The sequence below is a fragment of the Callospermophilus lateralis genome, chromosome 17, assembly GCF_048772815.1.
Source record: "Callospermophilus lateralis isolate mCalLat2 chromosome 17, mCalLat2.hap1, whole genome shotgun sequence".
NCBI classification, from domain to species: domain Eukaryota; kingdom Metazoa; phylum Chordata; class Mammalia; order Rodentia; family Sciuridae; genus Callospermophilus; species Callospermophilus lateralis.
Genome location: NC_135321.1, coordinates 69,345,443 through 69,488,139, shown reverse-complemented (window position 1 = coordinate 69,488,139; position 142,697 = coordinate 69,345,443). Strand labels below are relative to the sequence as shown.

The following is a 142,697-nucleotide window of genomic DNA, read 5'->3' as shown; positions in this document are numbered from 1 at the left end:
GAGCAGCCACACCAGGATCCCTGGGGCTTTGTCCTGGTGTGAGGTTCTGGGCTCTGAGATCAACACTGACCATCAGACCCGCATTGGAAAGGCCCTTCCGTCCCTCCTCAAGAGTGGTCAGCCGGCCAAGATCAAGCTTAGGCTTTGGTAGCAGCACCTCCATCTGTTGCCCCTCCCTGAGGGCATGGAACACACAGGCTACCCTCGCCTCGGCCCCGGAATCTGGGTCCTCACAAGCAGTTCCAGCACCAGGTCACAAAAGCAAATGCCCAGAGAGGCCACAAAACCGAGGAAGCCAGCCCGGAGTTGTGAACAGAGCCGCGGATGCTCGGACCCTGATGGAGGCAGGTGGCGCTGCTGTTCGGGTGGCTCCTGGGCCTGAGGAAGAGGTAACAGCAATCAGCCACATCTCCCAGTTCTCCCAGGGTGACACAATGAGGACTCTTCCCGCTTAGACAACAAATTCAAGTTCTAATAGTCACAAGCCCACCGTGCAATGGCCGCCTCCAGACCCTTCTCCTCCCTGGAGCCTGCCGGGGTGTGGACGGCACGCAGAGCTAGGCCAGGCCTGGAGTAGCCGTATGCTCAGCACGGACACCACGGCCTCAGGGACCTCCCGGGCTTGGTGGCCCTGTCCCACCCTGTCCCATCCAGACTCTGCCATGAGCCAGGACGGGGACCTGCTCTGGTTTCCTGAAGCAGACCTCCAGCTGAGCATCCCAGGCAAGTGCTTGACTCCGGAGGGAAGACCAGTGTGGACTGGGAAGACACAGGAAAGACAGGGGTCTCCAGGCCATGGGGCGCTCCAGGGGGCCACACAGAGCACCGTCAGACCCACCCCAGCCGGCGGGCTAGAGGCCTAGGCAGTTCCCCAACTTTACGTCCAGCCCCAGTGGATGCTGCTCTAGGACGTGGATGGCACCTGTGGCTGGCACTGAGTTCAGGCTGAGCTTCCTCCAAGACTAAAAAAGGCTCTGAGAGGCAGGTGCAGTGGTGCCCGCCTGTTAATCCCCAGGGCTCCGGAGGCTGAGGCAGGAGGATAGCGAGTTCAAAGCCAGCCTCAGCAACTGCGAGGCGCTAAGCAACTCAGTGAGACCCTGTCTCTCAATAAAATGCAAAATAGGGCTGGGGAGGTGGCTCAGTGGTCGAGTGACCCTCAGTTCAATCCCTGGTATCAAAGAAAGAAAGAAAGAAAAGAAAAGAAAAGAAAAGGCTGTGACAGGTGTCTGCGGGCAGCCTTTGACGCCCAGAGCTGACTCTCAGGGAGGTGTGGGCGGGAACCAAAGCACCAGTGTGGAAGCCAGAAAGCCGCAAGTAGCTCTCCACCGGAAAGAGGAACTAGGTGGTCCTGACATGAGGTCCCAGGAAGCCCAGGACGGAGAGCAGGGAGTGGGCAGGACAGAAGAGATAAGATCAGTGGGGCCCTGGGTCAGGACAGGCCTCCCCTGTCTGACAGGGTGGAGCTCAGCCTGGGATTCCGGGCCACGCCCTCTCTGGCGTCCTGGGTGGGCTCCAAGTGGGCCTGGGTTCCACACCTGAGGGAAGAGGCCAATAGAAAGCAAGGCCAGAGGGGAACCTCCCAGCAGCCCAGCGGGTCTCTGGGGCCTCTCCCTTTGCTTTCTCTTCTTCTTCTGGAAACTCCAGTCCCTGCACCCAGAATGCTCCAGCGGGGGCAGGAGCCAGGACCGCCAGAAGTCGCCATCAGCTGTGTGGGGAGCACAGGGACCACAAGGGACGTTCGCGCAGGTCCGAGAGGCAGCTGCCGCCACGGGATGAAACTTGCGAGGGTTTTATTAGGAGAACTGTCTGGAAGGGACCCAGCGGCAGAGCTGGGGAAGGTGGGGGAGGGCAGGGGGTCCTGCAGGGTGACCTAGAGGGACGGGGGCTGGATGGAAGCTTCTAGGCTACCATGCAAGGTCTTGGGGAGGTCTCAAGCCAGAGTCAGCTCCAGAGCCGCCTGCTTGTCGCAGGACAGGTCCGCGGCCCTGGGCTCCGGCAGGATGGCCCTCGGCAGGATGCTGTCATTGATCGATTGGCCAGTTAAGCTCGGGGCCCTTTGGTGGATGGTGCTTGTCCCTCACCCAAAGGGAGAATGACCAGAGCTGCTGAGAAGGGCATTGACTCAAGTTAGTTTACTTCAGAGTTAAAGAAGAAAGAAGGATCCAGGGCGTAAATAGAGGTGATCATTGTCTCTAAGTTGTGGGGTGGCCTTTCTTCTGTTTCTCAGGTCCCCCACAGTGAGCCTGAGCTGCTTGGACAGGAGGGCCGGGAACCTCCCCGCGAGCATGCCCGCGACCACCCGCAGGACACCGCTCTCAGCTTCTCCCCACCCTGAATGGAGCCCTGCACCGGGTGTGTCCCCTGCCTCCTCCAGGGACCAGGTGACCTCGGAGTGGACCTGGGGTCCAGCACTATGCTGTGGCTCCAGAGCCCGGGTCAGGCTGAGGCCACACCCTGCCTGAGAACAGCGACTTCTCGAGTCCTGGTGGGGCCCTGATTCCAGGAAGCCCGGGCTGGATCAGGGGGTCTTCAGACTCCTGCAGAGACCCCACCAGGCCTTGTTCTCAGGTATGCGGCCTGTGGCCTGCTGCCGCTCTATCTCAAGAGTGGCCCTGAACTTAGCAGCTAATGTCCCTGTGTGAGGCCAACCTGGCGGGAAACCAGGTCAACTGGACCCTTTGTCCAGTCTGAGAGGGCACCAGCGGCATTGACCAGTCCTCCTGGATCTTCAGGACATTCCAAAAATGCAGACAGATCTGCGAAAACCTCCCGAATTTTAAATGTTGGTGTGAATTTTTCTAAAACCTTTGTGTGGGCCAAGCAAAACATGTCCGCAGACTAGGACCACGGTCGTCATCTCAAGTCCTTGGTTTTCTCCAACAAGTAAAAAAAAATCGTCCCCTTCCCCACTGACCCCTCCTGCGTGCTGATAAGGGGACATTGCTCTGCCACTGTCTCCTGACAAGGAACCTGGTGGGAATGTAAGGGCCTGCTCCTCACGGGGGATTCGAACACAAGCTCATCTGAGTCTCCAAGGTGGACCTGGGCATCCGATGGCCTCAGGAAGGAGTGCCCTGTTCAAAGTCACTGCCAGGTTTGGGTACATGTGTGTCCCCCGAGGTTTGCACACTAGAAGCGCAGTCCCAGTGCGGCAGCCTTGAGGGGGACTCTTGAGGTGGGCTCAGTGGGAAGCTGGTGAGGCCATGGGACACCACTCACAGGAGGCTGGTGTGCGGGCCTTTTGGAACAGGTTGGCTCCCACCAAAAAGATTGTTGTAAGAAGCCTGATGTCCCCTCCGAATCTGTTTTCCACATGCACCGCTCACCACTCTCTCTCACTCCCACCACTGCGAAGCCATCCACCTTGAGTGCCATGTTCTCCAACTACCAGAACTATCAGCTAAGGAAACCTGTTTTTTCTATAAAGTACCCAGCCTCAGGTATTTGATCATAGCCATAGAGACCGGACTAATGCTCAGACTACGCATCCACGGTAAAATGCTTCTAGGTTGTTCTGGTGGCCTTGGAATAACCCAGAACTCTAACGGACCCCCTAACCGGCCTTGAAGTAGTGGCATCTGGCTCTTGAGGCAGGTGGAGATTTACATGGGACAAGGCAGAGGAAGAGCTGATCGCTGGACCTGTACTGTGGTGAACACAGAGCAGACACCAACCTTCCTGCTGCTGGTGGAGATGGCGTAGGAGGCTGGATCCCTGCCCTGAGGCCTGGGGCACCCCCAGCAGAAACCGAAAGGCTAATTAATGGGCAGCAGACCACGGGCAGAATGAGCCAGAACACCCTTCCTCTGAGACGCTCGTCCATTCATCAGACGAGTATTCACAGGGCACCTTCCTCACCAAGAAGATGGTTTCTCGGCTTTGTTTTTAACTAACACACGGCAGCAGTCCCTACTCATGGGCTCCCATGCAGTTTCCATCCACGCCCACATTGCACCATGATCCCCGGGGCAATGAGCTGCCTCCACTCTAAACAGTCCTCATTTCTTTGATAAGAACATGCAAAATCCTCTCTCATACCTGTTTTGAAACATACGACACAATATTAGAGCTACGTCACCCTACTGTGCGCAGAACACCTGCCCTCGGGCCTCCTAACAGTTCCCTGGCTCCTGTGGGCCCGTCTTTCCTTGTCCCCTGTCCCTTCCCTCCCTGGCCTCCGGGGACCACGGTTCTACCCTGCATTTCTGTGAGTTCAACTTTTTCAGCTTCCACACAAGAGTTAAGATCCGATGGCATTTGTCTTCCTGATCCCGGCTCATTTCACTCCACAGCAACTTCCAGACTCAGCCACGTCGTCCCAAATGACAGCATTTCATTCTTTGCATGGATGAATGGTGGGGATATGGTTTTTGAGGGGACACATCGAGGAAGGAGGAAGCAACCCTCCTGCCTGGCACATGCCAAGGCCCAGCTCGACCCAGGAAGGAAGGGGGGGAGGGAGGGAGAAAGGGAGGGAGGGGGAGAGCAAGACAAGGAAGACAACAGAGACAGAGAGACAGACTGGAGTTCAGGGAAGACTGGACGGATGCACTCCCACTTCATGAGGATGGAGATGAGACCTGCAGACTGATCAAACCACTGGAGAGTAAACGGAGAGAAAGGGCACTCAACAGGGTGGAGCTGCTACTCAGCCCAGCTGTCCCACTCCTCGGCAAACACCCAGAGGACTTAAAATCAGTGACAGGGCCACATCAATGTCTATAGCAGCTCAACTCACAGCAGCTAAACGATGGAACCGACCTAGGTGTCCTTCAACAGATGAATGGATAAAGAAAACGTGGTGTGCGTAGACAATGGAGTGTTACCCAGCCTTAAAGAAGAATGAGATCATGGCATGTGCCAGTTAATGGATAGAACCAGAGAATATCATGCTCCGTGAAATAAGCCAATCCCAGAAAACCCAACGCTGAATGTTCTCTCTGACCTGCGGCTGCCAATTCCCAATGAAGAGGGGGAGGGAAGAACAGAAGTTCATTGATTAGACAAAGAGGAATGAAGGGAAGGCAGGGGGGAAGGGAATGGATGGGACATGACTTTCTGTGATCATCAATGAAGGCACCAGTGAGCTCCACGTCATGTACAGCCACAGAATGGCAAGTCGCACTCCGTGTCTGCGTGATATGTCACAATACATCCTACTGTCATGTATAGCGAAAAGAACTTTAAAAATTAAAAAAAAAGAAAGAACACGCAAGGCCCAAGAACTGAGGCCAGATCCATGGTCACAGGGCAGCTTCAGGAGGTCACTCAAATATCAGTTCATAAAAGATGTGATCTTTCTAGCAAATTTACAGCCTGAAGGCCAAAGAATAGATGAAGAAAACTGTCCCCTCCCACACACCCACACCGTCAAGCCATTCACTCGCCACCACCCAAAAGTCCCATCTTGGACGCTCAGCTCTCCAGAACTCACGGGGCTTTCCTTGGAGCTCTCTATAATGATTCCACGGTCCCATCTGAGCCGTGAGCCTCTCCTCCTGCCTGCCCCTGCCGCGTGGGCCCCTCACGCCCTGCCACGCGACGCTCCCAGACAGCCACCGCTCAACCTTGAGTGAGCACAGGTTCTAAGTGATCAGGCTTTGTCATTTGAGGTTCTGCAAGAGAAACTCCACGGCAGATGTGCCTCGGTCAACCGGCAACTCCCCAGAGGTGCCCAGGAGAGCGGAGGTCCGGGCACCGTTGCTTTACTGAGTTGCCCTAACCGAAAAAAGGCTGTGAGTTCAGTCCCCGTGCACCGTGTTGGTCAGCTTCTACGGCTGCATTGTCGCAAAACCCAGCATCCCCCGTCAGTGTGTAGAGCAGTAAGTGTCCATGTCTAGCCCACGGTGCAGCGTAGGGCGAGACCCCCTGGGCAGTCCCAGGCTGCCGGCTTGGTGAAGCTCTGCAGAACCCGGAACATGTCCCATGGCGGAGACGGAAGCAGACAGGGCCGGCCCAGCCCCACAGCACATTTTAAATGTGTGCTTGCCTTGTGTCCTCCAACTGTCCACTGACCCTGCAAGTCACCTGGCCAAAGTCAACATCACCGAGGCAGGAAAACGCTCTCCCGCTTGGCTGGATGGACAAGATCATGAACACAGGGAGAGGGTCCAGTGGTGAGTCCCCCACCACTGGACCGTGCTTTGTGGAGCAGGCCGGGGTAAGTGCAGTGGGAAAACCACGTGGGGTATCCTTTTCTTGTTGGAATGTAATTTTTCTCACCCACGTTCTACAAACAGAGGCCAGAAGGGAGTTGGCTCTGGACACTTCTTGCCCAGCCTTCTGCTGAGTGACCCTCTAACCGCAGGATTAGCAGGACCCATTTACTCTGGCTAGTTCTGCAAATTCTTCCGGTTTCATAATTCAATCAAAGATAACAGTGCGTGGCGGGAGAGCTGCTCACAGAAGGGGGAGAGTAAGGGGAACAGAGACCTCAGTTTTACGTGTGTCTCGAATTGGTGTGGCAAGAAACCAACCTGAAAAACCCTTCGGCGCCAGCCAGCATGCTTCCCATCACAGGAGATGGCATGGCTGGTCCTACCCTTAGTCAAAAGACCCAGACTAAGGAAAGGCCACGTGCAAAATGCGAGCTCCAGACACAGACATGCAGGAAAGCTAGGTAGTGGCTTCCTGAATCCCGAGACGGGATCCAAGGTGAATCCTGCACAAACATGAAAAATCTCCCAAGAAACTTCCAGTTCATAATTCAGAGAGAAAAAGCACTGTTCATATCTAGGTCTCTTGTCAAGCATGATAATTAAGAGCATGGGCTCTGGAGAAACCTGGTTTCAAAACCTGAAATTGCCACATACTTGCTGTGTGGCCTTGGGCCCCCTTACTTAACCTCTCTGAGCTTCAGTGTTCTCTTCTACAAAAATAGAAAATAATGACATTTGCCTCTTTGGGTGGTGGCGTGGATTGAAGGAATGGTTCACAGACAGTATTTACATAATGCTGGAACGTCCTACAGGCTCAGGAAGTGGCATTCGTTGTTACTAGAAGGTTCTGAAGGAAGCTTCGCAACTCCAGGTCCTATGGTCCAAGAATCCCTCTAGTTCCCAATCTCCCTGCTTCTCAGAACTGAAAGCAACAGAACACTCCCTTCATAAATACCAAAGACACCAGCCATCCCTGCAACCCTACCTGTGGGGACCCATCAAATCTGCCCCACGAAAGCCCCCAAGGCCGGGAACCGACTGGGAACCCAGATACCGGTGGCTCCGGCCAGGAGGGGCCTCTCTGCTCGGCTTTGAACTTGCAATCCTCCTGCCTCAGCCTCCGGAGCCACTGGGAGGACAGGCTTGCTCCACTGTGCTGCCCTCTGATGCATCTTGAGTTAGTTGTTGCGTGCAGTATAAAATGAAGGTCAAACATCCTTCTTTTGCACGTGACTATCCCAGCACCAAAGCTTTTGGTCGCGTCATTGAATGGCTGGGTCACCCTTGTTGAAAATCAGCTGAACCTAAATACCACCGTTTATTTCTACATTCCCAGTTTTATTTCCTTGATCCATGCATCTGTCCTGGTGTCCGCAGCCACTCTCTCCGCTATTGCAGTTTTGCAAGTGGTCAATGGGAGCTCTCCAGCTCTGTTCTTTTCAAGATTATTTGATGCTCTGGATCCTTGGATTTCCAAGTTAACCTTAGAACAGCCTGTCAGTTTCTGCACAGGCAGCTGGTTCTGGAGCAGGGATTGTGTGGGCGTGAAGGGCAACTTGGAGACTGCTGCTGTCCCAACGGTTCATGAACACGGGTTCTCTTCCGTTTCATTTCTTTCAATGATATTTTCTAGACTTGAAGGGACAGCTCTTGTGCTTCTTTGGTTAAAATTTACTCTTAAGTCCTTTATTCTTCTTGGTAATAGAGAGTTTTTTCCTAATTTCATTTCTGGATTACCCAATACGCTCATTTTTGCATATTGATCTTGTGTCTTGCCACCTGGCTGAACTTTCAGATCAGCTTTAATAGTCCTTTAGTGGATTTCGTAGGATTTTCTGTATATTAGGTCACCTGCCAGGACAGAGTCTCCTTCCAGTCTGGGTGGCTTTTATGTCCTCCTCTTGCCTAATGGTCCTGGCAAACATAATTTTTAAAAAGTAAACTCTACAGGGTGTTAGAGGGTTATAAATGCAACAAAGAAAAATCGCATCTGGTTACGGGGTGGGGGGGGGCCTCCTGGGGGTCAGAGTGAGAATTCCAGCTGCTCCTCGGGAAGAGGGGACACTGGAGGGAAGACCTGGAGGAGATGGAGGATCTGATCACCCGGGTTCTGGGAAGAGCCATGGCGCAAGCTCGACAGGCAGCTTCCTGAGAACTCCCTGGGGCCACAGGGCTGCAGCCAAGTAGGACTTCCCTGTGGAGTCTTGGGACAGAAGGGCCCAAGGCACAGACGTGGCTGGACCTGACCCAGGGTTGGGAAGGAGCACTGAGGTTGCCCTGCAGAGACCAGATGGGGGGAGAGGGGAGGAGACGCTGGGCTGCCGCAGTCACCCTGGGGAGAGATGTGGCCAGGGTGGCACCCTGGAGGTGACTTCGGGCTGTGTGCTGATGATGCAGTGGACAGGATTGTTGGCAGACACGCTGGACGCTGCAGAAGTAGCTGGTTAGAGGGGCAGACAGGAGTCCACTTCTGGGAGTGTGGAATTTGAAAAGTCCATTCGATGCCCAAGGACAGACCTCAAGCAGACAGTCGGGTGTACAAGCTCAGATTCAAGGGAGCGGCGTGACCTGAAAGCAGGAAGCCAGCCTTGCCCACCTGCTGTCTCCCAGGGGACGAGCGTCCACAGAGCGCCTGAGACGTGGCACCTGCCAGGGTTGACAGGCAGAAACAGAATGAACTGGGAAGGAGGCTGAGACAGCCTGAAGCAACACTGAGCATCTGGAAGTTTCTAAAGTTCACTGATCCGGGTGTCTCTCCAGGCGGGAGGGGATCGGCCTCCCACTCACCTGCAGGCTGATTACCAGGGATCCCCTCCCAGTCGCCAACTGGAAACACAGCCTTATCAGAAAACCATCTCCCTCCTGCCCATGATTTTATTCAGCTTAGGGCCCTGATGTCAGCCAAACACAGCCACTGAATTCAAAACTGCTGAGCGCAAAGCAACGGCCGCAGCACATGGCCTGGTTTACAGTTAGCAGACGTGAATAACACGCTCTCACTGTGATGAGTCTAAAAAAATAAAGGAGCAGACTGTGCATTCATCCCATGGTTCAGGTTGTAGAAGGTCAAATGTGGACTCCAGATAAGTCCCTGGAGCGCTCTGGGCGCCCCCTGCTAGGGAGGCAACTGTGGCCGCCCAACGGCTCTGCTGGTTAGATGGGACACTGTAGGTAAAGGGGTGAGCAGTGGCCACTGGACATTTCCATAACTTTATGAAAATAAACTATAACGAAAGAAATCTGTGTGGGAGGTAATGATTAAATGAACCAATGCAGGAAATCAAGCGCACAGTTCCCTGGCTCCTAGTGGGTACCCAACAAATAGGGGACCTCATTATTCCTACTCATCGGTGGGACAAACTGTCATCCTAGAAGACTTTGTGTGGCTGTGTTCTCGTTTCCTCCCAAAACCTCTGTTCTTGGGTCCTCAGGACACCTTCTCCTCTGGACCCTTCCTGGACTGACCACCCCTGGCCTTCCCTGTAGCTGTAGGGAGGGCGGACTTTGCCCAGCTTGGTGTCCCTGGGCCCCAGGTGCTAAGTCCTTGTCTCAGGCCTGTCTCCCCATGTGACTGGGGCACCAGGGAGTCGGAGTGTGTGGTTTCCTTCTTTGGTCCCCCGGGGCCTGCAGCGACGTGCCCTGTGCTCATCCTGTTCCGCTCCACGTGTTGCAATATTGCCCCAGACACAAGGCCTTGGGGAGCTCAACCCTGCCACCTACGGCTGGGAAAGAACTCCCACCTCCTGGCCAGACGCTGCCAGTGACGGGGTGGCAGGACGCAGGGAGGACGGGGACAGGGGGAAGAACCAGAGCAGAGGAGAGCCGTTTGGTCGGTTCCGTCTTCCTGAGATGGCAGAGGCCATAAAGGAGCAATTGCTCCCACATAAGACCACCCACGTGGCCAGGCAGCTGCAGGAGGGAGGCTCTGTCCTGGTCAGCACACTCCGGGAGGTGTGGGCACTCCATGGTGAGACAAGCATTTGCAAATGAAATTGGTCCAAAATTGGGAAGGGGTCTTGGGTCAGCCAGCATAGTTCCGTCAGGAGCTGTGTAGCTCTGGGCAGTTAGCTTAACCTCTCTGAGCTTCTTGGTGGTCATAACCAACAAGTAAGGAAACCGTCCTGTGTACCAAGCACCCTTCTTATAACTTCCATATATTACTTAATGTCACAGTAACTGCCCCCAAACGGGGACTATCGTTGGATCTATTTGATCACTGAGGAAACAGAAGCAGAGGGACATGTAAAACTTATTCTGGTCCCAAAATGGTCAGGCAGGATTTAAATCCTTAACACGCTCTGCCCACTACCTCGTGAGGGTCATTTGACAGTTAAATCATGAAGTTTCAAGTCATCAATTCTGTGAATATTTCAAGCAAGTGGACCCAAGTGCATTAAGATAGGTGCATTAAAAAAATTAAAAGCTCATAATCTAGAGTTTATTACATAATTTATTATCAGCATTACCAGTGACATCAGTAATAACATTAGTGAGCATTACCACTATCACTCACCTATTCCTTTTCTCAAAAGAACCCTAAAATGTAAATATTTATTTCAAAGTCGCCCCACGCGGCATCTCTGTTGCTCAGGGCTAAGTGTTCCAGCTGCTCCCTGAGACACACACTGGGACGTGACAGGTTTAAATGAGATGCTATGTGTAACACAGAGAAATAAAAACAACCAAGGAGCCCAGCTCATAGTGATCAATAAGTGGCAAATAAGATGCTCAAAGGTCGATCACCTTTGTTTCACTGCTAATACAGAGGTGAGGGGCTCAAGATTTGGGGCTCAGGGTTCAGCATTGCTTGCAGTAGAAACTCCGTCCTGACACGTTTGTGTTAAACACGCAGTTTGGGGAGCCCTCCCCCCCAGATGGTCTGGGCAGGAGCATGGAGTCTCCAGACCCAGTGGAGACGCAGCAGGAGAAGCACCATCCCTCAGCTCAGACCCCAGCTCTGCTGGGGTGGTACTCAGAGCCCCTTCACCCCTGCCCTCCTCCCAGCACCCCATGCCCCCCCTTCCACGTGGCAGACACAGACCTGGGCACCCAGGGCTTCTCTGGCTTATTCAGGCCCCTGCACTGGTAAGCCCTTGAGCTGACACTTGAACTCAGCACCAGTTACCTCCATCGAGCACCTTCACTTCAACACCCCGATGTCCGCCTGGTTCCCAAGGATCTGGGAACTAAGGACCAGGGCCTAAGCTGTCCTCAGGGATCCCTCCCAAACCCATTCTGATCAAGACAAAATAAAACTGCTCAAGGTCAGGTTTGGGAGTGGCTGCTTGGAGCCTGCTGGCTGGGACGCAGAGGGACGGTGGAAGAGGGACTTGAACATTGGTTCAATAACAATGGTTCTTCTAACTCATCCATCCCTGAATCCTCTGAAGCTCTGGAGGATGGAAAGTTCCGGAAAGAATTCCATTCCCGTCACTCTACTCCAGAGATCTCACTGGATGACAAGTGGGTGGAAGAGGCCACTCCGTGGCAGAGGTCGGGCACAGAGGTCTGGCAGCCACAAGGCCTTGGGAAGAGGTGAACTCTTCCGGGCAAGGCAGTGTGGACCACAGGTCTGACCCTCTCCAGTGTGGGATGGGGCTCTGAGGGTGACGGTCTCCGTCCCTGCAGGGGTCCCTGCAGCCCTTGGGAGCACATCCGAAGAGACTGGGGTGGCCTTAAGTCATGAGGAACTCTGAAGACAACAGCTCGGTGCCGTCCTCCTCCTCTGGGGTCATTTTTATTTTCAGACTCAGAGCCAGTTCCAGAAAGAACAAGCCCAGAAAGGCAAAGGCCCGGCAGCAGCCTGGACACACCAAAGGCCCAGCTGTCTCCAGTCACTTCCACACAGTGCGGGCTTAGTGCTCCTATCTGCTCCAGGGAGGGTGCGTCAGGATACAAGGACAGAGTGACACAGAGCCCCTCCAACGGCACTGGGGGGGACAGCAGCAACCTGGCTTCTCTGGGAAGGCAGGAGTTCCAGAAGTTTCCTTTGCTCAAGTTGCAGACATCGTCCCCCGTCAGTCTGTTGGGTCCATCTTCAGCCACAAACTGGCAGAAACCACGATGCTGGTTCTCGGGAGCTGTAGGAATCCAGCTTCCTAAATGTTTCCAATTCCAAATATTCAGCAAACAAAAGAAGTATTAAAATAATTTGAACTTCAAAGATCCTTCCTAATTCCTAAGGACACAATGAAATTAAATAAGAATCGGGCTCATTCTCTCCTCTCTCTTTCTCTCTCTTTCTCTCTCTCTCTCTGTTTTCTCCCTTCCTTAAGGAAAAGAAAATAAGGCAAAGAGGACACAGGACCCTTGCAGCTCAGGAAATGCTTGCACAAAGCTTATTTACCTTCTAACTAACGTTTGTAACCAGGGATTAGTGGAGCAACCTCTTGTAATTACCCTTGTTGCCCCATTGGCGGGCGGCTATCTCCGCGAGGCCAGTAAATCTTGAAATTACAGGCTGACCACCCGGGAGAACTGAGACACAGGCAGCCACATCTCTCAAAGGGCCTGCCCTGGGGCGATTCCCACCCCCATGAGAGGCCTGGAGAAGGCCCACCTGGGAGTGGCTCCCAGACCTCACTGTGGCTTTGAGGTAAATAAAACCAGGGTGGCCCAGGACGCCCTGCACCCCCCCCCCCCCCCGAAGCAGAATGGAGGCAGCTGGCCTGGACAGTCCCTGTTCCACCTTCTGCCATTCCACCGTCCCACCCAGCTGGGACAGGAAGAGGGGGACAGGGCGCTGAGAGGAGGGGGTGCTCTGGAAAGCAGGTCTGAGCTCTAAAAACCCTTCTGCTCTGTCAAGGGACAGACAGTACCTGCAGAGGGCTGCTGGGTGCCGTGACTCGGCTGCGTAAACGGAGATCAGGAGTTGACCTGAGACCATCTATCCATTGACTGATTGATTGATTGATTGTGATGCCAGGGATTGAACCCAGGGGTGCTTAATCACTGAGCCACATACCCAGCCCATTGTATTTTACTTTATTCTATTTAGGGGACAGGGTCTCGCTAAGTTGCGGAGGCTGGCTTTGAACTCCGGGTCCCCTGGCCTTTACCATCGCTGTGGAGTGAGTTTTCACAAAGGATCTTTACCACGTGCCCATTCTAGACCCCTGGGAAGGAGCACCGCACTTAAAGTCAAATAACAGATGTTGCTCAGGATGCCATCTGGGGCTGTTTTGAAATGACACCTTTGTCTCTCTACTTATTGACACCTTCATAAAGACAAAGACAGAACTAAGGACATTAAGCCCCCTTAAACGGGGGGGGGGGGGGGGAAGGGGGGGTGTTCTGTTATTTCACCCAACGGTCCAAGGCCTCAAACACTGCATTTAACTACATCAAGACGCAACAGGATGAGGAGTGGGAGGCTCTGCAGGTCCCCAGGGCCCAGGATGGATAACGGCCTCAGCCACCTGGGACCCGGGCCTCGTACACAGATTCCCTGATTTGGCCTTGAGGCTGTGCATTTCACTCAGCTCTTAAAATTTGGCTATGGATGCCTATAAAATCTGGTATATTGGTAGGACACCCTTTTATCAATTCTATTTACAAAAGCTCAGCAGCACCTGATTTTGCGGTAAATTGGTATAAATAACACACCTGGGTCTTACATTAAAAGAATATTCCCTGAGCCATTTAAGCTCCTACCACTGGTGGGCTCTCCAGATGTTCTGCCCCCACCAGCCCCTCCACTGGCCAGGTCCACCGTCATCGGGCCGTCCTAATTCCCCCCAGGTGTTCCTTCCAGTGTCTCCACAAATGGTATCCTGGGCTCTGGGTGGTCCCCCTCCCCCCCCACCTCTCTCAAACCCTTTCCAATTCTTCTCCTAAAAAGAATGGCACAGATGGCATTAGATGACGGCCCAGAGCTACAGAAACCCAACAGGAAGTTTTCCTTCTGTTCTTCCCTTGGCCTGGGGATCCCTTCACATCTGTTCTGAAGCTCACAGCCCGGAGCACCTGAGTCTGAGGACGCCCCCTGAGATGGGCCACTGTCGCCTCCATTCCAACCAATTGGTTGCCCCTTGACAGAAGAGTTTTCTGTAGACAGACCCTGGGAGTCCTGAAGGGCCATTCCCCTGGGAAGTTGAATAAACCCCGCCTCCCAAGAAATGAGTGACAGGGAGGAAAGAAGGGAAGGAGGGAAGAAGGGACCCAGAGAGGCCCAGCGGGGCGGGGCACAAGGGCACTGCAAATTATTCCACGGGGTGTAGGATGTTCGAGTTTCACACGGCATCGCAAAAACATGCACGATTATTATGTACCCACTAAAATAACAAATAAATGAGAGCGAGAGGGCAAGCCGTGGAAAGCCGGTTTTGCAAAGAGGGTTCCGTTTCCGCTGCTCCGGGAGCTGGGGAGGGAAGGGTGGCAGCTGAAGAATTCACTCAGCACCCGGGTAGGTCGGTTTGGAATTGTTTATAGCACAGTGCCCCCAGGGAGCATGGCTGCAGCGCCTCCGACTTCAGAGTGTGGTCAGACACTCACAGACCGACCCCTTCCCCGGCCATCCCCCAAACTCAGAGAGGCCAGAGGGCAAGGCCACAACCCCCACTGGGGAAACTGAGGGAGGGCAGGGAGCCGGGCAAGAGGAGCCAGGAAAGACGCTGGGAAGGCCCCTGGGGTCTCCGCCACTCCGGCCGGCTGCCTGGGATGTTTGTCATTAGGCAGCTGGCCTGCGTGCCAGTCTTCAAGGACAGGATTCTTTGGGGACAGAGATATAGAAAATCCCTGGTGTATAATAAAACCCAACACTTCCCACCTTCCCTTTTTGGTGAGCAGTGTTGGGAGCCTATCTTGATACTGGCTTTTTCTGGATTCCCAGGCCACACCCTCGCCTCGGGATGCCCGGGCACCCACAGCCATCCAGGGCTTGGACTCCGTTTTCCAAGAGAGAAGAAGCTGCTGGAAACCCAGACGCCCCAGGACAGGACTGGTGCCAAGTCGTCTGGGGCCCCTTCCCGGGGAGGCAGGAAGCGAAGCCAGCCTTGTCACCGTGCCCTAAAGTGGGATGGATGGCTCCGGTAAACTGATCCTTGCTAATGTAACCGTAGGTGCTATTTCATATAAATACATCCACCCAGACATTTCCCATCAGCACAGCGTCTTTTTGCCCTCGGGGCCTGGCTCTCCGCCACCTCTGCCCCCACGGACAGCCTCAAACCACCCGGGGTTAATGACCTACTCCGGGTGGGGACCAGAGTGTGTGAAGTGTCACTGCCATGGCAAATGGGGGCCCCCAAAGCCTTCCTTTCCTTCATTTATCATTTTCTATAATGTCCCTATCACGTCCCCTGCTTTTCTCCTCTTTGCCAAAATAAACAGCCTTAGCCCTGCTAATCTCTCCTAGCATGGAGGCTGGGCCATAAATCTAATCTCCAGGAAGGCAGTTTCCCTGACCAAGCCCTGGGCAGTCCTGCAGCCCTGAGTATAAAGCCCAGAGCAGATAGCAGCGGGATTGCTGTCCCTGCCGTTATAAAATGCAGATGTTGTTACAACAATGTGCCTGTTGTGGAGTTTAGACTGTAAATTAGCCCCTTGCTGAAGGAATAAAGGCGACTGAATTCACTCATGAGCCCTGCGCTCTCTCTCCTCTGCCTCCTCTGCCTCCGTGGGAAACGTTAGGTGGGAATGAAATTTGGGGTGGAAATTGGAAACAGAGAAGCGCCCTGCTTTTGCCAGGGTAATGTGAAATTAAACCCTGTTGGCTTCTTGAACCAACTTTGAAAGCAAAAGAGGGCCATGGCTCCACTGGGATGTGCTATCCATAAGTCTCTTCCAAGCAGTAAGGCCTCCATCCGGGTGTAACACCTGGCCCCAGGGCAACTTCCCATTCACCTCTTCCTCTCCGTCTCCCAATTCTGAGGATCAATGTCTTGTTCGGCAAATTCTAACAATTCATGGTGTTCTGCTTCCAGAAGTTGAAAGGAGGAGGGCCCTTTAAAAATAGCATCAAATGGGAGAAGCCCCCTTTGCACCTTGCAGGGATGCTAAGAAGATCTTTAAGGAAGGCAGAGGTGCGGAGGATATCCCTCCAACCTCCAAGGAAAACCAGTTCTTCTTCCATCCCTCTCTTCTCCCAAGGGAACAGTTCTAAGGACGGAAGATCTTTTAAAGAGGAAATATGAAGACCATGGTGACTTCTTAGACCTGAAGCATTCGTGGTGGGACTAAGAGCTGAGTTTCAGATTTGGGGAGCAATCAGTTATGTTCCCAAACTAGTGACTCAGGAGCAAATCTCCTGTGTGGTTGTTCCCCAGGCAGAGCCAGGTTAGAATTGAGAGCCTTCCAATTCTGGAACTTGAGAAATCCCCAAATCGGGTGTAGCTCCCCCTTGGAAAGCAAAGAAGCCAGGGAAGACTCAGGTATGGAGTGACCTGGTGTGTTCGTCAGGGCTCTTCCGAGGGGGACAACCAGTAAAATATTTATATAGAAAGGAAACCTTTTAAATAGAAGTTGACTCACTCGATTATGGCCAAGAAGTTCCAGGACCTGCCGTCTGCAAGCTGGTGACCCAGAAAGGCCAGGGATGTGTTTAAGTCCAAAAGGTCTGGGGCCCACTGGTGTACATCCAGGAGTCTGAAGGTCTAACCACCAGGAGCTTCAATGCTCACGGACAGGAGAAGATGGATGTCCCAGCTCAAAAAGAGAGTGAGAGAATCTGCCCTTCCCATGCCTTTCTATGCCTGCCCATGTTGCAAATCTATCTCCTTTACTCAGGCTACTGATGAAGATACAAATCTCTTCCAAAAACATGCTCACACACACACAGACACACACAGACACTCACACACACACACACACACACACGTCATATTTTAGTCATAATCCACGGTGTTGACCTCTGTCTATGCAGGTAGTATGGGAACCTGCCCTTCTAGATATCACTGCCCCACCTGTGGCCCTTGTGTTACTCAGTTTGCTGTCACTGTGATAAATTACCTGAGACCATCAACTTCAAAGACAAAAGGTTTATTTTGGCTCATAGTCTCAGAGTCCTCAGTCCCTGGTTGCTTGGTCCTTTCACTTTGGGCCTGTGGTGTACAGTACCTCATGGGGGGAGCACATGGCAGAGGAGGCAGAAGCAAAGAGAAACAAGAAGCACTGGAGTCCCGACATCCTTTTCACGAATACACCCCCAGTGGGCTAATTTCCTTCCACTAGGCCCCACCTCCCACGGTCCTGCCACCTCTCAGTAGCACTGTGGATGGTGACCAAGCCTTTAGCACAGAGACATTTAAGACCCAAACCACAAGAACCCCGCGGGGAGGTTTAAGGAAGTTTCTGTGACATGTAGTCAAGCCTCCTCACCTGGCCACAGCGTTTTGAATCCAGGGTAGGAAGTCAACCATTTGCGGATCCTCTCACCTGCCTGGCCTGACCTGAAAAGATGAGTGGATCAATCACATTCCCGTCCTGGGTTTGGCCTGAGTAACTGAGACCTTGGCAGTCTGCAAAGGGAAGTGAATGAGGTGGGTGGGGATGGGTGAGTGTCTTGCTCTTGCCTTCCCCGCGGCCATTCCCCTTCCTTCTGGTCTCCTCACTTCTCCATCTTTGGTCAGAGCTCCCCACCCCCTTGTGTGCCATCTTGGGGTCACCGTCAGTCAAGGTGCCTGTTCTCTCCACCCAGGGTTCCACTGACCCACGCTAGGAGAGCTGACTCCTGTCTCTGGGGAACTGGCTTTTGGGTGGAGAGACCAAGGAGAGGCAGCCATTGAGACCAGGGTTCTGAAGTGACTGTCCACTCTTTTCTGCAGCCCAGACCTTGGTGTCCCCTCGGAGGCCTGGACCTCAGCTTCTCTCTCATTCCACGCATAGCAATGCTCTGGTGCTCTGCCCCGCCCAGCGTCCCTGCTGGGGGGGGGGGGGCTCTTGCTGCTGGTTATCTGGTGCTGCGTAACCACCCACCCAAGGAGCTCTGGGGACTCACACAGCCTGTGGGACAGCCCCTGCACCAAAATGTCTCCTTGGGCAAGTCTTCAGGAGAACCAATGGCAAGAGAGGTCTGGTTCCTGTCCTGAGGTTCCCGTGAGGGAGAGGAGAATGAGCAGATCCGAATCTTTTTTTTTTTTAATTTTTTTTATTTTTTCCATCTTTCATACATTTGATTCAAGTGAGTTATGCATTTCCATTTTTACCCCAAATACAAATTGCAGAATCACATCAGTTACACATTCACAATGTTTACATAATGCCATATTAGTGACTGTTGTATTCTGCTACCTTTCCTATCCCCTACTATCCCCCCTCCTCTCCCCTCCCATCTTCCCTCTCTACCTCATCTGTTGTTGTTCCGTTCTCTCCCTCCCCCACCCTTTCCCCTCACAACCTCATATATGTGATTTCGTATAACGATGAGGGTTTCCTTCCGTTTCCTTGCAATTTCCCTTCTCTCTCCCTTTCCCTCCCATCACTCGTCTCAGTTTAATGTTAATCTTTTCCTCATGCTCTTTCCCTCTGTTCAGTTCTTAGTTGCTCTCCTTAAATCAAAGAAGACATTTGGCATTTGTTTTTTAAGGATTGGCTAGCTTCACTTAGCATAATCTGCTCTAATGCCATCCATTTCCCTGCAAATTCCATGATGTCATTTTTTAGTGCTGCATAATACTCCATTGTGTATAGATGCCACATTTTTTTTATCCATTCATCTATTGAAGGGCATCTAGGTTGGTTCCACAGTCTAGCTATTGTGAATTGTGCTGCTATGATCATTGATGTGGCAGTATCCCTATAGTATGCTCTTTTAAGGTCCTCAGGGAATAGTCCGAGGAGGGCGATAGCTGGGTCAAATGGTGGTTCCATTCCCAGCTTTCCCAGGAATCTCCATAGGGCTGGCCAGTGTGAAGCTCTGGGGACCCAGCGACGATCTGGGGGCATTGTCATCACAGGGACAGAAAGCAGTGCATAAAGAAAGGAGAGGGACAGAGGAAGAGAAATGAGAAGGGGCCCCGGACAGCCTCCTGCCTGGAAATAGACTACAGCAGGTCTTAGCCTCTGACCCGCTTCCTGCCTTGGAGACAGATAAGCAACCGCACCTCACTGCAGAGGAAGCCTCGGGCTGTGGGGTCTCTGGTCAGAAGTAGGTAGTAGAGAACCACATGGGTCCCCAGTCAGCGGGTCTACACAGGAATTCAGATCAGGAGATCAGAAAACCCTACACACAGCCATGCCTCCTCCACGCATGAACATTCTTGATCAAAAACCTGGGGTGATCTTGGAATAGAAAGGTTCAATGACTTATCCAAATAAAACCATCAAAATCTGACCCTTTCACACAGGGATCAGGGTATGCAGGAGATATGTCAACTGGGACACTTGAGAGAGCAAATAGGACTGAATAGGAGGCTATTATCAACTAAGGACAAGAGGCATACAATGTGGTGCCCCAGGCCAAGAGTGACCCAGGAGAGCAGGAGACCTGGGACATGCTCTGCCTCCCCTGCTGGAAGGCGTGTGTGGCCAGAGAGTGGAAGTCTGTGATCCGAACCCGGATGGGACTCCTAACGGCCCCAGTCCTCCTTGGTGGGTGAGAAATGGTGGCTACTTTCCTAGTCACAGAATGCCAAGATGGGGACCTGCGTCCAGCCCTACTCCTTCCTGAGCGTCCTTGAGCAGATCCCCAAACCTCCAGGTCAACGCCTCTTCTGTACAATGGGGTCAAGGGCTGAGTCCATTCCGTTCTCAAGGTGGCTGTGAAGAAGAAAGACTGATAATACGCAGAACCACCTCGCAGACCTGCGTTTGGCCGACGTGCACCGAGATTCACCCATTCGGCAACAAACCGACACAAGTTGGGTGCAATTTAAAAAAAACCTTTGACCTGACACACAAGTCCTTGAAAACTATGAGAAGACTTGCCCTATTTCCCTTCTGGCCTCAAATGAATAAATTCTGTTTCTTTCTTCTGGAGGCCGGTCCGGTTTCAGTGCACCAGGCCCCTTCTTGCATGCGACGGCGGCAAGGCAGCTTTGGACCCTTGAACTTTTAACACCTCTCTCTTTGGAGAGAAGGAACGGCTGGCCCGTTAAGTAGGAAGGCGTGTCCCTCCCTGACACCCCTCCGCTTCACCAAGAAGAGGCCACGGGAGCAGCCCGCGCTCCACACTTGAACACCTCCAAGGCCAGCTCGAGGGGTAACATGGAAAGACTTATAGGGCATGAGAAGAAGAATATGGGGGTTTTCAACTGTAAAAGAAGACCACACACATGGTCCCATGTGGATTGCACCCTGGACCATCTTCAAAAACATGGAAGTTGCATTCTCTCCCTGCGTAGGCCTGGTTTAATTAAAAGTCGGCCACAAACGGGCTGGCAGACGCCGTGCCAAGTGGCTGATGATTTCTGGGGGAGGAATTTCCCGCAGCTCCGTGCTCGTTGATAAGGCGATGGCCCACGTGGAGGGTACAACCTGAGCGCTTGGCCCCGCGGTTCCATCGGTTTCCATCATCTCAAATTCAGCCGGAGACCCCCAAGACGTGATTGGACACAAGCATTCTTTTTCTTTTTTTTTTTCCTTTGCTCCATTTTGAAATGGCTGTTTGGAGCTAATTAAATCCATATGCTTCTGATTCATTTACACTTAACTCATCAAAATGTTGTTTTGTAAGAGCCATTTGAAGTGCAAGGCGCCTCTCTCGAGCCTTTCTTTTTCTCAAAACCAGGAAGCGATGGTTTGCCAGCCACCAGCAGGGTTCACGGACCGAAAGGTTCAAACATGGTTCACGGCAAGATCCCAGACCCGAGAGATGGTTGGTCGTGGTTAGGAGCTGTCCTCATGTATCACTGTCAAGGGTGGGTGTGGTTTTTGACTCTTCTGGGGCTCTCTGAAGAATGGCAGAAAACAATCTTCAAGAGAAAAAAGAAATTAAGCTAAGAGCTCTGGGCCCAGTAGGGACATTTGGTTTAAATGGCATTTGGGTAGTTCATGCGTTTTGTAAAGAGGTCTCAGTAATCCTAACTAATGTTTATAATTGAAGACTTCATGCCAACTCATACCCAGAACAATAGTCTCAATGCACACATTTAACTTTAGGTCTTATTTATGGGTTTTTTAAAATTTTTTGTTTTGAAAAATTATTGCTGCAGTTTGGATCTGGAGTGTTCTCCAAAGGCCCCTGGGTGAAAGGCTTGGTCCTCAGCTTGGCATTTTGGGGAGGTGGTAGAACCTTTAAGGAGGTGGGGCCTAGGGAGAGGAAGTTAGGTCATTGGGGGGCATGAGCTTGAAGGGGATATTGAAACCCAGCCCTTTCCTCTCTCTCTTTGCTTCTTGGATACTATGAGAAGAACAGGCCTCCACCTCACTCTCCTGCCATGATATACTGTGTTTTCACAGGCCCAAAGCAACAAGGCCAAGCAACCATGAAACTTCCGAAACTGTGAGTCAAAATAAACCTTTCCACCTTTTAAGTTGATTATTTTAGGTATTTCGGCACAGTGACAGAAGGCTGATCCCACAATTATCTATAACTTGGATTTAAAAGATAAAACTCCTATTCTTTCAATGTTCTACCAGAACATTGTTAGAGTCTACCAATCCGGTCAACCTTTGTTTGACTTGCTGTGTATTATCATTTAGGGCCTACGCTCTTTAAAGTAAGATTTTTAAATTGTAGAAGTTGAAAATTATTTTTGTCTCCTAGGGAAAAAAAAATCATTTCTATCCAATGGAGTAGATAACTGCAAAGATTTTGGTGCTCAATAGGACACCAACCAGGTTTGAATCTAGCTTCGCCATATTTCAGCATTTCATTTCATTTCCCTCAAATTGGTTCTGTCCACATTTGTGTTCTCCATCAAAACAGTAAATAAATTTTTATGACCCACGATCTATGTGTCAAGAGAGTCATTGTTTCTGAAAATTATACTTTGAACTTTCACAAGCCCTCAGGCCTGGCTTAACAGATACACGACTCCCATTGGAGTTCTTAACTATATAAAGCAAGTGGACACTCCAAGAATTAAAAACGAAGTAGACGAGGCACTGAAAAAGGCCCACAGGCTCAGCCGAGATGGGGAGGCCAGGGTTTGGAGCCCCTGTGGAGCCGGCAGACTCCATCTCCTGGGGACCACGTATCTCTGGGGGGGGAGACTTCGGCCCACTTTCTACACGAGGGACCTGAGCTGGGGAGTGGGCAGGACACTTCCCCAAGTCACCCAGCGGGGAAGTGGCCGCTCTTGGATTTGAGTGGGGGAGTCACCACATCCTAAGGCCACAGGTTCGGCTCCCACGGCCTCCCCCTTGCCACAGAGCTGACGACCTGGAGAGGGAGGCAGGAGAAAGCCCCCTCGGTGGGAAGGAAGGGCCCCCCAGCAGGACCTGGCAAGCGGCGGGGGGCAGAGACGTGTCCGAGGCGTGCACACGCCGCGTGAGTAGGCAAAGATCGCCCGCAGCAGGTCAGTGGCTCGGTCCACCCACCTAATGGCGGCCTCAGTACTTTTACTCCATTCCGTGCACAAGCACCGGCGTAGAATCGAGGGCTGGTGAGGAGCAGCCTTTCCTCCCTTCTTCAGGTGATCCCGCGGGGAGAAAGTCCACCACTTCCACCCTGGAGTCCTCTTGCCGCCTGGTCCTCCTCCAGGGAGCCACGGCCGCCTCCGACGGGTGAGCTGGCCAGTGGAGCTGGGCATGCGCAGTGCGGCCCTCTCCTCGCGCGGGACCGCCGCGCTCGGGGCTCCCCTCCAGGGGCCCCCGCTGCTGCTCGCCTGGGGGCCAGGTTCCGTCAGGAGCCACACCAAGCGCCCGCGGTCCGCGGAGGCCGTGTCCACCAGCCTCCCTGGCGTCGGCCGTCTTCCCATCTTGGTCGGCCTGATCCCTGCCCCTCTGCCCGAGGTTCTGAGCTCAGCCCAGGGGTGGGGGGGGGTGTGATCCATGGACCCACCGGGAACCGACGAGTGCAAATCAACTGTGCCGTGGAACCAACACGGATTGGCAGATTCCCGGGAAACAAACCCTCAGAAGTCCTGAAATTCAAGGCAGCAACACCCATCCCTGCAGGGGTCCTGCTTCCTGGCGGAGGCGGGGGTGGAATCACTGGAAGCGGGCGCACGTGGCCCTGCGCCCGGGTGACCGCGCCTTCCCACCCGCTCCCGCCCTGCTTCTCACTGGGGTGAAGCCTTGCCTTACGAGGTGCACTTGGGGGTCACTGGCCTTCCTTTGGTGCAAATTCATCGTTACACAGTCTCCCCCCTTATCTCAAGGCAGTCCAAATATCTGGTGCTAAAAGGATCCCCACCGCAGATGCAGACGCAGCCGTGCACCTGGGTGGTAGGCGCTGGTTAGACGGTGTCCATCCAGGTCGGCGTTTCTCGAGCCTGTCATTGTTACAGGCTTATAGAGCTCTTTCAGACATTTCTTTTTCCTAGTTCCTGCCTCTGAAATTTTAATAGCATGTATGTTCTGTAGATCTGTGTGCATGTTGTATGTATATCTGTGCTTTACGTATAAAAAGATTACGATTTTTCACTGCCACCTCCAAGAACCAATTTTTGCCCCCCTCCGGAGCAATCTAGTCCGCTTTGAAACTGTGTGATCTAGAGTGATGCTGTCCAGTCGAAATACAATGTGAGGGGCTGGAGCTCACTGTAGAACACTCACCTGGGTTCCAGTCCCAGCACTGGGGGAAAAAAACAAGGAGAATTATATCTCAATAAAGCTGTCAGTTTTGTTCTACTGGATGCATAAAAATGCAAAAACAAACAGGTAAAATTAATTTTAGTACTTCCTTTAATTTAACCCAATATCATGCAAAATATTATATCAACAATTAACAAAAATAAAAAATTACTGACGAGGTATTTTATGTTTTTTTCCCTCACTAAGTCTTCAAACTCCAGCGTGTGTCTTACCCATAAAGCACAACTCAGTGTCTAATAGGCACATTTCAGGGGCTCAATAGCCAGAGCTCTGGACAGTATTCTTGTACATGATCCCGAATTTGACTGTATTAATCATTTTAGCTTAACTAAAAGCCAAGGTTACCCTCAGGAAGCTTGCAAACAGCAGGAAATATGTCCGTGGACTTCCAGAAATCTACAGATGGTGGTTGGGAAAGCACCAGGAGGCCATTCACACAGTGCAGCTGCTTCCTCCTTCATGGGCATGGACAGGGAGGGTGGACGGGAGGGTTAGGAGGCCTGAGAGCCTGGCTCACCAAACCTCATTGGGCAAGGGAATCCTGTCTCTTGCTAGCCTTCATTCACAGCAGCTCTAAAGGTCAGGGGGCTTCTCAAAGCCACAGTGGTGGTCCCTCCTTATCCACAGGGAACACGTTGTATGATCTCCAGTGGACACCGGGAACCACAGAGGGTAACAAACCCCTGCATGCAAGCACTGTGATACCATGACCGTCTACCCGATAACTGAGTTGGCTACTGGGTGACCAGTGGGCTGTTGCATGGACATACTGCCCAGAGATGACTCACGCCCCCCAGGGGCTGCAGTGGAACAGACTTCTTCATGCTCCTCAGAATGGCGAACAACTTCAGCTTGTGCGCTGCTTTCTCCTGGAATTTTCTGTGTCCTATTCTCTGTTCTCCGTATCCCCTGCCCGCTGTGGCTTCTCATCCTTGCCTTATTTCTGGATGTGCATGGGGTCTGCAGCACCGCGTTGGCTGCCCTCCTATGGCCTCCCCTCCCAGCCCCCAGGGGATGGGATCTGATTGGCCGTCTCTCCAATTTATGGCACTTCCCTGAGGCTGAGTGTTGCCCTTAGCACCTTGGTCTTGGTGTCCTAGTTAGAACCCGCTGTAGGCGCTGTGTGGCCAGGGTGAGGACCGGATCTTCCATCCCAAGGCCCGGCACTGGTTTGCATCCACCGCCCACCACACCAAGCCGCCTCTGCTCTGAGCCCCTCCCAGACGCCTCCTTGACTCTCAGAGACAAAGCTCTCCCCAGAGTCTCTCCTCAACAGCCACACTGCCAGGAGAGAGAGAAAAGAAAGAAACCAGGGATTGAACCCAAGGGTGCTGGACCACAGAGCCATATCCCCAGCTCTTTTTAGATTTTATTTAGAGACAGGGTCTCTTTAAGTTTCTTAGGGCCTGGTTAAGTGGCTGAGGCTGGCCTTGAATTTGTGATCCTCCTGCCTCAGCCTCCGGAGCCACCTAGATTTCAGGTGTGTGCTACTGTGCCCAGCCCAAAATCTTTAATCTTTCTAAAGTTTCAGCTCTGAACTCCACCCTCCAGAGTGGTCCCACTTTTCAGGATCTCCAGGACTCCACATTGTCCTTGATCCCATTTTCAAAATGCCTCTTCTTCCTTAAGCATGGAGTTATTTGGAAGGAGAGAAGAGGGGACCTTGAGTTCTTCCTAGAAATAAGAGAACACCCAGGAATCTGGCTTTCGAATGCCTCCTACAGCTGTTCCAGGGCCCACCTCTCTCCACACACCTACAGATGTGCCCCCCCATTCTGTTTTGGGTTAACATTAAAAGAAGTTTGCTTCACTGTAGGACAGCGGTTCTCAACCAGGAGAGATCTGCCCTTGCCCATGTCTGGAGACCTTTCTGGCTGTCACCACTGGGTCTAAGTGTGCTACTAGCATCTGGTGGGTAGAAGCCAGGCAGGCTGCCAAGTGGCCTCCAATGCACAGTCAGCCACACATACACACACACACACACACACACACACACACACACACGCCGAAGGATCATCCAGGCCCAAATGTCAATCATGTTGAGAAATCCTGAGCTTTAAAGGGAACAGTTTATTCCTCAACAACTGGTGGCAGGAGGAGGCCTGCAGCAGGAGGGGGTGGGTGGGTGGGCCATCTAGGGGCACGTTGGACCATGCAGGAAAGACAAGGCCGCAGGTCCCACGCTGGAGTGTCCGGGAGGTTTTTGTGTTGCTGACTGCTAGATGGTGACGTTGTGGTTTCTCAGGATAAGAGGGGGTAAACTTGAAGACTCTTGGTCAAGATGCCAAGCCCAGACCAGAATCCAAGTCAAGATGGGGACCAATCCTTTAACCCAGGGGCCTTTGGAGAACATTCCAGATCCAAACTGCAGCAATAATTTTTCAAAACAAACAAACAAACAAACAAAAATAATTCCTAAAGTAAAATGTGTGCATTGAGACTATCGTTCTGGGTATGAGTTGGCATGAAGTCTTCAGTTACAAACATTAGTTAGGATTTCTGAGACCTCTTTACAAAATGAAAGAACTGCCCAATTGTTTAAACCAAATGTCCCTACTGGGCCCAGAGGTCTTAGCTTAATTTCCAAGTCAAACTGAAAGACAACACTTGTCCACCAGCTCCCAAGTGCCTCAGCAGAATCCTGAGGACCCACGCTGGCCCTCCGTGGTCACAGGGCTCTGCAGCCACGAGGCCAGCAGCCACAGACAGAAAATATTCAGAAGGGAAACACTGTGCTGAACACAGACAGACTTTTATCTGGTCACTTTTCCTCACGTAAACGCAGCAGAACAGCTATTTACCCAGCATTTACATTGGACTCGGTATTTTACATAATCTGGAAAGTTTGGAAGGATATGGGACGATGTGCATAGGTTATAGGCAAAAAGCGGGACGTTTTACATAAGGAGATTGAGCATCCACGGATTTGGGTATCCACTGGGGCCCTGGAACCAATCCCCACAGATTCCAAGGGACCACTGTTTGGGGGCTAAGGGGCAGCCAGGGCGTAAAAGAATAAAATAGCCTGTGTCAAACTTCTGAGGCGGCCACCTGTGAAAACAATGGGCGCTCCTCCCCCTCCCAGGGTGGGTTTGCACACAATGTACAGGCCAGGGCGTGAGGTCTCTGGTTATTCCCCATTGGTTCTTCTGTGAGCCAGGCTCCCTTCTAACCCCTTTTCAGTACCCAAGGAGAAGGCCTGACCATCAGCCTGAGTTTACAAGCGGGAAAACCTAAGGCACAGAGAAGTTAAGTAAGCAGCCCAAGGCCTCACAGCTGGCCGGGTGTAGAAACATGATTCTCACCGGGTCAGTTAGTCTGACCAGACAAGCTTTGCTCTTGCCACTCAGAGTGGAGGTCTAGGGTAGTGGAGGCCGACACCTTCAGACTGCCAGTCAAGATTTACAGATGAGTAATCTACCGAACACCGGAGTCATAGCATTGAACCTCTGGACCAGGGAAAGCAGGAGAAGCAACCAAGACCTCACAGGCTGCTTTTCCTGGTTCCTTCCCGGACCACTGTTTGGCGTGTGCATGTGCTAGCAACCCCACGCGTGAACCAGACTTCATCTGCTTGATTGGAAGCACATGGAAAGGCACAAGGAAGCAGGTTCGCTCCCCAGGACTCCCTCAGTAGTTCCAAGGAGCAACCGAAACCCGGAGTTGATCCCCAGCCTGTGGAGCTGGCACTGGCAGGAACACAAGCGTTTTATAAATGCTCTTCCATGAGGGGAGCTGAGCTCACTTCCTGAGGAAATGACTGCAGGCCCGGCCAGGCCTGGCTCTCAACCCTCTGAAGTGGCCCACGGCGTAGTCAGGCCTGGATGCTGATTCAACTGCGCGGTGCACATTTGCACGCTCGTTTATTATTTTCTTCACACGCTCCTTCTGCGCCGTTAGTCTGGGCAACCCAAGGGGCTCGTCAGCTCTTGGATGCCGTAAGAGCCGGTTGCTTTGAAATATTTGGTGGCCAACGAGAACCCCAAGTCGTTCGTGGAAATTATAATAAGCAAAATAACAGCAAAATTCTTTCATCGAAAGGGGCTGTGAGCTCAGGTCCTCCCTCAGAGCCATCCTTGTTCATCCCTGAGCCTTTCGTGAGGCTGTCAGAAGAGCTAAAACGGATGGGTGCAGAACATTCTAGCAATTATCATTTTAACAAATAGGGCTCTTTTCTAACACTCACATTCCTTTCACATGCCCTCATGAAAACACAAACATTCACTCCATCCTGAGAAATGCAGTCGCTCTGGAAGGAAAGAGCTGGCCTCCCGGTGCCCTGGACAGGCCCGAGAATCCAAGGGAGTCCAGGAGGCTGGCTGTGCCCCTCTCTGCACTGACGGCCGATGGCTTCTGACTCACTGATGAGAAATGCGTGACCTCCAGGTGCTGCAGCATCCCAGGCCCTGACGTCTCTATGTCTTGGGGTGAGATACGAGGAACAATTGGAGATCCTCCCTGTGGGAGGCGGCGACATGGGCAGGGCCAGCCCTGCACACCTGCACCCAGGGCTTGTCCCATGAGATGCACGTTTGGAAGAGAAAAGGGGTCTCCTGGTGCTCCATGAGTCGAGGACTAAAGCTAATGCTCCCTCTACATCTTCATCTGATTTCTTATTGGTAGCAGGGGGAGCGGGGGACACCAGGGATTGAACTTAGGGGCACTCAACCACTGAGCCACATCCCCAGCCCCGTTTTATACTTTTTTTTTTTTTTAGAGACAGGGTCTCTCTGAGTTGCTTAGCACCTCATTTTTGCTGAGGCTGACTTTGAACTCTTGATCCTCCTGCCTCAGCCTCCCAAGCCACTGGGATTACAGGCGTGCGCCACTGTGCCTGGCTTCATCTGATTTCTTGAGTTTATTCTCACTGTTATTAACCTCAGAGGGAAATGGAATAAAGAGTTTGGATTCCCTCAATGTATGCTAGACGGGACCTCGGGCATGTTTATACTTAGGTACAGTAAAGTCTTAGAAAATAACCTGAGCACGTGGTTTTTCCCTTGGTAATCACTTTAGCAGGTGCCCAGACCCTGAGAATAAACAAATGAATATATGAATTACCTCCAAGTTCTTCTTTTTAATGGGGAGATGTCGGGTAAAAATCAATTGGTGATCTGTATGGGTGAGCTGTTTTCAAGTATCGTTGTCTGAGATAAATGAAAGTGAAATAGACAAGGATCCAAGGACAGCCAAGTGACCTCCTAGGGAGCCAGAGTGGGTTCCTACTTCCCATGTTATGCATTTCTACATTTTTTTTTAAACAATGAGATTAATTATCTATCTAACATGAAAAAAAAATGTTTTTAAAGAGCAGGAAAGATAGCAATACTCTTGAATTCTCAGGGAAAAGAAACAGTGGGCCATAGAATGGAGAGGGGGAGGGAAGGAGAGGGGGAGGGAAGGAGGGAGGGAGGGAAGGAGGGAAGGAGGGAGGGAGGGAAGGAGGGAGGGAGGGAAGGAGGGAGGGAGGGAGGGACGGAAGGAGAGAGAAGGAGGGTGGTTGGTTGTAAAGCCACCTGTCCATAATTCCTTAACATTTCTCAGTGGCTTTTTACTGAAAAGTCCCAACACTCTGGTACCTGATGGGCCCAGGCTGGGAGTTGGGCCCTGGGGACCATCATGGGCGCCATCTTTAAGCAACCACTCTGTAGCCTCCGTGGACTCAAGTGCAGTCCTCATACTAGGCACTGGTGACAAACGCATTCATCTGGACACTAGTGGAAAGGAATTTTTCTAATGGAAAACTCAGGACCTAATGGAAGAGAAAGTTGTAGTCTAAACCAATTAAGAAAAAATTCAAAGCTGGGCTGGCCACATCGGTGGAGTAAGGACCTCTGAAAACAGAAAACAGTGCAGCCAAGAGTCTCCGAAAGTGGTGAGCAGGCACGTCCAACCGTGGATTCCAGCAGGACTCACCGTGACACTCATGGACTGTGTGCTGAGCAGGGTTACCCTGAGGTTCCCCCAGAAAACCCTTTCCCACACTGTTCTTGAAGCTTCATGGGGTGAAGCTTGCAGAACTGTCTACACACCAAGGAAGACATATGCACTGGTTCTGTGCACGTTCCTCACGTGGAAAGATGAGCCGTGAGATGGACGAGTAGGGAACCACGTTCCCTTACCACGTTGCTCCCCGGGTGGCCTCCTTCCACCAGCTCCCAGATTCACAGGACTGGCCAGGGCAGGAGAGCCGACGGGTCTCCACACACTCACTACCCCACATCACAAGGACACACCATGCACACAAAACAGTGCACACCTCACAGACTCACTGCACACAACACATACATACGCACACTGCATCTCAGACCACACACATCACCTGTGCAGCACACACTACACAGGCACCTCACACACAGTGCACACACACCATACTAGTGTGCACAGACCACAAACACACACATCACAACACACATCCCGCTACACACCACACAAACACCACACTCCTCACCAAAGTACCTTCCACACATCTCACACGGGCCACATACACCACACATCCACACACATCCCACACCACACACACCACCCGTCACAAACATGCACCACATCATGCCACACAGACACCACACACATGGACCACACAGACACCACAAGTGCATGCACATCACACGTCACGTCACACACTAAACACACACCACATAAATGCACTACACACACACACACTTGCCTGCCCTGATTACACAGGTTGCAACCCCCTTGTGCTCACCCAAGTTATCTGAAGAGCACATAAGGACCTACCTAGCCCTGAGGCCATAGTGCACCTGGGCAGCCAAGTGTGACCACATCCCCCACTGCCTGCAGGAGCACAATAGACCGGTCCCTGATTTCACCAAAACCAAGTGGGCTGTGCTCCCCGTTCCAGGCCAGGCAAGTGGCTGAGCGCAGCAGCATGAAGCGCCGCAGAGACCCCTCGCTGCCTGAGCACCTGGTCATTTGGGACACTTTTTAAAGCAAGTAATGATAACCAGGGTTTGTTTATGTATGTGTATATATAACTTTGTTTTATTTATTTATTTTTATTGGTGCTGAGGATGGAACCCAGCGCCTCCAGCCCCATGATAGCCAGTTTAAAAAACAAAAGGAAGCTTTGATTTGCAGATTTTCTGAGAACGACCCAGATCTCCCTCACGGAGGGAAGAGGGGCCACAGGAGAAAGCTGTCCTGGGGGATCTCCAAGACGTGGGGTGGGTCCCCTGGGGGAAGATGGAACCCCAGAGCAAGGCAAAGGGGTGTCTTGTGAGAAGAGAGGTCCGTGCCACAGCCACGGACACGTGTGAACCAAGGGCTGGAGGGTGCTGGAGGGTGCTGGAGGGTGCTGGAGGGTGGTGCCTGGCTCAACAACCGCGTGTGTCCGGGAGGGAGGAAACGGGGTCCCGCAGCGAGGGGCAGGCTCCAAAGACACCGTTCCCATTTGACTTCCTCTACTTCTTATTTATTTGAAACCTCTGAGAATGAAGAAAGCATTTTGGTATTAATTGCATAACTTTAAAAAACAGCAGCAGAAACAGAGAGGAAGACATTGAATCTGTACCCATAAGAATGATCATTTTTTTTAATATTTATTTTTTTAGGTGTAGATGGATACATTGTGTTGTATTTTATTTATTTATTTTTTTATGAGGTGCTGAGGCTCGAACCCAGTCCAGCCCGTGCTAGGTGAGCGCTCTACCACTGGGCCGCAATCCCAGCCCGAATGATGGTTTCTTAAATGCTCATCTCCGTTGGCAGATGCCCTCCCTGGTCTGGTGGGTTTGTGGGGGCTTTCTTTTGTTTTATTTCATGTCATTTTTAAGCTGAAGTCACTTTCAAGGTTCCTAGTAGGAAGCAAAGAGATTTAGGAAACACTGGAGAGCCGTGTTCTCATCTCACACGCGGCCCAACAGGCTGCAGAGCCCAGGAACCCCAGGCACGCGATGGCACCAGGTGTCACTGCAGGCAGAGGTTACCAGCGTGGGCCTAGAACAGATCGCCAGGTTCCCACCGCCTCCACAGTTCACGGGCTGTGGTCCAGGTCACCTACTTCACCTGCAGAGTAGACTTAAAAAGAGCACATTCATCCCTCAGTGCCCTCGGGGGACCCCGATGGATGCCAGACTCCAAGATGCCCAAATCCCTTACATAAGACGGCATAGAATTTCCATATCACCTGCACACACCACTCGCGTACTTTAAATCATCTCTAGGTTATTTATAATACCTATTCCAATGTAAACGCCATGTGAATAGTTGTTAGGCGGCCTTGTATAGGGAACAGTGACCAGGAAAAAATGTCTGTACACGTTCAGTGTGGACACGACATTTTTATAAATATTTTCAATCAGTGGTTGGCTAAATCCACAGATGTGGAACCTGAGGACTGGTCAAAGAGAGTGACAGAAATGGAAACATATAAGGCACTAAAGCACCTCATGGGATATGTATGTATGTGTATATATACAAATATTCACATTTGTTACACATGATGCATATTATATATAATATAAATAATTGTCCTAGACACACTGGCTATTCTTATTGGCTACAATTGTTCTGGATTCCCACCAGAACGTATAACAACATCACCCCAATCCAGAATGAATAAGAGGGGGGCAGCGTGGAGAGAGAGGAGCCAGAGTCACGTTCAAGCCCACACAGTCAACTCTGGACCCTCTCTAGGAGCCAGGTGCAGAGGGCATTAGGGAGGAGTGGACCTGGAGCTGCCCAAAAGGAGTGCTCCCTCGGGGACATAAGCAGCAAAAAGGTGCTATCACATTAGCAAGAGTGAGCTCCGACTGTCCTGGGAGAGGTGGGGGACGGTAGCCGGGAACCCAGTCCCGTCCTGGAGAAAGGGGAACCAGGTCAGGTTTCCCAGAGGAAGCAACTTCTAAGATCATAAAGGGCGAGTACACAGGATGAGGACGCACCCGGATGCAACCCAGGAGCACGTTCAGGGGTGGGAAGGAGCACAGGATGCTCCTGGCTGTGCAGGTTGGTCAGGGGGAGGTGGGGGAGGAGGCAGGCCAGAGTCCAGGAGGGCAGCAGAAATGAAAGATGCTGGTGCCTAGTGGTCTCTCCGACCTGCAGGTCACACATCCCCATGACATGGTCTCTCCCAGCTGGGAAGGGCTGAGCAGGGACCCTGGATCCCTACACCCTCAATGGAAAAAAATGTGCATCCTGTCCAGGGGCCTTTCCGGCAGCTGTAGAAGGAAAGGCGGGGGGGCTGGGAGGTCCTGGGGAAGGTTAATGCCTAGGGATCAGGAAAAATGCCCCCAGGGGGCCATTAACCTGTTGCAAACCCCAAACACGGGAGGGATGACCGGCCTGGTCCCTGGCAGATCCCTGCAGTCACAATTTACCCAAGCCCGGATCTCAGGGTTTTTCTAAGGTGGCGTCCTCAGCTGGGCTGCGGCAGTGGGAAAGCAAGGTGACATAGAGCAGGGGAGGTGTCCCCGCTCCCTCCAACAGTGGGCCTGCAGAGCCTGACTCAGAGAGGTGAGCAACCCACGAGGAGAAAATAGACGGGTCTCGATTTGGGGCTTGGCCAGGTGAGCACGGGGGAGGGTGGACTCTGGTCTGGGGTGAAGCCCAGGGAGGTCGGGAGGCTGGTTAGAGAACGTCTTATCCCCAACTCTCTTGGGACTGAGAGTAGGACAGCCAAGATGTACGCCTGCTTATGTCTCCTTGTCGGTGACATTGACAAGCTAGTGCGCCCTGTCTGATTTCCCTTTTCTGTCTAAAAGAACAAGCTGTGGATTTTTATGGATTCCATCCAAAGGAATAGTAGACAGAGGGATCCCAGCACCCAACCTTCCTGCAGACCCTGCTGTCTTCAGAGACCTGGCAGCTGGGTGTTCTGTTACGTACCCCACGCTGTCCCTGTTCCATGGACCGGACCAGGGTGGCGCCTCTCCATGGGCTAGCTAACGGGGAAGGCAGTGGGTCAATGAATGGGTTCTTACTCTTGGGAAATTTATTTGAGAAAAGAGAGAATCAGGCAATGGGAACCCAACGTCAGGATGGAGAAGGACTCAATCGGAAGAACGAGGGAGTCACATGGTGCGGAAGAAGACAACAGGGAGCGCACTCACTCAGCAGAGAGAGAAGCAAGACCCAGGCCAAACCCTCTGAAGGTCAAACACCCAAGAGAGGATGCCTGGGCTCTGGAGCTCGGGCCTCTAGTCAGAGAGGCCAGCTCATTCACCACAGTGACCTCACAAGTCCTCTTGGCTTCCTGAGCCAGCCTGACTGTACCTCTGATCCTTGGGGCCCAAACATCCTGGGAAACAAACAGCAGAGATACGAGTCTTCAAGGAACTAGAAGGACATGGCTCCTGTTAGAGAACGTCTTATCCCCAACTCTCTTGGGACTGAGAGTAGGACAGCCAAGATATAGGCCTGCTTATGTGTCCTTCTCAGTGACATTGACAAGCTAGTGTACCCTGTCTGGTTTCTGCTAGTGATTTTTGAGAAACGACAAATCACAAGAGTGGTGCAAAAATGTCTGGGGAAACGTCACCTGAGTTTTATAAAGGTGGGCCGGGTGTGGACACCAGCTCCTTGTGAACTTGCACTGTATGTGGTACAGGATTCTAAGAAAGTCCAGATCAAAGGAGGTGATGGTGAGAGCCGGAAATGGCTTATGAAGACCCACTTACGGCCCATGAAGGGCATTAGCATCTTTTAAAGTGGCGTGGAAATCCCAAGAGTTTCTGGCAAATATTTTTCAAGAATTGACTTTCTTCACTTTTGTCCCAACGTGAAAGTCATTCTTTATAAAACACGGACTTCCAAATCAAATCCATTCTAAAAGGTAGTGGACGAGGCACTGTGAAATAAACTTCCTTGGTCCTACTTTGGTCTTTATTTTCCTCCAACAGTAATATATGGTGTGGTGTGTCTGGGTTTTCTGGATTCTTCTTGCCAAATTACTACTTTGGGTAAGAAGTAGAGGAGAGCAAACCAATGACTCTCTTAGAGAGACACAACTCTATTATCAGTGTGCTAAGATTCTTTTCTTCCTTCTCCTCTTCCTCCACCTCCTCTCCCTTGCTTTTAATGGGAGCAGATCCGATAAAGTTTATTTCCAGGTGTCAAAAGTGCTATGCCCATGGTCCCCGACTGGGATGGTTCGACTTAACCATTGGAGGACTTGACAATGGGAGGAGAGCCTTACTTCAGATTTTGCGTGTTGCTCTTCTCCCAGGCTGGAGACCCACAGTCCAACCCTCTCTTGAGATGCTGGGCAGGGGCAGTGGCAGGGAGCCACAGCTCCCAGTCAGCCCCAGGATCACGAGGGGCAACACTGGGTGCCCTAGAGCGTGCTGCATGGCTAATGGAGGATGTCCGGCAGGTTACGGGTAGCCAGTGCATTTTCAAGTTGTGATATTATCCACTTAGGATGAATTGACCAGGATGTAACCCCATCAGATAGCATCTGTATGGAGGATTTCAACTCCTCTCCTTGGAATCCCCCTTTCTCCCAGCAGCGGGAGGCTGCCAGTGACCTTATTGTTTCAGTGGGGCCCTGTCCCCTGCTCCCGCCCTGCGGGCATCCCAGCTGTGAAACCCGGGAGTGATTCTGGTTCTGCCTGTTTTAGTCAGCTTTTTCAACGTGGTGACCAAAGGTTTTATTGGGGGCCATGGTCAGAGGTCTCAGTCCTTGGATGGCCCCCTCCACGGCTCTGGGCCTCAGGTGAGCAGAACATCATGACGGAAGGCTGTGGCGTGGGAAAGCAGCTGGGGACGTGGCTCCAGGAAGCAGAGAGAGGACTCCCCTCACCACAGACAAGGCACACCCCCAATGACCACCCCTCCAGCCACACCCACCTGCCTACACTTGCCACCTAGTTAATCCCTGTCAGAGGATGGATGCACTTCTTAGGTTAAGGCTCTCATAACCCAACCATTTCACCTCTAAACCTTCCTGCGTCGTCTCCCACATGAGCTTTTGGGGGACACACACATCTGAACCATAACAGTGCCCGTTGCAGTTCCTTGCAGGGACTCGTCTAGGGTGGGAGGGGGTTTGCAGAGCTCAGGTGCCATTGGAAGCTGACCTTGGGCCTGAACTCCCGCGGTGCCGTCTCCCTCTGCCGTCTCCAGGGCTGGGACCTCCTCTGGTTTCCCTGTGCTTTATGCGGCACCACCCCTTCTAAACCAGAGCCAGGGTTCCCCTGCCAGCCCTGGGCCCTGTCCCAGCACCATGAAGTGAGCCAATACAAACCGGAGCATATTCCTGGTCCACAAAGACATGAAGTGATTAATGAGACACTGATGATACTGTTGCTGTCTTCTCGTCTACCTCAGGGAATCCAGGTTCTGGTGCAATCTTGAGACATGTAGTAAGATTGTCAAACTCCTACCTGAGGAAGCCACAGAATTATTGGCATTCTTACCTCCAAGATCTTCCTGGTTGGACTCCAGGTGAAACCAGTAGCTTTCCACACCATGTTCCCTCTGTATCAGGTGAGGGGATGGTAGTACTCTGGTAGCCCCAGGATCTCTGAAAGGGCAAACTCTGACTCCTCTGCCATCCTAGATCCAAGCCTTTCTTTAAACAACCCCTTTTATCTTCACTCCTATCCCATGAAACCAGAAAGTAAACGGCATCTCACATTCTATATTACCTTTACATATAGAACTGAGTGTCCACTCGTAGTTTCCCGGGTCCTCCTGGAATCTCTATACTAACTCTGCTCAAACTAGTGGATTCTGTTGTCTGCAACTAAGAATACCTGACTTCTTCCCTTCTTTCAGGAAATGAGATGGCAAGTGGTCGGCCACATGAACCAGGCAGTGCATACCTTTCTCTCTTCTCTGTTGCTCTCAAATGATCAGATGAGCTTCCAAGGCACTGGGAAATGACTCCGATGGACTCACTGAGAGACCTAACACCTAATTTTTAAAATGCACTACATTGAGCAATCTGAAAAGTTACATTTCCTCATAAACTCAATCCTGAAAACACTTCAGATATTTTTTTTTCCTGCAAGAAATTGATCACATCCTGTAATTTTAAGTAGGAAAAACAATTAAAATTCTTTTAAGCAAAAGAAATCTGAAAAGAGAATGTCGTGTGGTCCATGAATGAAGTGTTTGGGTAAATTCTTGTTTCCCTGTCCTTTTTTTTACGTTTCTAAATTAGCGTTCTTGTTAGGTTTTAACATGATGTTTCAATGTTTCACAAATGTTCTCCTCAGAAGGTCTTTTTTGTTAGCTTTTTCCTTTATTTTCGTGTGTGTGCGTGCATGTGTGAGTGTGTGTTGGGAAACCTAGGGTCTTGTGCATGCCGAGCACTCGCTCTACCACTGAGCTACAGCTACAGAAGATCGTTTTTAAACAATTGCATTTGTTCTGAGCAGCATATCTAGACGTGCTACTTCCGTATCAGAGGAATCTCTCCTTATTTAAAATCTTGAGGTTGACCTCAGTCTGTATAGGTTTCTATGAGAAGAGCTCCTTCACCAATTTACACACTAAAACCACGACACAGTCACAACTAGCAGTCAAATAGTCGCTCGATGAGGAAATAATAATGCTGGAAGAGGGTTCAAGAAAGTTCTTTCCCAAAACCAGGAAGTTACTTTAATCTTAAGATTGGATGCAGAGGGGTGTTAGGATCATAGGAGAATGGGGGTGAGGTGGGCTTTAAGTGCTTAAAAGGATTTGAGGCCCATAGGAAAGAGGTCCCATATTAGTAAGTGACAGCTACCTTCCCCCATTATCCCAGCTGGGGACCTGGGAGTCGTCCTCCATGCCGACCCCTCCCTCGCTCCTTGTATCTCAGTCATGGTGGCTGCTGGGCTCCAGCTCCAACCGATTTCCCAAATTCACCCGCCTTTCCAAGTCCACTGGCAGCTTCTGGTCCACCTGAACACCACCATTTGCAGGCATGACTGCAGCAGCCTTTTCACCGGCCTCTCTGCCTCCTCACACATCAGATAGTATCCATGACCCCCTGCCCGCGCCACAGCCAGCCAGACCCTGCCTGGATGCTGCTGTCCTCACCAGCTTCACCTCAGGCCATCCGCCTCCTCCGTCCACCAGGTCCTCTCTGCCTCAGAGCACGCACGAGACGATGCCCGTTCTGCCTGCAGCACCCTTTGCTGGCCCTTCACAGGATTTGCTTGGGTCTGAATAAACTGTCTCATTTCTGACAAACCTCTCTCCTAGTGCCTCCCTGCAAGCCTCCTATCTAGAAAGTTCCATCTCTCCCCACAGCCCTTCACTCTCCCCTAACATTCTACACTTTTCCTACAAGACATTGCAGACACACAGTTCCACCAGCCAGCCCTGCCCGTCCACAGACTCCACATCTGTGGCTTCAGCCATTCTCAGATGGAAAAAAAAAAAAAAAATACCCCATCGGCCTTGAACATGAACAGACTCTCTTTTCCTGGTCATTATTCCCTGAAATAATTCAGTTTAACAACTATTTACAGAGCACTTACATTGTATTAGGTAGCGTAAGTGATCTGGAGTTGGTTTAAAGTATTTGGGTGGATGTGCATAAGTTCTAGGCAAATACTGCACCATGTTACAGAAGGGACCTGAGTGGGCTGCAGACCTCGGGATCCACAGGGGGTCCTGGAAACAAAACTCACGAGGAAAACCAAGGTACAACTGTGTGTGTGTGTGTGTGTGTGTGTGTGTGTGTGTGTGTTTTCTCTGGCTTATGTGCCTCTTCCACGAAGCTCTAAGCTTCACAAAGGCCAAGATTTTTCCTGTTTATTCTGTGTGTCATGAAAGAATTTAATGTGCATAGAAAAGATTTCCCTCTGTCAGTAAATGACAGGCACCTCACCCGATGCTCCTCATGCCTGACACTGTGCCTGGCACGGAGCACATTCCTGAGCGTATCAGCTTTAGTTTCTGGACAGATCAAGAAGTCACGTAAGGCATTAAATTAGGAGGATTGAGCCATAACCAACAAAAAGGGAATAAGTTTAGCAACCGAAACTCTAATCTGGCCCAATTCCTCCATCAACTTGGGGTTGGGTTGGGATATTTTAAAAAGTCACTCTTTGATTGTTTCCATTATCGATCTGTAAAAAATATAGATAGAGGTTCTTCCAACTGCACCTGCAGTGAAAGCTTATAGGACAGTTTGCATTGACCCCTAGTGTTGAAGAGAAAGTTGTCCGGCCGCTGCACTCTTCCTGGGAGACCAGCAGAGACATGGGCAAGAGTGTCCGGAGCACCCTGACGCGGCACAGCCCCAAGCTGGAGGAGACCCAGCTTCCACCAGCGGTGAAAGCGACAAACACATCATGGCGGAGTCACACAGTCACAGTCACGGTCACAGGGGGTGAATCCCACAAACACAGTGTCTAGGCCACGGTACTCAAGAAAACACAAAGCTGTACAGTCCTCGCTCTGTCCGCGGCTTCACTTCCCCCTGTGTCTGTCACCCATGGTGGGCCCTGGCCTGAGATATAATGTTCATATATAAAATATTTTGAGAAATCATGTTCATAATTATTATTGGAATGCGTTGCTATAATCACTCTATTTTATTGCTAGGCACTGTGGTTAATCTCTTGCTGTGCCTACTTAAACTCTATCATAGAAATGTCTGTACAGGGAAAAACATAAATCTACATATAAGGTTCAGTCCTGTGGGTGGCGTCTGGCATTCACGGGGGTCTTGGGACATGTCCCCTGCAGGTAAGGGGACCTCTGCTGTGGTTTTAGGGATGTGTGTTTAAATGGGACCCTTAACCAAATACATCTGCCGTAAGGAAGAGATGACATAAAATCAGGATAATAGTTGCCTTTGGGCAGCAGAGCCTCTGGGGGTCCCTGTTGTTGATGAAGTTCCGTTTCTTGTCAAGGGCGATAGTTACATGAGTGCTCATTTTGTAGCTAATATCTGGGTCTTTTGAAAAACTAAGTGCACATAATAATCATGCATTGAAAATATCAGTTCTTGGGCTCACATCCCAGATAGTGGGATCGGGTGGGCATGAATACAGGCCCAGGTCGGATGCAGGCAGCTTGGGGAAACTAACACAGCTGAGCGAATTTTTAAGGGATCGCCAGAAAGTTCACCCTGATTCCCCCTTTCTTTCCCTGGCCCGATCAGCACAAATCCTTGGTCTCAGTCCTTGGATCCAGCGAGGTACCCATCGGTAGGAGACAGAGATACCAAGGGCACCCAGATGTTTGTAACATCTCTAACCCAGCGAGATTTCAAGTCAACTCTGCATCATCCTGAGGGTGAAGTACAGGATTGCGTCCCAGCGTCACCGAGGTCAGAGCCGCGTGTGTCGTAAGAAAACAGGCAGCTGCAGATTTTCTTAGTTCTATTTGGCTGCTAAGGAAAGCTTTCACAAGAGCAGCCGTCTGCCCATCACTGGGATCCTTGCTGGTGATCTGTCTGTCCTGAGCCAAGGGCCATCTTTTGCAATATAGAAAACCAGACCCAGCCCTGACATGGGTGTGAAATCCCCAAGGGCTGTGTGTCCAGCACACACAACTAAGCCCCCGCTGAAAGGGCTCTGGTTGCCTGGGAAAACACACCCCCCAAAACACAAGAGGACGGGACACCCAGAACCGATATTTCCTTGCATTTCTGACAGTAAACTGCCAAGTTTTTCTCTGGGCCATGGCTCAGAGAGCCCCAGACTTCTGTGAGCAGCCCTTCCCCCACACGGCGATGTGCTAAGGCTGACTGGTTAAAAAACAAAACAAAACAGTGCGGCTACCGGGGGTGCCGCTGAGCTGTGCAGGACCTGGGCTGAAGTCCCCATTGAAAACCACTCAGCCAGAACTGGCCAAATATACCCATTGAGCAGAACAACTTGCATCCTCAAGCTACGTCCTAATCCCTCACCCTGATCTCCGAAGAAGCCTGTGGACTGTTGTGTTGTCTTGAGTTGTGTTGCGTCTAACACCCCCACCCGGTTTTTGTTATTTATGTGCAACAGGGTCTTTATCTTCTCTTTTCAGTCTTCTCTCCCCGCTCCCTCAAATTTTACGAACCTTTAAGAACCTGAGCTCAGGACTCCTCCCCAGTTGACGGAAAGCAGGCGCCATTGGGAAACATCTGGAATCCCTATCTGCCCTCTCCTGGGCTCAGCAGGCAGCTTTCCCCGGACACCCCTGCTCTGAGGATCCCACCTGCCACCTGGCCCTCTCCGCCCGCCAGTCCCCAGCCCCCAGCCTCCCCAGTCCTGTTGTTTCTGACAAACGCCTTCTGTGCCTGGCGTCCCCCTCCCTCTGAGGCACAGGAGGCTGCCACACCAGCAGGATCCTAAGCCAGAGCATTAAAACCAGGGTGGGCTTTGAGGAAATGATCAGGGGGCACTTTGCTCCCCCAGGCTTATTGAATTTGGAACGTCTGCAGGGCAGGCATCTCCTCCCAACACACTTTCCAAGGATCTCCAATGAAAAAGTTTTAATACACAAAGCAAGAAGCAACTTTGTGGGTGGTATCATGGAAAAAGCTCTGGGCTGGGAGGAGAGAGAAAGAGATTCTCAGCCCATCGTCCCTGCCAATAAATTGTTCTGGGCCTTAGGCAAATTGCTTGGTGTTCGGTTTTTCTCGGTTCTGTGAGGAAGCATTTGGATTCACCAACAATAGATTCTGGCTCAAAAATTCTCTAAACCTGTGGAGCCATATTATTATCCATGTTATCTTGTGTGTGAAGACTGTGTGAGCTGACACTTGGCCTCCGGACTCTGCCCACCGTTTTCCTCTCTGTCCCAGGTTGGGTTGACTTTTCCACTTGCCTGCTGGTGGGGAAGGCCACCCGGACGGACGTCCAGCAGGGCCCTCAGTGGGCCAGACTCACTTACACCCTCAGTAATTGGTGACTCCCGTCCCACTTCATCCCCGGGTGACTAACGCGGCACGCTCCACATCGTAAGAGCATGACAGGCACAGACAGTTTGGGCTGGGGACATGAAGATGGGCCTGGAAAAATGACAACCAGCAAGAAAGACAGGCCATAAAGTGGTTATTGTTCAGCCTCAAATTTAGCTCCAAACTTCCTAGATGCCAGAGAGAACCAAGCCCCATAGACACACAATTAGGACCTTGGAAAGGAAACTTCACAGACACAAACCAGAGCTTAGGGGACATGCAGATTCCCTGTGCCCAATCTCCAAAAGATGTGTTTAAAGGATCTCTTCCCCTGGGGACAAGAAATGACAGCAGACCATGCATCCAACAACATTTCCAGGACAGCCAGAGCGGAAGAGCATCTGGCTTATTTTAGTGCCATTTGTCACAAAGACCTGTGATACAGACTGTCTGTCTGTGGCTAGAAAGTCAGGCAACAGTGCTAGAGAGGAAGGGAAACCGAGCAGGAGGGACGGCAGGCGGTGGGCACGTGTGCTGTTTCTGTAGGGTGGCTGGGAAGTCCTCTGGACTTTTGAACAGAGCATGCCTTGATCTGGGTTTCTGATGTGGATAGCTAAAAACGACCACTGCAGCTTTCCTTTCTGAAATACCCAGGGACCGCAAGGCAAGAAAGTCATGCTCCTTCCCCAGCCGTTGTTAGGGTCTTCACCATCCAACATGAAGATTCTTAAGGTGAGCACAAACCCAGGAACAAGCACCTCCTGAAATTTTGCCAAGATTTCCTCAACTTAGCCTCCACTGTCTTGGTCCACTGGGGCTGCTATAACAAAATGCCCCCCTTGGGGTAATTTATGAAGAAGAGAAATTCATTTCTTACAGTTCTGGAGACCGGGAAGTCCATGATTACAACGCCAGCGGATTCAGTGCCTGGAGAGGACCGATTCCTGCTTTCAAGGTGGCGCCTCATGGCTGGGTCTTCACAATGCAGGAAGCAGAAGGCCAAAAAGACCAAGTTAGTTCCCTCCGGCACTTTCATAAGACCTCAGTCCAAAGCATCAGGGCAGAACCCTCAGCCTGATCACCTCCTAAAGGCCCACCCCTTACTACTGCCGGGTCGGTGATTGTTCCAACGAGAATTTTAGAGGGTTCAAAAACATTCAAACTAAGTAGACTGACCTGGGCCCCAAGGCCAGAACCTCAAGAGGGCTAAGACACCTGCTTTCAATTCGTCTCTGTTCCTTGCTGACTGTGGATTCCTCAGGCAGATCTTGGTGGGTTCTAGCTTCCCCGTCCCCGGCCATTTCAACAAGAGTAGTTCCGTTTCCACTCCAGCTGCTCTTTCCTTCCCATTTGAGACGGTTATCCCTTGAGAAGTGTCTACCTGGAGAAGAAGACTGGAAGAACATCCACCAGGGTGCACTGAGACCGCCTCCGGCACGGGAAGTGGGATGGGAGCAGAAGGCAAAGGCAGAATTTGTTCCCCAGAAGTGTTTTGAGGTGCACAATAACAAGGCATACGTTTTGCTGATTTTCAAAGAAATATGACTGAATAAGAGTTAAATCCGTAAAATGATTTTTAGGCCTGGTATGTGACCATTCTGAGGTACTTTTTGGCGGGGTGAGTGGGTGTTGTTCAGCATAAATAGAAGCAACTAGAAAGAAAAGAAAAAGGTGCTTTCCTCTAGTGGACACATTCAAGCTTTCCAAATGGACAAATCAGAAAAGACCAGCCATGGTGAGTCCGTTACAGAAGTCCAAGTGTGCTGAGCTAGAGAACTGGCTGTCAAATCCCGAAGAAAGCACAATATCGAGAGGGCATCTCCACCAGCTTCCCAGGCTGTCAGAACAAATCACCACAAACCTGGTGGATTAAAACAGTAGGAATCTTTCCTCTTACAGTTCTGGAGGCCGGAAGTCCAATCAAGGTGTTGGCCTCCAAAGGCTCCTTCCCTGCCTCCCCCAGCTTCAGGGAGCCACAGACACTCCTTGGTGTGTGACTCCAGTCTCTGCCTCCATGATCCCATGGCCTGTCATACTTCTCCCTGTGCCTTTTATCAATGACACTTGCCATTGGCGTTAGAGCCCATCCTAACTCCAGGATGATCCATAGAGAAGCTCCACTTGGGGCAGGCACGGAGGCACATACTTGAAATCCTAGCGACTCGGGAGGCTGAGGCAGGAGGATCACAAGTTTAAAGCCAGCCTCAGCAACTTAGTGAGACTCTGTCTCAAAATTTAAAAATAGGACTGGGATTGTGGCTCAGTGGTAGAGCCCTCGCCTAGCACGGGCGGGACCCGGATTCGATCCTCAGCACCACATAAAAATAAAGGCATTGTGCTATGTCCATCTACACCTAAAAAATAAACATATATATTTTTTAAAATTTTAAAAATAAATAAATAAATAAAATTTAAAGCCTGGGGATGTAGCTTAGTGGTAGAGCACCCCTGGATTCCATCCCCCATACAAAAAAATAAAATAAAACCAAAAATACTTCACTTTATTTCATCCATAAATGCACAAAGACCCTCTTTATGAATAAGGCCACACTCACAGTTCTGTGACATGGATATGTCTTGGGGGTGCCAGCATTCAACCCACTATAGTACCTAAAGGACCCCTTTGGACACAATAGCTCCCACGATACATAGTGGGTGTTGTGACACCCACTGTGAGGAGAAGCAAGGACGCAGCCATTGGGAATCAGCACAGGCACCAGACCAGAAAGCAGTCAACCAACCACTGGGGGCTCAGGAAGCCCCAGGAGCAGGTGCGGCATGAGCACAGGTCAAGGACGTGGCTTGCAGAGGGAAGGTGACAGGTCTGTGGCAGAACAGTGCCACCCTGGCTGCAGGTTCAAGTCACCAGGGAACTTCTTTAAAAGTTCTAGACCCCTCCCTCAGAGGCTCCGATCTGACGGTGCTGGGGCGGAGCCAGTGCATTAGTACTGTTTGAAGGTCTCCCTGGGATTCTAACCTGCAGCTGAGGGGGAGGAACATGGGAGTGGAGAAGGACGGAGGACAGGTGTCAGAGCACTGGCGTCTCCTCCAGGCTCGGAGGCTCACGATGGACAAGTGAATGCCCACGTGTGTGTGTGTGTGTGTGTGTGTGTGTGTGTGTGGTGGCAGTGGTAGGGGACCACACGTGACAGCCCAGGTTGTTTCAGTGCTGGTCTGAGCACCTCCTTCACGAGATTCCCCTAGTCTTCCTGCAGCTGCCAGACCAGCCGGGAAAGCTCCTGAGAATACATTCTGTTCTGACTTGGCTTTTCCTCTGTTTCCACAGCACCTGAACGAGGTGCTGTGCCTCGGGACCCATAAATGAGTTGTCCAAATCATGACAAGGTCCTGACAACTCAAGGCCCTTGTCCTGGGTCCTCAGCAGAGCCAGGGAGCCGTTCCCTGTTCGTGTTTCAGGAGATGCGTGGTTTGTTTCCAGCATTCTCCAAATGTTTGCCAGTTATTTTAAGGACCACTGCTCGGCCAACGAGGGTTTTCTCATTTATCCCTCTTCTCAGGGCACTTTTTTCTGGTGCCTGAACTCTGCTGAGGTGAGAGAAACTCTTTGATTCTCTTCCAGATTTTTTTATGGAAGATGGCACACACTCGACAGCAGGCCCTGTGTGGCAAAGCTGTCCCTCCCGGGCCTTAGAGTCTTCTTACCTACCTGAAAGTGTTTAGGGTGGCTGTGTAATAAGTGCATCTTTAAATCAGCTCTTTTACCCTTTTCTTTTTCCCCAATCAAGCAAAGAAGCCTCTTGTGTGCTCATTGCCACAGGCATGCCCAGCAGCTACCAAAGAGTGGCCAGGCAGGAACTGTGGAGCCAGGGCCCCTGGGCCAGGAGCAGGGTTCCCCAGACCGCGACTCCAGGAGGGTGCAGTCTCTGGAGTGCCCTGTTCCCCACCAGAAGCAAGCATAATGCTCAAGGGCAAACCGGTCGAGAGTGGCCAAGGAGGTCGTCTATGCAAAATGGGCCGGCCCTCTGACTTGGACAATCTGAACACCAAACCTTAACGGGAAAACTGGGTTACTTTGGGAATAAGATTAACAATCTGGCGAGGATTGAGAACTAACTGAAAACAGAAAATAAAGAGCTCTGGTTTGCATCTTAAATGCCTCCAAAGGCCCATGTGTTAAAGGTTCATTTTCTCTGACACTATTGGGAGATGGCTGAACCTTTAAGAGATGAGACCTAACAGAAGTCTTCAGGTCATTGGGAGTGTGTCCTTGAAGGGAATAGTGGGACCCCAGCTCCTTCCTCTTTTTCTTTTCCTTCCTGGCTGTAAGGTGAGTGGTTTTGCTCTATCACACATTCCCTACCAGGATGTGCTGCCTCACCACAGGCCCTAGAGCAAAATGGGGCTAATTGACCATAGACTAAAACCCCCAGAACTGTAAGCCAAAATAAGCTTTTTCTTTTTTTAAGTGGATTATCTCAAATATTTGTTACAGTGTCAGAAAGCTGACTAATATACAAAGAATAAATGAATAATTCTTGGAGTAGAGAAGTGGTAGATGTAGGGATTTCCTGGGATTGATATTGGCCTAAGATTTGGATAACATCTAAGACAACATTCTGAGGCTCTATCATAAAATCTCCAGGTTTGAAAATAATGCTAATCCTTCCAAGGGAATGCAAGTTACCGAGACAGAAAATAATCTCATAAGTTGCTGTGCTTTGTAGAAAAACATTGAACCGGGAGTTGGAATGACTGGCTTTCAGTGCTAACTTCACCATTAAACCAGACATACAATGTTGGGTAAAACATGTAACATTTTCAGGGCTCAAGTCTTCTCATCTATAAATGAAGAAGATGGAGAACACGGTCCTATGATGTTGTTCTACACAACTCATCATCTACATCCATGAGAGTGAGCTGAAAATTAGGAACTAATACATATCCCTGATGTCTAGCTGGGAGTTTAAATAGTGATATATGATTACAAAAAATTTTCACACCATAAAACAACACATAGGAAGCTTCTTCCCACATTCTACAGTGGAGAAAACTGACACTTCTTGGGTTAAAGAATTTTTCCCAGAGCCACATAACTAATAGAGGGAAGGCAACAGCTCTGTCTGACTCTACCTTCGTGATGACACAATTCCTCCACATTTGCAATCTCAACTATGAGTTTTCATCATTAGTTGGAACCTAGCACTATGCACCAGAAGAAATGTGGGCTCAACACATGTTTTTTAGATAAGTGAATGCTGAATCTAAAATTCATTACCTAAGGTAACTATATGAGATGGTGTGTATGTTAATTTGCTTGATGATGGTAATCGCTTCACTGTGTAGCAAGGTAAGTATATCAAACCATAATGGTGCATAAGGTAAGTGTATGCATTCTAACGCAATTAATTATTTAGTTAATTAAAATTCATTATCAAAACAGTTCATAAATCCATAGCACCTCGTGTAGAACCTGGCATATGATAAGGGTTCAATGGGTATTTGTTATGATAAATTATTCCCTGAACATATGAATCCAATATGTTCCTACCTCTAAGAGGACCAAACTCAACGACTTTCATCTGCAAGGATATTGGGCATTGAAGTAAAAACAGCATATTCCTATCACACCGACAGACTGGGTGCTAGTCACTAAAATGGCTGCTCTCTCTGCAAGGCTGCATCTACCTCCACTCTGTACACAGAGAGGTGAAGGAGCTGGAGGAAATTCAGAACTGACAGCAGTCATGCGTGTGAGCAACCTGGACACTGAGACCTCTTCCCTCTCCAGTCCCTCTCCGTCCTCATCTTCCCAGCCGCTGAACTGAACAGAGCAGGCAACTCTCAGCCCAGCCTTGCAGCCAGAAAGCTATCAGATGATCTGCAAAGAATGTCGGCCTTCAAAGATCCTAAACTAGTAGAGGAAACTCATTCAAAGACACACTGAATTATACCAGAAATTGAGAGCATTTCCAAGGTCCCAAAAGAAGCTCTGCAGACATTAGTCGTCTTCCTAATTCCTGTGAAGGCATCCCTGACTCCAGCCCCAGAAAACCACTAAGGTACTTTTTCCTTTGATGGATTTGCCTGTTCTGGACATGCCACGTAAAGGGAGTTATTCAACATGTGGCCTTTGCTGTCTAGCTTCTTTTATTTAGCGTCATATTTTCAAGATTCATTCATGTTACAGCATGTCATAGTCCTTAACTCCTTTTTATGTGTGTGATACTGCCATATATCCAAACATGGCCATATCCATAAATATCCATATGGGTATATGGCATATCTATATCCATATATATAGATATACCACATTTCTATCTATTTCTATCTATTGATTGATGAAATTTGGGTTGTTTCCACTTTTTGCTTATGAATAATGTTGCTGTGTGTGAACAGTTAGATATAAGTGTTTTTTATTTGTTTGTGTGCATATGAGGTCATATATTTTCATTTCTCTGGGGATTATACCAAGGAGTGGAATTGCGAGGTCATATGGCAACTCTATGTTCAGCATTTTGAATAACTCTCAAACTGTTCTCCATATTGGAGGCACAAATTGAAAATCCTGCCTGCAGTGTCTGAGGGTTTCAACTCCTTCACATCCTGGCCGATACTTCTTAAGAGTCTTCTGAGTTCAGGCCTCCTGGTGGGTACGAAGTGGTATCTTGAGGTTTGATTTGCATTTCCCTAGTGACTAATGATGTTCAGTATCTTTGCATGTATTTCTGGACCATTTGTGTATTTTCTTTGGAGAATCACCTATTGAAATCCTTTGCCAATTGGGTTATTTGTCTTTTGTTGTTGAGTTTTAACAGTTTTCTGTGCATGCCTGATTTAAATTCCTTATCAGACACATGATGTGCAGATCTCTTGTTCTGTGGATTGTCTTTTCACTTTATTGATGTGTCCTTTGATATGCTTGATTAATTTTAATGAAGTCCAGTTTCTCTGTTTCCCTTTATTGCTTTGCTTTCAGTGTCATTTTCACCAACTACAGATGGTCCTCAACTTACACGGTGCAACTTCAATTTTTTTTATTTTACAATGGGTTTATCAGGCCACAACCCCACTGCAAATGAGGAGCCTCTGGATTCATGATGGTTGCACTTACAATTTTTCAGCTTTATGATGGGTGTATCAGGGTGCTAAATGCATTTTTTTTTTTGAGAGAGAGAGAGAGAGAGAGAGAGAGAATATTTTAATATTTATTTCTTAGTTTTCGGCGGACACATCTTTGTTTGTATGTGGTGCTGAGGATCGAACCCGGGCCGCACGCACGCCAAGCGAGCGCGCTACCTCTTGAGCCACATCCCCAGCCCTGCTAAATGCATTTTTGACTTGCAATGGATTTATCAGAATGTAACTGCAAAATATATTAAGGAACATTGATATAGTCTAACCAAAGTTCACAAACTACTATTTTCCTTAAGGATTTTTACACTCTTGACTCCTGTTGAGGACTATGAATCAGCTTTAGTTTATTTTCATATATGGCCTATGTCTAAATCATTCTTTGGTAGGCAGATATCCAGTTGTCTCAGCATTCTTTGCTAAAAAGACCACTTGTGATGTTTAATTTTATGTGTCAACCCTTCAGACTTGTCCCGAATTTAATCTAATATACTGGGTTCTTGTAAACCATCCCATCTCACAGGCACCCAGGAAGGAGCCTGTGTGTGCCGAGCTGCTTTCTCAGCTGAGCCCAGGTCTCCAGGAGGGACTAGGCTGAACCCTCAGCAGCCCACACTCCTGGAAACTTGGCGTGCACCCTGGGGATCTGGGCCACACAGCGCAACATCCACTGCACCTTCCATGCTTCTCCAAATAAACTGGAAATTGGGGGGATTTTTTACTAAATCAATCAAGAGACCAAATCATCCTCTTTGGTCTGTGGGGAGGTCTTCCTTAGCTGTTTAAGAGCTTTAGCAAGCAGAGCTAAATAAGAAACAAAAGAAGAAAAATTGCCCTCACTAAGTGATGAAAGAATTCTGCAGCAATTGGCAAGAACACTGAGAAGCTAGTGTTTAGATACGAAAACAAAAACCTCTAAGGCACTTACACAAAACACTGGCATTCAAAATGGAGAATCTCACACACATAGACCAGCCTGCTGACAGACGGGTAGAAAGACCAATGCTTCTCAGGGCAAACATCTTGGGTTACAGCAGCTTTGGCTTATTTATTTTCCCCATTAGGTACTGCATTCAAAGGATGTTCATGTGGGATGTGCATTGAAGATCAAAGTCCATTTTTCAAAGTAGAAAAAAAAACACAGAAAGAACTCACTCTTCCAAATATACGTGTGTTCTGAGTTATGAATGTTTTCCATCCTTTGTTGGGGGAAAATGAGTGGAAGACAGGAAAGAACGAGGTGATAGAATCAAGCGTGTACCTGTCATTGTCAAAGAACGACGCCAGCCTCCGCTCTGCCTGTCCGTGACTTCCTAGGGCTTAAGACACTGGGTGACCATTTCGCTGGGGATGGCTTCTGGTGATGATACTGGAGACATGAGTCAAAGACAACTTTCTTTTTAAAGAGTTCTTCAGCATGTTGTGTTGACTTAAAAATACCAAACCATTTTCATACTGAGTCTCATATGTAGCCTCTCTCTGCAAAAACTCCTATCTATGTCCCTTTCTCTCTTATTCCATTTCAAGTATAAGTTAAAGGACTCCTACTACATTATCCTGGTGTTTCCTGGTGCTTTAACCATATACTAATTCCAGAAATGTCCCCCAACAGATAAGTATTTCTAAATAGCTTGTATTCAGAACCTCAGTTCCACCCATATCGATTGTTGGCCTTTTGTGTGCCAGATATTGTGGATTCACCTGTGAGTAAAACATTAAGCATTAAGGATTCACCTGTGAGTAAAACAGTTTTTTCTTTCAAAGTGTGAGGAAGACAGATAATTCCTATGCTAAGCAGGAAATCCCAGAGCAGCATGTGAAAGGAATGATCATGCAATGCTTTAAAAACCACCTGCCCACTCCTGTGGTCGGAGTCGGAGAAGAAGAATGGAAGTGACAGCTCATGAGCTTCATCTAATAGAATTAGGAGGAGTTAGATGGGCCCAAAGCCCTAGGAGAGACCTTAGTGGCATGGGCAACTGTAATGGAAGGCCAGTTTGTTGTTGTATATGAAAGAAAGGCAGGGTGGGAGAGAGGAAATAGAAGAAAATCCTGGAAGGTGCCTTAGTCAGCTTTCCATCACTGTAATAAATGCCTGAGATAATGAACTTAAAAAGAGAAAAGGTTTTATGTGGCTGACAGTTTTGGAGGTTTCAGTCTAGGATTGATTGTCCCCTGTTGCTTTGGACCTGTGGTGTGGTGGCCCATCATGATGGGGAGCACGTGAAGGAACAAAACTCCTCACCTCCTGGCTGAGAAGTAAAAGAAAGAGGCAGAGAAAGGGGCTATGACCCTACAATCCACCTCAAGAGCATGCCCCCAGTGACCTAAAGACCTCCCACTAGGCCTCACTTCTGAAAGTTTCTACCACGTCCTGGGAACAAGCCTTTAATACATGGGGACTTTGGGAGGCAATCTGGACTCAAGCCACAGCAGAGGATTCTGAACGGCACATCAGGAGCTTGGAGTCATCACAGGGAAACATGGACAGATTTGTGTTTGAGAACAGCTGTTCTGGCAACTCTGTAGAGGAAGGATTTAAAGGAGATGATACAGAATCAGGGAGACCAGGAAGGTATTCTTAATGTAGCCTAGGCAAGAAATAATGAGACCCATCCTCATTAGGTAGGAACATGTGAGCACCAGGGGAGGGGACAAATGTGAGAATTATTTTAGAAGCCATAGAAAGGACTTAGGAGTGAGGGGCGATGGTTCCAGGGTTTCTGCGTTGGGCAACTGAATGGCTGGGTGGAGGGATGGGTGGGTGGATGGATAGATGGATGGATGGGTGGATGGACAGATGCATGACGGATGCATGGATAGGTGGATGGGTTAATGGATGGGTAGATATATGGGTGAGTGAATGGATGGATATATGAGTGGATGGATGGATATATGTATGTATGGATGGATGATGGATGGATGGATGGATGGACGGATGGATGGATGGATGGGTGGATGGGTGGATGGGTGGATGGGTGGATGGACAGATGCATGACGGATGCATGGATAGGTGGATGGGTTAATGGATGGGTAGATATATGGGTGAGTGAATGGATGGATATATGAGTGGATGGATGGATATATGTATGTATGGATGGATGATGGATGGATGGATGGATGGACGGATGGATGGATGGATGGGTGGATGGGTGGATGGGTGGATGGGTGGATGGACAGATGCATGACGGATGCATGGATAGGTGGATGGGTTAATGGATGGGTAGATATATGGGTGAGTGAATGGATGGATATATGAGTGGATGGATGGATATATGTATGTATGGATGGATGATGGATGGATGGATGGATGGACGGATGGATGGATGGATGGGTGGATGGGTGGATGGATGGATGGACGGATGGATGGATGGATGGGTGGATGGGTGGATGGGTAGATGGATAGATGCATGACAGATGCATGGATAGGTGGATGGGTTAATGGATGGGTAGATATATGGGTGAGTGAATGGATGGATATATGAGTGGATGAATGGATATATGTATGTATGTATGTATGGATGGATGGATGGATGGATGGACGGATGGACGGATGGGTGGATGGATAGGTGGATGGGTAGATGGATAGATGGATAGATGGATTGATGGATCCATGGATGGATGGATAGTTAGATATATGGGTGGGTGGGTGGGTGGATGGATGCCCAGATAGCTGGACAAACTGACTTCAAAAGAACAGAAGGAAAGAATAAGGAATTTGACTTTAAATGTGTGGAGTTTAAAGGACCCAAGGAATAGTTAAATATAAATGTGTGAGTGTGAATCTCTGGAGAGAGGCCTAGACTAAACATAGACTTGGGAGTAATTCACACATTTGGGCACTATAAAAGTGTGGGCTCTTGTTTATTTTCTTGTGTTTTATTTACTGCTATATATCCAACATTTTGAACAGCACACATCGTAAATATCTATTAGATAAAGTAGTGAAACTCTTGGGATTGAGAGAAATTGTCCAGGTAGATGCATAGAGAGAGAAAGAGGAGCAGACAGAGGATGCACAGTTCTTCTCCCTTGCCCCCAATGCTACACCGACCCTGAGTCCTGTCCTCAGGAACGCCTTCACCTGCATTCCACTGGAATTGAGTCCCTTTCTCCCCCATCACCCCACCCTGGTCCAGCCACCTCTCCCCTGGGCTTCTGGGATAGCCTCCAACTACCAACCCAGGTGTCCCCCAGGTGCAGATGCCAGTCAGTTTTTTGTTGTTGTCATTTTTGTTTTCAAAATGCAAACCTGGTCACATTTCATTGGCTTCCTGTGGCATAAGGAGAAGGATGGGTCTCCTTAACTGGCTTCACAGGAGATGTCTCTCTCTAGCTTTATCTAGCCCACCTTCCCCGGCCATCTTCCTTAGGGTCCTGGGCATGCTATCTCCTTCCCTCCCAGGATCTTGGCACTCCCTGTCCTCTCTGCAGAGGACACACTTGTGGTCAGTCCCCCAAGTCCACGCCAACCCATTTGCCTTAGACAGCTCCCCTCACCCTTCATGTGTCAGCTTGACAGCTCTTCGCCAGCCCATGCAGATTCTGCTGGGCTGTTAGGTGATCTCACAGGCCACGCTGCTGTCCCTCAGAGTGCACGATCTCACTCACCATTCAACACTTGTGTGTGCTTCCTGCGGGTCGATACACACCATATCTGGCTTTTGATTGTTGTTGGATCTGTAAGCCCCAACCCCGTGCCCGGCCCAGGTGGGGATTCTATAAATATTTGTTGACATGATGAATGAATCTGTATGTGCATTTCCCCCTAAGGTGTTTATTTCTAAAGGCTTTACAATTATCAGCCCAAGAAGATCTCCCTGGACATAAATACTACATGCTTTTGCTCCTGCCCCTCAGTTATCACACAAGATTGAACAGCATGTGCCCATAAACACTACTTAACAAAGTTGCACATTCATCTAGCTTTTCAAGCTGTACTGAAAAAAAAAAAAAAAAAAAAAAAAACAATTCTCATGTAAAAATTTCAACAAGTCTCTTCCTTTAGATACACTTCTACTAAAAAGAAGGAATCAATGAGAAAGGGCAAGTCAGAGGCTGTTTTATTCTATCCTTCACCCAGGACATAATGTGGACACTATGCAATTAGAGCAAAAGGTTTTAAAAATTACTTTGAGCATTCATATGTTTTTGCAAAGTTATTTAAAATATTTCTGATTAAATATTATAGGATGTGGATGCATACACATACATACACGTATTGCCTTTTGGAACTTTACTATATGTATTTTTTTTTTTTAAGAGAGAGAGAGAGAATTTTTTTTAAATCTATTTTTTAGTTTTCGGCGGACACAACATCTTTGTTTGTATGTGGTGCTGAGGATCGAACCTGGGCCGCACGCATGCCAGGCGAGCACGCTACCGCTTGAGCCACATCCCCAGCCCTACCATATGTATTCTAATAGACATAGTTTTGTGATGTCTTTTAAGTAACTTGTAACTGTTCTTGAGTACTTTACCTGGCTGTTTCCTCAGTCATACACAAGGAGAAGACCTGATTGGTGTTCTCATTGCTAATGCACAAGCCCACTTGCTCGCCCAAGAGTAATCAGTGTTCCTCAAATAAATAATTGCCAGTCTCAAATTTTTCATTAAATGTTTCCTTTTTTTTTTTCAAAAATAAATAAGAGGCATCTAGTTTAAGACAATGCTCAGAGATTGAATCTCCCACATTTGTAAAAATTATTGTTCCTTTTTACTTAAAAAAAAGATTCTGACGTTGAAAGAGAGAGTTCTGATGTTTTCACGCCACCTTCCAAGATTCCCTCTGCTAACAACAGAGTCCTCTGTCGACAGGCGAGAAGAATGGAAAGCAGAGCATCTGGGACTCCCGCTGCTGAAGAAATCCACGGGGAAAGACGCGCACTGGTCTTACTGCAGCAGCTCCCGAGCAAAGGGCTTTCGGACCCACTGTGTCAAGGATGGACAAATCCATTTGTGACTCGGTTGGTTAAAAGACCTCACACCTTGCTTACAAGAAGATTTCTTGTAGGGATTTCGGAAATCAAATCCAAACAAACAGGCATATCTGAGTCCAATGTTCATCATAAAAATTCCTCCCCCTGTTTAAGGAGATGATCTTAACGTAGGTTTCTCTGGAACTGATCTGGGGAAGGATTTTATGCAGTAGTTTCTTTTATAGTGGGGGAGACAGGGCAAGTAGGAAAGCACAGTAGGGAAGTGGAGACGGGAGAAAGGAAAGGAAAAGCACTCATAAAGGTGTGTCACCACCAAAGCCATCCTTGGTGGGGACCGGAGCTCACTCCCAGGGCAGACCCCTGGGAGTCAGTGTGAGGCGCAGGGTCCGGTACCCCAGTTGAGAGGCAGGGGAGCCTCGGCATTTGTACACCAGGTGGTCTTTCTTGGAAGGCTGCTTCCAAAGTGGAGCATTTCCAAGCTCTTCCAGCCTGGTAGGTTAAGGTCAGAGAAAGCCCTCTGGCCAAGGAATGCAGCTGCTGACCGCCGGAAGCTGGGCCTGGTGTTCTGAAGAGTTAGAGGAGAGGGTCTGGGCCCAGGCTCCCAGAGCATCTGTCACAAGGATGAGCTGTACCAAACAATTCTCATTTATTGAGTTCCTGCTGGGTGCAGGGTCCTTTGCATTTATAATTTCATTTTGCAGCTCAAAACAAGCCTCTGGGAGAGGCATTAGGATTGGGATTTTACAACCCAAACGTGAAGCTAGTCAGCTTCTTCGAGGTCATGCACTAGTTCACAGCATGATGAATCTGGCACCAAAGTCTCAGGTTTGAACCATGACCCTGTCCCAGAAGGGCTCCTCCGGCCCTCAGTCAACACACACGGACCCCCATTCCACACAGCGGAGCTCACGCAGGTCCTGGCGCCCTTCCTGACGCTGGGGCTCTGCACCCGGCCTTTGCTGGTTCTTCTGCATTGGCATGGAAAGCTGTGCCAATTATTCAACAGTCAGTTGACCAAATACAGGACAACTTTGTGCAGGGGAGCGGAGCTCTGTGAGCCTTTGACTGAAACTTCCAAATGAACATTCCATGTGGCCCGGGCTCGGTGAGAAAGAAGGTTTAATGAATCTCCATGGTGCGTGGCTAAAGACAGGCCTGAACCACCCGAGCTTGAATACAATTATGAGGGGCTCGTCCCAGTGCTTTGGGGCACAAATAACTGTTATCTGAAGTTGGAAAAGAATTTCCTGAAATAGCTGGTAATTGTACAATGAAGCACATCATAAAAGCTCTCAATTCCTTCCACCCTCGGCCCCGAGCTCTATAGCAAAATTGGAGCAGTCGGGGTATTGATCTAGACCATGAAATGATTTTCAGAGACTTTCCCTCCCACAGAGAAAAACTCACCTACCTAGAATAACCTCTCTGTACAGACCACTGCAGTAATAAAGGGCTTGCTCTTATGGAACTTGCCGCATATTCTCCCAGCAGATTTGGACCAACCAAATGCTCATTCTTCTGAGAAAGGATAGTAATGACCTCCTGTGAATTCAGACATTTAAGTCACAACCTTTTAATTTTATTTTGGGGGAAAAAAATCTGAATCCTTTAGAGTTCTTATTTTTTTTTTCTTTTATAATTGTCCAAAGAATCTCCCTAGTTCTTTGAGTCTATGGGAAGCCAACTGCAAAGGGGAATACATAATTTGCCCTTTTTTTAAACTATTAAAATACATTCAAGAAACCTTCCCAATGCAGGATCAAATATTTTGAAGAAAAACCCAGGAATATGTTGAACAAACATAAATACACGGTTTCTGCCTGATACCAGTTACCATGCAAGCTACCCAGCAGGATTTACATTCTCAGCTGGGGCAGGAGATCGGTTGTGTGAACAGACTCCACCATGTGCACCAACTAATTAAAAGAAATATTGCTGCAGATACACATCTAGAGCAACTTGGAAATTAAATCAGGAAAACTTAGGATCTTCTGTATCCCAGCAGACAGAGATCACCTCTTCCAGAGGGAATTTGGTTTCTTGTGCCTTTAAACATAGACATTGTAAAAAGGTCAATTTATAGTAGGATGAAAGGACACTTGAAGTACCACTGAGAAGAAACCATAAAAAAGTAGCCCTGGAAACGAAGGGTTTGGGGGACTTCTGAGGCTTCTGCAGTATCCTTCCCATTTAGATGACAAAAACCTCCTTTTCTACAGATAGCAGCAGAGAAATGTGTAGACATGCTTTTCTGAAAACTGACTCATGTGCAAGGATACTGTGCTCCTTTTCACAGCGTATTCTCTATCCAGTAAAACTATGCTCCACCAATAAAGCAAAGGAACAGCTATAATGGAGAGATTAACTAGATAAGAATTAATATTAAATTATCAGGCTGGGGATGTAGCTCAGTGGTAGAGCGCTTGCCTAGCATGCAAAAGGCCCTGGGTTCAATCCTCAGCACCACAAGAAAGAGAGGAAGAAAGAAAGAAAGAATGACAGAAAGAAAGAAAAGTTAAGCAATATCTGTGTGTCATGAAGACTCCGTCAGAATAAATGAATGTGCATGGGAAGCTTGTGGGGTGAGGCGAATCGTCAACATGGTCAATGCCGCAAACTTGCTTATGGATGGTACCTACTGAATTACTTCTCCTGCTCAAATCAACCCAGTAGCACTGAGCTGTGCTAAAAAGACCCTAAGAAATAAGAGACTTGGTGTTTAAAAATAAATGGGTGGGAGTTAAGCTGTGGTTTATTTCAGACATAAAAGAAAAAAAAAAGCCAGTTGTGGCAGCACGTGCCTGTAATTCCAATGCCTCAGGAGGCTGAGGCAGGAGGATCACAAGTTCAAAACCAGCCTCAGCAATTTAGTGAGGCCCTAAGCAACTTAGAGTGACCCTGTTTCAAAATAAACAATTAAAAAGGGCTGAGGATGTGGTTCAGTGGTTAAGCACCCCTGGGTTCAAACTTCAGTACCCCCCCCCAAAAAAGGGAATTTCCTATCTTTAATCCCCATTGATAAAGAATATTGAAAAAAATAGCAAAACATATACTGATATGCAAAGATATTTTTGAAAGTTGAGAAAGCTAATGATAAGAGCAATAGTTGGATATGTTGCCTTTTATGTAAAGGAAGAGCTGCAGGCACATAATGGCCTAACTCAATAGAAAATGACCTTAATAAATAAGCAAAATTCCAAAATGACTGCCATCTTTGGAGAACATGACAGAGAATTTGAAATCGAGAGTGTAAGTAGGACTTCCTCTTCAGTCTGTCTCTTTTGCACTGTTTCCCTTTTACTGTGGACATGTCCTCCTTCTTTTTCAGTACTAAAGAGTTGGAAATGTGTGGTATGTTTAGAATGCAAGGGGGAAGGAGCAGACCAGTCCTCGGTGCTACCCCAGCCCTGGCTGAGAGGGTTGCAGTACTTATGTGCCAACTTCTGAAAGTCCACTTCTGCAACCATTAGACTCCACGGAGAGCTGGTGAACAAGGGTTTTTGATTCCTGGGCACTTCGAGGCAGCGTGATTTGGGCTGTGGGGAGGGGCAGATTATGCAGGCCCCGATGTGCAGATACAACTGGAAACCTGCAGAGCACATCTGAGAGTCTGAGGGGTCAACAGGGCACTCTGCATCCCCAAGAGATGAGTACCAGGACGTAGTGACCCACCAACAGTCTCTGGGTATCTCTGATCCTTGGAATAGTTCCTAACATCCTTGGGCTACGGGACTGGTCAAGCGGAACTTTGCTTATGCTTTTATGAGACATAATAGAAAATTCTGCAGAAAGTGAAGGAGTCAATGAAAGGGTTAGAGAAGACGGTGAGCAATGAACCTTGAGCAGAAGCAGCAAATACAAGTGCCACATGTGATCGTCTTTTCACACGGACATCGCCACCCGGTCACCACGCTCTCCCCTGACCTGAGTCTGAATTGCTCAACTTCTGATGATTAGCATTTGCTTTCAACCTGTCAGAATTAGCTCTGGAAATGCGGATGATGGGTCATCTCTTCACTAGAAGTCGCAAATGGTTTAATCAGACTGAGGAATATTAATAACATTTTAAAATACGTCTTCTTTTTAAGCATTGGTGTGTGACCTTGAAGAACACAGGGGGAAGGCAGGTAAGAAAGAGAATCCCCGTCTGACTTTCCTGTTGTCGCTGACACAAATGACCACAAACTTGGTAGCTTAAAGCCACGTGGATTGATCGTCTTATAGTTCAGAAGCCTGATGTGTGTCTTGCTGAACTAAAATCAAGGAAGCAGGAGGGCCTGGTTCTTTTCTGTAGACTTCAGGGAAAATCCATTTTCTTCCTTTTTCCAGTTTCTAAGAGTTGCTGGGACCCCCAAGCTTGTGTCCTGCTCCTCATCTTCAAACCCAGACAGCAATGGGCCAAGTGCTTTTCACACCATGACTCCCACCTCCTCTTCTGACTCCTTTTTTTGTAATATTTATTTTTTAGTTATAGGTGGACACAATATCTTTATTTTGTTTTTATGTGGTGCTGAGGGATCAAACCCAGTGCCTCCCACATGTGATGCAAGCGCTCAACCACTGAGCCACAATCCCGGCCCCTGTCTCCTTTTACTTTTTTTTTCTTCTTCGGTACTGGAAATTTAACCCAGGGGTGCTCTACCACCAAGCCATACCCCATCCCTCTTTTATGTTTATCTGGGGACAGGGTCTTGCTGAGTTGCCAGGACCGGCCTTGGAGTTGTGACCCCCCTGCCTTGACCTCCTGAGTCGGTGGGATTACAGGCACATGTCACTGTACCCATCTCCCTCACTTTTAAGACCCCTTCTGGTTACACTGAGCCTTCCCAGATGATCCAGAATAATCTGCCACATCTTTGTATCTCTTCTTCCTTACCAACAGAAACAATTTATTAGGAGTAGCTATGGATCTAACTAGCTCAGTTTCCCAAGATGGGAGGTAGGTATGGATCTGGGGACCATTCTAGCCACTAGATGTAACTAGAAGTATGCTGGGAGTGGCTTCTGGGAAAGTCATTGCTTTCTTACCCAAAAGATCAAATTAATGAGCAAGCACAATGTTATGGTTTAGATCTGGACTGCACCCCCCCCCCAAGTCTCATGCTTCCATAAGCACCAACCATGAGCCAAAATAAGTACCTCCTTCTCTAAATTGTCCCTGTCAGGTATTTTGGTCACAGCCATGAAAAGCTAACAGTCTGAAACTGGTACCAGGAATGGGTTCTTGTGGTGACATACCTGACTATGTGGCTCAGGAGCCCTTTTGGAACTGGTCTGCAGGAGGAGTTTGGGAAAGTTTGGAGATTCAGGATGGAAAAGGCTGAGATTGTTGTAAGGGGAGCTTAATGGGCAATTTCGGTGTGAGTTCAGAAGGCCAGAATGTCAATAAGAAGACAGACAGTGGGGGCTGGGATTGTGACTCAGAGATAGAATACTTGCCAATTATGCATGAGGCACTGGGTTCAATCCTCAGCACAGCATAAAAATAAAATAAAGATATTGTATCTACCTATAACTAAAAAATAGTTAAAAAAAAAAAAGAATACAGACCGTAAAGACTGTGCTTATGAGGTTTCAGCTGGAAGTGAGAACTCCCTTGGCATATGTTGCATTCTGGCAAAGAATTTGTCTACATTTTGCTGGTGCCTGAGATTTTATGTGAGGCCAAATTTAAAGGCAGTGGACTAATAAATCTGGTGGAGGAAATTTAAAGGCAGCTCAGCACTCAGGTGATGGAATTGCTGGCTGCTTTTAGCCAGGTTTACAGTGAAAATTGGGAGAAAGAGTGTGGCAAAAAGATTTGCAAAACTTAGTTTGACCAAAAAAGCACCTATAAAGTTTGGGCCAAGGAAGACGTGATTGCCAAAAAAATTTAGCACCATTCAATAGAAACCCAATATTTTGCATGCAGACAATAGAAAAATGTGTCTTGGGGGTGTCTCAGGAATTGCCTAGAACCCCCTCCCCAATTGCAGGTTCGAGGGTGTTAAAGTGTAAACTCATTTGAAAGACTTTGAGGGAAGAAAAGAGTGCCAGTACTTCCTACTCATGTGGGCCCACCTAGAAAGTGGTTTGCCCACATCTAGTGGCTAGAATGGTCCCCAGATCCATACCTACCTCCCATCTTGGGAAACTGAGCTAGTTAGATCCATAACTACTCCTAATGTTTTTCATTGTGCCCAGCTGCCCAGGCACTCAGAGGTCACTGCAGTCAAAGTCCAAGTGGGCCCAGCTGCGGCTTCCACTTGGTGTCCACTTGGTGTTGACTTTGAAGGACTGTGAAATGCTGGAGTTGTGGGTCTGCAGAGGCTTCCACCAAGGTTTCAAAGGAAGGCCTGGGAGGCCAGGCATGTATGTCAGGATTGGAAGGTTTTCATAAAGCGAGTATTTGCACTGTCACAGTCACAGGTGACAACATGCTAACTACTGTCTCTTTCTGGCCTGTCCGTGGAATGACTCTACTACCAAATAAAGTTATTGTTGCTGAAGTATTACCTCTACAGGATGGAAAATTGCCAACACAGACTGGCATTATGCAGACTCCCTAACCCAGTGCTGTAATTCATCAGCAATTGAGTAGGAGGCTGTTCAATTAAATTGGCCCATGATAGCTTGGGAGATCTTTAATTGACTCCTTATCATTTTGCAATGAATGGAAAATTATTTCCAGTAATACGGAAGCATTTTCAAGACTTTGTTCTCGAGTTGATGTTGTATGGCCACTTGTCATCCCATCAGAAGCTGGATAGTCCCACAATGGCCATCTGCAGGCTGGAGAGTTGGAGGAACCCATAGCTGCTCTGTCCAAGAAGATGGAGCCTCAGAACAAGAGGGATCAGTGATGCAGACCCAGTACTAGATTGAAGGCCTGGAAACTTCCTGGAGAATAGCTGATGAAAAGAAGCTGGAATTTTATATTCAGGGCAATTTTGGCACTATAGATGCACCTACTCTAGAAGAATCAAGCTTGCGGTTTTCGCCTTCTTCTGCCTTTTGTTGCATCTGAACCCTCAGCCAATTGGACTGTGCCACCCAATTGGACAGGTCTCTCTCCTCGGTTTACCTGTCTCACAGGTCAGTCGTCTCGGGAAACAGCCACATATGCACACCTAGAAGTCACTTCTTCATAGACATCTCTCAATCCAATCAAGCTGACAATCCAGATCAACCCTTCTCCCCCGTGGAACATAAATATGATGACCAAGTGCTGTAATCATTGAAGCATGAAGACAGTACATGCTAAGGATGGCAGAAAAGGAAGGTACAGAGAGACTGTCTGTGACGCCGTCACCCAGCCAGTGCATCTGCCCCGGAACATCTATCAACAGACTTCTTGTGACAGAGAAAGACCCCATCATGTGTTAGCCACGTGAGTCAGGGCTCTGTGCAGGCTGTGTAAGCACTCCCAGCTGACGCAGGCCACATCAACAAAGGACAGGTTCAGGGAAGCGTCTGGTTACCAATGCTCCACAATTTATGATGGGTTGGGTCCTGATAAACCCGTAGCAAGTTGAAAATTGGAAGTGCTCGGGCTACACCGAAGCCACCAAGCATCGTCACCGCTTAGCAGCCCAGTACACTGGAGTGTTGGTGGTGCCCCTTGACTGGATGGGTAGTGTCTGCCCCACGTCACCAGAGAGGGTCCTGCCATGTTCCACTAGCCCAGGGAAAGATCCAAATGCAAAATCCAAAGTATGGCTTCCCCTGAATGGGTATAGTTTTCACCCCATCATAAAGTCAAAAAAGTGTAAGTGGGACCATTGTAAATTAGGATGGTCTGTATATGAATGTTTTTAATCTAATGAGGAAAGGATAGACCAAGCAATAGCTTGAATTCTCTCAAATAACCATTCAGTCTTTATCTTTAGAATTAGTAATTCAACCTTTTAAATCCTAGAAACATATAAATGTTCTCCAAGATTCTGATTTCGTATACATTGTGTTTTAAATTTTCTACCTTGTTTCCTATTTTATTCCAAGATATATGGTTCTTAACTTATTACTTTGTGTTACATATCAAATTGTGGATTTTAGACCAAAGAGCAATATTCTCTCAGCAAGATTTCAATTTAATAACTCCCAATAAAAACTGACCTGGGGGCCTGGGGTTGTGTCTCAATGATATAGTATTTGCCTGGCATGTGTGAGGCACTGGGTTCAATTCTCAGCACCACATAAAAATAAATAAATAAAATAAAGGTATTGCATTCATCTACAGCTAAAAAAGGATATTTAAAAACATTTTTGAAAAATTGACTTGGTGAATTAATACTTTTCTCTCTCCATATCCACCTATTTCCAAATTCTATATTCACAAAAATGTGAAAATACTATAAGAATTCCAATAAATATCTTGGGTATTATTGATAGGAAGTTTTTCATATGTATTTTTAATTCTCATTTGGTTAAATTATTTTAAAAGGTATGATTGTGACTTTCATATAGATATCAAAGAAACACCTTTCAAAGATTTTATTTCACTTAGTAAATCAAGAGGGACCCAGTAATGTGTTACAAATGTGCCAAGGGACAATTGAGACACTACGGAGATAGTCCAAGAAGAAGTATCTAAATGAATTTACAAGTAAATGCAAAAACTAGCAAAAGTAGTCACTCTCTACAGGGCAATAATCAATTGTATTTCACCAGAATATTTTTATTTCCATAGACAAGACTTATTTGATTACTACCCATTCTCTGCTACTTACAGAGTTGTAAAATAACTCAATGAAATCAAAGTCCAGAGCCCCCCTAGAACCGTCTATCCCACAAGCATCCCCTAAACAAACACTGGTTTGAAGAGTTAAAGGTCCCCAATAATTCTATGGTTTATTTTGAAGTCTTACATTATTTCCCATTGGTTCTTTCCTTTAGCCCACCTCCACTGAGCATCTAAGGACTCAGAAAGCTAAAGACCCAGACCCATGCCAAATTGTATGTTCACTAAATAATTGATGTGATAATAATCAGGAAAAGTATCTAAAAGAAACAATGAAAGCCAGTCCCATGTTATCCAAAATAAATAGAGTTTATTTAAATGATTCAAACCAAACAATGTTTTTGAGCATTTGAACGTAGGCAACTGATGAAAATAGGGTTTTACTTTCACCTTATTGAGCAGTTTTCTCCCTCTGCTAGAGTAGACCAGAGTACATCCTGCACCTCACTTGTCCTGGACATCACCTGTCCTGCACCTCACCTGTGCTGGACCTCACCTGTCCTGCACCTCACCTGTCCTGCACCTCACCTGTCCTGCACCTCACCTGTCCTGGACCTCACCTGTCCTATATCTCACCTGTCCTGGACCTCACCTGTCCTATATCTCACCTGTCCTGCACCTCACCTGTCCTGCATCTCACCAGTCCTGCACCTCACCAGTCCTGGACCTCACCTATCCTGCACCTCACCTGTCCTGGACCTCACCTGTCTTGCACCTCACCTGTCCTGTACCTCATCTGTGCTGGACTTCACCTGTCCTGCACCTCACCTGTCCTGCACCTCACCTGTCCTGGGCCTCACCTGTCCTATATCTCACCTGTCCTGCACCTCACCTTCCTGCACCTCACCTGACCTGCACCTCACCTGTGCTGGACTTCACCTGTAGGTGTGTTAAATGCAGGTGAAATGAGGCCAAGAAAAGCAGACAGAGAAAGACTTCACCTGTCCTGCACCTCCACTTATGTTTCTAAAATCCCAATTGCAAAGATGTTCACAAAGTGGCATGAAAATTATACCAAAGCTGTTCTGGGTGACTAAGCAGAACTTTGCTGAAAGTTTGGTTGTGAGGACTCATCCCACTGGTAAAGGGTGTGCTTCCAGCCAGCTAAGTATTCTAGTAGGCAGAGCTCCCTTGATTAGATTTCATCTGGAGGGGCCAACACCAGCAAAAGCTGCCTGACCCAAACAGCATGGGTGAGTGCATACGATATCTTTTGCTCTGACAAAGGCATATTTTTCCCTGTGTTCACAGCAGCATTTCATTATATGTGGAAGTAACTCAAGTGTCCATGGATGGATGAATGAGTGGATACACAAAATGTGATATATACACGGCATGGAATATTATTCAACCCTAAAAAGGAAGGAAATTTTGACACATGCTACAACATGGATGGACCTCAAAGTCGGGCTCAGTGAAATTGGCCAGTCATACAAATATTGCACGACCCACTTAGATGAAAGAACTAGAGGAGCTAAGTTTGTAGAGACAGAAAGCAGGATGGTGGTTTGGGCCTGAGACCTGGGGACCGGTGGGGAGTGGTTGATCAGTATAGAATTTTGATTTTGCAAGATAAAAAGAGCCCTGGGGGCATACAGCAGAGACAGCGACAGAGCAGTACAGATGGACCTAATGGCTCTGACCCGCACACTTGAGGAGGAAGCCCAGCAAGTCCCCGGAAGCCCTGGAGTTTTTAAATGTCTGAGCTTTGATGCTATACCCAACAGTGACCATTAGCTTCTGTGTCCCTCTGCAGTAGGTGTGTTAAATTCAGGTGAAATGAGGCCAAGAAAAGCAGACAGAGAAAGAGAGAGGCTCAGGAAAGAGATGTCAGCAGTAGGTTGATTCAATCAGAACTATGTATTGAGAACCCTTTTGAGCAATCTAACATAATTATTGATATAAAAATAAGCAAGATAGACCCTATCATCAAGGAACTCAGGCTAAGAGAAGAGACAGTTTCAAATATGTGTTTCAGATCACTAATGCCAGAGCGCCCACTTCAAACTGACTTAAACAGAAATGGGAACACACAGGGCCATTCAAGTGGAAAGTCAATGCTCAATTCAGGGACCAACTGCAGTCAGGTAGGATCTCTGTCTTCCGTGAAGTTGACTTTAATTTATTATCAGGCTACAGCTGATGTCCCCAGCAGCTCCACACCTAGGAATCTTTACAGTCGGGGAATCTCAGTGGAGGAGGAGGAATACTTCTTTCTCAATGATCCCAGCAAGGGTCTCCTTGTTTCATCCTCTCTGATTGGCCCAGGTACCCATTTCCTAACCCGTCCCTGTGACCAGAGGAAGGGCATAGGACAGGCTCATGACCTGTACACCAACCACAGGGTAAAGTCCACTCATCCTGAAGCCTTTAGGTAGGGCTGCGGCCTGACTCTGTCCTCCACGACTCTTTCTGTTGAGACTTAATGGTGAAGAGGTGGGGCCTTGCCAGGCCAGGAAGAAGTCACTCGGGAGCCTGAGGCAGCCGCCATCTGAGGAGGTGACTAAGTTACGGAGGCAGAGTCCTTATGGATGGGACTAGCACATTGTAAGAGGGCTTGAGGGTCAAAGGCTCGCCCTTTAGTCCCTTCTGCCATATGAGGTTCAGCATTCGTTCTCTCCAACGGAAGTCATGGTGAGGCGCCATCTTGGAAGCAGAGAGCAGCCCTCACCAGGGTATTGTGAACAGAAGAAAGGTGCCTGGATTCCGGGTACTGAAAACAACAGCTGTCTACCGCATCTGGTATAAACGAGAGTAGAGAATTAGAGAAGCATCACGGGAGTTCAGGAATAAGAGTTATTTCAACTGGGGGACCAGGGAAGTCTCTTGGAGCCGAGTGACATCTGAACTGAGTGGCAGGGTTGGAATCGAGGAGATAGGATGCTCTGGAAGAAGGAGGTAGCATGAGCAACAGTGAGAAAGCAAGACTACTGGGGGAGAGGGGACCAGAGAGCCTTCCCAGTGTGGAGAAGCAGCTGAAGTCAGCAGACCCAGTGCAAAAAAATAAATAAATAAATATCTGCTTTAGTGTCTTCCAGTGTGCTGTAGCACATTCGTTCCGTGTGTACCATGACATTAAAAATTGGAAAGCCCCAGAAACATTTAAAAAGAAGGTATCCAAACATGAGGAGTTAAAAAAAAAAAAAAATAGTGAGGAGTGAGCCAGATAGAACTGTGCCTCTACCAGGGAAGTGTTGGGAAGGGTGGGTCGTGCCTGCCTGGTGAGGAGGACTCACAGAAATGAGTGGTCCTGCAGTGAGGGTGGCCGGTTGGGGGGTACTAAATCAGGAAGCTTACCCCAGAAGCGGTCACCTGTTGGCAAACAATGCACAGCAATTTGTCATCCACCTTCTCCTTCACTTCCTTCCCCGCCACCCCAGGCCGATTCTTATTTGAAACTGAAGCAAATTTCTGTCACTTCACCCATAGCGGAGTGACTTGGTCATGAAACATCCTCTCAACCTGTAAATGCACAGGGGAAGAGAGTTACGGTCATCCTTTTATGGATTTTTACCATTCCGCATAGTTATAACTCTGGATCCACTTAGCCACCAAGGACCACAGAAGTGTCATTCTAATACGGTCCCACTGAAAGGTTGACTTATAAAATGAAGGTTTTTTAAAAACTCAGGTTTGGGCCCACCCAGTGCCACTGCACTCACACATTTCCTGGCTTTGAGCTCCATGTAACTGTGACCCCTTGGAAAAGCTTCGATGGCCTTCACGTCTGCACCAGAGATGGCGCTGAGTCAGAGACCAGCCCAGAGCTTGAGCCACTGGGGTCCCCTGGCAGCAGACTAGGTTCCAAAGGCAAAATTTGCTTTGGGGTCTCCTGGCTCTCTCCTCCTCCCCCCCCCCCAACGCCCTTTCTCTCTCCCTTGGGCCGGCTCCTCTTCCCCTCCAGGTCATCGCAGGCGATGGGGCTTGACTACTCTCTCCAGCTCTGTGTCATTCTCCCGCACATCACACAGTACTCTGCAGCTTTTGTTCCAGTGACTCCTCCGTAGATCATGAGTTGATCCAGGACTAGGGTGGTGTCTTTTTTAAAAAGCCCATTTTATTATGATTGCTCACACCACCGAAAGTGCTATCATCACAGGTAAAGAGCAATAACACAAGGAATTATTTTGGAAGTTCCCCGATCTCTTCCCTTCTTGCATCCCTCCAGGGCACGGCTTCCTTGAATGCGGTTCTCCTTCCTCTGCTTTTCTTTATAAGTACTGCTTTTCTAGGGTGGGAGCTACCCACACAGAAGACACGCCTCCCACCTGGGTTTTCCACCCGAGGTTGTGAGATTCATTCCTATCGCCATCTGGAGACTGTTGCTTCTTTCTCTTGAGCTCTTGGTAGAATTCCATCCTAGGACCTCTCCATAGTTTATTTACCTTTTAACCGTGATGGACATTTTGGTTATGTCCAGTTTGACGCTGTTAAAAACAGCGCTGCCGGAAACACTCTTGGGGACATGTCCTGGGTCACCTACCAAAGGGCTTCTCCTGCAGGGATCCCTAGGAGTGGGATTCAGTGTTTCTAGATAATGCCAAATAGCCTTCCAAAAGTACCACCTGCGGCACTCCCCAATTCCGCTGTTTCCTAGTCTTGCTCCGCTTGCCCTGGTGAACCCTCTCCATTCGCCAATCTGATGAGTATAAAATGGGCCTTCATGATGCCTTTGAGAAAAATAGCTTTTTCATCCTCCAAATCCCCAGCCCCTAGAGAGGACTGTGCGTCCAGCGGAAGCCCACAAATCTTTCATTTTATGAATGAACAGCAATAATGAAATGTGACAAATACCATAATACAGAAGAGCATAAAGAACATACTCATAAATTGTCCAAATGTCTCTCCAGTCTTCAAATCCAGTCGCAGAGCAGGATGGCCTGGGTGTCCCTTTATTTCCACACGGCCGTTTTATTATGAAAAACTTCAAATGTACAGTAAATTTGGAAGCTCTTTATGATGAACATGCACTGTGCCCACACCTAGGTCCTACCATTTGCAGTTTTCTCTATACCTGTTTTAGGCAGATTCTTTGTAAAACTATTGATTCCTCAAGGCTGAGGTTCTGATTCTATAGCTCTGGGATGGGGGCAAGAAATCTATTTTTGCTTCTTCAATTTTTCGACTCCCTTGTTGCTTCTGATGAGCAGCCTGCCTTGGAAACTACTGCCTTAAGGGACCCTCAGAGATAAATAAAGAAGACAGATTTGCAATTAGCTTAGCAGTGCTCATTCTTTGGCGGAGGGTAACATAGTGCTGGGTGCCTAAAGTCATTTTCTTAGGCCACCAGCATTCCTAGGAAATTGTGCCAGCCTGTGTCAGTTTCGTGGAGGTGTGGACAGGTTCCTGGGGGTGATTAAATACCAGGAGGGGCCTGACTCCGGACGGCCCTGACTCTGCCCTCCCTGCGCCATATTGAGAGATGAACTTGCCCTTCAGATCCAAGCCAGCTTCTTTCAACCTGTGGGTGCTGTTATGAACTGAATTGTGTCCTTACTCCAAATTGAACACAGTCACGTTCCGAGGTCCTCAGATACCTCAGAACATGACTATATTTGGAGACAGGGTCTTGAAACGGGTAATGAAGTTAAAATGGGGTCATTCCATTGGCCCCTAATCCAGTGTGACAGGAGTCCTTTTCAGATGAGGATATTTGGACAGAGACACACACAGAGGGAAGATCTTGCAAAGACACCAGAAAAGAGGGCCATGGACAAGCCAAGGAGAGAGGCCTCAGATGACATCAACTCAGCCGGCCCCTTTGTCTCCACTTCTAGTCTTTAGAACTGGGAGAAAGTAAATTCCTGTCGTTGAAGTCCCTCGGCCTGTCCTGCTTTGTTATGGCAGCCCTGGCAAACTGACCCAAGTTGGAAGGGAGGGCGCTGGGGTGCAGAGGGCAGACCAGGATGGGCAGGCAGACGTGAGCCCCACCTCCGCTGACCACTCCCTCCGACCAAAACAGACCTCTGTGCACAGAGGAAGGTGACTGCTGCCCCTGGGAAACAGAAACGGGAGTCCCTTCTAGCCCTGCTCTTCAGCAGCAGCTGCCTCACCAACACAAGGAGGGAGGACAGCGTCCTCAGAGCCACCAGCTCACAGCCAGCCCAGTGGCCACCGAGCACAGGAAAATGAATGTGTTGAATATCTTATTCAGTCCAATTGGGTATAATTGGGACCGTGTGATGACTTGCCTGGCCTGCTTGAGGGCAGTGGGCCATTATTCCTCCTGGCGCCTGCCCCCACCACCGTCAGGCCCCTGGCCACACCTATCCTCCCAGTTTACCATCCCCGGGGCATTGTCTGTGCACATTCTTCATGCACCAGGCTGCCCTGCACTCTTCCACGTGCTCGTCAATGGATCAACACGTCAACACTCATCGCGCGTGGACATACGTGGACATTCATGTACCTCAGTGCGTTTCGTCAGGTTTTCGTCACTGTGACCAAAATGCCTGACAAGAACGTAGATGAAGAAGGATTTTATTTTGGCTCAGGGTTTGCAGTTTTCAGAGGTCCTAGTCAAAGGTCAGCTGGCTCCACTGCCGTGGGCCTGAGAGGAGGCAGAACATCATGGCAGATGGGTGTGGCAGAGGAAAGTTGATCAGCTCATGGTGGCCAGGAAGCAGAGTTGAGGGGCCAGAGCTGAGGACAAGATCTGGTCCCTAAGAGCATGCCCCCAGTGTCCTACTTCCTCCAATGATCCCCACCTACTTACAGTTTCTATTTCCTCTAGGAGTCCATTCAAATTATTATCCATCAAATGGATTAATCCACTGATAAGGTCAGAGTCTTCATAATCCAATCACTTTCTAAAAGCCCCGCCTCTGGACATCACTACTTTGGGGACCAAGCCTTCAACACATGAGTTTGGGGGGTACATTCCAGATCCAAACCATAATACTCGGTTGCAGGAAGAACAACTTGAGTTTCATTTTTTTGGAGGCAGGGGTCCCGCAGGTATCTCTCTACCTATTTCCTCTTGTTCTGAAATTATCATCTGATCTTTTGAACACTACAAATACTTCTACTTGTCTCCGTCCTCCTTAGGGTTCCTCTGGTTTATATTTCAAGTTTCACCCCACTCCCTCATTTCCAAACTGTTTGTTCTATTAATGTTCTTCTATTCATACCACATCAGGTCTTTTCTGCACTGTGACCCTGTCCTCCTCCTTTTTGTTCTTGCTGTGTAAATAATTCCTTTGACTATTTCGATGCATCTTATTATAATTCATTTGTTCATGTCATCTTATTTCATGTCGTTAACAACCAAGCACCTTTAAATAATCCTTTCCCTCCATTCCTAAAAGCCCAAATATTACAAATCGGCTCAGTTTGGGAATATCTTTCTAATAGGGAAGAGGCAAAGAGGAACACAGAGGGGGTGCTGGGTCTAGGCATTTTAGGATGGAATCCCTGCATGGAACAAGATCACTTTTATGGAAGTTTGTGAGGAGCCGTCTGATCCAGAATCAAAGAATGGCCACACCCAAAGTGTGGCCAGTACGGTGTGGCCACTGACTGTATGCAAGAGTGGCATTCATCCTGAGGTGGAGAGCTTCTTAAATCTGGGCAAAGGTTTCTTCAGAGCCCTCAACTATTCATTTGAAAGCCTTCCAGTTGCTGGAGGTTGGGAAGGGCGAGGGAATGAGTGACTATGCTTAGGCACCCACTAAAGTGGGAGCTGGAGAAGAGGGAAGCTTAAGCTGAACACTGGGTGAGCACAGAGGTGTGTAAAGAGTGTGGATGTTACAAGGGAAACACTATCTCAAATAGCAACAGTGGTCAGAAAGACAAGCAGAGCCAGGGTGATCTTGCCCATCCAAAGATTTGCTCATGCCTATGAGGTGTGTTCTGGGACTGGTTTGAGTCTTTCTTTTGACCCCTCCTTCAGTGCCTCCCAAATCTCCATCCGGTATTATCCTGAAATCTCCAACATAGGAATTATTTGAGTATGGCTTTAAAGGTCCCAGTTAACTGGCAAAAGTTTTGTCTAGTAGCCTCATTAGCCATTATTAATGCACAGAAGCCAATTGGCTTATCAGCTGGGACAGGCCCCAGTGGAGAGTTGAGCTGGAGCTGTCTGGTAGCCCTGTCAGTCATTAGCACCTCCATGCCAAATGGGCTGTTAGATTAGGCAGCTGCAGAGCTCCTTCTGCAAGAAGGGATGAGGCCTAAGCAACTTGAGAGGATAGAAGCAGCCGTTTGATGAGTGAGACCACCCTGGTGGGGAGGCCTAGAGAAACAACAGGGTAACACAGAGTAACACCAGGATGCGTGTCACCAACTTGATGATTTCACACCTCAAGCGTCCCAGAGTGGAGAGAAGAGAGGCACTGACATCATTTGCAAAGACTGATTTCAAAAGAAGATGGGGGACAGGCGGCTTCTGGGAGAGAGCATCTCCAGTGTGGTCCCTCCTTCTCAAATCTTGAGGTTCTAACACCTAAGGCTTAATGCTCCCTGCCTCACCAGCAGGCCTTTCTCAATTCTGAGAGTATTTAACTCTCAGACCAACTGGTCCCCATTGTAAAGCTTTGGGCAGCTAGATGAACACGTGCAGCGCCGACCCTGGTCTGGGTAGTCCCTCTCCCTCCATGCACTCTCCAGGCAGAGGACTGTAGAAAGCTCCTGAAGCTTCCCTCGCTGTCCAGCCTCTTCCAAGTGCTTGCACCTAATTCTGTATTTGTAATTTTGAGTTCCCAAAGAAGCCCCCGTCACCCCACAAATTGCTAACGCCTCAGGTCCTCCTAAACCAATGTCCATTCTGGATGATTGCACAAGGCTCTTCATTTTCACTACAGAAAGTCAACTCCACAACCTTTACTAGAATTTTCCCACAAAACGGGTAGACCCGAGGGCTTCATATTGTGGGCCCCACGAATGCCTGTGCTCGGGTGTTATCCTTTTTCTTATCCCCTTTCTCTTTCATATTCTAGACCACTCTATTTGGAGATAGAGGTCTTTGCCTACCCACATTAAAGATTAATAGGTCCCAGTGTAGTGGTGCAGGCTTATAATTTCAGCTAATTGAGAGGCTGAGACAGGAGGACTGGAAGTTAGAGGCCAGCCAGGGCAACTTAGGGCCACCCTGTCTCAAAATAAGATTTTAAAACAGTGGGGAGAGCTGAGGATGTAGCTTAGTAGTAGAGCATGCTTGAGTATGAGGCCCTGGGTTCAATCCCCAATACCGTAAACAAAACAAAACCAAAAATAGGGCCCTTGGGTTTTGCTTGCTTGTTTGCTTGCTTGCTTGCCTGACTCTTGGGATCCAAGCTCAGTCAATACTCATTTGTGTCCATTTTTGACTGAAGTCAGTTGGTAGGAAACGCTTTCTAGACCAGCCTAATTCACAGGTCTGCACAGCATTCCAATGTTTAATTACTTAATGCATCTCTAGCACACATTCTGGAAACTCAAATGACCCTATTAAAGAATGGTACATCATCTTGGGGGAGGGGATAAATTGTAACTCCTAGAATTATTATTATTTAATAACGCATGGGCTTGGGCATGCTCCCACACACACCTAATCACAGTGTCAGCCTAGAATGAGGTGAGTAAAGTGTTGGCCTGTACAAGGCCCTGGGCTGGGGTGGGGGCTGGCTTTGTTGGAGGACCAGGTAGTTAACTCTAGACAGTCTCAGCAAATTTTCACACTTTTTCCCCCTTGCCCTTGTAACTGGAATTCATCTTTATTCATAATGTGGTCCTTTTGAAACAGCACATCTCAGCTGTGTGAGTCTCCCCGGCCAGGGTTGAGCAGATAAAATTCAGGTCTTTCCTGAATAGGGCGTTGCCATGCAGGGCGACAGGCCAGAACGTTCTCAGCAGGATCCCCCAGCCCCTCTAACCCAAGCACCCAAGCTCTCTTCGTATGGGAAGGCAGCGTGGGTGGGAGCATTTGGGTGGCATACCCCAAAAACCACAGTAATTGGAAGGGAAAGGAGGCAAATATCAATTAGGGCTTCCTCAGCCAGCTACCAATCTTGGTTTCCAAGCGACTCCACCTTAGTCTCTTCAGAAGTAGCGACTTCCCGGGGACGTCCGACAGAAAGGACACGAATCCACATACATCTTGTCCTAGGGAACATATCCCCGGGAAACCTCTGGTTCTGTGCCCGGCTCCCCCGGCTCCCTGTGGGCCTGTCAACTAGAAGGCTCCCAGCTTCTCCGCGCTTCCGTGGGAATGCGCGCAGGCAAGGGCTTTGCGAGCGCAGCCCATGAAGGCTGGTGTTCTCCTGCAGTCCTCTGGGCGCCCCCCACTTCCCGGCCGGCCGGGGTTGCTGAGCTGAGCTTCCACGCTCCCCCAGCACCTCCTCCCCGCCGGGGTCCCGGCGAGACAATCGAATGTTAGCAAATAATGTGGCGGCGAGGGGCGCAAGGTGGGGAAGGCGAGGGAGACCCCCAGCCCACGGGCCCCCGCAGGCCGGGCGGCGAGGGGCGGGAGGGGGCGGCCGGGGCTCGCCGGAGCTCGCGGGCCGGGCGCCTCCCAGGAAGGCGGGGAGGGGAGCGCCTGTTTACCCAGGAGGGCTGTGCTGATAGCACGTTCCTCGAGTTTACTTTGCTTTCCTTGAGTTTATTGTAAAGGGGTAAAGTTTTCGGATCCGTCACGTGACCCTGACAGGTCCTGCCTATGGCGCGGCAGACCACCCACGCCGAGGGCCATGGAACTGCTTAATAGAAACAGGCTTGTAATTGTGAGTCCGCGCTGCACTCCGCCGAGAGCCTCCGGCGGCCCAGCGCGCCGGGGATTTTACACTTTCCGTCCCTTTTGTAAAGACGGAGGAGGAGGAGGAGGAGAAGACGAAGACCACGAAGAAGAAACCGACGACGACCGGGGAGACAAAGAGACCCGCGGCGACGAGGCCAGGGGGAAACGGAGGAAGACGGGGAGAGACGGAGGCGCGGAGGACGAGGAAAGCGGGGCCCGGAAAAAAGGAATTGATGTGAAATCCCAGCCCAGGTCCGCGCCACCGGCACCCGCGCTCCGGGCAGGGTTGACGGCCGGCTATGGTGAGTGCAGCCGGCGCCGCGACCGCCGCCGCCACCCCGCCCGCGCCCTCGCGCGTCCTGTGCCCCGGGCGGCGCGGGGACGCGGCGACGCGACGCGGGGCGTCCCGTGCAGCGGACAGCGGAGCGAGCCCCGAGCGCCGGGCGGGAGGGGCGGGCCGCTGGCGGCGCCGCGGATGTGGGGCTGGGTGGGCTGCGCCGCCGGGGCGCGGGAGAGCCTGTCCCGCTTCCACGCTCGCTCGCGCGCCGGGCCCCCGCCCCCGAGGCCGGCCCTGCGGGGCGGGAGGGGGCTGGCTGCCCAGGGCCCGGCCGGGGAACGGCTCCGGGGGGAATTCCCACGGAGGGGGTCGCCCGGGATCCCATTTTCACGCTTGAAAAGGTCGCCACCTTGGCTTCCGCTCATCAGCCTGGTGGTGGCTACTGACTCGCAAGTGGAGGCAGAGCTGGTGATGGAAGGGCCGGTGCGGAGAGTGACAGCGCCCGGGGGGAGGGCCGGGGCGCAGAGGGAGCGCGCGCGGAAGCCACTTCTCTCCGCTCGGTGGAGCTTGGCCGAGAGCAGCTGGAGGGACGGCGCACGCTCTCGCACCCACACCCGGGGCTCTCGGCGCCCGGCACGGACCCCTGGTTGAGTGGCACACGCAGGGCTGGACAGAAGCACCCTCCCCCAATTCCGGGGTTCCAACACCCACCTCCCTGCCGCCGTTGGTGGGAAAAGGGTCCAAAAAGGCGCTTTGAGTTCACAAGGGGCCAGGGGCGGAGAAGAGGTATGTGTTGACTCCTGCGCCCATGGACTCGGGCTATCCGGTGCTTGCCACCCATTAAAGAGGTGGGCGGGTATCCCAGAACTGAGTGCGGCCTCAGGGGAGCCCAAGTCCTCACAGACCTGGTCCGAACACCAGGACCACCAGAGCCCCAGAGACTGTGCCTCTGGGTGACATGTGTCATATCTCAACGCATTTAAGTCCACGTTTAAAATGACGTGTAGTGTGTGGATGAACGTTGAGTCCAAAGTTTTCTGATTCCATTTTCTGTCACCCAAGAAGAACCATATGGAAGATGATATGGAACAGAGACCTCTGTTTTTCTGGACCTGGAAGAGACGACCATCTTCCTCTTTTTCTCCTTCCTTCCTCCCTGGGGAGGAGAAATACAAAAGAACTAGCCATAAATAATAAAGTCCCACAATAGGCAGCTCTGAACATTTAATAATTGGATCGTTGAGGTCTTGAACTACTACAATAGTCTTTTTTTCAGCATTCTGTGTGTGTTCGGATTTTTTTTTTCTTTACTAGTTCAACATGCAATTAATTGCCTCCACAAAGAAAGACAATGCTTTTTGGTGTCATCTTTTGTTACTATAACTTATTACTTCTGGGTGGTACCTCAGGATAAATTGTTGCCTCAGGTGATCCTGTCCCTGTGTTGGAAAACCAGGGGCTTTCAATTGTGTTTGTGTCTTCCAGTTGTCACCCATAGTCCTTGCACCAGGCTATAAAATATCTTTGAGTCCATGACTTTTAAAATTAAAGTGTTGAATTAAGATGGACACCCAACAGGCCCCACCATCTCAATCTGCCCATTTTCAGTTTGGGCTATTAGCTTCATTTCAAACTCACTGTGAGAGGTGTATTTAATTTCTGGTTATAATCTAGTCATAATCTGACAAGCTATTTGAACAGGGGTTAGCATTATTTGAAATTATTTTTATGAAAAAGCTATTTTACAAATTATCTTCAATTTTCTATAGATAGAAAAATTGAAGAGGTAAATATGGATTAAAACGTCTTCCCTGTTTTTATGTTCATATCTCTCTCTTACACACACACACACACACACACACACCTTTTATTTTCTCCAGCCTCTGCCACAGTGTATAATGCCCTATTGAGACATGTAGGCGTGATGTGTAAACCGGATTAGCAGTATGAAAGAAAGACACACAATAAGCTGGAATTGTTTTACTTCCCTTTCATTTCTCATGCCTATATCTCTAATAAATTTGTTGCTCCAGAAGTGGGTCAAAGGGATCATGTTGCTCAGCTTCTTTTTCATGCAAGACCCAATGGTAGAGATCACTGAAATGAATGGTGTGCCTTCTGCCAAACGCAAAGCTTGATACAGATATAGAGAAAAACAGAGATGAGGCGGGGGATGGGGAAAATGTTCATAGTCTGGTCCTTTCAAGACTACATCTTTATCCATTAGAGTAAGGCAACGTAGCTAAGAAGATATTTGGGGGGCGGGAATCAATAGGAGCATCAATGTTATGTTTTCTTTCAAGTTTATTGAAAGCTTTGAATATTCTCTGTGCAATCGGTGACATTCTTAGCAAGAGAATACCAGTCGCTTCTGGCATTGAGTAAAGTCTAATTCCCTTTTCAGGCTAGTATTTAAACCGGGAGTAATGAGCATAGATATTTCTCAGGATATCTTCCCTCTGCTGCCCTCCCTACCCCCCAGCTCACTGTAAGCTCAAAAAATGCCAGTGCTCCTGGTTTGTGTTGTAGACCTCTCATTTACTCCTTTGTGGAGTTGGGAGCAGCTTCCCATTAAAGGAGATCAGGGGTAATTAGCAGCATTATTTTGACAAGTTGGCTAGGGCTGCTCCCCTTCCTCCAGCCTGGGGAGGGGAGAGGAATAAGAGCAGGAAGCTGGAGGTGGAAGGGAGGAGGGAGGGGAGGCCAGCCAGTGGTTTTACATTTTGTGGTCGCTGGATTTCTTTCCCCCTCCTCCCTGAAATCTTTTAGACTCATTTTTAAACCAGCCCCTTTTAAATAAATACAAAAGCTGCCAGTGAAAACATAACAAGGCATTCTTAGGGAGCCAAGAAAGTGTGGTGGATGGTGGCATATTGGCTTGAATTGAGTCAAGACTCAACTCTTATCCCAGGTACCTGCTTTAAACTGCTCAGGCCCTGGCCCATCACTCACATCCCATATCCTGGGCTCCCCATCCATAGATAGAACAGTACTTCAAGTCTCTAATTCCTCTCTCCATCCTACCCCCTCAAGAATACTGTAGAGTGTAATGTCATGTTGTGATTCTTTAGATTTCTGGAATAGAGTGTTCAACTCAGTGGACAAAATTATAAATGGCCTTTGAGTATAAAGAGGTGAATATAAATTACTGGAATAATTTACCTCTTCATTCATTTATATTCTGTAGAAATTAGCTAAATTACATTGGATTTTAAAGACTCATTTGGTTTGATCTGAGAAACCAGTGGGAAGTTAAATCTCACTGTGGCTTCTCCACTCCACCAAGTCTGGCTCTCACGATGCTTATCATCCGTACATCCCCACACAAAGGGCAGATGTTTTATTTCAGGGTCATCTTCTCATTTGGATGATCTGATGTCATTTTTGAGATGTGTGTGGCATGGCCATGGCTATTGGAAGCATTGGAAGAGAGAAGGCTGGGGACGTGAGAATTCAGAGAGTTGAGGGAATCTGTTTTGAAATCCTCAGACACCCATGAGAAATCGTGGGCCCTGATGGGGAGGAAAAAAATGTCAGTTTATTCATTGGCATGAACTTTACTTGAAAAGGGAGCTGGAACACTTGGCTCTTGCTTCTCAGAGGCTGGCAACCCTGCTGCTTGATAAGGCCCTAAGCTCTCACTTATTTGGTAACTCTCACAAGCGGAGCCTCCAGGAAGAAGGGCCTTTAATAAGGGACTGTACTCCCAGCAGACACCTTAGCAGGCCTGGCTCCTCCAATCAGCCTCATCTCAGGTCTGTGGAATCCTTGTGGTTAGTTGGAAGTTAACAAACCCGGTGTGGCCCAGCAGTCCCCTGCACAGGGCATGCATATTAAAGCCGACAATGCTTACAAATGTAAATAAGGGCAGATTGATTAGGAACAACATTATCGCTGGGAATGTGGCACTCGCATGCATCAGCAATGAGGCAAATTGGGGGCAGCCTCAGCCCTGACCACCCAAGTCGAGGAGGCTTTTACACTGGCTCCTCTTCCCTTTCTTAAAACGTTACAGAAACAAGGCCAATTAGATCCTCAAAGTAATTCATCTCTGTGTATGAAAAAAGCAGACCACAGGGGAAGCGGCGGGTGGGGGGTGGGGAGATTAAGATAGCGCTTGTTAGAGCGAGGCTGGGGATTGCGTCCTGGAACCAATGGGTAGAGTTTACAGGCCGAGACCATTGTCTGAGATGCTGAAAAGTTAACCTATCAAACAGCAGGCGAGGGGCTCAGGGCGCTGAAAACCTCGGGGATCAATGTTCAAAACATTTAGGAATTAAGTCAAACTGAGGGAAATGAGCCTTTGCCATTGAAATGGTGCACAGGCGGCCAGATCCAGAGGCTCTGCAGCTGCGTGTACAGTGATATGGAGCCATTACGTGTACATAGCCTATAATTTTACTCCAGAATTCCATAATCCAAGCAGTTACCTTGAAACTCCTGTAAATAAATGATTGAGTGGAGAGGAGCTAATACTGAAACTTAAAAAAGAACCAGAACAACGTGTTTATGGTCAGCAAGCCTCAAAAAATAAAAACAGGCTGACACGTAAAACTAGGGATAACCGCCCCCCCCAGTCTAAACAACTTCCAGCAGCAAGCACGAAATGGTTTGACTTGAAATGTCTGCTCAGCAAAAGCTAACAAACCACTTTTCCTGTTTTATGCTATTTAGCAAACATAATAAAGACCAGGGTTTTACTCCAAGATTAAACTAGCTATGTCTCGAGCCCAGTTTTCCTGCGCTATTATTTATTAAAGTAGTGCCATTTTTCTTGCACCGTGCTTGACTTTTCTTATGGATTTTTAGCAGCTCTTACCAGAGCCGCTCACAAAAATCACGTGCTGCTTGGGAGTTGTGAGTTTTGAATTTCCGCGCTGGCCGGGTACTAGGGTCCTCCTCCTGATCCCGTGAACACCCTCTTTGTCCCTCTTCTCCCGGTACCACACACGTTTTGCCAGCTCAGAATTCGGGGAGCAGGGCCTCCCCATAAAACCAGGAAGAGGGAAAGTGGCGAGGCTAGGCAGGGAGGGAAGAGGTGGAGGAGGAAGAGAAAGCAGTGGAAAGCGAGCAGCAGGAGCGAGGGGAAGGAAGCAGGGATCCGGGAACCGCCGGAGAGGAAGGAGGCGGCGGGGAGGGCTGGCGGACCGGCCCCCTGCGGCAGCCGCGTGCACCGCCCCGGTGGCCGGCGCGCCCAGCCGCAGCCCCTAGCGGGCCGCAGCGGCGACGCGGGGCGGCTGAATGGGAAGGCCCCGTGCGCGCAGTCATTGGCCGGCGGCGGGAGGCCGCGCGGGCATTGGGCAACGTAAGGGGGCCGGTCCGCCTTCAGGAATGTACTACGGCGCGTCCGGCACGTCCGTCCGCGCCGGCAGGGCGCGCGCCTCGCTGGGGCTCCCGGAGGCCGCGCAGAAACCTAGGAGCCCGCCCGCCGCGGGCCCAGCGCACGGACCTTCCTACCTGCTTGGCCCGGGCCGCGCGGGCGCAGCTAGTCCCCGAACCCGGCGCGCGCATGCGGACGCACCGGAACACGCGCGCGCGCACGGGCAGCTTGGCCCGGGGTCACGTGGCCGCCTCGGCTCCGCCTTCTCCCCGCTCCTCCCCCTTTCCCTCCATCTGGGTTTCTTTCTTTCCTTTCTTTCTTCTTTTTTTTTCAATGAACACAGACCGTGTGCATCTTAAAGCCACACTGCCCCATTTCACGGCTTCAGGCGGCTTCTCGCTACCGCGGTTCCCTCTACAGTTCAACTCCGTAAAGGAAAAAAAAAGAAAAGAAAGAAAGAAAAATACTAAAATGAGACAGAATCCTGGGCTTGTGAATCTGGTGCCTACTTCAGGGAGGAATTTAATTTGGAAACGTAAGAAAACACATTCCACTATAATTTTTATTTTCCCTGAAATAAAGAGCGTAGCTGTGTAGATAGTTTAATTTGTCTTTGACCCCAGGACCCAATCCAAGCGGCCGCGCGAGTTTTTTTCCTCAACGGAAAACGAGTCCCCGGGGTATCTTGATGACAGTAGACGCGGTTTCTGGACAAATTCTTGCTATCTGCGCACAATTTGTTTCGAATGAATCTGACATCAAAGCCTTTATTCTCTCCTACGTCACGCTACTATTAAATGAAAGAGGATGCATACCGATTTTTTTTTTAAAAAAAAAAGCTTAAAACTGACTTTTTATAAGGACGCAGTTAATATAATGGGCTCAGACTTATCCAAAATAATCAGGACTTTTTTGTTTGTTTGTCAAGGAAACATTCCATTTATCAGGGTTGTTAAAAAAAAGTTTGTTATTTCTTTTACTAATATCACATTAAAGATTCAAATTAAAACTCTTCTGCTTTCCTAAGACTGTTTCAGTGTCTGGATTCCACGTTTATAGAACACTGACTCCTTCAAACCAGCACTGTGTGGTCGTGGGGTTTATCTGGGGGGCTGGGGGGGGGGCGGTGAGACGGATTTTTTTTTTTAAAGGGTGGCTTTTCTCAACGTTCTTACTTTCCTCTTTAACTTTCCATTTTGTTTATCTTAATGCGAGGCGTTGTTCCCTGCGAGAGCCTAAGTCTTGCCTTTAGTTATAAAAGAGAGGAGAGGAAAAAAAAAAAAAAATCTGGCACACACTGGCGCACTATCCACCACCCTGTCATTATTGGTGCAGGCCTGGGAATTCAAGCCGGACCTCCCAGTATTTTCTACAGCTTGAGGCCAAGGTGCCTCTGAAAGGGTTTTCTTTGAGGAATTTCAGAAATTGTTTAAGCGCTTAAAAAAATATTACATATCCCCCCGTGTCTATCGCGAGGCAAATGCTCGTGTGTGTGTGCGCGCGCGCGTGTGTGTGCGCGCAAAAGGCGACTCACAAAAAGAAGACACTGTTGAAAAGAAAAGGAATAAGAAAGAAAGGAGGGGGGAGCATTCCTTAATGGAAGTATTGCATGCGAGAAGGTTGGCGCTCTCGGAGGCTCCCCCCGAAGCCGGGGATGCACACACTGGGGTTGCCTACCTGGGTGGTCTCTCTACTTTGGTGAGCTGTTGCTAAGCAGCTAATAATAGTCATGTTTGCTGAGTAATTTCTGCCCTCCGCGAGCCAATCGCGTCGCAGAAACCCAAGCCATCTGACAGCCCCGGGGGCGGGAGCTCCAGCCTTTTTCTCTTTCGCTCGCTCTCTCCCCCTCCACCCCCTCCCCTCCTCCTCCTCTTTCTCCAAATGGAGAGAGTTCTTTTTTTTCTTCTTCCATCTCATCTATTGAATCAAGGAGCTGCTGCGGCCGCTGCCCGCTGCACACACACAGAGCGGAGTCCCCAGGTCCCGGGAGTGAGAGAGGCGCGCTGCGCGGGGGCAGAATGGTCCAGCGGGTCGGCGTGGAGCACAAGAAAGCAAAGTCCGGGACCGAGCAGCCTCCGCGAACCCAGCAGCCAGAGCCCGAGCAGCAGCTTCAGGAGCCGCCACCGCCAGCAGCAGCAGCCGCGGGAGCAGCGGCAACGGCGGCTGCCCGGGCCCGGCAGCGCTGAGACCCGCCGGGCACCCTCCGACCCCGCGGCGGCGGCGGCTCTGCGCTTGCCCTCCGCGGCCGCTCGGGCGACTCGCGAGGCGCCGAGGGAGCCAGCGCAGCCGGCGGGAGCTGCAGGGATTTGCTGGCGCTTTCTGCAGTGAAGGGGTCGCGGCGCGGGGCGGGGGGCGGGTAAGGGGAGTTGGGGACGCGAAGAGCGCGGTGGAAGCGTCCGAAGGACAGGCTCGCTCCGAGCGCCGGCTCTCGCCCTCCCGCGAACTGGATGTGGGCAGCAGCGGCCGCAGAGACCTCGGGACCCCCGCGCAATGTGGCAATGGAAGGCGCAGGGTCTGACTCCCCGGCAGCGGCCGCGGCAGCAGCGCCTGCAGCGCCCGCCGTGTGAGCAGGAGCAGCGGCAGCAGCAGCAGCAGGTCTGTCAACCGGAGCCCGAGCCCGAGCAGCCGGCGGCCAGCAGCGTCCTCGCGAGCCGAGCGCCCAGGCGCGCCGGGAGTTCGCAGCGGCGGCAGCAGCAGCGTGCCGGGCCGCCCGGGAAGCCTCGGTCCCCGTGGCGGCGGCGGCAACGGCAACATGGCCTCGGCTGGTAACACCGCCGAGCCCCAGGACGGCGGCGGCGGCTGCAGCGGGGCCCTGGGCCGGACGACCGGCGGCGGGAGGCGCAGACGGACCGGGGGGCTGCGCCGCGCGGCCGCGCCGGACCGGGACTATCTGCACCGGCCCAGCTACTGCGACGCCGCCTTCGCTCTGGAGCAGATTTCCAAGGTGCATTTCAGACTCTTTCCTCTCTTCTCCTCCCACTCTTCCTCCCTCCTCTTCCTCTTTGGGATAGCCCCACCACACACACACACACACACACGTACACACACCCCTCCAGGAAAAGAGGCAGACAAGTGGGGATTGAAAAATTCAAACCCTCCCTCCGGTCCTGGGAGGAAAGGGCTGTCTGAGGTCCGCAGGGGGTGGAGGTGTGTGTGTGTGTGTGTGTGTGTGTGTGTGTGTGTGCACGCCCTCCCTGGCGTGCCTTTTCCGGAGCATTGGAAAGCTGTCCACAGTGGACCACCTCGAGGGCGGCCGCAGCACTGCCCTGCCCCGTACCCCTTGCTAGGAGCTCCCTCCTTCTGCGCCCCTGCCCCTATTTGCAGCTAAACCCCTGTAACGCTGCCACATTTCTTAACATCTTGGAGGGGGAGGCGGAGTGGAGAGAGGCGGAGAGAGGAAGGGGGGAGGGAGCCGAAATAAAGGTGGTTTCCTTTTTTGGCAGCCGGTTTTACTTTTGTTGAGCATGAAATCTCTGCTCCCTTAAAAATTATCCTCGGAAGAGGACATCCCCCCTCTTCTTTCACATTTTTTGAGCCGCTTCTTCTCAGAACCTGATGGGGAGAGGCAAAGTTGTAAACAAATTGCCACCTTAAATCCGCGGTGCGGGTCTGCCGAGCGGTCGGGTTCATTGTGTTTACGAGGCTTGCTGAAATGTGTGGAATCCGGGGAAGGCAAGCACCCAGACGGGGGCCCACCGGGGCCGCGGCCAGCACCGGGGCCGCGCCGCCGCCGGGAGCAGCCTATGCCCAGCCAGGACCCCCGCCTGCGCCGGCCTGGGCCCTTCCCCCGTGCAGTCGGCTGTTTTGTTACGTTTAACCCGAAGGGAAGGGAGAGGAGGGAAAGATCCATGTGGCTGCCCTCTTCCGATCACAAATATTGTCGTAAGTTGCAGATGGCTGCCCCACTTCCTAATTCGGCTCACACGGCGTCTTCCAAAGCTATGGAAGCGTTGGGAGTGAGCACCCGCGGCCGCGCTCACCACGTGGATGCCCACTAAGTGCCACTCCAGACGGGGGAACTCGAAATATATTGTTCCAAAAGAGCGTTCGGCCCCTGCAGCGGTCCTCTCCGGAGCACCCAGAGAAGGGTGATGGGTGGTGCAGGATTTATGGGAAAGCGGGACGTGGTTTGCTGCTTAAGTGCTGGGCTCGGTCGCTGGGATTACGCAGCCCCTCCCTTCTCGGGTCCGGGGTGAAAATGGCCTGTGCAGAGTGGTTGTCTCTCTGCTTTGGCCTGCCCTTCTGTGTCGCCCGCCCTATCCCCAGCTCCCCAAGTCATACTCAAGGATGCTGTGCAGGCCACGCGTGGGGGCGCCCCTGCAGTCCCCAAGGTGCATCTCCCACGCTGCAGCCTGACTTTGATTTATGACCCGCCCCCCCCCAACACATACACGCCTCTCGCGTTCCCTCCATCCTGGGTTCCAGCCCGGAGGGCGAGTCCCCGCGCCCCATCTGCGCGGGGGCCCCCCACGGCTGTCGGGGGATTCTCAGGCGGGTACGCGCGAGCGGGCGTGGGCGAGCGGACCGTGACTACCCGGCCTTCACTCCTCCCTTCTGCTTCATTCCCAGGGGAAGGCTACTGGCCGGAAAGCGCCGCTGTGGCTGAGAGCGAAGTTTCAGAGACTCTTATTTAAACTGGGTTGTTACATTCAAAAAAACTGCGGCAAGTTCTTGGTTGTGGGCCTCCTCATATTTGGGGCCTTCGCTGTGGGATTAAAGGCAGCTAATCTCGAGACCAACGTGGAGGAGCTGTGGGTGGAAGGTAAGAGAGCAGCGCACGCCGCGGCGCCCGTCGCGCCCTCCCCGGGCCCCGTCCCTTCCCTTCCCTCCAACTGATGAAGATATTTGCCAGCACACACCTAGAGCCTGGCTGTGGCCAGCGAAAACCCCCTGCCCGCACCAGGGGGAATTGTTTATTGTTTGGGCGCCTGGCCAGGAGCCAGGCCCGCCGACAAAGGCCGCGCTGTAATCTACTCGGGGCGCTGCGCTCTGCTAGGTGTTGTGGGAGACAGTGGCGAGGGCGGGCCGGCGGGGGCGCGGGCCCCTCCGCGGGGCGGACCACTCGGCGCGGCCGGGGGTCCGGGGCTGGCCACCGCTGCCGCCCGCCGCCGCCTCGCCCCGAGACGCGGCCAGGGGCAGGCCTCCGCGGTCTCGGCTCCCCCGCTCGGCTTCCTTCCCTCCCCCACCCCCACCCACTGCGTCCAAAGAGAAAGGAGCGGGGGGTGGAGAGAGAGGCCACCCCTCCGGCTGCTGGGAGTGTGCGCGGCCCCGGCGGCCGCGGCCGCCGCGCTGGGGAGGGCGGGGGGCGGGCGCAGCGCGGGCCTGCGGAGGCGGCGGCGTGTGTGGTCCTGTTTTTGGACAGCTTTCAACTCTGGGGGAAAAAAACATTTGTCTCAAGGTACAAAAAAAAGGGGGGGGGGTGGGGGGAAGGAGTTGAAAAAAATAGTAAAGCACAGACTGGAACGCATGTTTGCAAAGTAGATTAATGTTTCCTCGCGGGTGGGGGCTTTTTAAATGGAATTATTCTGCGCGAAAGCTGTTTTTGCAGGCAGAAAAAAAGAAATGTGTTTTAAGAACGCTGGCTGGAAGGGAGGGGCCCCGGGAGCTCTCCAAGGGGTTCTGCCAGGCTTTTATGCATGTTCCTCAATTTGGGGGTTCTTGAAGCCGGCCTTAGAAAATGAATTGTAAATTTAAAATAGACACCACCACCACCACCACCCACCACGGAAACCGTGTATATTCTTTTGGTGGTAAGAGTTTCTTTTAAAAAATTTTTTTTCCTTATCCCCTCTCCCCTCTTTTCTTGTTGGTTGCTTCTCAATGTTCTTTTTGAAAAGAAAAGAATCACACTGTTTGGAAACATTTTAACCTCTTATATATTGCTCTGGGTATCTCTATCAAGGGGGAGTAGGTGTGGAGGATTGAAGTAGTTATTCAGATATTTCAGACCAGAAATATCTGGGGCACTCGCAGAAACTCAAGACTTGGGAAGAGAGGAGTTATTATGCATAAATTGCTTCAGTGATCCCTTTCTGGGTGGTGTTGGAGACTAACCTCGAAGAGTATTTTAATCTTGCAGCGTTTTTGCAAGGATATGGTAGAGTATTTAGTTGAGAACTGACCATTAAAATAATAATCCAATAATTAAGATCAGAAAACATTTCTTCCTTAAGTAGCTTGGTAATTAATACAAGTGTACTTTGGATTGAATCCATTGAGCCATTTCCCTCAGTTTGGTGCTTGTTGTTGGTAGATGAAAGAAGGGTTTCACTGAGCACTTATTATGTCCCTAGCAAGGAGTTTACTGAGGGCACTTGCACTGAATTTGGGTGGATAGTTGCAATGGGCCATAGAAGTTAAATGGAGATTAAAAAAAGCTTCCATGGAGGTGGTGAGGAAGACCTGGGGATACCTAGAGAGAGAGAGGAGAGTGTTCTAGAAGGCAGCACACCACCCTCAGCAGGGCCTGCAAGAAGGGCCTAGCGATGGCTCCATCTGAGTGAGGGCTCTCTGCCAACCCTGAGTGTAAAGGGGCATCCAGTGCAGTAACTCCTGAGGCAGGGCTATAGTGTGGAAGGCCTGTGATTGGCTCAACTCAGAGGGACTAACCTATGTGTTGCCAGTTGATGATGATGATGATGACAAAAATTGGTTTTGTGTTGTTTGAGCAATTATTTTCAGCAGACCTTTAATAATTAAAGAGGCTCTGTGAGTTTCTTAACATAGTGTTATTTCCAGGAGGAAGTGTTTCTGGGTTGTCCAGCTCATTTCAAGGGCAGAGGCTCCAACTGCTGTAGTAAGTGGGCACTAGAGGTGCCGTGTCCTTTGGGTTTTGTTGGTGTTGTTGTTGTTGTTTTGTTTTTGCAGTGCTGGGGATGGAGCCTGGGCTTTGGGCATGCTGGGCAGTCGCTCTACCATTGAGCTAGAGTCCCCATCCTCTGAGCTCTTATTCCCTTTCTGCACAGGCAGTTTCAGTGTGGTTTTGTGGTTCTTGGGACAAATACTCAATACCAACTGAGCAGCTGCCATTTTCAAGGTGTTTACTATATGTTTTCATCACATGCTGTACAACCGAATAAAGTAGCTCTTATTATCTTTATTTTGATAACATGACCGTTTCTGTGTTTTGTTTTTAACAGTTATTGCCCCATCTTATAGATGAGAAGCTAAGGGTCACTCCCTGTCTCTGTCCACTTTGCCTACTAGTGACTGAAGTCACTTAACCCCCTATGGCCTCGGCCTTCATCTGTCATCCATGCGTCCATTCACGCATGTGTGCATCTCATGCTCGCTTCTTCCCCTGTAGAAGAAGCAAGTTTCATAAATGCAGGTGAACTCAGCCAGAGAGATTGCCACACTAGTCAACAGCTTTACTTGCTATATAAAGTGGAGGTAACTGTGGAAGACCTTGTTTGTGATCAAGCAAGTGGGGGGTCGCGTCAGCACTCAGTGGAATAGTTTGAGCATTTTCTCTCAGGAGTGAGAATTTCCTACTGCCCTGTATATATGTCAGCAGAGATCAGTGAATTAAATTTAGTACCACTGCCAAATTTAGGTTCCTTTTAGGTATCAGTCTCTTGGATAAACTTTATCACTCTGAGCAAAGAAGTCTGTTACAGGATGCTTTCTTAATCAAAACAGGAAAGTTTCCAGGCATGAAATCTTACATGAGCTAGATATTTGCTCCACATATAAGCCAAATGAATAGAGGTTGCATATTCCCCTAGTTAAAAAGCAACCCAAGATAGGAAAGGGTAAGATTTAAAGGGAAGAGGGATGCTAAGACAGTTTGGAAAAGATGATTACTCTTCCTGCGATTAAAGAAGTGGCACATATATGACATCCAGTTGTCTTTGTGTTTCTGTGTGTGCATGTGCACATGGGCTCCCTGCTGCATTCTCAAATCTGCCCAAGGATATGTTTTAAAACAGCCAGCAAGTTGAGCAACCCACTTGATAGCCATGTCTTTGAGTTGACTTTTTGTACTTGAGTGTGCTGGGGAAGATAAAGACAGTCTGAATGCATTAGGCACAATGTGCAGACCAGTATAGACCACACCTGCACACCCATGGTTCTGTTAAGGTACTCCTGTAATGATCGCCTTTTAAGAAACTGTCAGTTATGTCAAGTGCCAGCTTAAGTCTTGGGGTTATATTATTTGCAAGTCATTAATGTCAAACCCAGCTCACCTAGGAGTGGAGTAATGATAAATAGAATTGGTGGAACGTGTTGTGGACACCTACCGTGAAAGAGTCACATGACGATGGCAGCAAGGTAGGACGAGGTGGACTGTCACTTAAAACTAGAAAGAAACACTCTTTCTGCACATGTTCCCTGTGCCTGCTCTGCACTAGCCCCTGCCAGTCCAGAGGAGGCTTGGTGAAAAGCCTCAGGGGGACCTCTGCCCAGCAGGCCCACAGACACATTGTGGGCAGTTGACATGCAGGGCGGTGGTGCCAAGATGGCAGAGAAACCAGGGATGCCTTCTAGAATGGCCCTGGGGAGGAGGCCTGGGGCTGGAGGATGGGGTGGGGTGGGCTGTGTGGGGATGTCCCTTTAGAAGGAAGAGCATGAGCAAAGGCTCAGAAAAAGGGTGTGGCCTCATGCCCTTTGCAGGGTCTTTGAGGTGGAGGTGGGAGCCAGGAGGCTTGGAAGGTCTGCAGGGCCTCCTGTGTGAGGTGTGTGCTGGGAGCTCTTCCTTGGGCCACTCGTGGCTTGTCTCATGATTTGTGCCATTGTATGTGGCCTCTGGTGTCCTCCCCTGGTACCATTGGATCTCAGGACACAGATGGCAACGGATATATTTCATTCTTGCTCTTTTCTCTGTTGGCATTTCCTTTTAGTTTAGCGGTTTTGTCCTCCTGGCCCCCTTAATATCTATTTCCCTTCATGTCAGCCTCCCGCGCCAGCCCCCTCTCTGTCACAAGTTTGTAGTGAGAATCTCTGGTGACAGAGTGAAGGTTCATTCATCTCTTCAAGCTTCGTGTTTTTCCTGAAAGCTCGCCCAGCCCCTGGCCTCCTTTCTGCAGAGGGTGACAGCCTGGCCGGAATCCACCTTGCCTTGATGTTTGGCTGTTAAGGGCTCTGAGGCCAGCATCAAGGGAGAGGGTGAGAGGTGTTCATTAAAAAAAAAAAAAAAAAGAAATAGGAATCTTTTTATGAAAAAAAAAATACATGTGGATGTCTGTAGGGGCTCTCCCAGTTTGCACTTGATGGCACCGTGCCCTGGTGTTCTTGAAATGAAGTTGGGTGCTTGGTTATAGGAGACCACTGAGACCCGCCCCCACTTCTCCCCTGACCCTCTGCTGTGAGTGGCTGTCCTTGAACCTCCAGCAGCATCCTTGGCCTCTACCTACTGGAGGCCAGGAACACCTCCTGCTAGATCAACTAAAATGTTTCCATTGGTTGCCAGATATCCAGGGGGGAAGTTGGGGCGTGGTTCACAAAATGACCCCAATTGAGAACCAGTGGTTTAGATGATAAATAACTCCAAGTAGAAGATCCATGTTGTGCAGACGGAAAACATGGTAACCTTAGGGCTGTAACTGTGCTAATGTGAATGCGGAAGGGGTTTGGTCTTGAAGGTAAACCTGCCATGCTATCCCTACACTTAACCCTGGTCATTCCTTCCATATCACACTACTAACTTAAGTATAAAAATTTTAACTGCCATGAGGAGAGAGGAAAAAAGCCATGGAAAAAAGAAAACTTCATCTTTGAGTGCTTGGTGGGGGGCGCGTGTGTGACTAATTTTGCATCAAGACCTTGTTGCACTTGGTCTCAGTGGGCTGAAGGCTTTGAGCATGAAGGGGACTTCCTGGAAAGCATTCATGGAACACAGCACAGTGCAATCACAGCTCCTTCCCCAAGCTGGAGCCATGGGTTAGCTCTGGTGTCATTCTTGCACCCTGCTTTTGCCAAGGTGCCTTCTGGAGCAGGACCAAGGCAGGCGAGGGACTGATAGCAAAGAGGGACTCTATCAGAAGGGCAGAATGGGCTCTGACACTACTGCCCTCCTAAAGTTACCCCCATTTCTGCTGAGTGGGCTGTTCCTTTGAGGACATTTCACAGGGACAGAAAGACAATGAAATGCGACTTTCTTGTGTTCCCTGGACCCCTGCACTTTTTTTTTTTTTTTTAAATGAAGACCATGTAGATAGGGATTTATTAGGTTCAAGTAGCAGATGCACACCACAGGTAGAACCAATTGTGGTATTCCTTTCATACTGAAGAGTCAAAACTTGAAAACCCAATAGTAATTAACTTTAAAAAATATCAAATGGCAAAAGCATAAATAAATACATCAATAACAAGTAGCCTCAGGTGCACAGGGCAGTTGATTGGCCCTGAGAAGCCACCCTGTCTCCCTGCTACCTGTTGTTGACCCTCCCGGAAGTTGGGTGGTGGGGTGTCTCCGATGCATACAAATGCTGTTTGGAAGTTCCAAAAGATGACAACTTCCAGATGTACCAGCCGACGGGCCGCTTGTTTGGATTATGCGCCTCAGCTGATGCTGGATTAATGCTGGCTGGATGGCGGAGAGTTGTCTGGTCTGCACGGGGCGGTGTTTATGTTTCGTTTGGATTTCTCCCTCAAAGCTGACCTGCCCGTGACCCCCAGCGCCCTGTCCACTCAGGGCGAACTGGAACATGTCTGTCCTTGCTGTGCTTCTCATATTCGGGGTGGGGGGGAGGCAGGGGGTCACAGTGCTGCAAGGAAAGGGGCTTCTCATGGGGCTGCCCCCCACTTGTTCCCTGCCAGCCCTCTGCCCAGATTGAACCCTAAAGAGTATGCCCATGGGCTTAGGGCATATGTTCAGCTCAAAAAGTTCTGTTGGCTTTTAAAACAAATACAGGGAGATTTTAAAATGATTTTAAAGGGGATCCGGTTTAACAGAAGCAGTTTTGCAGGATAGTATTTTGGCACTGTTTTGATACTCTTTGTGGGGAGCAAAAGTGGAGGGAGTTAGGACATCCCTAACAATTGGCCCACCTGGGTGGGTTTGCTCCTATAGTACTGTTATTTCCTGTGCCCCTGGGGGTTCCCCAAACCTCCTGGTCCCTTCCTTCCTTCTCTTCATCCCACCCTTCCTTCCACTTTCCCAGCCACACCTAAGCTGCCCCAACCATTCCCTCCCATGAGGAATCCTGGAGTTCCCCGGGGGGAACCTGCAGTGGCCCTACGTCTGGTTAGTCAGAGATGGACAGGAGGGAGTTTGAAACTGACTGTGGGAGGCCCTAGATGGAGAGCTGCCCTTGCATCCTTGAGTTTCGAGACCAGCCCAGAGAGTTGGTTCTTGGGTGGGTTCTTTTGGGCAGATGTGTGTCTTCTGCTGAAGATGCCTGGCATCTCTGTGGACTTTGGAGGTCACTTGAGAACCCATTATGTTCTCTCAGTGTATACCAAACCACAGAGGGCATGAGAAATGTGTCTCGGCCCCCTGTCCTTCCTGTGGACCATGAAACAGGGAACAGGAGGGTCCTGTAGCGTTCTTGAACTGCTGAGTAAAATAAAACCAGGACGTTGGCACCCAGGTGCCCTCCTTCAGGCCTTCCCTGGATAGAACCCCTACCCAAGCCAGTGGGAATATGGAGTCAGGTAGAGATCAAAGAAGATGGATGTTCTTATCCAAATTTTGACTGACTCTGAAAGAGCCTTGGCTCTTTAGTCCTTGTGCAAGGTCTTGGTTGACATCAAAGAGAGCAAAGGCTTTGCTGGTGGATGTACCTTGCCTGCTCTGGAGGAAGAAGCTCTTTGGAGTCTTCTCCATGGGAACATTCTTTAAAGATACAGAATCAAAATATAAACTCTCCTCTTGTTCTTTGCAGTCAATCCCTCATTTGGGGTGCTTTATGATAATACTTCACAGTTTTTTTTATATATATTTTTCCTCTCTTTAGTTGGATTTAGGATGTTCCCACCTCTTTACACTGCATTGACTAATTTTGTCTACATATGTACTCTTTAGGTTTGACAGAGATAATTAGCCTTCCAAAACAGTAGAAGGCTATCGTTGAGGAACTGTTTGACTATTGGGGAAGTGTTCAGGAATTTTGCATGTAAAATGATGCATCCTCAGCCCTTTCAGCAGAGACAGGACTATTGTGGTTTTGGGGGGCTTAGAGCATAGTTGGGAAAACAGTTCAGGAAACTGTGTCCGTGGTGAACAGTCATGTACCTGCTAATGAATAACAAGTTTGTTGTTGGAGAGATTTACAATGTGGAGGCAGGACCTTATTTCTGATCCAGAAACCCAGGTGTGAGTTGGCCCAAATAGTGCACACTGTATGTGGGTCCCATAACACCACTGGCTATGAAAGGGGGGAGGCCAGAGAGAAGCAAGTCCCCATATCACAGCACAGAGTTTGTTTATTATTATTAGGATCCATGAAAAGAAGAAACAGATTTACTCAGTTTAGCAACCAAGATAGTTTGCAGTTACTAATGTAACCTGTAGAGAAGGGAGCAGAAGAAACTGGAAATAGGCTTTGTTAAGTCAGTGTGCATGATTTTTTTTTTTTTTTTCTCCTTAAATCATTGCTTAAGGGCTTCTGGCCCCTAGCTCAGGAATCTTGCCCAAAAATGCCAGATGTATTACACAGCCAGTATTGCAATGTAAACACTGCTGTGTGCCACGAGGCAGGGTGGTCCATCTCCTATTTAAGAAGAGTGAGGGATTGAGAGGGGGGGGAGCAGGGTGGGCCCTTGGCTTTGTGGGGAGCCAACGCAGTATTGGTCCCTGTGTTTTGGGCTGCAGGGTCAAGATCTAGAACTCCAGAACCGAGATAAATGAACACTTTGGAGTGAATGGCAAAGAATAGCATGCGGGATTGGGGTGCCAGAGAGCAAGATGTGGCTTGGATAATGTTGCCTCATTAGATCAGATCAATTTATAAAATGCTGGCTTGGGGCTGGGGATGTAGTACAGTGGTAGAGCACTTGCCTCGTGTCGTGAGGCCCTAAGTTCAAGCCCCAGCACCCCCCCCCCCCCCCACACACACACACACACGAATGAGGCTGGCAGTCCTCCTAGCAGCATCCTCAAGTTACTCTGAGCTTCATCCTTGGGGTGGGGAGGGGCAGGAAGAAAGTTGTAGTCTTCCTGGCAGCATCCTCAAGTTTCTGTGAGCCTCATCTCTGTCATCTGCTCCTGGTTAAATTGAAAGGTGAGGGAAGCCAAGCCAGGAGAGGCTCTGCTTCCTTCAGGACCCCCTACAGCGTGAGGGAAGGCCTGCTGGGCGGGTTCACCTGTGCATAAAGCTAAGATTTATCCCCCGGGCCCTCGGGTGTTATATCACACTGGGGGAGTGGCCCAAGATATGGTGCAAAATAAAGGGTCTTCCGGTTTGTTCCTGCTTTCTGGATTTAAGTAAGGATTCTACTAATGGAGATCATTGAAGGTGAGAACGGAACAGGGCACTGGGGGCCACCCTTGGGTCAGATGTGTTTCACGTGCAGCTGGCAGTGAAAGGGGGTGGGTTTGCCTGGGCATCACCCCTGCAGCCTGCACAGCCTCGCAGGGGCCCAACTCCGGGGGTTTTTAAATTAATAGGTACATATTTTGTGAGTTAGGAGGAAATCGGATTTCATTTTGAATTTAGGGCATTATTAAAATAGCTGCACTAATATCTCCCGCATTTAAGAAATCCATCCTATACAGTGATGCGAGAAAACTGCTTTACAAATCAGCAGTGGTGAAAACAGGAGTTTTGAGGCCACTCCTCCCTCTCCTTCCCCCACCACTTTTTTTCTTGTTTGAATTCTTCCGTCTCCCCCCACCCCTGCTCCCTGATTTCCTTTGCTCCTTTAGTGGGAAACCAGAAACCTTCACAAAATAAGACTTAAACATCACACACAGCCTCTTTTTAAATAGAGGCTTTCTAAGCAAGAAAATAACAAAAGAATTTTCCCTAGCTGCCTAAGAAATTATTTCTTTACTTTTAGCTGATTGTCTCCCCCCATGAGTTCACACACTGCTGTAATGAGTAAAACTGATAAATATGATGCCGTTGTTTTAGTCTGTGCATGATGGGGTGGGGAATTGTACATGTTTAACACTTTGCTTAATTGCAAACAAAGCTTGCAATTTAAGAGAATTGGGATTAGGGCTAAATATCTATTAACTGCTCTTTCTAGAGATTTGAGGAATAGGATGACCCCTTTTTTTCTTTCTCTCTTTTTTCTTTTTCTTTCTTTCTTTTTTCTTCTTCTTCTTCTTCTTCTTCTTCTTCTTCTTTTTTTTTTTAAATAGGCTACAGTTTCACATGGCTCCCAAAAGAAATCCCTCTCCCTTTTTGTTTCCCACACCAATTGATTTATCATTTTGCTTGCAAGCAGATCCAGAATGTTAGGGCAAGAACACACTCACTTTTTTCTCGTAACTTTTTTGTTGCGGACCGAAACCAGTTGACTTGAATAAATTTTTCTGAGGCCTGAATGTAGCCAGCAACGTGGAAAAATCTTGCCATTCAGGGCCGTCTGAATGTACATTTCAGCCACACAGTAAGCTGCATTGGTACGCACTGGACTGCTAAATACAACCATTTTTCGCAGCAGCGAGTTAGACAGGTGATTAGCATAATTAGCACCGAGTAGCTATACATATGGTAATGCTGAGTGTGTAAATGCCAGCTGCGGTGTAAAATTTATGTCAGGGGTCGGCAGGGCTGTGCGAAAGTATTGTGTTCCAGCTGCAGGTCAGGGCCGCGAGAGCTTACCTCCTTTTCTCTTGTGGGTGAATACTCCAAACAGAAGAGTAGGACAGAAATATAACAGATACGGCTTTGATGGGACAGCCGGTTCTGTGCACGAGGGACTGCTCTGTCACACACACACTTGCACACACTTGCAGAAATCCCATGACTTTCTCTGCAAATTGTGTTTACTTCGCACAGGGTCCAGACCGAGTGGGGCCCATGGATGGGGCATTTGGGTCAGTAAATGGGCCAAATGATCCCCTCGGAGGAAAAATGGCAGTCACTGGAGTTTTATAGGAGTTAAAAGATCTGTTTTAGTTTTCCTCCCTGTGCTCTTACCCCCCACACCGTTCTCTCTGCTCCTGTCCTACCAGTGGGTGTTGCTGTCCTTCCTATGGGTAGGGGGGCTGCTGGATGGGCAGTGATGGAAATTTTGTTTTAGAAAAAAAGGAACCATCTTATCTTGATGGCAAGAACCTTGGAACAAAATATAAGCTCTCCTTGGTGGGACTGTTCCCAAACTGCTTGACTGGTTTTGAAAAAGAGCTAGTTTTTTTTTTTTTCTTTTTTTTTTTTTTTTGTGTGTGTGGGCCTCCCCCTCCCCCACGGGCAGCTGTACTTCCTCCTTCCTCCCCTTGCCCGGTACCACCACTGTCAGACCCACGGCAACGCTCTTAATAGATTTTTTTTTTTAACCACTGAAGTTTCTTGTCTGAAAGGACAGTCCTGAATGGCTCACATGCTTTGAAATGCCCAGTGGGGGGATTTATTGCTATGATGAGTTGATACATTTTACACTCCTCCCCCCCCCCTTTTTTTTTTTGTTTTTTTTTTTTGTTTTTTGGTTCCTGGCTGTAAGAAGTGGTGGTGTTGACAGAATATAGTTCACACCATGTGACCCCGTGATGAAACTTCCTCAGGGCACCAGGGGGTCCTTATGTACTGGCCCCTAATCCAGCTAATCCTGATGGCAACAAAATCATGAGAGTGGCCCCCAGTGACTGGACTCCCCGCACAGATGCAGAGGGAAGGAACAGGGAGATACGTCAGGCCAGCTTGGGGTTCAGGCGAGGCCAGGAGGCCTGCCTGCAAAGGTGGGGTCGCACTGCCTCCTCCCCATGTAGGAGGCCAGGGAAGAGGCCCAGGGCTGCGCGGTGATGTCAGCCCACAGAAGCAGGAGAAGGAGCCGGGTTCACACACTGCAGCAGCCCGAGTGCTGCGGTGCTGAGCCTCCTATTGTGGTTGGGTTGCTTTCTGCTTTTATTATTATTATTTTTTTTTTAATGAAGTCACCAGGCCTTAGCTGAGAACTTAGAACTTGCTAAAAAGATGCTGGCCCGGGTCCTGAGTTCCTGGACCTGGTGGAGCGCGCGCCCTCAGGGGGAACCCAGACAGCTCACAGCTGGGAACCGGTGCTGTTTGGGAAGAGAGGGCACTTCCGGCTGCGTCCTGCAGTGGGTGACCTACGGAGAAGAGGGCCTCCCAACAGATGCAGGGTCTGCTCTGGAGTTGGTGGCCCTGGGTGCCGCGACAGGCAGCAGGTCTAGCGTTGGCAGAGGGTTGTACTGACCTGATTGCGTCCGACAGGGCGAGCGGGTTGGTCTTAGGGAAAGCCATTCAGAGGGAGCAGCCCGGGCGAGGCTGGTGACAGATGGCACCGCAAGCTGCTGGCCTGTGTGTTGGGGGCAGTGCTTACCATGGCGCGCACGCGCACATGCGCGCGCCCGGAACCCTACACGCGGCTGCGCGCCACCTAGGCTCAGCGCTCTGCACTGTCCGGAGAGGTCGCTGGGTGCAAGAGTGGCCGTGTCCTGGTCTGGACTCTTCTTAAGGCAAATACTCTTTGGGCCGCGTGTTTCCAACATTTTCCCATGGCAACACCCCAGGGCATACTCTGACCGCCCAGAACCTTCAGGAGCAGTTGGCTCCTCCTCCGGAATAAGAAAAGAGGAGGGGGAAGAGGGGCTGAAACTCAACAGCCATGGGTGTTCAGCCAGTCGCCCAGATTACTGCATCTTCATTTATTTCAGTTTAGAAAATAAGCCAGTGCTAATAATTTTGCAGTTACAGCCCTTTAGAAATTTGTACCATTCCATTCTCACAATAACCGCACCATTGAAAGAACGGACCTGGGGGGGGGGGGTCTCTAGAGGCAGTTAGATAACTCTCAGGATTAATCAAATGCAAATGCTGCACTTGACTACACACAGGCCTATTTTCCTAATTGGACTCTGAGTGGACACTTTTCAGGCTGAAAGGGCCATTTGTTTTGACTGATTGACTTTTTGAGGCTTTGGGGGGAATTAATATCTTGTACAGATGACTGCCTGTTCCCAGGACCGAGACCATTCATTTGTCTATTCATGCAGTACTTTGAGTGCTGTGCCCTGGTATGCTTCTGTGTCCTCTGCACATACGAGGTGAGGGGACAGGAGAAGCACCTCCCTTAAGGGGCTTGGAATTTCATAGGGTTAAAAAAAAAAAAAATGTCTGCTGGTCTGTCTCTGGTCATCTTAACCTAGATCACCACAGTAAGAGTTTGTTAAAAAGAGTTTTTGTGTGAATGTGACACACATGGCTTCAGTTCTGTGTGAAAGGCCCTGACACAGCAGGGAACACCTGCCGTGCAGTGGAATAGGACTGTCTGGAGGTGGGGACCTTTCTGCAGAATGGTTTCTTACCTGTGCTGCAAAGCCAAGAATAGTACATTTGCACTTGCTTTGCTTTGCAAAACCGAGCTTGGGTTGGTTTGGGGAGGAGAGAATAAGCAGAGCTTTATCAAAGGAGCTCTTTGCAGAAGTGATGCCCTGTACCTGCCTCTTTCAAATAATTGATCTAAGCCTTGAGTTTTTGGAGTATACCATGCAGAATTCACTGCGGAAGATGGCTTGTCTATGCCCTCATGACTCAAAAATCTGGAGGCAGCATCATTATCCTTTATATAAAAAATCGCCTTTTTTTTTTTAATGCTTTCTGAAAGTTCTAAGTGTGAGCTTCACATAGTCTGGCGTGGGAACCTTGGTTCTTCTACACCAGCTCCTCTGTTGCACTCAGGTTCTCAGATGGTGCTCAAAAGCATTGTGGCTGGCAGGGCAGTTTGCCTTGGGATTAGTGTCTTCAGTTCTGCCCCTTACTAATCAGGGGACCTTGGGCAAGTCACCTGACTCCCCCAAGTAAGGGCAATGACAAACGCTCTTCATAAAAGAGGAAAAGAATGGCTATCTGCTCGTCCCCAGGTGAGGACTTGGGCAGCTTTACAACCAGTGTTGGTGAATCCTCACCTCATCCTGTGACTTGGGTTTTAGCATTTTTGTCCTTATGTTGCAGAGAATCTTACTGGGGCTCATCTATTTAGGGACTTATCCCAAATCTCCCTGCCTCAAAAGGTAGCACTGGAAACTAGGGTGCTCTGATCCCCATTCTTACTACCTGTCCAAGGCAGCTGCCCCCACCCCTTGATTTCTAAAAAGGCTTGGCAAATGGAAAGCCCACACCAGCATAAAATGTTATTTTGTGTCTTATTCAAAGAAGCTGGTTGTTACTTTGTTTAAGTAGTTGCTTGCAGGATGAAGAGAGAAAGGTTGAGGTAGAAATGCATTTTATTTTTGCACTGAGCTTGTTTTAAACTTAGATCTTGTTTTGAATACACTTCTTTTTCCTTGTCTTTTTTCACATAGAAGTCTTTAACTATACATGTTTCTTGAAGAAAATCTTAAAGCTAGAGAGAACCCCTCCCCCAAAAAGGAAAGCAGGTAAAAATTACTCATAGAACACCACCCAGCCATCATATCATGGCTATTAACCTGGTTCTCTATACCTTTGTTTGCCTAAAAAAAACTGGATTTGGCAGTTTGTTCTGTTCTCTATGGTTATTTTCCTCTGCAGTATTTCATGAACATTAGATTATGTTCAGAATATATAGACTTTGACCTTGGAAATGGAAAAGAGAAAGGAGAAAAACATTTTCTCTTAGGCCCTGACTGTAATTTTTGTCACCTGGAATGGTTCTGGGCAATGTCCTGAGCTCAAAGCTTTGAGCTGCAGGTGATAAGGAGGACATCTCTGGGCTGTCATTCAGCCAGGGTTTGGGATCGGCTTTTGCTTGCAAACGTCGGGCAGGTCCGTCAAGTTGCTGTCTAGAGAAGTTTGGATTTTGTAGCTTGTACCACGGGGCCTTGGGTGAACACTGATGTAAGACCATCTGAATGTCATGCAGTTGATGACAGGTATACTGGAGAAGGAGCTAAGTCTACCCACACAAGCAGTGAGTGACATCATCATGGCCTCACCAAGCTCCATGCACATGTATTCCTTTCTCTCCTCACAGTGAGCCAAACCTGAGGCTCTGCTGTTCCTCTCCTAGAACATTTCCACCCAGCTCTTCAGTCACCTTGAACGTCACTTCCCTTTGGGTCTTCCCAGCTGTCCTACTTGAAGTAGCCTTCCCCCTTCTCCACCACCCAAGCTGGCATTGCCATCTTTATTTCTTCCTGGCACTTGTCATGCTATAAAAATGTCCTTACTGATTTGCTGGTGTATTGCCTGTTCCTGTCACTGGCCAGTGAGTCTCTTGGAACATAGCAGCAGAGTACACAGATCTCATCCACTAAACCATTCCTACCCATTGGCCCAGGATGCGCCTTCACAAATGCTTGCCAATCGAGGACTTGCCCTGACCACGGCAGACCATAAAACCAATGGCAACTCACAAGAATGTTCATATTTGAAATGTTAGGCAAGGAATAGCCACGTAAAATGTAAAAATTAACTTAACAGTACTCGTGGGCTGGGGATGTGGCTCAAGCTGTAGCGCGCTCGCCTGGCATGCGTGCGGCCTGGGTTCGATCCTCAGCACCACCTACGAACAAAGATGTTGTGTCCGCCGAAAACTAAAAAATAAATATTCTCTCTCTCTCTCTTTAAAAAAAAAAACAAAAAACAGTACTCGTAAGTAGGATCAAGCACAGGGGGCTGAGCAGACATTAGAATTCAGGTCTTACCTTTGCTTGCTTGGTCATCCTATGGTGTTAGTCTTGTCTTGGCTGAAGTTGCTCGACACCTTGCCAAGATATTTGTAGTGATCACTTGAGCAAAGAGGTAGGAGAGCAAAAGGATTTCTAATTCCAGAGTCATGGCAAATGTACATCTTTATTAAAATGTTTGTTTTAATAAAATTGTGAAAATATAATGGAGACCATGAAGTTGTTTCTTTTTTTTTTTTTTTTTTTTTTGGTAATGGGGGTTGAACCCAGGGATGCTCTGTCACGGAGCGACATCTCCGACCCTTTTTATTTTTCACTTTGAGACAGGGTCAGGCTAAGTAACCCCAGCTGGCCTAGAAATAGCTACCCTCCTGCCTCAGCCTCCTGAGTAGTCAGGACTACAAATGTGGCCCCCTGACCTGGCTGGTCTCCATTTGATATTATGGAAACAGCAATCTTTCTGAAAATCCCTGTGATTAAAATCATGGACCCATCCTGCAGCTGGTCTGGAAGAGTGCAGTAAGAGGCCACTCTCAGCGCAGGCCCCTCCCACTTGATTTTGTTATTTTGTGGGCACTCCCGGGTTGTGGCCCCGAGGGTTACATAGTTGCAGCAGCTGCTTTGATAAGGCCAGAGGGAGGATCCTGCCATGTCCAGGCCATCTCCACGGGCACCTTCTCCCTGGGCATCACTTAACCGCCTACCATCAGGATGTGGATTGAGTCCTCCTTGTAGAATATGTTGTGATTCCTGCTGGATGAAGGGCTGCCTTCAGGCAGCTGTATGTAGTAGGGTTTCAGGGAAGATACCATCAGCAACATTATGCAGATGAGCCTGTGTGGCAAGTAGTTTCCCAGAACCCCCTCCACCCTGGAGCCCAGGGCCTTGGGCATGCCAGGCCAGCACTACTTTACAGTGTGCTGTACCTCCAGCCCCGGGGGTGTTTTTAATTGAAAATTGATTGCAAGGTCCTCAGCCACTCCCCACGGCTGTTGGCCAGCCCACAGGAGTCGTGATACTTTGAAGGAACCCACTGCTGCATACACACTCCTGCCCAAGCCTCACCCTGGAGCTCCAGGAGGCCTTGGCGTCTGCGTGAACCTGCACAGAGGGTCCTGCCAGCCCGAAATTCTGCGCTAGTTTTCCTAATGAGGGCATTATTTGCTTTTTAGCCTGCCCCCTTGTTTATAAAATATGCCAAAAGAACTAAACGCCCCGCTGTTCCCAGTACTTATTTACTTGCCCAAACCAAATGTTTATGTCCTTGAATACTAAACTTGAAGAAAAAGGATTCCTCCTCGTGGGAAAGCTAAAATCACTGATTTTTTTTTTTTTTTTTTTTTTCCTAAACTCTAGCAGGAGGCCTGCTTTTCAGCAAAAATTCAACTTATCAGCGACTTTAGGAACTCCTCAGACCCGCCCCCTTCACCCTCAAGTGCATGGCCTGGGGAGACACTCTAGGGTCCTCTCTCTGTACCATCCTCCCAAGACGCTTTCCAGGGCAGGTGCTACTCTCCAGAGTTTCCCTGATTCAAAACTAGGAGAGAATATAAAGCCTGGGCCTCAGGGTGTGAAAGGGAGAGGATGAGAATAAAGGCATTAGCAGAATCGGTGCCAATGGTTTGGCCACCTGCGCCCAGCTCTGACCAACCTGCCCAAGGGCTGGGTTGGTGCAGGATTACCTGGGAAGCTTCCTGAATGCAGGCCACCCACCCCTAGGTGACTCAGAACCTGCACCTGTGTTTTCTGGATGATTTGGATAGAACCATGTTCCAGGGACTGCCTGTGATGGCCCAGCTGATAGAGCCTGCTCCCCCTCCATGGGGTTTCCCCGGGTGCATCTGATTTGAATCACTTTATTTATCTTCTCCTGGCAAGTTGGGGTGCCCAACTGCACACTTGCCACCTTTCCTTGTTTCTTTTTCCACGAGGAGAAACATTTCCTTGTTACCTTTGCCAGATTACTTAGGAGAAGAGTGTAAATTGAAGCCATTTATCTTGAAATGTGCTGCAGGGGCACATTGTTTATACAAGTGAAAGAAATTGTAACAGGGTTATTTGGTCTAGTCTACAAGGAAAAGGTGTCTGAGTTTTCCTGCCCCCCTCCCCCTTCAGACACATGGCAAATTAGTTAGAATGTGCACAAAGCACACATCCAGTAGGTCTGCGGAAGTGACATGCAGGTCAGAGAGTATTTTTTACATATTTATCGTGTGCAAGGTTAACCTTACCATTAATAAAATGAGTGTTGCTCCTCAAACAGACCACTGCATGGCCAGAGTGTGTTCATTGTGTAGGAACCTGCCTCCGTTGGTGATGTGGGTTTGTTTGTTTGTTTGTTTGTTTTGTTGGGTTTTTTTTTTTTTTTTGGATTTTGGGGTTTTGTTTTTGTTTTTGTTTCTTTTCCTGTTCTCACTGAAACCTGTCCATGTTTGTCAGTTGGTGGGCGAGTAAGTCGTGAATTAAATTATACTCGCCAGAAGATTGGAGAAGAGGCCATGTTTAATCCTCAGCTCATGATACAGACCCCAAAAGAAGAAGGTGCTAATGTCCTGACCACAGAAGCGCTTCTGCAACACCTGGACTCTGCGCTCCAGGCCAGCCGGGTCCACGTGTACATGTACAACAGGTGAGGCCACCCGGGTACGGCGGCGGGAAGGTGCTGCTGGCATAGGTCCCTGCTGAGCAGAGTTGCCTGGAAAACGTGCCTTGAGTGTCAGTTCAACTGGTGTGTCCCACTGTTCTAGTAAGACCTTTTTGCCATACTGGGGGTTGAACCTCTGTCCCCGAGGTCTTCTCCGCCCCCCCCCCCCCCCCATCTTGTTTGGTTTTCAGAGTTTGGTAACAAAGCAAGGACATTGTAAGGTTGAGTATTCCTTATGCAAAATACTTGGGACCAGAAGTGTTTCTTTTTTGTTTTGTTTTATTTATTTATTTATTTTTATTTTAGGTTTTGGAGTGAAATTTGCATAGACCCTAATAAGATATCTGTTCTGGGGATAGGACCCAATTCTGAACACAGAATTCATTTGTGTTTCAAATACAGTTTATAAGCATAGCCTAAAGATAATTTATATAATATTTTTAGCAATTCATGCATGAAACAGAGTTTCATGGTGTGGAATTGCCCACTTGGTGACATCACATTGACACTCAAAAAGTTTTGGATTTTGAAGCATTTCAGATTTTCATATTAGAAATGTTCAACCAGTGCTTGATAATGTATTTTTGGTAAGTATCTTGGTCCCACCCCCAGTGAGAATGATTCCGATCCATTTGGGTGATTGTATATCTGGGCTATTAAATGTTTCATTGTCTAAGGGTATTTTTTTTCCAAAATTGATTGTATTGGTAACATAGTAAATTGTCTTTATTGCTTAAGCTATTTTCAGAGCAGCTATATTTTAAATTGCCTTTCTTTACCTTATAAATAACGCTAAGAAGAAAAGAGCAAACAGAAGGACTAGGAGGTAGTTACTTCTTTTTAATCCATAGTTGGCACATCACAAAGCAAATGGGTGGGGTGGAGCCTCCTTGGGAATCCTTCCTACCTCAAGTAGATTCACACCTTTTTTAAAAAAAAAGGCATCTTTTAGTTTCATGGCTGACTTAACAATGCTGTGAGTCAAGTAAAAGTTTAGGAAGAGTTCTAGAACAGAACAATCCTTGTTCTAATGTATGCAAACTGTCAGTCACTTCAGGTCAGGAACAACACATGTGGTCCATTGTGCAGGCCAGGCGGTCCGTTTTTGATTGACTGACAGCCTGTTCAGATGGCCATCACTAAACTCCATTTCTAGAGGACCTTGAGTGGGCTTCATCCAACTTCACCCCCTCTCGTAGGCTTTCCAGCACTGTTGAACTCTAAGGGGGTGAAAAAGAACTATTTTTTTCACAGTAGAAGTGAAGAAATTGCAACATAGACATTCAGTAACCGGGGAGATCTAGAGAAGAGAACGCGATTAGGACGTGTGCTTGTCCCTGCTCTGATTTTACTCCTATGGATACACCTGGATTGGCTGCAGGACCCATTCCAGCTGTAGATAGGACCCCAGGGACCACCACATCTGGGAAAGTCATCTATCAGCTATCTGTCTCATCCTCAGGTGGTTCCCAGATCAGGTGTGTGTGTGTGTGAAAGGACCTTAGGAAACAAGAGGAGGTATTTCAGCACTGGGTTGGGCCAGCTCACCTCCAAGTCTGTATTTAAAAAAAAAAAAAAAAAACTATAGATAGCAGATGCCCAGTGCAGATTTGCAAGAGAAGCCTAGCAAACACTCTGAAAGTGGATGGTCAGGACCACTCTGTGTGTGTGCCAGGACGTTGTTAAGATAAGAGCCCCTGCCCTGAGACGGTTTGTCACTTATGTCCCTCAGGAGAAGATTCGAGGGTCTATAAACTGAAATTACACCTTTAAGCTAAGATGGAGCCCGGACAATTTTATGCATTGGAATGGACTTTACGAATGCACGTGTAGTTGAGCTCTCCTTCTTTTTGGTGAAAAAACTGGGACTTAGACTTATGAGAGCCTTCATCTAAGCTCATAGGACCATTAAATGGTGGAGCCAAGTTCTAACCCCTTGTCTTCAGGTTCTAAGGCCAGTGAATGCACAGCCACGTCTTCTAAAACAAGCACAAGTAATCAGGTGATACCGAGAACCTACTAGTGTTGGCGGTTCTGTGTTGATGCTATACAGAGTTAAAATGTGTGTGTTTTACATGCTTGTATATTTATACATGTGTGTTACGCATGCATGTGTGTGTGTGAGAGTACATACATTTATAAACACATACTTAAAAGAGTTGGATGGGTGGGTAAAGGGGTAGATAGATGGATGAACGGATGGATGGGTGGGTGACATCAGTCCTGCTCTTGGGGAGAGGAGAGACTTCCGTACAGATAGGCAGGGACAAAGCCATGCTTGGGCAGTGCCCACTACAGTTGTCCAGTACGGGCTGATGCTCTAGAGAAGGGGGCTGTTTCCATCAGCCCTGGTCAAAGCTTATCAGCAGAAAGGTGCCATGTAAGAAGGTCCAGCAGGAGGCACAGGGAAGAGGCTAAAGTCTAGAGAGCTCTCCCTTTGGAGACCGATACGAGCAGTAGGGGGAGGTTTATTTTGTTTTTTTGTTTTTGCCTCTCTTGGATTCCTCTTTCATATTTCCTGTTTTTCATCAAATTGGGCTTATCTCTCTAACACATTCAGAAAGCACGTTTTATATAATACTCTTGTAGAGATAATAAAACTTCGAGTTAATTCTTGATCTGTGTATGGGGTGTGATTTCCATGAGAGGGTGGTCAGCCCCGCAAATGTTGTTTATTACATTCTTGGTTAAGAACAAGAAAGTTTGTTTCAAACACCGCTTATGAATAAAAAAGTCAGCATACAGTATCTATGATGTGTTATAATGCATACTGTATTCCGCATGGGTACGTCATAAGCCTCACTGATTTAGCCCTCGCTTGTTTTGAATTTGTGATGATTCAGCTGGGCTGCCTCAAGTTGATTAATGTATGTGGAAAAGCAGATTAATGGTGTAAATAAGATTATTGGGAAAACACTTAAGAAAACAAGACTTTTCAAGTACTTTGGTAGCATTCATTTACATAAACACCCCACATGTTAATTACAATCGAGTATTATCTATTCATTAGAGCAAGCTTTCTGGTCTCCACTTGGCAAAAGCTCTGCTGGTTTTGACAGATGCTTAAAAGTGATAGAAATTGCAATTCTTTTTATATGTTCTATTGTTCTGATTTTGCACTAATTTTCTTCATCACTATGAGAAATTTTTGTCTCTGCTTTTCATTCCAATAGGCAGTGGAAATTGGAACATTTGTGTTACAAATCAGGAGAACTTATCACAGAAACCGGTTACATGGATCAGGTATATTTTCTTGTCTTGCAAAAAAAAAAAAAAGTCTCAAAAACACCCCAGTGGTATGTGTTCACCTAATGCATGGCCTGTTCTTTTTCACCTTGACAGATCATAGAATATCTTTACCCTTGTTTAATCATCACACCTTTGGACTGCTTCTGGGAAGGGGCGAAGTTACAGTCGGGGACGGCGTACCTCCTGTAAGTGTCCTCCTGTCTTCTGATATCTGACTTCTGAACTCTTCAGATGCAGGGTTCGGACATTGCTCATCCTTGTTGATTCTATTTCAGTTTTGAACAAGAAATAAAAACATTGAAATTCCATGTGCATTTTTTGAGTGAATAGTGGGGGAAGAGGGGATTCCAGCAGAATGGCTTTCCCCTTTTCAAAAAAAAGTTCTGTAGGCATCATTAAATTTCATTCACTTTTACCAACCTATTTATATGCAAATAAAATGCAAATTATTGCAGCGTATGTGCGATTTTGTTTTAACTCTTTATAAAATGTGGTTTTGCAGACCGGGCACTTAGACCTTTAACTTATTTTTTTTAAGAAGAAGGTTTTTTTTAGTGGGAGTGGATCAGAACAAAATACTTCAACTGAAAGTTCAAGATCTTCCTGTGGAGTAAAATACGAACCTTTCTTTGGATCATATTAATGACATTTAAGGAGGAAGTGCCCTGTCTTTGAAGGCCCGGGGTTGGGGACGCGTCACAGTCTAGCAGTTGGATATTATATATACCGAGTCTTTTAAAGAATGATTGTTAATCAGGGTAGACATTTTCGGTTAATTATGCAAGAGTTGATGCTTGGGTTATTGTTTCTGGGCTGGCTTGCACATATCTGCAAAAGCAATTTGCAGTGGCCATCCCCTGACCTTCAGTGTACAGTTTTAGATGGGAAATAAGGGGTTTTGTGTTTTCTGGTTGGGAGATTCTGAATAATGACTTCAGCCTGGTTAAGCAGCTACAGTGGTTTGAACCACATAACAGGCAGCCAAAAGCCTTTCTGGTCTGTCAACAGCACAAATTCAAAAGTGAGTGTGGGGGGAAGTGGCTGTGATGGTGGTGATGGCAGAGGCCACAGGGGGCTCCCCCGCCTGATTGCCAGGCTGTCAGAGAGAGCTCACAAGTATGGAATTGTTAAAGGGAACAGAGATCAAATATTTTGATCGATGACATTTACAAAGTATTTAGTAGGCCAGCAAGTGCTAATTTGACAATGTGATCCCCCTCCTTCCCCCGCCCCTTAAGTTTTGGATCCTACTCTTCTGCTTAGAGAAGTGTCCTTTGGCTAATTTTATTTTATTTTTTTTTTTAAGATATAAAATACAATATACTTTCAATGAAGATTTTTTTGGGGGTGCATTCTTTAACTCATAAGCCCTGTACTTGCCATTTTCAATCATGAATTATTTCCCTGACTTAAGTTTGCATACAGACCTACAGGAAAGGACCATGCATATTTTTATGCCCGAGTCCCAGCATTACCAAAAAGCCTCTTGCAATATGGATACAAGACATGCAGACTTTTTTTTCCTGAGTTTGAGAGTTGTTTCTCATGGTCTCCCCTCCTGATTTCTTTCGCAGAGGTAAACCTCCTTTGCGGTGGACCAACTTTGACCCTTTGGAATTCCTAGAAGAGTTAAAGAAAATAAATTATCAAGTAGACAGCTGGGAGGAGATGCTGAATAAGGCTGAAGTGGGGCATGGGTACATGGACCGCCCCTGCCTCAACCCCGCCGATCCCGACTGCCCTGCAACGGCCCCCAACAAGAACTCAACCCGAGTGAGTGCAGCCGTGAGCCGCCTTAGAAGGGCCAGAGAGAAAAGCTGCTCTTATTTCCATTTATTCTTCTCTTTATTATTTTCATATTTAATACTTCATTCTCCATGATCTCTTTTTTCTTTTTTTCCACCTACAGAACTAAGTTTGTTTATAGAGCTGAATTTTGCTGTAAGATTTGCCATACGCCTCTCATTAGCCCAGTTATTAATGTTCTCTCTGAAACAAACAAGCCCTTAATGTACTGGATTTTAACAAGGCATGTGACCTGCCTACTAATTCCCGTAATTATGTGGCTGTCTTTTTATTTTAGCCTCTTGATATGGCCCTTGTTTTGAATGGTGGATGCCATGGATTATCCCGAAAATACATGCACTGGCAGGAAGAACTGATTGTGGGTGGTACAGTCAAGAACAGCACCGGGAAGCTTGTCAGGTAACCCAGCGCACAGAGTAAAATGCTTGCCATCTCTTCTCTCCTCCTTTCCTTGAAAACCACCCCCCACACACATCTGCAAGTGTATTTGTATTCATACCTCACTGTTACCCTGGCTTGCCATACTGTGGCCTCGAGTATTAGGAAATATTAGCAGACCGTACCAGTGTGAAAAAGCAGCTTGCGGGAATCTCTCTAGAAGGGATTTGTAGTGTGCATCAACTGTGGTTGTTGACTGGAGGGTTTTAGAAGATCTGCCTATTATGTAGAGATCGGGCATGTGTAAAGCAGGCCAGGAACACCAGTCCTAGCGGGCAGTGTTGGCAGATGTGAGCCGGGCAGGGTCGCACACTGTTAAACAAAAGACCAAGAACTAAAAGTAAGCAAGAGCTGCCCCCTGGTCCCTCTTGGCTCTGGGCAGTTGAGTGTCAGGTGTGGCACAGAGATTTCTCCCTCGGGAAAGCCGCCATCTGGTGGGACCTCGCGGCGGAGTGCGTGCGTCGCAGGACCCAGCGGGTCTGGTCAAGCTATCTACTCCTCTCCCCTTCCTGTGGCATGGAATAGAAACTGAGAAAGGAAATTGCCTATTAATTTAATTTTGGGGTCTATCTGTAAAAGGTCTGTAAGGTCACACCTTTAGTATGGTACATCCATCTATTAAACAAAATCACCAGCCAAGTCCTGTTTGAATGGAAACATGTGCTCCTGTGGGAGGGGAGAGCTGCTGGGGGCCAGTGGAGGGCTGTGGCCGGGGGTCACCCCCGGAGACTGCTTCCTGGGGATGCTGATGTGCCTTCCTACCAATGTCCCCTGCTCAGCGCCCACGCCCTGCAGACCATGTTCCAGCTGATGACTCCCAAGCAGATGTACGAACACTTCAAGGGCTACGAGTACGTGTCCCACATCAACTGGAACGAGGACAAAGCGGCAGCCATCCTGGAGGCTTGGCAGAGGACTTATGTGGAGGTAAACCCATCTCTGAGTTGGGGGCACACTCATGGGTCACCTTCCATCTTTCTCTTTCACCAATATTTAAAACATTATTTCTGTGACATTCATTTCCCACATGGATTAAAATTCTGGGAACTTGATGGGGTGCAAGCTTTCCTTTTCCCTCATAGCAAAAGTCTTAGGGCGATATCCAAGAGATGCTGATTCTAATCGGGGTACCCCAAAACATGTTCGGTAACCAGTTGTGAGCTCCTGAGCTCAGCCATAAGTGGTTTTTTTTTTTTTTTTTTTTTCTAAGTGAACAAGGAGAGGTGTGTGGAAAACATTAGAAGGCACAGGATCTGTCCACAGCTGCAGGCCCCTGGGTCGGGTCATGTGACAGGGGCTGGCCTTTGTTTCCCAAGCAGTGACCTCTACTGAGCTGCATGTGACCTTTTAAAAGTGGCCGGCAAATGAAGGGGTGGGGGAGTGCCTGTGAGAATGAGTTGTTCTGGATTAGGGGGAAACGGATAGGGCCATGAGGGACAGAGTAGGGGGCTTCGCCCTGGCGTAAATACAGTGCCCCGAGCGAGTCCAGGGATACCGGCTCACCGTGGCCCCCGTTTTCCCTTGATCGTTAGCCGTGGCATGGGTTGTCCACCTGAATCACAGAACTTTGTGATGTTAAGGTACCGGAAAGACGTGTAGGGCTAGGGAGATGCGGCCCCCGAGACCTGTGCTGTGGACGCTTGTGGAAGCTTTAATTCCATTTGGGAATTTAGCCTTGTGTTGTGACCACAGGTGGTTCATCAAAGCGTCGCCCAGAATTCCACCCAAAAGGTGCTCTCCTTCACCACCACCACCCTGGATGACATCCTGAAATCCTTTTCTGATGTCAGCGTCATCCGCGTGGCCAGTGGCTACTTACTGATGGTAACGATCAGTCGCGGGCTGCTGGGGGGCGGGTTGGTTGGGTCAGGTTGTTTTTTGGATTTGGTTTGGTTTTGGATTCGTTTGCATCTCCCCGTGACCCGCACCTGCTTCTTAACTGCTCTTAACAAACACATGCCCCTGGACAGAGAGAGCTCCGCTTCGTCACGGTGTGGACAGTGGTTGTGTAAAGCATCCCCTACCCTGTCCCCCCGTTTGCAGTGTTCCTGTCTGGGAGTCCCCCCTCATTTCATGTGGCATCTATAAAGTCACGTTCTTGTTGGGTTTGATGAGTTCTACCTCTGGGTCTGGGTGAGGGGTGGGAAAGCATTAGAATCGCAACACATTCTAACGTTTGGTCCTTGTTCTGGGTTCCCGCCCCGTCCTTCTGCTTGCAGCTTGCCTATGCCTGCTTGACCATGCTGCGCTGGGACTGCTCCAAATCCCAAGGTGCCGTGGGGCTGGCTGGCGTCCTCCTGGTCGCCCTGTCGGTGGCAGCAGGATTGGGCCTGTGCTCCTTGATCGGGATTTCCTTTAATGCTGCAACAACTCAGGTACTAAAGGAGCCACCTGTCCACTGTCCCCTGATGAGCCCCTCCCCAGGCCTGCCCCACACATTCGTGTCACCCAGAGGGTCTTCTGGGCTTTCTGCTGGGATGCCGCTCAAACCAGGGGAGGGTCGTCTGGGAACGGACCACCGGCCACTCAGGGCAGTGGGCAGAGCTGGGCCGGTTGGGTCATTAGCAGAGACGCTGTACTGAGGGCAGTTTATGTCACGAGAATCCCAGAGACTCTCCAACCCAGGTGGGCGTTAGAGTCACCCAGGCTTGTGAAAGCCCAGGGTGCAGGGCCCACCCCCAGGGCCTCCGGCTGAGCATTTTCCCGTCTCCTGGGCTCCCAAGGTGCTGTCCAGGGGCCTGGAACCCAGTGCTCCAGAGTTAGATTCCTCCTCCTCTATTAACTTTAAGAAATTATTATACCTGGGCCTTAGTATTCGAGGGGTAACAGGAGTTGAAACTGCTCAGCTTTGGGGGTGTAAACTACCAAAGAAAGTAAACGCTCCGCAGTGAGTTCACCTAAGCTCCCTCTGGGTACCTTAGGGCACTGGGGACGATGTTGTGAGCGGGTCAGGGTTCTTTGCATGGCCCACGTCTGATGCTACTGTGCTCTGCTTTCACCACAGGTCTTGCCATTTCTTGCTCTTGGCGTTGGCGTGGACGACGTTTTCCTACTGGCACATGCATTTAGTGAAACAGGACAGAATAAAAGGATCCCCTTTGAGGTAATCGCAAAACGAAGGAAGGAACTCGGGGGGACACTCCAGGTCTCTCCTGTTCTTGAGTATTTGTCCTTTAGTTTTTCTCCATGTGGCAGAGGACAGAGGACATGTAACTAGCTCTAAATAATAAAATCTGCTGGAGGAATCGCAAGGACAGATGTGTCATTAGCTGTGAGAAGAAGTCCCAAGAGATCCATTTGGGGTGCCTTTGGAAATATGGGATTTGGCTTAAGCTTTTCGTCACTGTGACAAAATACCTGACAAAAACAACTTCAAGGAGGAAAGCCTTTTTTGGGCTCATGGTTTCAGAGGTCGCAGTCTGTGGTTGGCTGGCTCCATGGCTCTGGGCCTGAGGGGAGGCAGAACATCAAGGATGCTGTGGATCCAAGCTGCTCACCTTGTGGCAGCTGGAAAACAGACGGAGGGAGGGAAGGAGGAGCGGCCTGAAATACCCTGCCAGGACCTGCGCCTGCCCAGTGGCCCACTTCCTCCTCGGGGCTCCTCCTCTTTGGTGCCATCAGCTGCAAAAGCCCTCAGGGGAGGCAGCTGTTGATGAGGTCACGCCCTCTGGGGCCAGCCACTCCCAGAAGCCCCCTTCTGAACACTGCTGCCTTGGGGACCAAGTCTTGACCTGAGCCTTGGGGGCACCTTCCAGAGCCAGACCCTAACAGGTGTCCTCCTGTGCCATTTCCTACTAATTGCCATCCCCTCTCCAAAGCCCTTGTTTCTTCTCTGGGATTCTCTGTCCCTTTGCCTCTTCTGTTTTAAATCATATTTAGAATGTACACTTAAGTCGCCATTGTGCGGCTTCCGGCTTGGGTGGCGGTATTCATGAACCACGCCTGACCATCACGCCTGACCACTACACCTGAGCATCAGGTGGTCTTGAGCGGAGCTGGGTGGGGCATCAGGCAGCAGTACCCCTCCTGTCCCCAGGCCGGTGTGTCTGCATTGCCTACGGGGCCCGCGCGCCAGGAGGCAGGCGGTGCCCAGTGCAGCTCTGAGCTCTGCCTTGTCATCCTCAGGACAGGACCGGGGAGTGCCTCAAGCGGACGGGCGCCAGCGTGGCCCTCACCTCCATCAGCAACGTCACCGCCTTCTTCATGGCTGCGCTCATCCCCATCCCTGCCCTGCGGGCATTCTCTCTCCAGGTGGGTTGCCAGAGCTGTAGGGCCTGGGGCTGCTCAACGGTGCCCTGGCACTCAGCATGTCCACTCCTGTGAACGTAGCCCGCCAGCACCGGGGCTCTTGTCGGTGGAACTGGTGCTGCCTCTACCTAAACCTTGACACACCCTTCCTGCAAAAGTTGCAGGGCTTCTTCCTTCCCTTCTGCCTTATACCCATTGCCTGTGGCCTCAGGGAGCTGCACTGGAAGTAGACCGAGACCCCAGGACCCTAGGACCCCAGGACCCCAGGCAGATTTTAGTGATGTTCAAAGACCAGGTTGCTAGACAGTAACTTAAAATCCAATATCAGAGAGCACAGGATAAGGGTATGTTGGCCGTCCCCTGCCTTGGAGGAGTTCCTGCAGCGTGTGTCCCTCGGGGGCCCCTGCTCCCCATCTCCCTCTACATTCTCTCCTGTCCCTTATTCTCTTTTCTTCTGGTCTCTTTTCAGCAAACTCGGGTGCCTCCCATTTTTCTACAGAGCACATCTGCTCTCAGTATTCTGCCCTCCCGTCTCCTACCGAGTCCCTTCACTACCAAAGAAGCTAGTGTATGTGGGTCACAGGAGGGGAGATCCCTGGATCACGCTGGATATCAGTCACAGGTGTTGGCTTCAGGTTACTTGAAAGTCACAGGACTCCCAAAAGTGGTCCCAGCAGCAGGTGAAGCAGATGGCTGACCCAGGTGGCCTAGGACTTGGGTACCACGAGATGCCATTGGAGGTTACTCTCAATTTTGAAGCTCTAGCTGTTTTCCAGGAAAGGGTCAAGGAGCGTTGGCCCTCCTCATGGTGGGCAGTTCCCAAAAGAAGCCACGTTGGGTGTCTCCTGTTCATCTGCTCCTTCATGCAGTTCGCCCAGGCTGTGCGGCTAGACAGAAGGTCCAGCATGGTGACCAGAGAGAGAAGCTGACAGATCATGAATTCAGTTCTTGCTTAAACTTGGGTCAACACCTTGAGCGCTTTCCTGGTCTCCACGTGTGTCACGTGAATGGCTGATGGAGGCCCCAGCCGAGGGTCATCCTGCTGCGTTTGCAGTCCGAGGTTCCCCGACCGACATTCAGGGTCAGATAGAGTATGAGAGGAGATCTTGTGCCAGTCACCGTAATGCCAGCCCCAAGAGAATATTGAAAAGGAGCATTTTATTTATTTATTTAGATTGTCTTAAGTATATAGAAACAGAGTGTGTGAATAAAGGGCTGAAATCGCATCTGAAAGTGGGAGCCGCACACAGGAAGTGACCACATCTGGGTGCTCAGTAACAGGACAGAGAAGTGAAGGATGCCTGTAAAACCCGGGGTGCAGCTGGAGTTCCGGGGGCCCTCTGCACAGGCATGCATCTGCCCCACCCCACTGGCACCTCGTTCTTGTTCCATATGCTGCAGGTTCTGGCATTGAAATTGTCCTGGAGCCTCTGAGCAGTGGGCCCTCTCTCCTCGCTCTCTCCTCCACCCCTCCTGCCTGCGGCCTTTCCCTCACTGTCCTTGGGCCTCTCCATTCTCGGCTGCTCACACACCTTCTCTTCTTCTTTCTCCTCTCTCCTTCTCTCCTCTCCTCTCTTAGTACATACGATGGTTCATCAAGGCACACTCTGCTTTGGTGACATCCCGTGGTGTGGTGTTCTGAAAAGCTACCTGAGTCCCCTTGTGAGCAGTAGCCTTTCACAAACCAGTGCGCTGGGTTCTCCCAAGGTAAGCACCTCACGGAGACCAGATGAGTACTGCGGGTCCTGTGCCTCTGTTCTCAGTCACCATATTGGCTTTAGAAAATTGCATCTGGAGCTTCCGAAAGTCCTCTATTAGACAAATGGCTTCCCATGACTCTTCAGCTCATTCCCTCTCTCAAAAATAAAAAATAAGAAATGACGGGGAGGTCAATGTAAAAGAAAAAAAAAGGAAAGAAAGAAAGTAAAAATGTGGCAAGATTTTTGCATGGTCATCAGAAATTTTACCCTTGTTCCCTTTCATATGTATTGACATTCAGAATTGACCCTGATGTGGCTTCTCTTTCCTTAAGATGCCTGTAGTAAGCTGTGACTCTGGGTATTTGTGTTTTGTGTCTGCAGCATGCTATAGGTTAACAGGAGACCCAAAGTGGGTCTGTCCAATAATAAATCCACATGACCTTTGGATTTTGTAGCATGAGCAAGACAGATTTTCCCCGCCTGGAGAAATTGTCATATGCTTCCTTGATCCCTCCATCCAGATGCCACCACTGTGGCAGAAAGCTTTGGCCCCATCTGCAGTTCTTTGGGACCAATGTCCTCCCCAGGTCTGTGCTGTCACCCAGTGGTTTGGGTTCTTCAGTGAATCCTTCCAGTTGAGAAGCCCTGCATGTTGCAGTGGTACAAGGATTTAGACAGGTCCCCCTGCAGGTGACTCAGCAAGGTCACAATAGACGCTCTGGGATTAGGGACCTTTTCTTTAAGCACAGTGGTTGGACAGTGCAAGATCATTGCCATCCATGGTTCTGATTCTCTTAGAATTTCTCAAAGGCCCTTCTGCCTCTGCAGTTTGCCTTCTCTTCCCAAGGAATCCTTGCTGTTCGCATCTGCTATTTTAGTGCACTTCTGAAGACATGGAAGTTCTGCTGTTTTCTTTGCAGACTCTCCCTGTGTAATATTCCATTTAAATATTCCATTTAAAAAAAAATGAGTCCGATGAGATTTGGCTTTGGGGTTCTTCTTTCACCCCTCCATTTCCACCTCAGGAGGCAGAGCAAGTGCCTGTAGGATTTCTCTGGCTGATGAGGATCGGCAGCTCCCCGGCCACCACACCACGCACAGCCTCACTGTTCTGCTCTGGTTTGTGCCCGGGCTGTGTGTATTGTGCCCCACCAGAGGCTCTTTCCTCATCCTGGGGCTTTGGCCCAAAGTGAGGTGCACAGTTTATTCTCCACATCTCACTCATGAGCTGTAAATAGGACTGTAGTTTAAAAAATGGAAAGGATCCGGTCCCCGGCACGTCTTCCTGGAAATCATCCTCAGTGTCCCATCTGTTTGCCCAGCATTCCCTGTTTAATGGGTCAGGGGTCCAACCCAGTCCGAGTTCACCCTCTCAGCAGCCAGATCTTACAAGAACTCCCCATTCTCAGCTGGGCTGAGGGCTTTGCGCCGAGGCTGCATGTGAATCCAGTTCACTGGGAAACATCAGGCAGATGGGCTCTTCTGCAGTTTGGGTGATGGTTTCTGTCAGTAGCAATAAGAGTGTCCACCTCCTGGTTGCTGTGGGAATTGAATCATGTAGTAGCTGCCAGTCTCCTATTCCTTCTCCTTGTGGTCCTGAGTGCCTGGACCCAGGAGGACACTCCCTTTCCTATCTCCTCTACATAGAGCATATAGGCCTTCCCTGCTCCTGCCTGAGCCCTGCAGAACCATATCCTAGGAGGCCTTCCTTGACAGACAGCTCTCCCCACCCCACCCCACACTCCCCCTCTGAGCTCCTCTGGAACCTGGGTGGTATCTGCTTTTATCATTACGTGTCACATAATGTACACATTATATGCATCCGTCCAGATTGTAATTTGTAGCTGTCTGTCTCTGAGCAGTCGTAGAGATCTTTGCATCTCCAGCACCCAGCACAGTACTACAGTTTCAAAAGAAAAGTGTCTGTTTCTTAGCTGACCTCTCTGGTCATGATAGTGAGGTGTTGCTTCGTGTAGGCCTGCCTAGCAAGTCGATAACATGCCTTGCGTACGTTGGACTGGTAAGGTAACATGCTCCGTGATTTTTAATCGATGAGGAATTTTCAAGATAGAACCTCTTTAGTAATCTTCAGATGAGGCACCTGGCTGCTTATGGTTTCCTAGACTTGATGGGGATTCGTTGCTGAAAGGCAGGGCTCAGGCCTCCTGCTTCACCTGGAGCGCACGTTCACAATTCCTTTCAAAGGCCTCTTGTGAGGTCCCCCTTGATTTGTTAGGTACCAGTTATAGCCACACTTTCTTCCCTCTGTCTGAGCTGTTTACCGAGTTTGAAAAGGTCTCCTTTAGAGACCTACTAGTTTTTTAATTTTTAAGCAAATTTCGGATGATTTCCTGGCTACTTAGCATTCCAGGTCCATTTTTCTTTTCTGCCTCTTCCCCTGCTTTTCTGAAGGGGACTGTCCTCCGTCGACTTTGCCTATTAACAGCCCGGATTTTGTGATTTTTACTAGGTCAGCAGGAGATTTGCCAAAGCTCTGCGGAGTCCAGCCCTGTGTTTATTCTAGGTGACGGCGTGACTTTTGAATCCGCACTTATTTATTCTGTGTGGTATAATCACACCCAGGAATGTCCCTCTGCTTCACTCTCTGACCTCCTCTCTCCTCGATCACACACCCCTCAGGCCACTCCTGAGGCTACTTGGAATGTGCCTACTAAAAACCTCAGGGGACACGTGTGAAATTCTATGTTTTAAAGGTGACATTTTTATACACTCAACCCGCTTCATGCACAGATTCCTAAGCGTAAAATCAGGGCCGCGTGAACTCCTGGAAACGCCTGCAAGGGAAATCACGTCTCTCTGTTTTGAAATAAAGCGTCTCAAGGACGTTCTGGGTTCTACCTTTAGTGTGGCTGGGGTCGTGGAGTTATTGGAGATAGAAAGGATCTGCGGGAGGGGACCTCTTGTACCCACATGGTCTCTTGATGACGGAGAGGAGAAAAGTGGCCAGAAACTCCACCATCTCCCCCACTTTCCACGGCAGCGGATGTTATTGAAGCATCTGATTTCAGAGGGATGCTCTGGCTGGCGGGGGTGGCGTGTGGCTGACCCGGGTCCCTCTCTCCCAGGCCGCGGTGGTGGTGGTGTTCAACTTTGCCATGGTGCTGCTCATCTTCCCTGCCATCCTCAGCATGGACTTGTATCGGCGCGAGGACAGGAGATTGGATATTTTCTGCTGTTTTACCAGGTACGTTTTCAGGCTTCTGTGGCCCTTCTTGGTGGGGTCCAGAGGGGCACTGTTGAGGGAACCCCTCAGTCTCATAAGGGAACATGGTTGTTAGCAGGATTTGGACTTGGCGGGGGGCAGAGGTAGGGCCAGATGGACCCTGGATGCTTGCCTGGGAGGGCATCCCAACCCCAAGGCTTCTCCCACCCGCAACAGAATGTTCTTATAACCCCTGGGGTTCTGGTGGCCGTGACCCACATTTGCTGAAGGGCGGGAGTGTCTCATAGCTCTCTGTGTTAGAGCAGAGCAAGGTTGAAACACACCCACCTAGAAAAACCATGGGGTGTTGGGGAATGCTGGAAGGGCTGCATCCTCACGTGAACCCTATTTAGGATCAGCCAGTCATTTGGCCTCCGTGGACTCCGTCAGGCCCATGTCCAAGTCGGTCACGTGACATTGCAGGAGTCCAAAATCTCAGCTCTGTGAATGGGTGGCGGCATCCGTCATCAGGGAAAACGAGCGCAGCCTCTTTCTGTCACCATGTCACCGCGTAACCTGCAACGCATTTGCCCTTCCTTCAGCCCTTGTGTCAGCAGAGTGATTCAGGTCGAACCCCAGGCCTACACGGAGCCTCACGGGAACGCCCGCTACAGCCCCCCGCCCCCCTACAGCAGCCACAGCTTCGCCCACGAGACGCACATCACCATGCAGTCCACCGTGCAGCTGCGCACGGAGTACGACCCCCACACGCACGCCTACTACACCACCGCCCAGCCGCGCTCCGAGATCTCCGTGCAGCCTGTCACCGTCACCCAGGACACCCTCAGCTGCCAGAGCCCCGAGAGCGCTAGCTCCACCAGGGACCTTCTCTCCCAGTTCTCCGACTCCAGCCTCCACTGCCTCGAGCCCCGCTGTACCAAATGGACACTCTCCTCTTTCGCAGAGAAGCACTATGCGCCTTTCCTCCTGAAACCAAAAGCCAAGGTAATCGACTGCCCCGTCACGTTCTCCCTTCCCTCCGCGTGGAAGGGAGGCAGCTCCTTGGGGGTTCCTCAGAGTGCTGCTACTTTTCTTATTTGGCCATGTTGACGTCAGTGTGCTTCTGCGTCAGGCTTCCAGGAGTCGATTCCGCAGAGCCTGAGCCCCGAGCTCACCTGCTGTAGAGCGAAGCCCTTGTAGCCAGTATTCCCGTGAGTTTAGATTGACTCCTTAACGCTGTGATCATTTTTATGCTTCATGAGATTAGGCATGTGCTGCCTAGGATTTTATGTTTCCCCCTCTGGGAGAATTATCAGTGCTCCATGCCCAGGCGGGGCCAGGCCCTCCACGCTTGTCCTGCAGAGCCCGCAGGGTCCCTGCAGGCTGATCCCGTGCCTCTTGCCTTGCAGGTCGTGGTGATCTTCCTCTTCCTAGGCTTGCTGGGGGTCAGCCTCTACGGGACCACCCGAGTGAGAGACGGGCTGGATCTTACCGACATTGTCCCTCGGGAAACCAGGGAGTATGACTTCATCGCCGCGCAGTTCAAGTATTTTTCTTTCTACAACATGTATATCGTCACGCAGAAGGCCGACTACCCACACATCCAGCACCTGCTGTACGACCTCCACAGGAGCTTCAGCGACGTCAAGTACGTCATGCTGGAGGAGGACAAGCAGCTCCCCAAGATGTGGCTGCACCACTTCAGAGACTGGCTGCAAGGTGAGCGCACGGGGGCCGTGCTCCTCCACCGGCCACCTGCTCCCCTGGATGATTCTCCTCTGTCCCTTGGTTCCGGCCGTGGATCGCAACACAGCACTGACATGATGTTCCATCAGCTTCAAAGCGTTGCTTCGAACGTATAGGTAGCCTGCTCCTGCACCTGCCTCCCCCCACGGGCTTTGACCTGTCAAACAAGGCAGATAACCCAGGCGGGTAGTGCAGGACCTTCTGTAAGAATCTACGAGTCCAGGATTAGCAGAAGGGAGAGCACGTGGCTTTCGTGGCTGTCTCTTGGGTTGGTGGCTAGTTTGGGTACCAAGTAAAATCAAGATTCCATATTTTGATCATCTTTAAAAAACTGTTTTTAATGGACTTAATTTTTAGAGCAGTTTTGAGTGTTCAGCAAACTCAGTGGAAGGCACAGTTTCTCACGTCCCTCCTTCCCCAACACACACTGCCTCCACCAGAGCAGTGCATCTGTTATAGTTGATGGGACTGCGTGACAGCACCGTCGTCACTCACAGTCCTTAGCTGGTATTCAGGTCCATTTGGACCGTCTTCTGATTTGGCAAATGAAGTCAATTTATTAATGCACAATCACATTTCATACTATTTCATAAATAATCAAATCCTTTAAAATGCCTTTCTTGGCTTCTTACCTTGCTCTCAGAAACATTTCTAGGAAATATTAGTCAACTAGAGGGAAAAAAAAAATTGTCTAAATTTGTTCCTGCTAACTGACTGAATATAAATGTATTCAGTGATTCCAAGAACATCTGTTCATTTATTCTGTGTTGACACATTGCAATGTGAAGTAGAGAATCAGCATCATTATCCACACAATTCAAGCAAAAATGCTTTTACTGAAATACCCAAATAATTATAGCCCCAACATTTTTTGGCTTAGATTATCCAAATGATTGTCTTAATTTCCCACTTAATTAGGCTTGTTTAAACACAGATTTAAGTGTCCTTTTGGGTCTTAAGTCAATATGCTTGTATGTAAAGATGAGACAGCAGTTTCCCTGAGTGTTGCACAAGATGGGAAACAGCTTGAATTTGATTGAACTTGAACTTGATGGAAATTGGTTCGGTACAGTTTCCGGCCTTAACTTGTGTTACTAGAATTTCGTTCATGCATCGATACCAGATTTGACTTTTGTTGTGGAGGAGGGTGAAGAGACCACCGTGGCATGATGATCACTTCTTAGCGCACACATGGGATGAACTTCAATTTGTTCCAAGTCTTATTTTTTAATTATTATTATTTTTTTTAACCTTGAGTCCTGAAAGCGATGGTTTTCAGGCAGTGAGTTAGAAGAGAACCAGGCAGTTGAAATTCCCTGCTTTTCATTTTTTCCCCTTATCAACCAAAGACATGCAAATAAATTGCCACAAATGACAAAAGACATCTGCTGTGTACTGCCAGGCTCTGGACAGAGGAAGGTGTCCCAGGGTCCTCCACCATAGCTTTGGGGCTCGCTCTGGTGTGCTAGGCCCTGCTAGTCACTGGGCAGCACAGAGGCTGGCCCTCCACCTCAGAGCTGCAGGTGATCTCGTTACTTCCATCCTGTGAGAGACCTAATGCTTTCCAACTTGGAATCCTTTTTCTTGAAGGTACATGTGAATCACGTTTTGGTTGCTGGGTGGACAGCTCCCAGCTAGGCCTGGTGAGATCCATTCATGGTCACAGTTAGGGTCTCAGCCACCCTGGAACTCTGTCTGACCCTCCTGAGGCCCAGCTGCAAAATGACCAGAGCCTGAGTCCATTGGCTGCTGAGATGATTTGGGGACCTGTTGAGAGGCTGATTGGGGTCTTTGAACATTCCCTTCCCAAAAGCCTTGAGTCAGTTTTCCTTACGAACATTTTTGTGTAGTTTTTAAGTGATGGGAGGGCGCCGCCTTGGATTTTTTATGGAATTGCCAATCAAACCGTATCATTTATTAGTCTTTATCAACATTCCAATAGTTCTTTGATTTTACTCCTAAAAATACAAAATGGTCCATGTGGAAATCATCTCTCGTGTCATAATATACGTGTAAATGGTGTGGAATTGGAGATAAAAACCAAATTGCATTTGTTTTTATTCCGCAAGTGAAGTTTAGGTTAATGATTTAAGGTCCCAAATATCGAACTTTATACTAGAAAATATTTTTGAGCCAGGCATGGTACCCCATGCCTGTAATCCCAGTGGCTCAGGAGGCTGAGGCAGGAGGGTAGCGAGTTCAAAGTCAGCCTCAGCAAAAGCGAGGTAATAAGCAACTTCGTGAGACCTTGTCTCTAAATAAAATACAAAATAGGGCTGGGGTGTGGCTCAGTGGTCAAGTGCCCCTGAGTACAATCCCTGGTACCAAAAACAAAAAAGAGAAAGAAAATATCAAACTGATCATGAAAGGACTTAACAGTGCTGTACAGTTGGTGACGTCTTGGACCTTAGAACCACCAGTCTACTGATGAGCACAGTACCCCAGGGATCCGCACCGTAGAAACAAGTTGAGCTAACTGGCCAGCAGGGTTGCCCTCCCCAGATCTGTGTTTCTTCTTGGTTTTGCTCTAAGGGACCTCAAAAGACTGTGTAAATATATCTAACAAATGTGCTCCCAAGTTTTGGATCCCGCCTCTCCAAATTCCCCACCAGATGCCATTGGTACTGGAGTTGGCTCTGCCCGTCTCGGCCAGACGCGCCTTCACCAGACACTTCTGGGCACCACTGTGTGTTCAGGGTAGTTTCTGCCATGAGTGGGTCAAGCTGACTCCCTCGGGGTCAAAGAATAGCTCTGGCACTGTCTCCCTATTGGCTCTTGTGGGTTTTCCACCTTTCCAAGCCTCAGTTTCCTTATCTGTAAAGTGGGGATGATGAAACCCAGGGGCCTGTCTCCAGGGAGGTCACTGGACTTGAACAGGGAGGAGCGATGGTGTACCTGGGGTGGCCCAGGTTCCCAGGAGTCACAGGTCCACGGGGACAGGGTCAAATGCCACCCAAGTCAGGAAGTGATGAAAATCCTACTGTGGCCCAACAAACAGACCCTGCCTATTTGGAGTGGGGTGTCAAGCGGTGGGGGAGAGGGGAGCAGTTGTTTTTCCTCTCCTGTTTATTTTTTCAAAAATAAAACCTCTGGGTCATAAAATGACATCTGTTCAGTACCACTTGCGTGCACACCTCCCTGTGAGAGACGGTCTGTCTGGAGGTGGGGAGCGTGGCCATCCCGGTGGTCTCGCCTGCGTCCTCTACGCCCACCCCCTTATAACAGGGCCTCCTTTCCCTGTGGAGCCCCCCGTCCTCATCCCCAAATTGTTCAAATAAAAACGGTGCATAGAGCAGGTCAGGAAGAGGGTTTGGTTTTTAAAAACAGAGGAAAAGGAATCTATAAGCCACCCCCCCAAACTTCAAACCCCAAGAGCACAACCATTCCCGCACTCACATAACCATTTTTTTTTTTTTTTTTTTTTTTTTTTTGGTCTTTGAAGCCACCCAAGGCGTGTCCTGAAATGAAGTAAACCCGCTGCCTGCTCCCCATCTCCGCCTAACCCATACACTAGGGCTTGTTCAAAAGCCGAGGTTTCCTGAGCTGTGGGGCCTGGCTCTACTTGGGAGGTGACTGGGGAGGAGCTGCGGGTGGGAGCCGAGGCGAGCTTGTATGCCAGCCAAGGCTCAGACCCTAAGGCCGGGTCACCAGCGCCCTGTTTTCTCTTCCAACACGCTTATCTCTTCACAGCTGTAGCCAGACCGTCAGGTCTGTAATGATGGTTTTGATTATGGAGGCCAAGCCCAGCTGTGTGTGGTGGGCTGGTGGGCTCACCCATCCCCCAGGCCCAGAGACCGCTCTCCTTCCCCTCCCCTCCGGCTTGCGGTTTGTCATCTGTTCTCACAGAGCCTCCTTGTACTGGCCTGTGGCTTCCTGTTCTCAATCTGATCCAAATTTACCCTGTGAGGTATTTCCCTGTGCGCAGGAGACCCCTCCCTTCCCCGTCCCCCACACCCCCTCGGAAGGAAGGGTGGCAGAGAGGAAGAGCGCTGGGGAGGGAATAGGTGTTGGCTGTGATCTTTACACAACCTGGCAGCGGATCCCACAGCTTGTATTAGCTCCACGAGTCGAACAGATGGATCGAATTGACAGTCCTGTCCACTCACCCTGGGCTCCAGGAGCCGCTGAGTTGCTGTTTGAGGCTGGGACTTGCATGTGTTTTTGCCCCTCTGCGTAGAATTTCTGGTTGCATTGAAGAACCCTGGCTCACCTCCAGCTAATGAGCCCCGTGTCTTTTCTCTCCTCTCTTGCTTTCTCGGATAGTCACGGGGGAGAAGAAGCAGAGTTATGTTTTTCTAAAGGTACAACGTGTGTTTTCTCCCCCCCTGCTGACCAATGAATGAGCGAAGCCACCTGCAGTCCATTCATGAACACCCAGTAGTCTGAGCGGAAGTAGAAGGCAGACTGTGGAGTCCCCCGTCCTGCTGGCTGTCCTTGGCCCACCTCCTTGGGACCAGGGGGCTTCTGGCTAAGAGTTGTAATGCATTCCACACATTTGCCTTTTCTAGGACTTCAGGATGCATTCGACAGTGACTGGGAAACTGGGAAAATCATGCCAAACAATTACAAAAACGGATCAGACGATGGGGTCCTGGCCTACAAGCTCCTCGTGCAGACCGGCAGCCGCGATAAGCCCGTGGACGTCAGCCAGGTACTCCGGCCCTCAGGGCCTCCCAGGGAGTCTCTGCAGGCATGGCTCAGCTACCACAGGGAAGATGGGTTGGAACTCCATGGTCCCAGCCTGTGCCCTCTGGGGACCTGAGGCGTGAGGACTGGCAGGAAGCATCTCGATTGGGCTCTGATTCTTACCTCATCCCACCAGCTCAAGGTGTGGCCTCCGGCAGGTCAGGGAATCTCATTTTCCTCCTCCGTCAGGTGGGGACAGGTGTTGGCCCCCAGCACAGTTATAATTGGCAAAATAAAGAGCAGGAGACAGGGCAGGTTAGAAGTGCTGGGCCACGTGTCCTTCCCCCTTCTGGTACCTGTGACCACGGATACTAGAGTGGCATTCAGACTTTGGCATTCAGACCTGGACAGATGGGTTTGTTGGGTAGCAGTCATTGCAATGGGCAGAATTCGGGTTGGCTGGATGGCTTAGAGGATTGGAGAGGTGGCTGGAAGGACTGGAGGGTTTCTGATACCTCATTCATTCGGGTCACCCGGACCCCCGCCCTGGACACTGAGCACAGACCGATGGCGGCCTCCAGAGGGTATTCCTCAGGATCCGCGTGGACTTGCCACTGTGGCTGCTGCCCGCCCCAGTGCATTTGCACTCTTGGTCCCAGCACATCCCTTCTGACTCCTCAGGCGCGCACCGGAGTGTGTCCAGGAGGGTCAGGACCACTCCTGCCATCCGCAGAGCCCCTTCCCTCTGCTCTTTGGAGTTTGCTGGCTTCACCTTGAGGCAGAAAGCGTCATGCTAATGATCTTAGCAGCTCTGTTTACTGTCTCTCCTTTTCTGCTGGCATGAAAGGTGACAGATTTACAAAGTACATTGTTCAGAGTTATTATGGAGTGTGAAAGTCGGCGCTCTAGAGCAGCGTGCAGCGAGCTGTCAGGCTTGACAAGGGTGTGGGCAGAGGAGCCTGCCCGAGGGACAATAGCAGGGACAGGGACGTGCCCAGGGAGCTGGGGTGGAACTAGGGACCGAGACACCGTGGGACAAATGTGGCAGGGCCAGGCCTCCAGATATCACTTCCTCTGCCTGGGAGGGAGGAAAGCATGCCTCAGGCAGGGCGGCCAGGAGCTGTGCTGTGTAATTCCAGAGACGGTTTGAAGACATGCAGTTGTTACGTATCCTGTGGATTAATTGAATCCAGATCCCCGAAGTCTAGTTCTCTCCCTCTCCTCCACACTCTCTCCCTTCCCTCTTTCTCTAGGAACTACTGTCACTGGGTTTTTTTCATTTTGTTAAAAAAGACCAAAAGTATTGGAACAAGGCCTGAAATCTAAAACAAACAGGAAAAAAAAATTTTTTTTCACTGTGTCTAACACACACACACACACACACACATACACACACACACACACGGGTCTCGCAGCACCTTGACCTGAGCAGAGCCGGTGACATCCACTATAGAGGGAGCGACTTGGCTGGGCCCAGGGATCTGGCTCACTTAGGTCTGACCACGTCTGAGAAATAAGATTAGCGAGAAGGCCGCGGCTCTGTGTCAGGTCTTCCACTCCCTGGTGACGGGCATTTTTTTGCATACGTGGGTCATAGGAGGCTAGTGTTAGCAAAATTTATACAGATGTTGTTTTATTTTTATAGCTCTCCTCCATTTACTGGGTGGCATTTCCTTCAGTGTTAACAGCAGAGGTTAACTGCACACAGACGTGCTTGGGGATCCTTGCCAGGGTTCCCCCCCTTCCCCTCCTATAAATATGTTTCTCCAGATTGTTCATTCCCCGCCTTGGCTGCAGACAGCCTTTTAGCATTCAGATTTAATTGGTTCAGCCGGTTCCTGAGCCATCTGCAGGACCGTGTGTGTTATAAACAACCGAGGATTGCCTTCTCCAGTAAGTGGGTTTGGAGAGAAACCCACGTGCTCCCGTGGGACCCGCACACCTTCTCTCCTTGGGTGCCATGTTCTTTGTTGGAAATGCACGGTGGCGCCCCGTGGGTTTCCGGGCAGGAGCGCGTCCACCCCGCACCCGTCTCTGAAGGCCTCTATTCTTGTCTTGCAGTTGCCCACGCAGCGCCTGGTAGATGCGGACGGCATCATCAACCCCAGCGCTTTCTACATCTACCTGACCGCGTGGGTCAGCAATGACCCCGTGGCCTACGCTGCCTCCCAGGCCAACATCCGGCCTCACCGACCCGAGTGGGTCCACGACAAAGCCGACTACATGCCAGAAACACGGCTGAGAAGTAAGTAGCACGCCGTCCACGGGGCCTGGGAGCTCACAGAGGCGCCTCGCCCCGTTCCCCAAAGCTCGGCAGCAGCCCCCTCGGTTGACACTACCCAGGGTTCAAAAGTGTAAATAGAACAATATATTTCTTATAGTTTAAAACTCTGGGAGACGGATGAGGATGTGTAATGGGATACAACCCACGCTCGCGCACGCTGGGAAACGAGTCTCTAATCTCCTTTTGTAGCTTAACTCTCAGACACTCCTCAGGCTTTGGTCTAGAGTGCCAGCTGTTCCCGTGAACGTCAGGGACGCCTCCAGGTTGAGTGTTATTTTACTATTGCAGAGTTTTATCGCCGGGGATTATATGTTTATCTTAACTTTGTCAACTCTGGTGTTGAAGGGATTTTTGGCACGTTGGGTCATTCCTATAAGCCACCAAGCACCTGTGCTCTGTCAAAGCTGTTTAAACCAGAGCGGAGAAGTGTATACAACAGTGTCCTCTTCCTTTCACCTCTCAGCCCAGAGTTTGAAAGGTGGTTCTGGTGGATTCAATTTGCATTTACGTTAGAGATATTAGTAGCAGTGTGCGCTTCGGATATCGGGCCAAGAGAGGACGTGAGAAAGAAGACGAGTCCTCTGCTCGCAGGGCCGGGAAGCCAGCGGGTTGTGCTTCCCTGTATCTAAACCCCAGAGTCTTGTGGCAAGCAGCCAAGGCTTGTCTTAATGAAAATTTATAGTTGAGATTATAATAGGGCAAATCATGTTCAGCAAGTCAGCTGAATGACCCCAGAGGGTCTGCAGTGCACAGCGGCAGGAACCAAAGGCTTGTTGCAAGAGGGTTTCTTCCCGGTCGCCCAAGACTTAGCATTGCATTAGCAAAGATGCAAGGGAGGTGTAAGTTGGTGGGATTGCTAAAGGGTAAGAAAGCAGAGCATTTTTCTCAGCAAAGCATGACCCCGGAGTCATTTTGTGCTCATAGCGATCGAGGAAACCAGTCTATACTTGGTGACTTCACGAGTGTCGGTATGACAAAAAGCATTCCCAAAATTGAAGTCCTGAGGTGTTGGGCCCCTCACAAACAGTGATCGAGTGCTTCCGGAAGATTACAGTGGAGGGCTGAAGAATGCTCATATCATGGGCTCCTTGCCCATCCTATCCGCCAAAAAAAACAAAGAAGGTTAATTATTGGTTAAAAAGCATCTCCATGATGGAGCACTTGCCTAGCATGCAAGAGGCCTTGGGTATAGTCCCCAGCACTGCAAAAAGGAAAAAAATTTAAAAAAAAATTTTTTTTTAAACCAAATATGAGCATTATAAAGAGCCCAAGATAAATGTTGTTTCTCCTTTATGTTAAAAAGAGGGGCTGTGAGCATGGTTTTCTGCAAAGCTCCTCTCTCCTGTGTCACATCTATGCAGTGGCACGACAGGCGCTTCACCACGGCCCTTCCTCACTGGGTACCCTATCTCTCCAGTCCCTGCTGCAGAGCCCATCGAATACGCCCAGTTTCCTTTCTACCTCAACGGCTTGCGAGACACCTCGGACTTTGTGGAAGCCATTGAAAAAGTGAGAACCATCTGCAACAACTTCACGAGCCTGGGGCTCGCCAGCTACCCCAACGGCTACCCCTTCCTCTTCTGGGAGCAGTACATCAGCCTGCGTCACTGGCTGCTGCTGGCCATCAGCGTGGTGCTGGCCTGCACGTTCTTCGTGTGTGCGGTCTTCCTGCTGAACCCCTGGACAGCTGGGATCATTGTGAGTTCATTACAAGGGTCTTTGTGGCTGTCAAATTCCTTTCCTCATAGCTCGTTCTGCAGCCGGGAAGTTGTGTTTATGTCTGGCCCTTTGGAGGTGGGGTATCGATTGCATCATCCAGAATATATTTATTCTACTCTAGGTGGCGAGGTTCATGGTGGAGGTACGGCCTTTAATGGCCGTAATCTTGTGTCCCCTGCATTGCAGCCTGAAAACGTGGGCATACGAGATGGGGGCCTTTTTAAGCACACCTTTGGTTTCAGCTCTGAGCATTTGTGAAGTAGAAATTTTTCTTTCTTCTTAATTCTACCAGTGTCATTTTGTGACCCCCATCTTAAAGGAGCACAGAAGTTCCTCCTCTGTGTTTGACATGAAAGGGAGACATAAAGAGGTCAGGGCCACGGTTCGAGCAAGGGAAGATGCCTTTTGAAGCACTTCTGTATGTTTTAGCTCCCAGGGAAGTGATCATCACCACTGCTACCCTGTTTTTAGGACAGCCATTCTCCAAAGTACTTTCTGATTTGAAGTGAGTTTCATGTAGTGTCCAATAAAACCATGGCAGCCTTTAAATTCCATGGAGTGTAGTAGAACCTTTAAAATGCCAAAATTATGGAAACAGAGACCAGGTTTTGTTTCTGCACAAGTTTGGGCAGCAGCAGGTACATTAAAAGGTACATGTTTAGTCTGCAGATGTTTTCACAGTACTCAGGCCATGGACGTTGTCCATCTTCCATTATTCTTCCCTGACCTTCCCCTCTGCCCGCCACCACACCCGCAAGAAGAAAGAGCCTGCCTTCCCGCCTCTGCCCTCTGTATACAGGGAGAGTTTTACTTGTATTTTCTTCCAACCTTGGCCCAAGAAACTCCAGCACCTGCCTCGCGGCTCTTTCCATTCCCCCCCCCCCCCCACATTTTTACAAGAGAGATAAAAGGCTGCTAGAAGCCGCTCCTTTAGACTCAAGGGTCTGCTTGTCCACCCCAGTTGCTCCTCATCTCTTCACAGTGCAGCGGCCCCGTGACATGCCCCACACCCGCCGCTGCCGGCTTCCCCCTGACCTAGGCCAAGGCATCTTCACTGTGCACCCTCCAACCCCGCCAGACTGCTTTGACCCTCCAGGATTTTTTATCCCTTCATCCCAGGAGCTCCCTCTAGGATGGAGGGTCAGGCAACTCCAAACTCTGTTTCAACTCAGTCACTCAGAAGTGTCACCTGTGACGTTCCAGACCTAACACCATATAGAAGGTTCTTGTCTCTTTCACACAGGGGGATGATAGAGAGAGAAGCCATGGCTCTAGGAGGTGGGGGGCGTGGCGGAGAGATGATGGATGGCTTCCGTGCTTAAGATCAAAGCAGAAAGCTGGGCGCAGTGGCCTGCAATCCCAGCAGCTTGGGAGGCTGAGGCAGGAGCATCCCAAGTTCAAAGCCAACCTCAGCAACTCAGTGAGGCCCTAAACAACTTGGCAAGATCCTGTCTCTAAATAAAATTTTTTTAAAAGGTGTGTGTCGGGGGGTCTGGGATGTGGCTCGGTTTTTAAGTGCCCCTGGATTCTATCCCTGGTACTAAAAAACAAATCAAAGCAGAAGAAAAGACCTTGTTGTAAACTACAGTCATTACCTGGGGATGATTCCAGAACCCCGCCCCCAGACACCCAAATCCATTGATACCTATATGTCTTATAAAATGGCATATTATTATGCACTTTCTGTAAGCCTTAGATCACGTTTAGATGGCATCTAGTACCTAATGCAAGGTAAATGCTGACTGTAGTTATTCCAGTGTCTTACTTAGGGCGTAAGGACAAGGAAAAACCTCCGTGCCTGCTCAGTACAGGTTCAGGGTTTCCCCCCCAGAGTATTTTCAATCCATGGCCATTCGAATCCACAGATGAGGAAGACCAGAAACAGAGGGCCAATATATGTAAAATGTGCAGCCATAATTCTTCACAGATGGCTCTAGTGGAGTCATTTTGATGGTTTTTTGCCTTGTACGACAGTACGACAGGTATACTGGAAAAGCAACTTGCGTGACCATACTGAACGGGGCCGATTATGCTCCTTCTTACAAAGGGACTGTTCCAAGGCCTCCCTTCCCAGCAGAGTAATAGGAAGGGAGGACCTTGTCCAAGGTCACAGCAAGTCAGTCCTTTGATGGCATGTGGGCCACAGGCGTCTTCCTGCTCTTGCAGGGAAGTGAGGTCACCTCAGTTCTGCGCCCTCCCTGTTGGACACCTGTGTGTGCTGTGCCCCACCCTAATCGCTCGCTGTGTGCCTTCTCCAAGGTGATGGTCCTGGCTTTGATGACGGTGGAGCTCTTCGGCATGATGGGCCTCATTGGAATCAAGCTGAGCGCTGTGCCTGTGGTCATCCTGATCGCCTCCGTCGGCATCGGGGTGGAGTTCACCGTTCACGTGGCTTTGGTAAGGGAGAAAGTTTAAGCAACAATTTGATGAAAGGGACCGTTTCCTCCAGCCCCTTTACTGGCCAAGTAGAGTCCTTTATGTTTTCGCCCTGCATCGCATGACAGGCTCAGGGCTGAAACGTCGGAGCCCTTTCCCTCTGGGGAAGCCTGAGGACGAGGGCCCCACAGGGGACCTGAGCCCTGAGCTGAGGGATGTGTCTGCACTGGCGTCAGAGCCAGCCCCGCGGAGTCTGCTCTTTTGATGTGGTCGACTGTCATAGGTATCACCTTGGGTCTGGTAGCTGCCAGTTTTGTTCCCAGGACGCAGTGTGTGTGCAAGTGTGTGCGTGGGCATGCCGGCACCCAATTTTAAAATAGTCATAAAGTGGAGATGAAACAAGACCACACCGGCCGCTTGGTGGGGACCGCCTGATGGAAGGCGAGATGAGCTGGCGCCCAGGGAGCCACCCTCGACCTGTGAGCAGAGGCCCCGGTGCCCCACACTCCGGCGCTAGCTCTTCCACCCATATCTACCCCGCTCCACCACCCTCAGCCTTTAAATCCACGACGGCAGGAAGTAAGAGAACCAGCCTTGATGTCAACAGGAAATCCCGCCCCCATGCGTCCGATGCTTGTGAATATTTCGTTGGAGGAAATCAAACTTCAGAGGGGTCTTTGGTTTGGTTCAAGAGATAAGCCCATGGTGTACACAGGTCAGGGAACCGTTCAGAAGGCTGTGTGCAGACGTGATGAGAGCCTGGGCCTCTGGTGCTATTGGTGGGCATTCACTGAGTGAGGATGTGGGTTTGGAATGCCCCAGCCAGGAAACCTAGCGCTGGACTTGGACCACGTCACTTCTCGCTTTGCTTTTGCAGTTCTGTGGCAGGCATCCCATGGCACTGTGGCCCACAGCTTGTGCGTGTCCACACAAAGTCTCCCACCTGTGCCATCTCTGATCTTTCAAGGCCTTTATTATGCAGCCCAGAGATTATCAACTTTGATATTTAAAAGGAATGTTTGGTTGAAATTATTGATTAAAAGCTCCTAATATAAAAATGATATTCTCTGAATTTGGAGCCTACAAAAAATTACCATTTTTTCATGGAGCTTGGAGGAAAGAGAGTTTTTTTTTTTTGGTGGGGGGTACCAGGGATTGAACTCGGGGGCACTCGGCCACTGAGCCACATCCCCAGCCCTATTTTGTGTTTTCTTTAGAGACAGGGTCTCACTGAGTTGCTTAGCACCTCGCTTTTTGTTGCGGCTGGCTTTGAACTTGCCATCCTCCTGCCTCAGCCTCCAGAGCCACTGGGATTACAGGACTGTGCCACAGTGCCCAGCTTTTCTCTTTCTTTTAAATGATAGTCTGCCGGCCCAGAATTTAGAAAACATGTAATTCTAATCCCTTTTCTTTCAAAAAGGAGAAACATTTGCACACGAGTTACAGATCTACATGTAATTCGTTTATTCTGCTGGGAATGAAAGACCCGGCCTTTGAGCTAGCATTGCAAACAGGAGTGCTAGAATAATCAGAACCGATTTTTATCCTGGAAATGCAAACTGCAGGCTTCAAACTGTTTTGCTCCTCCTCAAAAGCCTTTCCAAGAGCACTGTCTACAGGCAGGACACGGTGTTCTTATACGTGAAACTGTTTAGACAGTTACTGCTCTTACAAGGTTTATAACATGACAGAATAGACTTAACAAAGATGCTTCTTCCCCGAGAGTCCTGAAAGAAGTAGGCGGTTCCTCTCACTTTGCTGCATTTCACTATGAGCCACGGGAGACACGTGGCAATGGTGTCATGGTCCAGATATGGCACAGAGCAGAAGGCAGCTGTGTTGACCCCACTGTCTCTCCCAACTCTGGAAAGAGTAGAACCCATTTTAGGGAGAATAAGACTCATAGAATGAGTGTATATACTTGTGCTTCTTCATCTGTTAAGAAAAAATGACTCTCCTTGTCCTTGCACAGGGCATTTGAGGGACGGGGATGCCCCACAGGGTTCCCGGCCCTCTCTGAGCTCTCTTTTGGAATATCCCAGAGCAGCCCAAACCATTGAGCAGAGAGAAAACTTGTCCCAGGCACAGGGCTCCCTGCTGGGGTCCCGCTGTGGGAGCAGGCAGGGAAGAATAATCCCTAAGTCACATTCAGAGGGTCCTGGGTCGTGTTCCCCAACCACCAGATTAACATCACACTGGCTCTACCCAGTCCCACGTGGTACAGGTCAAGCAGTCCTGACCTGGAGAAGCTCAAGACACACATAGGCGGCAGGAACGTGTCCCTGTACCCAGGGGCAGGCTCGGGCCAACTGGAGGTCTGGTCCCTCTTTGTCATGCCTTTGTGGTGCTCAGTTTAAAACAGTGACAGTTCTCTTGGCATGATCACGAGAGGACATGTATTCAGCACCCAGTTGCCTGTGACACTGAACTGAGCCCTTGGGGAAACAAGACCTTGACCATCTAAAACACCCTCCAGACCTGGTGCTTTCAAACTGGAGGCCTCCGTGTGAGCAGTGAGCTCCTTCAGGGGGACACACACTTACAGAGGAGGGGCAGTGAAAGAAAACGTTCCCACACATTTTGGTGTGGTTTTGGTTTGGTTTGGTTCAAGATTTACATCGAGGCGAACGTGCCCCAATCCCCACCCCCACCCCCGAACCAGGACATTGTAGTGTGAGCCTAGATCAAGGCTAGGCTCAAGCCACCCTGGTTAAACACTCCTGGAGCCAAACAGTAAACTCGGAGGAGTGAGTGTCAGGGATGGCCAAAGGCAGCTCACGGCATTTCAGACAAAGCAAAGCGTTTGCCACCTGTGGTCTGGGAACCTGACCATCTGGACCCTTCTCGTCCCACAGGCCTTTCTGACAGCGATTGGCGATAAGAACCGCAGGGCCGTGCTTGCCCTGGAGCACATGTTCGCGCCCGTTCTAGATGGTGCCGTGTCCACTCTGCTCGGAGTCCTGATGCTTGCAGGGTCTGAGTTTGATTTCATCGTCAGGTAAGGGAGAGTGCGAGTGGAGCCTCACCTGGAAAACCACCAGGCTTTGCTCTGTGCTGTTGGTTGCCCTGCCTTCCTGCACCTGGGGGCTGCAGCATCTGCACCGGGCGGGGCCCAGCCGCCTTGATGGTGAAGGGTGTAAAGACAAGCTCTCTTCTAGAGCCCGTGGGAGGGGAGGGGCCTAGCAGCAGAGGCAGCTCCAGGTGGAGGCTGTTTGCACAGGTAACCGAGGTTCCCATTAATTGACCCCATTTAATTTACTTCATCTCCTTCAAAACTGTTGAAAGGAAAACTTACAGATACTTAGACTGGTCATCCAGAGGTGAAGGTAATGTGCCCAGATCTCATATACAAGTCCCCACTGAGCTTTAGGAAGCAGTGAGCATGTGACTTTGGTGTCACCCCGTGGACATCCGAGCCTGGTTTGAGTGCTTCTCTGGGGGTCCGGAGGCAGGCTTTTTCTTTCTGGTTGACTGAAGTGACATGAAAGTAGAGCGAGTTTTCCCTCTGAGAGGAACTGGAGATCTGCAGGGAAGGAGGCGCCATTGCAGCTTGGTGAGGTGGCTTCTCTTGGGCCTAACGCAACCACAGTGTCAGGTAGCAAAGCCAGGAGAACAGAGGTGCAGAACAAGGACGGTGACACAGCAGAACCCGGTATGAGAACCGACTGGCTCGGGGTGCCTCAGTCTGCAGAGGGCCTCCGTGCGCTCACGTGTATGGGGGGCGGGGCGGTAACGAGGAGTTTTAGCTAAAGCCCACCTGGAATGAGCCACTGTTTGCTCACTCTGGTTTCACACTGGAGTGAGCAGAGGGGCAAGAGCTGTTTCCGTGTAGACCAGCACTTTCCTGGAACCATAAGTACACTTCTAAGTCATCTGAGGTTCTTGAAATGCCAACGAGATCTTTGGGGGCAGGGAAGGGTGGAATCTGCATTCCCGGCCAGCTCCCAGGCAAGGCCCATGCGCGCCGGCCTTCTCAACACAGCCTCGGCAAGCCAATTAGCAAATGTGTGTTTGCCAATACCAACTAGATAGTTGCCTAACGTAGATAAAGGTTTGGTCCTGTTTTGTTTTAAGCAGTTAATTTGACTTTGACTTTCATTTCTTCAGTATACATTTACTCAGACATTAGCATTGTCTCTTTAAGGTCTAAAAGCCCCGTGCCAAATAGTTTCTTTTGCGTAATTACTTTCTCATTGAGCACAGAGGCAGTGAAAACCCCCAAGTGCCATTTTGCCTAAGTGAGCGCGCCACGGGCCCCACCCACAGCCTTCTGTGTGGCTTAGGGCCTTCGAGGAGAGAGAACAATTCCCAGGTGGTTCAAGACCAGGAGGAGCAGGGAGATGGGCAGGGTGCAGTGGGGTCCTGTGAGCATCACAGTCAGCCAGGGTGCTAAGTGAGCCCCAGGTTGGGAGGGACCTAAAGGGTGGAATCCCAGGGGCTGCTTGTTCCCGTCCAGAGACCTCCGGATTCCTGTTTCAAACACTTAAGAGGGCTTCCCATTTCCCGTCACAGGATGGATTAGCCTGATAGAGCCCTCTCTGAGGTCAAATAAGTGAGCAGACATTGTATACATGAAGCCGTCAGGAATCTAATTGGTCCGTTTATGCTACAGCTAAATGGATGGGATGTAAATGTCTTAATGCCCGCCGCTGATATCTGCCTCCGCCTAACGTCCCGCAGTTTACATTAGAGCGAGGCATGGGCGGCTCGGCCTCTTACTAATGTAGCTCAGAAGTTTCTCGTGTTTACAATAGCTGTGAGGTATTTGTATTTTTATAGGGATCCTCTCCCCTTTCATCTGGTTTTGAAACACGCATCGGCATGGCAGAGTTGGGGGGTCCTGTCCCGTTTTATGATCCAGCGGACCATTAACAGCTCCATACCTTGCCCTCCCTCTGCCCAGAACATCCTGACCCACTCTCCCCCACCCCCAGCCCACTTCCATCAAAGCCCTAGAAATCATTAGTCCCAGAAACGCATCCTTGCTGGAGTGGGCGCCCTCGGGCTGTGCCCAGCGTCCGTCCGTTCGTCCGTCCTCGGAGCCTTTCCTGCTGGCGGGTCCACCTGGGGTGCGGCGGAGGACCCCAGACCTTAGCCCTCAATGGTGGGAAAGCAGAACTGCTTGTGCGTGCTCCTCTTCAGCCATGGTGCTGTGGCCTTTATGTTTGCATTGGCTGACGCAAAACAAGAGTATTCAGAGATGCTAAATTGTCCAACAAAAGGTTGGCCGGCAGCGCAGCCCCGCCATTGTGGAGCGCCCTCACCCAGCACAATGCCCGCTCCCACAGAATGGGCGGCGTTTTCTTTGCGGAGAGCTGGTTCCTGTGTTCTAAAGAGGGTGCCGTTGGAGCCGTTTGGTAAAAACTGGAACTCGCAGAATCCTAGGCAGAAAGTTCTGATTAATGAAAGCCTAGGCAAAGCCTCACCTGATCCACTGGAGACTTAATTAGAGATTCTGCCGTAAGAGGCAGAAGCATTTCACAGTGGATTAGCTGCCTGCAGCAGCGGCTGCCTCTCCTCCCGGGCCAAATTGTTTAAATTCTACACCCTTCGCTTCATTTGTTTGCTTCTGCTGGGTTTTCGCGCACAGGGCCCCTCGGCATTGTTTGTGCTTTCAGTTTGCTCAGCCATTCAGCTCACACGCCATATTTTTGTGTTTGTGTAACACATTCATAAATAACATTACATGCCTGAGATTTCAGCAAATTAACAAACTAATTTTTTTTTTCCTTCCCTTCAACGAACTAACACTTTGGGTTGTGGAATGTAGTCCTCAAAGTCATAAGGTAAAAAGAAAGAAAAGAAAAGAAACAAAAAACGAACCTCCTGTTGCATTTGAACTCTGGTTTTTGTAGCCGCATTTCAGCGGGGTGGGTTTGTTAATTTGGGGTGTTGGCGTGCTGCGGTATTTGGGGACAGAAGGGGTAGCCTGACTGACCTCTGTCACGCTGAAGGTTGCTGTTTCTCTCTGTCTTCCAGGTATTTCTTTGCAGTCCTGGCGATCCTGACCATCCTGGGTGTTCTCAATGGACTGGTTTTGCTTCCAGTTCTTTTGTCTTTCTTTGGACCATATCCCGAGGTCAGTAATTATGCCGGGCGCAGTGGCCAACCCACAGGTCACCTGAGCACGGGTCTTCCGCTGTTAATTTAGATATTTAGGTACATGTGCATTTGCAGACTGCTTACCTTTTCAGTAAACATCTAATAGCAATGGCCTTTCTCCTCTTCCATTGTGATAGCTTGGGGGGGGGCGGGGGTGTAGGACTGACCTTGTTTTAAGCCAGCTGATCAGTCACCGGCCGCTTAGGACCCTGTATAAATGAAGACCATCCACAAGGTGGATGTTGGGGCATAATGGCGGTAAAGGGTGCACATGTCACCTTTCTAGTGCAGTCGTGGGACCTGCATGTTCTCCATGTGGCAGAGAGGTGGGTGGGTCACGGGGCAGGGGACAGACACCCGCACGATGCTTTGAGCTCTGAGACCACACAGCAGTAGACAGACAGTCACACGTTTCATGTGGAATCCCCACATAAACAGGTGTCTCCTGCCCACGGCCTGGACCGGCTGCCCACCCCCTCCCCTGAGCCACCCCCGAGTGTTGTCCGGTTTGCGGTGCCTCCCAGCCACACGAACAACGGGTCTGATTCCTCCGACTCGGAGTACAGCTCTCAGACCACGGTGTCCGGCCTCAGTGAGGAGCTGCGACAGTACGAGGCCCAGCAGGGCACCGGGGGTCGTCCCCACCGAGTGATCGTGGAAGCCACAGAAAACCCAGTCTTCGCCCGCTCCACCGTAAGTTGCCGCGGGAACCCTGTCTCCCAGGCCCCAAGCTCCTCCTGCGTTCCTCGGCCCACCCTGTGCTCCCAAGGATGGCCTTGCCCCTGCCCCAGGCCCAGAGCTCAGCTTCCAGAAGCCCGGGAAGGTTCCAAGACTCGTGTTGCTCCACCAAGGCCCCCTGCCATCCTGCCAGGAAATGGGTATTCCAGGCCCAGGCCAGAGCAGCCCTTCCATGAAAGAGAGAGGGGCCAACCCAATAACCTCGATTGTCCTGCCCTCGCCCCCCGTGACGATGCCTGCTGAGCTGCAGTGTGAATCTGGTTTTGTTCAGCAGGAGCCTAAAAATAGGTACAAGCTGAAGGACTTTGAAGTTGGTCACGGTCCTTTTGATTGATGTGGCCACTGTGTTGCTCCGTGCTTTGTATAGAGACCCAGAAACCAGACTCCTAACAAGCGGACAGAGCCGCCCTGCCCGAGAGAACTTTCTGCGATGGTGGACGTGCTCTCTCCCTGCTCTCCAGCCTCGTAGCCGCTGGCCACACGTGACTGAGGGACACTTGAAATGTGGCTCATGTAACCGAGGAAATGCACTTTGCATTTCTGTTCGTTGAAACTTAAATAACCACGTGTCTCTGATGACTACCACACCCGGCAGTGCAGGGCGGACAGTCCTGCCTGCGGCCCGTGTTGTGGCCGGCAGGGCTGGACGATACTTTGCAGTTTTTAGAAGAGAGGAGCCCAGGGCCTGGCTGGACTGGGCAGGGCGGGGTGGCGGGTGGGCTGGAGGAAGCAGCTGGGACGGCCTCCCGCCGGAGCCCTGCATTTATGAGCAGCCTGCACTTGTGTCCAGCCAACTGTGTCAGGGCAAGCCTGGAAACAGGATCCCAGAGCGCGTCCCCTGCCACATCCCGGAGGGGCGTGAAGAGCTTCCCTCATAGGCAGAAGGTCCCCATTGGCTCCCTGGGGCTGACGGTTAGGGGTCTGGAGGGAGCAGTGCCCAACCTGGGGTTGGCACTTGCCGCCTGTGTTGACCTGTCCTCACCCTCTGCAGGTGGTCCATCCTGAATCAAGGCATCACCCACCCTCGAACCCTCGACAGCAGCCTCACCTGGACTCGGGCTCCCTGCCCCCCGGACAGCAAAGCCAGCAGACCCGCAGGGACCCTGCCAGAGAAGGCTTACGGCCACCCCCCTACAGACCGCGCAGAGACGCTTTTGAAATTCCTACTGAAGGGCATTCTGGCCCTAGCAATAGGGACCGCTCCGGCCCCCGGGGGGCCCGTTCTCACAACCCTCGGAACCCAGCGTCCACTGCCTTGGGCAGCTCTGTGCCCGGCTACTGCCAGCCCATCACCACTGTGACGGCTTCTGCTTCTGTGACTGTTGCCGTGCATCCCCCGCCCGTACCTGGGCCCGGGCCTGGGCGGAACCCCCGAGGGGGTCTCTGCCCAGGCTACGAGGGCTACCCCGAGACTGACCCTGGGCTGTTCGAGGACCCCCACGTGCCTTTTCACGTCCGGTGCGAGAGGAGGGACTCGAAGGTGGAAGTCATTGAGCTGCAGGACGTGGAATGTGAGGAGAGGCCCTGGGGAGGCAGCTCCAACTGAGGTGCGTGCTGCCCACACAGGTGGCCGGGCCTTGCGCACTGGCCATGGGCCTGGGGTGCAGAGAAGCACCTGGACCCTCAGGCTGTCTCTTCCGGGGGCCCCTGGCCATTGGCGTATCCCAAGCAGGACCCCAGGGACCTGTCAACCCCAAGGCAAGGCTAGTGTGTACAAGTTTGTCGTCTCCGGGGAGAGAGTCCAGTTCCACCCTGGGTCCTTCCCCAATCCTGTGAAGGATGAGCGCAGCTTGACAAGGGCCCTGAAGCCACCTTCTACCTGTTTGCCAGTGGGTATTACGGTGCCCTAGCAGGTGCTCAGTGGCCCTAGCTTAGATGGGGTCCCATCACAATGCCAAATTTTCATGGGAGGTGCGTTTAATGTCCTGATACACCCATCCTTAATCATCTAGGCAGACTGTGTGCCGTGAATACCCAGCTCCATGAGCCGTCACAGAGCAAACATCCCTGTGTTCTGCCACTCGATGAAGGAAGGATGGGGACCAGCCCGCGGCCCCCTGTGCCCCTTCCCCAGCCGCTCGCTGTCCCATAACCACCTTGACAGCCCTTTTTGGTTTTCTTTTAAAGGGTGATTAAAATCTGAAGCAAAGAGGCCAAAGATTGGACCCCCGCCCCCGCCCCTTCCAGAACTGCCTGAAGACAGCTGCTTGGAGTCATGGAGACGCGCCCCACCGGGAGAGCAGCTCGCCATTACTGTAACCCACTGTATTATTTTGTTAAATATTTCTATAAATATTTAAGAGGTGTACACATGTGTAATATAGAGGGAATGGTGTAAAGCAATGTGGCCTGGGGCTTCCCCGCTCCTGCCCCGCGGTGGGGGGCTTCGGGGCCCCTCCCTTTCTGTACATTGGTCTCCGTGCCACAACCAAGCTTAATTTAGTCTTAAATGTTCAGCATATGTTGCTGCTGCTTAAATATTGTATAATTTACCTGTATAATTCTATGCAAATATTGCTTATGTAATAGGATTATTTTGTAAAGGTTCCTGTTTTAAAATATTTTAAATTTGCATATCACGACCCTGTGGTAGTATGGAATGTTACTGTTAACTTTCAAACACGCTATGCGTGATAATTTTTGTTGTTGTTTAATGAGCAGATATGAAGAAAGCACGTTAATCTTGGTGGCTTCTCTAGGGGTAGTTGTATGCGGTTCTCTGTTTGGTCATGTGTGTGAACACGTGTGTGATTTCCCAATGTACTGTACTGTGATTTGGGGTTGTTTTTTTTTTTTTGTCTGTTTCTAACGCTATCTGTAATGCTCAGTGGGCTCTGCCCAGTCAGGCTGGAGGGGTCATGCTGTCGTCGTGGCTCTGTGCTGGTGGAGGGCTGGCCTTGAGCTTCGCCACACTCTCCAGGGACGGTCCAGGAGAAGCCGGGCTCTCTTACCGTCACGTTGCCCTCCAGATGCCCCACCTCGTGCTCCTGGTGATGGACGCTGGAACCTCAGGGTGTAGACCCAGTGCTCTCCCTTGGTCAGGAGTGAGGAAGCAGGCCTCATGGTGGGTCCTTGCCAAGCCTCCATGAACTCTAGAAAAGCATGTAGCACTGTGCCCTCTCGTGATCAGCACACACCGCACATGTACACACACACACACACACACACACACAGTCCCCCCACGGCCCTGGTACAGGTAGAAAACCTGTTGGGTTTCTTCTGCCCACAGTAAATCCGGAGGTGACACTTTGAGTCCCTATGATTTAAATTAACATTGTGATGAAGTTTACAGTCCCCCTCTTTCTAAAATGGAACAGCTGGCTGGGGCTTCCTTGGTCTTCTGTAAAGCTAAACCGTGAGCGTCCTATCTGGTGACAAGAGCCGGAAGTCCTGTGGGGTAGGGGCTCTCAGGGTCCTTCTCTCCATGTCCACGTTGGGGGCAGTCTTCCCAAACCAGTCAAAACGCGGTGTCCCTCTGCTCTGTGGTCACTGTCTTTTCGGTGTGACGTTTACTGAAGAGCAGGAAGGTGTGATCGCACACCTGGTAACGTGGGACTGAGGGGACCTGCAGGTGTGGACGGAGGCAGGTTACCCCCTGGACGCTATTCTTGAAAGGTCTGCGTCTGTGTGGACTCCGTTCTCGGGCTCAGAGGTCTGGGCTTCCTTTCGCCCCTGTAGCCAGAGACCAGCATGAGTCCGGGAAAGGGCTCCCTGCAAACCAGCACAGTCACTTGTCTCTAAGGAGAGGACCAAGTGCCCGCATGGCCGAAGCCTTAGCTACTGTGGGGGCAACTAAGTGACAGCTCCCATTATCCCCCGTTTCACATGGAAAACCTTCAGAGAAAGGCAACAGGCCCGGGGGCACAGCAGCACAGTGACCTCAGACCCTGGAACTTGCCAAAAAACTGTAAGGTACTAATAGGAAGCCACCAGGGCCCAGCCACCCCCTGCACTTGTGGGTGCCTGTTCGTCAGCCACGCTGTCTGCCCTCCTGGCACCGGCTCTGCCAGAAAACTCCACCCCTATGCTCTGGTGCGCTTCTCCCTCGACTCCCCATCCTGGCTTGTGTGGAGCAGGTGGACCCAGCAGCACTCGGTTTCCGTACAACATAGGACTTTCTCCAGGGGTCACACTGGCCACAGCAGGACTCAGGGCTGGCAGGAAGCGAATTTCTCTCTTTCTCTCTCTCTCTCTCTCTCTCTCTTTTTCTCCTCTCTTTCTTGTCTGTCTTGTTTGTTCATTTGGATGTTTTAATTTTTTTTTTTAAAGAAAATCTTCGCTGATATTTATAATTTTGTATCATAAGAATGTTTTCCTACAGTGTTTGTCATGCCAGTTTATAACAAAAAAAAAATGCAGGGATTTTATTTCTATTGGAAACACTATTACAGCTATGTTTTACTTTTGAACAGAATTTTTATTTGTATAGAGTGCTTACTAATGTTAAATAGTTCAGAGTATATAACATTTACATTAAGGACTCATGGTAGGTTTTAGCGTAAGGAGTTTAAAGGAAATTAATATTCAAACTGGGTCTCTTTGTCTGCCGATTTGGGCGGAAATGAGTTTGTGTCATTTCAATTACAAAGATAAAAGTATGCCATATAATTTATTTATATGAAAATTTATTTTTGTAGTGTACATAGTAGTCATCGAGTCTTTTGACAGAAGTATATTTTTAAAGAATTTATATGTGATGAATCCAAGATGTCTGGAACTTTGCTGAGACGTGAGTGAGGACACTTTCCATTGTAAATTACGGCCAGGCAAAAGAAAATGTTTTAACAGTGTTAAGAGAGTGAGGGTGAGTGGATTTTCCCGCGATCGTGACACACGTGTTAGTTACCCTTGTGACCTAGGTGGTTCTCACCTCGGAAGGTGAAAATGTACAAACTCTCTAAATATTAATGTTCAAACACTGATAGAAAGTCTAACATGAATAAAAAATAATATAACTTGTTGGTTATGTCTTTGTTTAGAGAATGTTTTCTTTCCCTGAAACACTTCACCAGGCAGTCGGTGTCTGGGGCCCCTCCCGGATTACTGTGGCTCCGTCTTGCTAACCTCCTCAGATACTCATTTTTTGTTCCACATCGTGGGGACAGTGCTGCTCTTATCCTCTGACACCAACAAAGTTACTAAATGACCCTTCTGAAGAATTATCCCTTCTGTGTCATACTTCAGAGCAGCCCAGCTGGTAACGGGGGACTGGGGGCACCTGGTGCCGAGTGTCTTCTCTGAGTGCTTCTTGACAGGTTTGCATCAGAGGCAAGGTGGGGGGATAGGGCCAGAAGTGCCTCCCACTGCCCAGCTGGACCCAGGGAATGGCAGGGAAACACACAAGGCCCAAACTGCTCTGGCCTGTACTGAGGCTGGAGGGAGGGGCCAGCCGATAGCCCCCAGAGCTGCCTGTCATTTGTGCACAGATTGTCAGCAGATAACCGTGTCCAGTTAGGTCCCCGTGGCCATGGCTGCTCTCACACCACGACAGCAGGACCCGGCTGCCTGGCCTCCAGACCCTCAAGTATGTACTCTGAGGCCCTGAAGAAGCAGCTCGCCAGTCCATCTTAAGGCAAGGTAGGGCAGGCCAGGCTGCTCCAGTGTGGTCCATGAATCAGCACGCCTTGGAAGCTTGCAGAAAAGCCAAAATCTCCAAGCCACCCCAGACCTACTAAATTCAGAGTCTCTGGGAGTGAGGCCCAGTCTGCGCTTTAACAAGCAGTCCCAGTGGTTCTGATGCTCCAGCGGAGGCCATCCCTAAATTCCTTCCAGCCTAGGGAGGCCACGGGTCTCTAATTTGACTCAGGCTCCAGGGCCAACGCAGGCCAGATTCTGGAAACAACAGAGATCCTGACTCCTCTGTGTGGTCTCTCCACAAAAACACATGTTCCTCTGTGGGAAAGAGTCGGGACCTGTGAACTCTGCGTTTGTGGCTGGGAGTCCGGGGAGAGCAATTCCCTTTTTAGAGCTCTGCCGCAGCTGGGAGGAAGGACCTCAAGAGAGGCTGCGGGCTCCCCACCTCGCAGCCATGGCTAGGAGGTCCACCCGGCCAGGCCCTGCTCTGCCCTTCCTGCCAGAGGGCTTCCCGACATCCAGCTGGCCAGCTCTGACACGGCCAGTCACTTGAAACTGCAGGAGCCTGTGTCCTCTGCAAGGGCGTGAATGTCCCTGCTGACTGTGCAGGTGGGGAGCGCGAGGCTAAGCAAGGATAGGGGCAGCCTCACCCAGAGATGCCACATGGGTTCCCCTCTGGGCACCTCCGCTGGACCTCTTGGCCCTGAGTCCCCATCTCGAAGGTGACGAGGGCCCTCGAACAGAAGCATGAGGGTTGCTGAGGGCAGATTTCATACTTGCACGCCTCTGTGGAAGCATTGGAGGGCATCACAGCAAACTGCCCGAGGAATCAGGTTCGGCTGACAAAAGGTCCTTACGGGACCGTTTACCTGGGGAAAAAATAGCAATAAATTGTTTTGTCTTAGATTCCTCTTCCTACCTCCTGATGTAATTGTCGACCTGTTCTGGGGCCCTTGAGGGGTGAA

The 142,697-nt window shown here is 49.7% G+C and overlaps 1 protein-coding gene and 1 non-coding gene across 6 annotated transcripts; both read left to right on the top strand.

Moving 5' to 3' along the window:
• Positions 1-57,010: 57,010 nt before the first annotated feature.
• Positions 57,011-57,083, top strand: Trnaa-agc (transfer RNA alanine (anticodon AGC)). The gene has a single exon. It is a non-coding gene; the product is annotated as a tRNA-Ala (tRNA).
• Positions 57,084-74,270: 17,187 nt separating this feature from the next.
• Positions 74,271-141,124, top strand: Ptch1 (patched 1). 5 transcript variants are annotated; one of them, XM_076836790.2, is made up of 24 exons: positions 74,271-74,346; positions 84,211-84,403; positions 101,759-101,948; positions 105,137-105,206; positions 105,306-105,397; positions 106,787-106,985; positions 107,296-107,417; positions 108,236-108,383; positions 109,149-109,280; positions 109,676-109,831; positions 110,461-110,559; positions 111,582-111,707; positions 116,491-116,609; positions 117,170-117,572; positions 117,977-118,286; positions 122,822-122,964; positions 125,001-125,184; positions 126,641-126,921; positions 129,202-129,339; positions 132,174-132,316; positions 135,298-135,397; positions 135,859-136,113; positions 137,150-137,705; positions 138,286-141,124. In XM_076836790.2, the coding sequence occupies exons 1-23, from the start codon at positions 74,344-74,346 to the stop codon at positions 137,702-137,704; spliced, it is 4,161 nt and encodes a 1,386-aa protein (XP_076692905.1). In that variant the 5' UTR covers positions 74,271-74,343; the 3' UTR covers position 137,705; positions 138,286-141,124. The 5 variants fall into 5 exon arrangements, with proteins under 5 accessions (XP_076692905.1, XP_076692903.1, XP_076692908.1 ...); XM_076836788.2 differs by lacking the exon at positions 74,271-74,346 and adding an exon at positions 82,245-82,585; XM_076836793.2 differs by lacking the exon at positions 74,271-74,346 and adding an exon at positions 83,319-83,523.
• The last annotated feature ends 1,573 nt before the right edge of the window (positions 141,125-142,697 follow it).

Bases quoted from the DNA above. Each gene is read 5' to 3' on its own strand.
- Ptch1 (XM_076836788.2), top strand. From the start codon at position 82,394: ATGGCCTCGGCTGGTAACACCGCCGAGCCCCAGGACGGCGGCGGCGGC. The intron at 106,986-107,295 runs GTGAGTGCAGCC...TTTTTATTTTAG, and splicing joins CCAACAAGAACTCAACCCGA to CCTCTTGATATGGCCCTTGT. The intron at 126,922-129,201 runs GTGAGTTCATTA...GCCTTCTCCAAG, and splicing joins CCTGGACAGCTGGGATCATT to GTGATGGTCCTGGCTTTGAT.